Source organism: Thamnophis sirtalis, unplaced genomic scaffold (assembly GCF_051295495.1).
Source record: "Thamnophis sirtalis isolate CommonGarterSnake01/CBP01778 unplaced genomic scaffold, rThaSir2_p1.2 scaffold_2, whole genome shotgun sequence".
Taxonomy (NCBI): domain Eukaryota; kingdom Metazoa; phylum Chordata; class Lepidosauria; order Squamata; family Natricidae; genus Thamnophis; species Thamnophis sirtalis.
In genome coordinates, this window is record NW_028261382.1 from 160,485,085 (window position 1) to 160,629,263 (window position 144,179).

At 36.9% G+C, this 144,179-nt stretch overlaps 1 protein-coding gene across 3 annotated transcripts; it reads right to left on the reverse strand.

The window, feature by feature from the left end:
• Nucleotides 1–15,651: 15,651 nt before the first annotated feature.
• On the reverse strand, nt 15,652–105,857 carry NETO1 (neuropilin and tolloid like 1). Of its 3 annotated transcripts, none has more exons than XM_087707319.1 (11): nt 104,423–105,857; nt 97,516–97,569; nt 93,514–93,582; nt 87,542–87,790; nt 53,977–54,018; nt 53,758–53,885; nt 40,971–41,199; nt 29,214–29,327; nt 21,717–22,275; nt 19,787–19,860; nt 15,652–17,599 (listed from the first exon to the last, which is right to left on the reverse strand). In XM_087707319.1, the coding sequence occupies exons 1-10, from the start codon at nt 104,448–104,450 to the stop codon at nt 19,800–19,802; spliced, it is 1,533 nt and encodes a 510-aa protein (XP_087563445.1). In that variant the 5' UTR covers nt 104,451–105,857; the 3' UTR covers nt 15,652–17,599; nt 19,787–19,799. The 3 variants fall into 3 exon arrangements, with proteins under 3 accessions (XP_087563445.1, XP_013917878.2, XP_087563446.1); XM_014062403.2 differs by having other exon boundaries at nt 93,445–93,582; nt 104,423–105,856; XM_087707320.1 differs by lacking the exons at nt 87,542–87,790; nt 93,514–93,582; nt 97,516–97,569; nt 104,423–105,857 and adding an exon at nt 60,668–60,853.
• Nucleotides 105,858–144,179: the final 38,322 nt, after the last annotated feature.

The window sequence follows — 144,179 nt, forward strand, 5'->3', positions numbered from 1 at the left end:
GACAGAATTAATCAGTTAAACAAGTTGCCCCAGAAGTTGTGCGTACTCCAACACTGGAGGATTTTAAGAAGAGATCGGACAACCATTTGACTGAAATAGTATAGGGTTTCCTGCTTGAGCAGACCATTGGACCAGAAGACCTCCAAGGTCCCCTCCAACTGTGTTATTCCATTAAACTAGTAACATCAGCAGTGCTCGTGAGCAGTGCGGTTTGTTCTTAGCGTCCTGCAATTCATGTAATCTCCTTTTGCAATCTTCTCTGCCAGCTTCCCCAGAAAGTCAATGGAGAAGCTGGCACAGAAGGTTGCATGGGGAGTGGATGTTGGATTTGACATCCATCCCCCAGTTCACTGAGGGATTTCCAGTCTCCTCCAAGAAGGGAGGGAAAATCCTCCCGCACACTTTAGGAATGGAGCTCAAATCTGCAAAAACACTAATGGAGGCTGAGATTTGAGCCTCTCAGAATGATGGTGTTGCTTGTTTTTCCCATCCGAAGGGAAAGGGAAAAGTACAAAGGTCAGCACTTTCAGAATACTGCGTTTGGTAGGGTTTTTTACTCCAAAGGGAAGGAGAAAATGCTACAGGAGGTAAATGAGCTGAGATGGCGCAGTGGTTAGGGTGCAGTACTGCAGGCCACTTCAGCTGACTGTTATCTGCAGTTCAGCGGTTCTAATCTCACCGGCTCAAGGTTGACTCAGCCTTCCATCCTTCCGAGGTGGGTGAAATGAGGACCCAGACTGTGGGGGCGATATGCTGACTCTGTAAACCGCTTAGAGAGGGCTGAAAGCCCTATGAAGCGGTATATAAGTCTAACTGCTATTGCTATTGCTATGTTCTTAACATGCCAAAATGATGGTGCTCACTAGCACTTTCACCAGAGGTTGATTCTTCCAGTACACTAAAACAATTTTCCATAAATTCCTCAGCATTTCTCAGGTGGAGAAACTAACCTGAAATCTGGCAAAAAATGCTGCCCAATGCCACAGTTCTCAGAAACGGTCTACCTGGTGCAGTGGGGAGAGGCCTAGACCTCCTGGGTGTGATAGGAGGCACAATACCCTCTCCTCAACCTACTAGACCCTGGATCTTCTCCCTAGCACTCTGCTAAAATGACAATTGGGAGAGCTGGTTTTCTGGTCCTTCAGCAAAGCAGTCACCTGGTGTATTGCTCAATGACTGCTTCACTCAATGACCAAGATTTGGGAGCCAGTTGTGGTATCAGTAGAGCAGTGTTTCTCAACCTTGGCAACCTTAAGTCCTGTGGACTTCAACTCCCAGAATCCCCCAGCCAGCACAGCTGGCTGGGGGTTTCTGGGAGTTGAAGTCCACAGGACATAAAGTCGGCAAGGTTGAGAAACACTGCAGTAGAGGATTACAAGTATGTGCAGATTTTGCTACTTAATATGCCCATTTATTTCAAATGGCAAGAACCAGCCTATGTTTACCTTTATGTTTATGTACATATACACATACACATACATACACATACATAAGTACACACACACACACTAGGTGTGCCAAACTGGTGACCTATAGGCTGGATGTGTCACACACAGGTTACACCGACCCAAGCTCCACAAAGGGAAAAAACGTGATACATCATGTCATGGCAATGTGACATCGCAAGTTTGACACCCGTGGCCTATACAATCTTTCCTTAAATTTATTGTAAATATATATTAAAAAAATAACCGAACACTATAAATAAATCCTTAAAGTGTCTGGCACTGCCAAGTTAAGTTATGATAGAACTAGAAATAAAGAAAGAGAAAAAATGTGGCAAACTGCTATCACTTTTCTCAACAAAATAATTTGCTTGGAATTTTTCATTCTGAATGAATTAAGTGTATTCTCTTCTTTGCCTTTAGATGTCTCTGTTCTACTTCAGAAAGAGGAGTTTTATCCCACCTGCATATCTATACTGAGTCTTCTTAAATACAGCTTTTATTTAATTTTGAAATGCATTGAAAAATAGCTTGTGCTAATACTTTATGCACACACCACACACACACACACACACACACACACACACACACACACACAGAGAGAGAGAGAGAGAGAGAGAGAGAGAGAGAGAGAGAGAGAGAGAGAGAGAGAGAGAGAGAGAGAGAGAGTTTAAAGTTTGTATGTATGTATGACACAATTTTAAGGGGAGGGCGCATGGGTTGATACAGATTGCTCAGACAGGCTTGGCGGGGGGAGTCTGCCAGGGCACAGGCCAGAGGTAACTAGCGGGTGCGGGTCAGGAGTGCTGGGAATGGTTGGGATTCCGGGGGCAACATTAAGCCATTCTATTGGGGGGTCCACAATCTCTACTGTTTGTGGGAGAGACAGATATGGTGGGGGCCAAGGGCCAAATTATAATTGGGGGATGCGGGTTCGCTGTTAAGAGCGACCATGCATTCCGACCATCATCACCCTTCTCACACCCCTGGGTGCTCGGGATTACAGGACCCTGGTCTCTGGCTGGTGTCGCTTAACGCCAGGTCCGTGGTACATAAGGCTCCCCTCATTTACGACCTCATACAAGAGAGTAGAGCGGACCTGGCGTGCATTACGGAGACCTGGTTGGGCCAAGAGGGAGGTGTTCCCCTTAGTGAATTATGCCCACCAGGCTTCCGGGCGTTTCACCAGCCGAGAGCTCAGGGCACCCTTAGCACCAGTCAATGATATTTGTGACGACATCTTTAAATGTTCAGTTGACTGAGTTTCATGTTTAATGAATAAAAGAAATAACAACCACCACCACAACATTACCTTTTGCAGTTATAGTGCTCATCTATCATCTGTGATTGATATTTTTTTTGACTGAAATGGAAGTTAAGATAGAGCAACTGTTGGAACATTCCATCACTCCTTTAAGTAACAAATGTATGGCAAACATTGTAGGTTGTAATCTGCCTCTCACTTTGTCAATGGATATGGATATGGATATACACCCAGATAGAAGATTAATAGAAGATAGATAGATGACAGATAGATAGATGATAGATAGATAGATAGATAGATAGATAGAGATAGATAGATAGATAGATAGATAAAAGGTGTTCACTACTGACCAAATCTTCATATAAGCTGATCACAGAATAAAACAACCTACCCTGTTTTCCCAAAAATAAGACCTTCCCAGATAATAAGCCCAATCGGGCTTTTGAGCACATGCTCTAAAATAATCTGGTTTTGTTTTCTGTTGTTATAGTTTCAGGTATTGTAGAAATTGTATTATTGAAATTGAAGGGAAATTTGACACTTTTCAAAAGAGAGGTTAACCAAGTCTTTAAATAGATTTAACAAACCTTTTCAAATTGTGAAAATCAACCCTCTCCCAAAAATAAATGAACAAAATGCATAAAGATGAACAGAAATGTGTAAAGATCCTGAAAAATTACAAGGATGATTATTAGAGATTTATTTAAGCAACTTGTAGAATAACTTTTAGCTCCAGGTCCCAGATCTAAAGGTTCATATATTTTTGGATAGGCATATACATTTTTTACAGTAGCAACTCTTCCAACTCTAAATGTGTACTCCATGGACAAAACAAAAAGAAAAGTAGGATAACTTCAAAAGATGCCAAATGTTCATGGGTATCCCATATATTTTATTTTCTCACTTTTGTTCTGTGATTTATCTGTGACATCATATTTATTCATTCACATCTCTATCCTGAACAAATTTCAAATGAATCTAGCAAAGGAAGAAACTCTTACAACATTCCAGGACAAAAGCTAAAACCTGAGTTTCCTTCAAGAAATGTTAGTTTGCAAAAAAGCCTTGATCTAAATAATGGGGTAGGCTGATGTGCTTCTTGTAAGTGCATCTACTACTACTATTAGTATTAATAGAGAATCAATATCAATTATAGCTGAATGGGTATTTATATATATAGAACACAAATATAATTCTCCTCATAACTTTTCTTAACATATGTTTTCTCTCAGACTAATTATTCTATATTCAAATCAGCATTAAAGCTATAATACAGCCAGATATAGTAGAATCTCTCCCTCCCTCCCTCCCTCTCTCTATCAATCAATCTGTTTTGGCCTGTTCCCCTATCTTGGCCTGTTCCCTTCACTGAAGTCTTACCATCTAGTGGCACCTCAGAAGTGTGTCTTTTCCATGGATCATCCCCCACCCCAGTACTCTGACAGGCTCTCACAAATATACATCTCTAGCACCATCTTCCTGTGATGTGGGTTTTTTTTAGAGCAGGGATCCACAGGTCATATATTACTTTCAAACCTCCCAAATTCTATTTTTAATGTGCTAAAGAGGGAAATACCTACAAGGATACAAACCCTTTTAACTGCATCAATTTAATTAGATCCAATTTAAATATTATTAAAATGTAAAATGACTTAAATGTAGCTTTTGTTCTGCCCTATTTTTTCTGGACATTTGGAAGATCAGATGATAGCCACCCTCTCAATATCCAAGAAAAGCTTTCAGTTTGAGAACATTTGGGCAGACTGGTTTAGAAAATGGAAACTAAATAAATCTGCATGCATGCTTTTTTTTTGGCTGCCATTCCAGCTTTGAAGTGTCAAAACAGGTGTAACTGATGACAATGAAATGTTTTTCTGATTTTACATAACAAGATGTGTCAAAGAACTTGGGGCACAAAGAGGAAGCATTTAAAATGAAATTTGTTTTGTTCACAGAAAATAGGCAGAACACAGCAAGTATCCATTTCATTGTCATGTACAACAATAGCTCATGGAGGCTTTCTCTTCCAATTGTTTGTCTTTTGATTGCTACATAGAAGCTATGAAACATTCTTTTTCATAAAGGATTCTTATCTTTGAACCTGATTTCTGATGCCATCCTTTTATATGCTTGATATTATGTATATTTGGCTCCCAAAGAATCTTCACTGATGTTTTCACTCTCTTGCTCCTATTCATTCACCATGCCTTGATCCTTTCTGGTATTTGTTTATTCCATTATAGAAGGGGTTTGGAATTTTAACACAAAAGCTGTATTGTGAGTCTCTAACCTGACCAGTTCATTAGACATGTAGACGGAGTCATAAGAACAGCCATTCCATGCATTTCAAGCTCCACGTGGGCATTGCCACTCCAACTGCAAAATGTATTGTAGCTTCCCTCTGCTGTTCTAAGTGCTTTATTGCTAAGTCTTCCAAAGGTAATCAGATTGTTTGAATGCCCAATTGATGTAGTACAACAGAACAGAGTTAAAACACTACAAATTTAAAATAGACTTAGTGGTTCTGTTGGTGTATTCTAAACTTTTTAGTAGTCAGGCATAAAATATTGTCCTTTGCATATCACAATCTGTAAGAATATAATTCATTTAATAATGTATGCAAAGGTTGAAGTACATCTCTTACAGTGTGGAACCATCAGGAAGTTTCTACATTATGTGGCACAAATAAGCAGCACAAATCATATTTGGCTTTTGAAATTTTCCTCTGGTTTCTTATTTGCCTAGTTGATTAGCTAGGAAGAAATAAAGAATAAGAGTTCACAAATGGGCAAACATTCTAATCTAATTTTCTAACTATTCCACTTAACCATTCCCCTTTAAAAAAATTTTCCTGATCATCAGTGCAGGATAAGGAGTGTCTCTATTCAAAACAATTTAACTTATTTTGGAATTTCTAAAACGTAATTCATCATTCCCATCTGCATCTTTGAGTAATGTGTATTGAATGCCTTTCTTTTGACTTTCCCCACTTTTAATCATACAACAACCTATTTACTTTATAAAGCTTGTATTGTGTAGTTGTTGAATCTTTGACCTACAACTGGGAAATTCAAATCTTCCTTAAGCCATGAAAAATCAAAATACGATTTTGGTCCAGTCACTATCACAACCTATGACAAAGGGTTATTAGGGGGAAAGAGAATCATGCTATATATACTGCTATGAAGGAAGGTAATATAAAATAAAGCAGGGTATAAATATAACTAATGATCTTTATCATCAACAAAGATAGATAACTTTTCTAAGTGGTAGCTTGATGATGAAAAATGTCAATAGGAAATACAGAACAATCAGGACTTTCAAAGTTCTTCTGAGACTCCTTGAAACTTTTTGTCTTTTAATTCACTGAATGTTTTTTTGTGTGTGGAAATATATCATTATTCCCAATGACATCAAAATAATGTAGTAAAAATTATCAATTATATTCCAGGATTTATCTTAGCTAATTAAAGGTTTTCTATGTACTGCTCTTCTAGGAAATATAAAGAAGTAGGTTTTAACTCTACCCTTTATGCTGAGATCTCATCTTGGAGTTGCATTGTTCATTCGTCTATCATTTTGTTCTCTTTAAAATACAATTTTGTTTACATCTGTCACTTCCCTTTCCACTTTTCATTTGAGAATACAAATAAGAATTCCTAGTTTAAAACAAAAAATTACTAGTGGTTTTTTTTTTTTTTTGGAGATCTATATAAATTGCATGAAGCAAAGATTTGTCAGAACTACTTTATAGTTAATTGATAACTCTCAATACCTTCTTTTTGTGTAGAAGTCCTTTGAGTCCTATTTTTCAGCTCTGATCAAATGGTTTCACCTTTGAGAATTCATTAGCTATATATAAATTATCTGTCAGGAAGAGAAAATGACCCTAGAAGGAATTCAGATGGAAATAGAGCTGTACTGAAATAGACATCTCCCTAATACTGATACTAATAATGCTGATCAATATTAATAATTAGCTTCCTTCTTAACATTCATATGGCACACATCCTTGAACCTATTCTAGGCCGACCTTATGGGTGACTCAGAAAGAGAATAAAGTCAAATAGATATCAACTGTAGGAAAACTAGATTTGAGTGAAGGTAATCAATGTGTCATTTTTGATATCTCTTTGGACCTCGAAGTGAAAGTTGGTATCTATCTTTTCTTTCCTACAAAAATCCCACCAGTGGAGTTTTCATTTAGATGTCAGCATTATATGTAAGAGAATCTCCTATTGCTAAGAAAGCAGCTTTGTACAGGGGAATATGGAATCCAATTTCACAGTTCAGCTTCCCACAGCTTCTCCTGGTATTAATTTAGTTTGGTTTAATTGAAATAATTAAACAATTAAGCATAGGATGTAGTGTAAATTATTAAACAAAGTAAACTATTCAAATGAAGCAGTAAAACCATTGTAAATATCAGTGTGTTAATTCAGGTTTTCAAAGTTTGCTCCCTTCAGATATCTCTGATAAATGTGAATTTACACCTGCTTTCAAGTTCAGGGTCAGATTTAAAGCCTACTTCATGCCCTAAACTTAGCCCAACAGTAGCGCCCCTTGACCCTTCCATTTCTTAAACGGACATTAAGATTCAATAAGTGCTGAAAGTGAAATATGAGATTAAAAATATAATTTCCTTAATGCTATCCCCCACATTAGATCCCTATATTATACATTAAAAAAGGATTGTAAACTATACTTATTTTTTAAAAAAAATTAACACTAAATAGCAATTATATATATTATATATATTATATATAAGCAATTATATGTGTATATATATATATATAAATCAAATTATTTATTATAAGTAGGGCAACATAAAAATGCACATCTTAAAATTTGTTAACAAAATGTTATTAAATTTTTAAAGTACATTTAATATTTTATTAAAAATATTGTAATCATGCCTACAAAGATTGTAAGATAAAATAAGATTCAATATTATATTTCCTGAAATTACATGATCTAGAGAGCATTGTTTTCAATTCTGAAAAGCCTTCAAACCAAATTTTTAATCTTTTGTTACTCACCATATCAACCTCTTTTAAAAAAAACAAATTAAAATTGAACATTGTCCTGCTTCTGGTTTCAAATACTGACTCACACACAGTTGCTGTAGTATCTGAGAGTTTACTCAAGGTCAAGAGATAATAACAGTCAAAGCACACAAACCAAATGGTCTCAGATGCTTTCCAGAATTATTTGCTTTAAAATAGGAGTGTGCAAAAGAAAAATCCAAAATCAGTCCAAAGTTCCGTGAGTTGATTCAGAATTGGCACTCTTTTCAGAGATTGAAGGTTTCTTATACAACATTATTCATAGGAACGTTGTTGAAGAGCCAGGTATCAGGTAGTTGTTTCTGACGAAGGATCACGTCAGAACTGCCTCTCAAATCAGGCTGCAACTAGCTTCAATGATCACTTGAAATTTCAGAGAATTGCTGTGCTCTGCTCGCCTTTCTACTCACTGGTTATAGGATCTGGAAGGCATTATATCATCCTTATCTGACTGTTCCAGCTATCCAGGTGGTGATGTTTTGATCATCCAGCCTTGTGTGACTCTTGGTTGGTGTCTGGTGACATCCCACAGATTTCAGTTGGAGCAGCTTCTTCAGATTCAGAATTTGATTCCTGAGCCTGAGTCATGACAACCATGATAAATAAGGACAATTGAAAACAATTCAACTAGAGTATGGAAGAGCCAAAGGCATAATTGCTAGGAAAGAAAATTCTGTGGTGCTCTTCTATTCCCTTGGATTCTTAAACACATGCTTATTTTGCTTAATGATTAACCTAGGACTGGGTGAGGGAGACAGAATATTGGCAAGCATGATGACAGATAATGGCAATCATAATCACAGAATACTGACTTAAGCATCAATTTGGATGAATCTTTTTCAAAAAATGGAATACGGTTGGAAACTTTAGCTTTTCTGTTATTGACCAATAACTTTGGGCTGCTTAGCTAATGACCTCTAAGAACACTTCCAACTCCATACCAGCTTCATACAGGTTTGCCTTTATTCATCAAACACAGCTATGTCCTTCAAATATTAGCATTGTAGATGCATAACAAATATTTCTGAAACCAAACCATTTCCAATATTTAATTAAATAATAATCAACACAAAAAACCACGGGATACGCATATAGTAGTGCCATAACTACATAACGCCGTAGTAGTTTGAATGATTATAATAGTATCTAACATATAGAAGACTCACCCTTTTATCTTCAGTATCACTGCAAGGATTGTAGGAGAGAAAGAATAGAATGGATAAACGTTCAAAATATTGTTGACTATATTTTGAACCATATTGTTAAAAAGCGTATTCATGCATTTCTTTTTTTTAATTGTTATTGCTTGCATAAGAAACTGTTTTCCAAAACTTCCAAATAATTTTAATAAATCTCAATTTCCCTTCACCGGGTATTTTCAAACAGGACATGGTGGTGGGAAATCATTTGTATATGCTAAGCATCAAAGGGCTTTCTGTTTAGATTCCTCTTTCATTTCATATCAATTGATGAACTAACATTTCTTGGCTTACTCAAGTATCATTTCATTTGTTCCCTCTTTAGTTTCTTGTATACCTTAACTACAGCTTATTGAAAAAAAGTGTTCAATTCCTTTTGGGGAAAATGTGAATTAAATTATGGGATTATGCTCTAATGTCCAAAGTAATCTCCTATTTAATAAATAAATTTGATGTAGAATTCAAATCTAATTGGAAACTAGTCTTGGATCACACTTTATGCTGTGTATTGTACCACATTTTAAATCTGAGTTTTTCTAGGTTTACCATTTACACTTGAATTCTATGAATTGGATTACTACTGTGTTAATTAATAATTTGTTTGAAGCTTTATCTGTAACTTGGACTCTTCTTTAATAAGTAATATAGCATGTCGTAACTATATAAACAGTGAAGAGCATATTGAAAACCTATAACCTCCATGACATTTTAGATTCATGTTTAGTTACAGAGGAGGAGAAAGTGGAGGGGGGGATTAGTACTAGTTTAGGAAAAATGTAAATAGTCTTATTTTTAATACTTTTAATTTATAAAGTGGATGACTAAATGAAACAGGATTTTGATTTCACCATATATCATCAGCAATATCTACTTTTAAAACTGAGGAAATGAATACAATGCATCTCCAGCAAACACAAGAATAAAATAGATTTAGGTCAAGTACTAAGTTAGCAGATACATTTAAAGAAAGGGTTGAATAAAGTGGAATCCCTGGCTGACCACATTTTCTATTGAATATATGCTTGTTAACAACTGGCTGCCTTATTCCTAATTATATTTAAGTCAGATAACATAAAAGACTTTAAATTAGTCTTTTATTCAATAATTTATTATGGAATTATTCTGAAAATAATTTAGAATAAAAAGGCTCTTGTAGTGGCATAAAGATATATGTTTCATGTCTTTAAACATGGAATTTTCCAGTTTAGTCTCCCAATCACCCATTATATTGACTGTTAGATAATACATATTAAATATATTTTATTCTGAGAACCATACCATGGTTCCTTTAACCATACCATTTTCCTTTAACTGGTAACATGGATATTTTTGCTTTGTTAACTGAAATTGCTTGCTCAACATCTCTTCTCCATACTTTTGATTCTCAGTATAGGCTATAGTTTAGGTAACATCAGGAGAAATAAAAATTCAAATTAGCCATTTTCTTGGGCCAGACAGAAGGCATACTAAAAAAAAACAACCCGCTTATAATCAGCCAGAGATGAGCTGTCACTTGGTAGGGGAATAGCACAAGATGTATTGCTGATTCTTGCAATACGTCAGTTTTTTCCCCCACCAAGTTCAAGAATTCTAAGAACGAACCTGGATACAATGCCACACTATTCCTTTAAGGCAGAGGTCTCCAAACTTAGCAACTTTAAGACTTGTGGACTTCAGGTCACAGAATTCTTCAGTCAACTGTTCTTTAAGGGTCAGGATTCTTCAGTGGAAAGTGGCAGTAAGTGGGAAGAAGGAATCAAAGCCATATTCTATTGTTCAAATTTGGGCCTCTGTCTTTAAAAAGAAGTACAGTAATGTTACTGCCTTTTAAATATTCACATCAAGCTTTTTGTTTGGGTTTCTAATATTTCTGAAATAAATTTTAAACCATTATCATTTTGCAGTCTTATTTTCAGAGCACAACTTAACAATTCTCTTTTATCCCCCACTTAGTCTTTTTTTTTTGTTTTTGTTTTCATTGCTGTCTTGGTACGATTCTTAGAGAAGACTGAAAGCACATTAAAAAGCACTTTAAACTTCCATACTGCATGCTAATATGGATAAATGATTTTTAGACCAATAACAAAGTTTTAAGTGCATTATTATGTGCTAATGGGTATGCTAATGAACATTTAAAAAATAAGTGTTTTTTGAAGTGCTAGTTCCGAACAATGTTGTGCCTAATCACTGTGCTGTATTTTTATTTTTTAAAAAAGCTGATATTTCCCTCTTCCAATCACTGCCCATTCCAAAAAATACTATTCCAAACAGTGTGATTTTATCAGGTGCAACTTACCATTAAATACACTTAGGAATGAATTGAACAACAAAAGACACATTGTTTTTTACTTTTTAAAGAATTAGATTATATTATCTATAATTGAGAAGAAAAAGACAATCACAATAAAGTTGTGGATAAATATATCTACTTTGTAAAATGCAAAATTAGGAACAGAAACAGGTTGTTTAAAGAATCTGAATTTGAATTTAGAAAGATGGATAGGAGAAAAAAGGATGTTTAAAAAATTGTTGGGCTTGAATTTAAAAAACTAATCAGAACTGAAAGATTTATCAACATGAAGAACAAAATGAACAATCAGTACTGAAAGATATACACAAAAAGGTAATTTTCTTGAACAAAACATACACATGGAGTTTCCATATAGATAATGAATACAAGGTAATGCCACTTGTCTACTTTATGGATTATCAGGAAAACTTACCTTGGTAGCAAATATTGTCAAATATATTATAGTTCTTATTTCTGTTATTTCCAAATTTTGAAAACTATTTCAAAATATTTAGAAATGATTCACTTATGATCAATTGGTCCAAAATATGACCAATTTTGGTCCCAAGTCATTGTGCTTGCAACCCTAATCCTCACGTGACTAGAATTGATTTTTTTTTTTTTTACTATTGTGGTAGTTGTAAATTAAGTCGCTGTGGTTTATTAAACAAGTCACTTGATCGTTAAGTGAATCCAGCATATCCAATGGGTTCCCCCCTTATTTTCGCCCAGTAAATAACAAAAAGAAAGTTGTGTATCATGGACCACAGAACTTTGCAGCCAGTCATAAATGTGATCCAGTTACCTGGTGCCCAAAATTTAACCACATCACCGCAGGGAGTGAGGCTAGTTGTACTTAATAGCTTTGAAAACTCTGACATTATTTCAAATGGTTACTAACCAACCGGTTGTAAGTTGTAGATTACCTGTAGGAAATAGCTGGGTGCTCTTATATAAAGTTGAAAAAAATCCATCCATGAGGGACTTGTATATCTAGCCAATGAAAGATGCCATATGAAGGCAAATTTGCAGATGGTTTCACATAGCTCAGAAATAAAAGATTGTCTCTCTAGAACAGGAGTGTCAAACTCACAGCCGGTGTGCCAGTTTCATCACATGCTGCCCCCGCCCCACCATTTAGTGAAGGGGAGAAAAGTCCCAATACGTCATTTGACAATGCTGTGATGACATACATTTGACATTTGACGTTCTAGAATAACTCTTCCTGAAAATACCTGTTAATAGCTAACACTGTTCTGATTGTGTGGTGGGCAGATTTATAGCCTAAAGAAGTACTTCTAGCCTGACAGACAGATTTTCTACTTTTTCAGGGGAGCTACAGACACTGCATTAGTGTCCAAGGGCTGGTTTGTTCTTTTACCATTTTAGTATGTCTTCAAGTGCTACCTTCATATGTGGGACCCTGCAGAAGGATTTGTTTCCTACTATCTAGTAACGTCAAAGGATTATAAAGCAGAAATCCATACCCTCTTATTTCTGCAAAAGGAAATGTTATCAGGAAAGGAATGGGCCTTTCTTATGACAACATACTTCTTTTGAACATCTATGGCAATTCTCAGTCATCCAGGTCACGGTTGTCCCAAAGGTGCTTTTTTCAAGAGGCAACTGGACTTTCGGATTTTTCTTTGAAGATGTTTCACTTCTCATCCAAGAAGCTTCTTTATCTTCCTTTAAACATTATTGAACAAAACCAGTAAGTGATTGTGTTATAGCACTATCATACAGTTTATCCAAGAACTTGGTGTGTTCTATTCAACCATCAGAACCTTATTTATTTGTTACATTTATATCTCATCTTATACTTAATGTCGGAATATCATTTGAGAAGATTAAAAAACAAATGTTCCTTGTTGAAGATGTGAGAATAAGGAGTTACTGCTGTAATTTATGCTTTTTGCAAAAGACAACTGGACTTTTTTGGTTTTTTCTTTGAAAACATTTTGCTTTTTATCCAAGAAGCTTCTTTAGTTCATGAGAATAATGACTTTTAGAAAAAGCATGACCTAGGTGATTGAGAATCTTCATAGATACTATAGTAACTGCATTTCGAGAATACTTGTAATAACGTATGGGGTACAAAAAAGTAAGAGATACATGAACCCAAAAAAGAACAGCCCTGAATTTCTGCAAGTGAATATTTAAATGGCAAAAAAGGTTCTGGAAAGCTCATTGTATTTATAGTTCAGAGTTATGATGTCGGTTCTTCCTTGAATTCTTCTGGATCCTTGTAACAACTTGTGGATTAACCAACAAATGAGTTCATAATCCATGAGAATTGGCATATGTAGCATCAGCACTCAGGATAAAGCACTGTACATTATAGGTTGTTTAAAGTTTTGCAATGAAGAGTATGCAACAAATGCTCTTGTGTCTTCGTGGCTTGCAATGCCATATTTATGCCACTGGTTCTTATGCCAAGTCAACATATGTATATTATATTGAAACATAAAAGTAAACAATTAAAAATAATGGGTAAAGTTTCTTTGGTTTTCATTTTCATATGACCATGCATAATTGCACAAGCTAATACAAAACCTGAAATTTAATTGTCCCTTGCTTTTCACCTGTCTAGTGCTGTGATGTTGGGAGAAACCTTAAGAGTATTTTTTAAAAAAGTAAATATTAAAAGAATTTATGTGCAGAATAAATACAATTTTTGTGAGCACTTTAAAATTTCATTCTGACTGAAAAATGAGATAGAACGTAACACACAAATACGATAAGTATAAAAGTCTAATTTGCCCTTCCCTTGAAACAAAATTTAATATGAAATGCATGAGAAAACCACCAATAAACATTTGTGATATAGGGAAGAATGAAGCCCCTGTAACATGTAACACTGGCATCCATCACAAAAGGATTTACATCAGCCTGATTGTTGCACAGTTAAAATTTACCTTTAAAATGGATTTGGCTATGATTAATGTTTAAACTAAGCCAACACGCTCGGATAATATAACTGCAATAAAAATAATTATTTTTAGTTTTATTAATTTCCTGACTCTTAAATACATAGGTCTTTATGAATTTGATAATGGCAAAGTCAGACAGTTGGATGTTATAGGAAAACAAAATTAAAACTGCTGCTGCAAAACAACAGCATGCTTAGATAAAACTTGAGGTACTTTGAAATATCAAACATTATAACAATTTTCATTTTTCCAAGCAATAGCAATAATATACCACTTCACAGTGCTTTGCATCCCTCTCTAAGCAGTTTACAGAGTCAGCATATTGTCCCCAACAATCTGGCTCCTCATTTTACCCACCTCGGAAGGATGGAAGTCTGAATCAACCTTGAGCCAATGAGAATCAGACTCCTGGCAGTTGGCAAAAATAGCCTGCAATAGTGCATTCTAACCACTGCGCCACCACTGGCTCAGCTAAACAAGGTTGTGATTATCATGCTAACTGGGACTTTCAAAACTACACAGATGGGGAGTCAGTTCTGAGAGACAGCTAAACCACTGCTTCTACAGACATCTTTGCATGTGGAATTGGAATGGCCAGACTGCAAGTTTAGGCATTTCAATCCCCCTATGCCTGTGCAAACTGAAGGGGAGAGTAAACTGTAACCTAAGTCTATATCCACAATTCTCCATTGCAGGTCAGTATGGTTCTACTTCCAGCCAAGGCTGGAAGCCAAGTGCCAAACCAGGGCAAGTTTAGTTAAACCAAAAGGTATGGGTTTTCAGTAGCTTCCAAAAGTCATAGAAAGTTCTAAGGAAATGAGAAGTAGAAAACTCAGAAGATGGATGCAGAAAAACTGATCTGTGTGAGATACCATCCCACAGGACGATATGGCTAGCTGCTTTAATATTATCCTAACTGGTAACAAAGAAGAGGTTCTTCTTATATTTACAGATGGTTCATCTGTTTACGCAGTTTTAACCAATAATCAGCAACTAGTTAACTATAGAAGGCTTTTGTTTATATAAAGGTATTTTTAATCTGAGATACTGTTGGCATGTAAATGCATCATAATGAAAACATGTTTTCTCCAGACAGTTACATGAGACATTATTTTTTTCTCAAATAAAATCAAAGTTTTTGTAAACAATTCCATGGGGTTTAAACATTCATTGTCAAGTTAGCCCTCACCACAAAAAAGTGCACAAACATGCATGAGCATGGATGAAACTACTTACCATACTTAAACATCTTCATTTAAATTCTTGACTAGGCTACCCGGCAGTCCAAGAGACAATAGACTTTCTCTTTCTTTAATTGATTAAAGGATAACCCATCTGGCTCCTTTTTCTCAAAGACTTCTTGTTGCTTTGCCTTGGCAATGTTCTGAATGATTAAAAAGTTCCTCTGATTTTTGAGAAGCCAGAGCGAATTAGAGGAGCATTGATGAAATGAGTTTGTTGTTCTTGTTACAATGAGAGCTTGGTTTAATCAAATCAAACTTAAGGAAACTCTTCACATTGTAGCCATCTTTCATGATATGACATAGCATCAAAGACTTGTTATACATGAGGCCATACATCTTAAACACTGAATAGTGATCACCACAGTCCATCAGAAATATAAAGTGCACTTCAGTATTATTCCAAGATTACCAGCAATTCCATAACTCCCCACTTCACCGATCTATGCAATATTCAGTTTAAATGCAAGCAAATTGACTATTTAAAAGAGGGGTTTCTTTGCAGTAGAAGCTTCAAAACTTAAGTCAATGTTACTGCTAATAAAATTTACATAAATACACACAAATATATCCATTCTTTCCTCTTCCAGTGTAATTCCTACTCTATACTGGAAGTGTAATCACATGTCACAGACTTTGAGATTAAGTGCCAATGAATATCATGAGATTTGTTTGTGAATATATATTTTTAAAGTTATTTTGAATGCCTTCTGTTTGTTCCTTGAGGCCAATGAGGGAAACACTTTTTAGTCAACTGCTTTGTTTATAAAAGTAGTTACTCCAAAGTACGCATTAAAAAATATGCTATTCGAGGTAATAGAAATTTACTTTAAAAAATTACAAATATTAAATAATTGCAATCAATCTATAATAACTTTCAACACTGGACTACATTTAGCAATTTACAATATTTGATAGTTTACCATCAGTTTTAATTTGAATCTGACAGCTGTCACCCATCTGTGTGCATCCTTCAACACCACAATGATTCTGAAATTTCAACATCTGTGAACTTCAGCTTTTGAGCTTTCAATATTTCAGATAATATGTCACATTGATAAAGTGAATAAAGAGCTTCTTATGTGACATTTGGGGTGGTTAAATAAAAGTCCTAGCAACATTGTTTTTCAACACTGAGACAATGAGATAGAAATGTTTAGCAAATGACATGTGACTTCTGTAATTCATAAGGAACAAGGCTTACGGTATTTGACATTATACATTATTCCTAATGTAATCTATCAGAAAGTACTGTGTGCAATAGTCTTTAAAATAACAAGCAAACAAACAAAGATACTGTAGAAATCTCATCTAACTTGGTTTTGGGGAGAAATTAAAGATAAAGTTTAGTATTTATTCACACTTGCTTCATTCCCTTCTTAGGTGAGGGGTGTTCAAACATGGCAACTTTGAGACTTGTATACTGACTGGGGAATTCTGGGAGTAGAAATCCACAAGTCTTAAAGTTGCCAAGTTTGGAGACTTCTGTTCTAGATGACTTTCAGAATTTCAGCTACTAAAAATGATTCATCATTGAGATGTGACCCAGCGAATGTACTATAAATCCTTACTTAACTGCTTGTATAAATAAAAGACTACTGCAAAACTCAGTTTAAGAAATTATTATACATTGTTTTATGTATCATTATATAAAAACTTACAATTAGCAAGCATATGACACAAAGAAATGGATTGGAATAGTATTAAGTATGAATGCATGCTTTTTACAATGAATCTCAAACATTTTTTTTGCCGATTGAAATATTCAGCAACATACATGCAGATCAATTTCTCAGCGTGACCTTCTGCCACATCATTAGATATGTTTTCAACTGATACTTCTGTTGAAGTGGTTATGAATTCATAAATACCTGATTTAATCATTTGTTCCTGAAAGTGGATAACTTTTTTTGTAATCAAATAACAAAATAAATAACAGTATAAAAGAAAAATATGATTACAATAAATGATAGTAATAAGGGTCTTATTGCCATTCATTAATTTTGCTTATTATTGACTGATGATTCCCTCACCCCCACCCCAAAATCATAGTAGTTCGTTGGAGTCCAGAATATTTCTAGCTTGTAGTTCCAGAGCTGATATTTTCGTAAGTCACTGTTGTATATTCAAAATCACCCCGGATGCACTATTCTGAAGCAATCTACATAATGAAAACAATGAACATATAACAAGTTTAATGGAAAGAATCTTATATGACACAATATGTAAAATATTGTAACGTAAGAAGGATATTATATAGATAAGATACCATGAATTCAACCATGAAAAGAAATGTGATTTATTCGGAAATTCTGTGCAAAATGATGAAAATTGCTCAGATGGGTCTGTTTTTGTACCTTAGGCCCAAAAATCCATAACTCCAACCATCCATCCACTCACTGATAGGGATTTAATGAAATTCCGTGAAAAGATGGAGCAAAGGTTTTTGTCCATTGGAAGAGTTGGGAATTTTTTAAATGGTTTAAGCACCAAAACTACTTGTGATTGGCAGTATGATACACTCCTCCCAGGTGTGCACACACAAATTCACATGTAAAAACTGGATCATATAGATGCAGACAAACTAACAAAATATTTAAAATATTGGTTTAGCTACCATTATTAATCAATTTCCAAGTAAACTCTACTTCAAATAAGAATAAATAACATATAAACAAACTTAATTTCAGCCACATTTTAAAAAAATAATGGAAATATGAAAGTATCTTCTTTAGGAAAGATCTTTTCACAAATCATCAGCAGCATTAAAATTAAACATTTTTCATTTTGGCATGCATGAAACAATGGCCTTTGCCCCTTCCTTTCCCCAAATATGCCTTTAGGTGTATCTTACTATTCAGTGATAACCACAATGTTAAACTTCACTTAAATCACATAGTTTGAAACATAGTTGGAAAATTCTGTGACTTATATGCTACCTCTGAAGTGTATGGTGATCTTCTCGATTTATTATCAGTAATAGGAGAAATTAAGTGTATAAAATTCTCCTGATAGCTTAAAATAATTGACTGTGTTACCATTTCAGGTATAGTTTTGAACACAAAGTCAATAGGCTAATTGTGGAAAAATTAAACGACAAAAATATAAACCCTTTTCAAACTCTTCAAGAAAAAGTATTTTAAACTGCAAGTTTGTATAAATGGAATAATTGAGTTACATTTTCATATGTCAACTGCTTCCTACGTCATTCCCTGATATCATTAAGTACTTGCTGAAAACACAGTAAAATGTATCCATATCTTAATCTGACAATACATTTAATTGGTATCAACCAAACAGACTGATTGACACCTGTGTACAGCATAGTGAGAAGTAGGATAAATTCAAGACATGGGATGTTTTTCCTGCTGAGTCTCAGAAATTAATTTTCTGCACTTCCTTTGTAGTTCATTATCCAAGTCAGACTTTTAGTTACAGATTCTTGTTTTCTTCATCTTTTCAACAGTCATGAATTATATGTTTAGAACGTGAACTCTGGGATCACATGCAGCCACCAAAACCTTAGATATGGGCCAAACAAAATGGCACCAATTTGTGCTTTGCAAAGTGATATAGGACAAAAATATTACATTTATAGGGACAAGGAATGTATTAAATCTATTATATTAATTTATTGTAATTAGATTAAATAAATTAAACTTTGTTTTTGGCCTAACGATCTTGGACTACAGCCAAATGTGGTTGTATATTGTTGGGTGAGGACATTCACTGTAGTGCATCAATAAGTGCCACTCATAATACTCAAAATAATAAAGTTATCATGGAGTTCTAGGGTTTAAATAAGACACAAGTTCAAACTCCTACTTCATGAAGATGGCCAACGGCCTTGCTTCAGTGAATTGCGAAGATAAATAAGAAATCATCCGCATATTAATTCAACTTCCCTAAAATAAGCATGCCATCAATTATGACTATGCATAGATCAAAAAGATAGGTTCTCTATTATCCTATAGTGGGGTAAGCGGCAGGCTGGAAGTTATTACCTTTTGAAACATTTTAAACACTGGATTTTAAAAGAATAACAATCAAAGTGAATGGCCCTGCCAAACCGCTGCTTAAAAATCAAGCTTAAAATTCAGAACCATATTTTGCAAGATGTTATAATGGAACGGAGCAAAGTGACTGCATAAGTTATATGTGATATTAAAATTACAGCATACCCTTTTAAAATCTTTGTTTTGCAGGGAATAGCAATATTTTTCAAACAAGCCAAAACGTACAATCACAAAAACCAAATCATAAAAAGATCTCAGATTTTTTTCCCAAAGAAAACAAATGAAATGCAAGGATGGTGAATTGGGAACAATATATTCAGTTGTTCACTTACCTTCAGTTGTCTGTTACACCCTCGTTGTGTTGTACTCAGATTCATGTTTGTTTAGAGACCCAATGAGGCAGAACCTGGAATATTATGGCTATTTCATTCAACATAATAATGTTTGCATAGAAAAAAAAAAGAAATACATGCATATACATTCTTTACTGAAGCATATCTAAAGATTCAGGCAATTTAAGATACCTAAAACCAGTAGGCTGGTAGGCAAAAATAGTGCTCTTGCTAACTTTGTCAAACCTTTAAAATTAGTCGACTAAAATGGCTTGGTGTAACTAATTGACAAAGTGCTCTGAGTTTTGGATGGGGTGTTTGCATTGAGGAGGAGTATTTGCAGAAAAAAGATAATAATGGGGTCTCCGATCACATGGCTGTATCCACCAATTTAACTTGTTTTATTCCTCCTGTGTCTTGTAGACACCCCGGATTTGGCTAGCTTTTATGTAGATGGAAAAGACTGAATATATGAACATAATAATATGGAGAATAATAAAATACATGTGTAAAGCCTAAACCTATTACAAAGTTTCTGGCAGTTTCCAAGTACATTGTAAATATTTTTCACTTCGTATTTACCCATAATCTTTTAAGCATTTTTATTAACAAGCATGCAGGGTGCATTTTACAGCAAAAGAGTCCTCATAACTTCCGTTGAAACAGTAATTCTGCCAGATTTGATTTAGAAAGCTTTTGCTCTGTTACTTTTTTTTCATAAGCAAATCTAAAAGAATATCAAGCTAAAGCATAAAAATTATCCCCTAGTCTAAATTGCAAATAAACAAGACAAGTAATGATATATCAACTACAGAAATCACCATATCATATTTCAAAATATTGTGTTTTGCTGTATAAAAGAAACATGATCAATGAGGGGAAGGCGAATGGATTTTTTCATTGGTTTATCCCTCCCTATAATTTGGAAGGAGAAAATATTACATTCATGCTCTCTAGGAAATCAGCTCTGCATGCTGATTTTTCAAAGAAAACTGCCCTTAATTAAATCAAAAGTATATTTGGTAGATAAGCGTCTATCTACCATTTCATACATTTTTATATTTAATGAAATTTAAATAGTAAGACACCATACCCCACTCCTGAAAACATTAGAGACAAGCAAACAAACAAAGAAAAAATGAAGTCAGACAGGTAATGGAATATTTGCAATTAGAATTTTTCACAAAATAAGTATGTCTACTGTACATGCAAAACCTAACTTAATTATAATCAACAGTATTCTTTAGCCGCTTTAAAAATTAAATAAGCCTCCCTAGAAATAGCTGCTTAATTTCCCTTGTTTGACCTTTCTGCTATAAATTCCTCCATACAATTTGCTCTTGAGTACATCAATGTATGGAAAGGCTGCACTTCAGAACTAAAACTATTTTAGAGCCTAGATTAGTGATTGGTTTCATTTAAACTTCATTATTTCTTCATTATCAAAGCCAGACAGTAAAGCCTGGTACTGCAATGGTCTCCTTGGCTACTTTATGCCAAATAGCAGGTAAATATAAATAGAAAGAACCTATTTTCATCTGTAAAAAATTGCCAGGGAATACTGCCATGGATTGTATTGTGTTAGAAGTTGTAGTAAATGCCTAAAAATATAAATAAGGGCAATTTTGGAATCTTAGCAAGCAGAATCACTGACTTGCTAAGTGATTCTTGGCTATTTTCATGGGATGGTACCAAAAGCACCTTCTCTTCCTCCACTCCCTTCTCATCAAAACAAAAACATAAACAAAAAAAACCCCTCTTTAGAATACTTATCCACCATGCATAAATGCATCCTGGAAAAAGAAGAATGTTAGCTCACAAAGAATGGCAGGACTGTAAATGGATATGCATGTTAGAAAAAATAAATAGAAAATAGAGCTGAACCCAGTTTTCATGCAAACGTCCTCATCAAAAATCTATTGATACTAACCGCTGAACAGCTTTATCATGCCTGGACAGCCTGTGACTTGTAGTTGGTACCTCTTCAATTTCATCTATCTCACACACATCTGCAGCTTCCTGTGAGTAGCTATGCTTCATGACAAGGATGTTTCTTCTGTTCATAGGCTGGATAAGGGGCTTTGCAGGCTGGGGTTGAATTTCTGTCAAGATTGGCGTATCTCTTGTGCTAAGATTACTATGGCTGCCCTTAGTGCTAGATAATTGTGATCCACAGTGGTGGTCATGAATGCATTTTGAAGATGATCTACGGAGTTTATGATAATTTTCAAAGTCATCTGCAATATCTGCAAGGTCCACGGAGGTTCCTGTCCCTCTGAGAGTACATAACTCATAATGAGGAGGCTCAAAGACCTCTTGGAACACTGTTTGATCAAAGTCTGCTTTCTTCTGGACAAATCTTTTACGCGGCTGTTTGATCTGGACTATAACAGAGATAATGATAAGGAGGATCACAATGCAAGAAGTCACCCCAATGATTGTCCCACTGGTATTTGTAAGCTGGTCCCACAGGCTGGCTTTTGTCTTTTCTGTGAGATGAGGAAGAGAAATAAACAAATAAAACAGAAAATTAAAATCCACCATTTTTTTAAAAAAATGACAATTAGTTTTATGATTGTTACCATGATTAGTACTGTCCGGATGTGTTGCAACTGCATATTTCAATAGATTTCATGGCTATACACCTTTGATAATTATGTCCCAATACATCTGCAGACTATAGAACTGATATAAGAAAGAATACAAGAAACACAGAATTCTATAGTAGGACAACATTTTGCTGATCAGGGACTGATTTCAATTCCCTGGAATTGCTCCAGCCCTATAAACCTCAACTAGTCAAATAGTTGGATATAAAGTCATTCTACAGTCAGAAGTCAATTATAATATGCATTTCTGTAAAGTATAAATCAAGTATTTTAAAATACATACAAAATAACAAAATTGGTGGCATAATATCATTTTGTGCAATCTGATGAAAACTAAGATTTTTTAAATCTATTTAACCAAATCCTTGAAAGTGCAATGAGTGATTTTCCAAACTTCTCCATTATGTTCTCCAACATCCCTAACAGAGGATAACTAGACTTTTATCATGAATTCTCTAAAATAATAATCTGGTTCTCAGAGTGAAAAGTTAATTTGTTAACTTTTCCTTGTGGGGGATTGGAATGTTCATATCCATGGACAAATCTTTTTTTTAAATTGGTCCTGGAATCTGAAAGTAGATCAAATAACTTAAATTACTTAAATCAGTGGTTGGGAACCACTGACTTAAAATTGATATCTTAAGAGTGAAAATGAAACTAAGCATAGAGTGAAAATAAAACGAAGTGCATATGCATTCAGCTCAATGGACAGTTGAGTCCAAATCCAAATCCAATTGAACAAAAATCTCCTGATAAAGCTAAAAAATTGCTATAGATTTGATTGTTTTATTGCTCATTGGATTAGATCAAGAGTCAATCTAGATAAACCACAATTTACAGCCATGGTCGTTCAGACGCTTCAACACATTTAATAATCAAGTCGCTCTCATATGCCTTCCACCTATAGTATGAGATGGGTGCTTCTTTCTAATTCCATTCTACTAATTATCAAGTATTCATGTCCCTATATGATTTTAGACTAAACCTCTAGAAAGTATAGGAAATAATCTTGTATCTCATTGGAAGCTGGGCCTTACAAAAAATAGGATTAAAACTCCAGCTTAATGTTCACCTTCCTCTAGAACAGGGGTTTCAAACTCAAGGCCCAGGGGCCAGATGTGGCCCATGGAGCGCTTAGATTTGACTTGCAGGACCACCCTGGAAACAGTCCATTTTCATTGGCAGAGCCTTTCGGCCACCACAGGCACCCCTGACATGAGTGACGTATAGCTGGCCACTGCCTCCCAAGGTCAAACACAATGCTGATGTGGCCCTCAATGAAATCGAGTTTGACACCCTTGCCCTAGAAGAAGTGTGAAATATAAATAAATACATATTTGTTATGACTGTATCCATTAAAAAGAAACTTTGTTCAGAATATGTTTTGACAAAAGTGAAAGACAACCACTTTGCTGATCCTTAAGCAACTTTTTAACTATTTCAAGTAATACTTTTAAGAGGCCAGCCATTTACTGGCGGGGGGAGGGATCAAGATTCATTAAGCAACTTGAAACTAGGCTATAGTAAAACTATATGTTATTCTATCGGGGAATTTAAAGGGAGAAAAGTTCGGAATATATTATTGTTTTTGTATATTTTATTGTTATTATTGTTGTATTTTTATATTATACTTCATTCTAAAGGAAAATTATGAACATGTGTTGTTGTTAGATGTTTCTATTGTGGATCTGTAATTGTGCGTATAAATTGTTCTTATACCAAGAATGTATATAATATGGACAGATTATTTTTTAATGTTTAATAAAACATCTAATAATAGGAAACCACTTTTGCCTATACAGTGATTACATTTTCAATTGATGACTACAATTACTGTATGAATAATATGATGGGATAAATGTTCTGAATAAATGCTTTTTGTTTAAATATAATACAGTACATGATAAAGTATCTTATATATTTCCATCATTATAGTTTCAATATTTTACTAGCAAAGAAATGCATCTTTCATTTGAAAATTGAAGGCTTTCCAGACCACTTATAATCAAGCATTTGTGCAATAAATTGAAATGGTAAAGATTTTCTATTCATTGAATTTACCTTGTGACATTATAATATATACCATAAAAATGGTTTCAATTTAAGAAAAATAGCAAGCCTCAAAATGCCAGGGTATTTTCTTTTCCTTCCAGGAGGGATAAAATCAATTGTTTGCCACAGGGCAATTTATTATTCAAAAGTTAGGGGAAAGAGAGATAATGTAGTTCAAAGTGGACTAAGATAAATCATGTCTATCAATGTACTTAGCATATATGAAAATCCACCAGAGATTTTCAAATATGGAGCATGTGTGAAAATTAAAGCACATCCTGAGAAAGTTGAGAATACATACTACAAAGAAATTAAGAAAGATGAGTTAGCCCTGGGATGGCGAACCTATGACATGTGTGCCACAGGTGGCACGTGGAGCCATTTGTACACGAGACTTTGGCCTTCTTTTGAGGCCATTTTTTGCCTCCCCAGGCTCCAGAGGTTTTATAGGAGTCTGGGGAAGGCGAAAACAGCTTTCCCCACCCCCCACCCCCCTGGAGACTCTCCGGAGGCTTCAGGAGCTTCCCTGAAGCCTCCAGAGTGCAAAAAACTGGCCCTACGGGCAAATCGGAAGTTGGAGAACGGACTTCCAGTTTGTTCGTAGGGCTGGTTTTAGTCCTCTGAAGCCTTCAGGGAAGCCTGAAGGTCCCTGAAGGCTCCAGAGGAGTAAAACCGGCCCTACGAGCAAACTGGAAGTCGGTCTCCCAACTTCCAGTTGTTTTTTGGGCTCCGGAGGCTTCAGGGAAGCTCCTGAAGCCTCCAGAGAGCGTCCAGGGGGGTGGGGAGGCTGTTTTCTCCCTCCCCCGGCTCCTATAAAGCTTCTGGAGCCTGGGGAGGGCGAGAAAAGTATGCCAAAAATGGGGGGGAGTGCTGGTCATGTGTGCATGTGTACTGGGGTTGTGTGCAATGCATTATGGGTGTGGCACACCTGCGCATGACCCCCTTGCGCTACCGCGCTTTTGGTACGCAAGGCAAAAAAGGTTCACCATCATTGGGTTAACCTATTCTTTCCTCTCACATTTTTTCTAATTCCCACGGGAGATGAGCTTATAATAAATGTTTCGATAAAATACAAAATACAACAGCAAAAAGAGAGGGATTATTTCACTGGTGTTAAGTTAATAAATTCTTATACTGATTTTAAAGAGTTAAAATGAAATTTGAGATTATAATCATTCAAACACCCACAATCTACTTTTAGGGCAAAGTAACATTTCATCTCGCCCACCTTACTTCAGTTATTATTATTATTATTGTACGCCTGTAGAAATTGCCATTTTTTTTCCTGAACTAGGGCAATGAAAAGAAACAGCTATGAGTTTATGGAGTTAGATGAAATAAAGTATAGAGATACTCCAATTTTAGTAGTGAGATAATGTCTTCCTTACATTTTTACCAATGTGAAAGATTAAGCAATCCTGTGCAGGTTGTAAAACATTTGTTTTCATAAATGAAAGGCCACACCTACTGGACCTACTTGTGACACCTGAATGAATATTCAGTGACATTGCCTAGTTTTGGATCTTTGCCTAGTTTTAGATTATTTTCTCTTGCTGTAGAAGGAGCACTTTCATTAGTTGTTTCTCTTTTTGGTTAATAAATGTCAGGATGGTCTTCAAGAATATTCAGAAACTACAACTGGTGCAGAATTTGGCACCTTATGCAATTAATCAACTGTATTACTCCATTTCATATTGAATCAACTTCCCTCTACATTATTTCTGAGTTAGGATTCAAGATCTTACTTGCTCTAATATTTAGAAAAAGGAAGAGGCTAGTTTATCAAGCGGTATTGAGTGGATATTTCTCATAACATAAAGCAAATCCACCTTTTAATATTAATAGCCAAAGAAGAGATATAACAGATAGTCCTTGACTTATGACCACCATTGGGACGGAAACTTCTGTTGCTAAGCAGTGCATTTGTTAAATGAGTCATTAAATTAACATGCCTTATGTTATGACTTTTCTTGTCATCGTTATTAAGCGAATCACCATTGTCATTAAGAAAGTTGGCTTCTTCCTCTTGTGGAGAAGCCAGTTGGGAGAGTTGAAATGGGGGATTGTTTACTGAAAGCCATCTGGGAAGTTTGAAAAAGCGGTCATGTCATAAATATATGCCAGTCGTCAAGTGCCAAAATTTTGATCACATGACTGTGGGGACTGTGGTCATAGGTGTGAGGGCCAGTTGTTAGTCACTTTTCTTGGCGCCATTGTAACTTCAAACAATCGTTAAACAAGTGGCTCTATGTTGAGAACTTCCTGCACTACAATAATTGCTGAGGTGGAAACAAGTAACATCTGAGAAGAAATTGCTTGTTTTTATGCCTTGTTTGTAACTTTCTCAGATGCATCCGACTGGCCAATGGAAAATAAATTCTGGGTAACATGAGTATTAGTCAGATACAAGTGTGCTTGTCTTTTCTATTAATTCTAAATTCAGAACCATAGTTTTATTCTTAAGTTCACTACAGAGATTAATAGAGACAATTTCCCATAACGTGAAGATAAGCAGGCAATACCACCAAGTACTGGAGGGTCTCAGGGTTAATTGGGAAAAGCAAAATCTATTTATTTCTTATTTCTATTAGAAGTAGCCAACTTTCCTCCATTAGGCGCAATAGGTCCATTTAAGAGGTAACAGCTTCTTAAAAGGATTTTGCTTGTGTTATCCTGCATTGATGTCAGTACTGCTCAATCTTGTGGAGAATAATTCAGCTATTCTTTGACATTTTATCAAACATTTTTATTTCCAAAAGAACTCTTCCGAAAACTTACCACAAAAGCCACCCCTCTCAAATCTTCTCTAAATGCAACTAGTTATAGAACTAATATAGTTCAAAAACAATCCAGGATCAAGATTCAAATCTCTTTAATGAAAAATTTATCCTCTTCCCTTTGTATTACACTTCTTGATTAAAATTAGTAATACGCTGATGATTTGCCACTTGTCTTGGCACGCTATGAATATGTGTTGAGGTTTTATTCAGCTTGATATCCCAAGGAGACAGAGAGAAAGCTTTGAAATAAAATTAATATTCAGAATAAATACTGATCGCTTCTCACTTGCTAGCAGGGACTTCTGCTTCTGATCAGTGGCATATTTAGAAATGCTCTTCATAATCTGGTAGCCTACAGCATTTGGTGGTAAAAATTAATCTGTTCTTATTTCATCTGTTTCATAAGAGTATAGAAATATTGTCGGCACCACTTTTGAAATGATGAAGCTAAAAAGTTAAGGCTTGATTGGCAATTCTTCACTCATTAATTGCCTAAGGAAACTCACATGTTGAAAAGGACAGTAAAACTGCATATTTATTCCAACTTTTGAATCACATGATTGCCCAGTCCTTCGCCTTATCTATTCATTGAATCAAACATTTGAGTCAAATTCACAATCATGCATAGATAGGTACTTTATGTAGAATTCAAAATGTGTAGGCCACCCATACTTTCTGGGAAGATACTGGTAGAACAGACCCAACAAACCACACCAGACATTGATGTCTTTCTCATAACATTAATATTGAACAGTTAGGCATGGAAAAAAGCTATCTAATAGAATTGCCACATCACAATCATTCAGGCACTTAAAACTATCAATTAGTGGACAGATTATTTGCATTTACAACAAAGAAAACATAAAATTATAACTCTTTTTTTCTGAGAGATTATTTGCTATTTTAAAATCCTCTGTTTGAATTACACTTCGATTTCTTCTGCTTGGCTCATTATGCTGGCTATGAGTTAAGGCTAAGCTTTTTCCATTTCTTCCTAAATGAATGATGCCCTATGTTCTTTACCCTTCTCCAAAAAGCTTTCAACGGCATAATAACCATGGAAGCTGTTGCTGAAATAAATTATCCCTCTTGTTCTTTATAATGAAGACAAATGCAGATACAGAAATCTCCAAGTCTAGAGGGCTATGGCAAAACAATTGTTATCAAACTGTACTATAAAGCTTGCGTTTGAAATTCTAGTTTGGGTTTCTATTTTTCACAATAGAAACCAATGAATTATAGAAAATTTCATTTAAACATAGCATTGTTAATTATACAGTTAGTTGTCATTGGAAGTTGGATTTTTATCTTAAGAAATATTTGGCTTTATTTCCCTTAACAATGCAAAGAAATGAGTTCTTCTGCTGTTTTTGAGTTATTTTCTCATGAAACAAAGTCAGGTTTACACAAGGGCAAGGGCATACATTTTATTATTCACATTCAAGACACACAGAAGTATGTATGTTTTTACTTTTCATACATATACATTCTTCATTGAATGTTTTCTAATGCTATTGTGTTATATATTTTATTTTTAACATATCAATGCTCTGGTTTTGTCCCATATAGCCATGAATAGCTCAAAACATTGCAATTTCACAAATCAGCCCTTGTATCTCCTTATAACTGTAAGTTTATATTGTGAGTGCTCTTTTAATAATGGTGTATATTTTCATAAGCACTGAATATTAAGCACCATGAACAAAATGAGAAACCCAAGTGATAGTATTTCTCTATCCAAATACAGATCAAAGTCCAACATCATCTTTTCCAGTGAAAATATAGGACTTTTTCACTCTAGCCATTAAACACTCTATTTTGTAATAACCTTTGAAACAAGTTCTAACAAATTTTATAGTGAGGTGATAAACAGCCTTATGCATTCATTGAAAAGCATGAAAATAATTATATTCTGTGAGTTTCAAATAATTAAACTAAAACTATTGTGGCATTAATTTGAAGTTTAATCCATATGCTTAGCATTACCTTTGCAGTGATTTTCATCCCATGGATATACACAGTTCTGGAGTCCATTGCAGACTAATGTATTATTAATACACATATTACTATGGCAAAAAAATGTGTTGGCTTCACAGGGGGCTAGAAAGAGAAGGAAAGAATGCATTAGCAGGATTGCACAGTAAATTTACTCTTCTCCTACTCAGTAGCAATAGAGCTATTAGTAAATCTAATACAAAACCAAGCAAAGGGATCTGCAATATTGGATCTAAAAAAACTTTATATTTTTAATGTAGGCCAGATGGCTGCAATTCTATGTAATCAGCATAATTGCTTCACTGTTTATTGTATAAACAAAATTTAGGATTTAAAGTGCAGTTTTCACACCTGCAGTCAAACACATTCATGTCTTCATTACAAATCACTGCAATGTGTGTATTTAAATGTAAGAGAGAGATACAGGAAGATGGCATTATCTAACATAGTTAATATGCATTTTTTTAAAATCCATCAGCTTTAGTACAACGATGCTTATAGATATAAATGAGGGCTGGTAATGAAGAAAATTTCACTGATATGTTCAAGCACATATACTTTTTAAAAAATAAGTAGGTAAGGAATTGCAGAAACACTTGCCTTTCTGATATTGAATTTTCACAGTCCCTGAGCAGGAGGTAAAGCATAATTGCCTAAGGCTCACAAACTAGTAAAATCAAGTTGCTAATATTACTAAAGCCCCAGAATGAAAGTGTAACTGGAGGCTATATACTCTATATCAGGCTTCACAGGGAAATCCAAAATTCTCAAGAAGTTTACAACCCAGTGGAGATTATTCAGTCACTGAACATTTCTAAATTCAACTCAATAATGATATATTTTTATGTTCCCACAACTAGATGGCTATCTGTATAATTACCCCAACACTGCTATTAGAATTTATAAGTGACACTAAGGCAAAAATGACATATTTTAAACCTATATTAACCTCCCTGAAGACTTTAACATATATCTGCAAATAACCTTGTACTGGATTGAAGGACAGAGGAACTCCCTTTGATCATTTCTGTTTTTATTTAGTCATACAGTGTAGAGGCTAACTTCAGATGATTCTGGGAGATTTGCACTTTAAAAGCAAGAACAATTAAATTCAAAACTCACAGGTCATATGCATGCAGAAGAAAAACCATGCATAACAACAAAAACCTTACAGGAGTCAACAACCATTGAATGTCAAGGCATGAGAGAGTAACTTTGTCAACATCAATGGAAAAGGGAGAGGAGATATATGAATATCTGGGAGAATGCTATCTCAGATATAGATAGCATTTTTAAAAAGACAAATATAATAATTTGGAATGATAAATGAAAAAAAACCAATAGATTATTATAGCTATTTAATTCAACTACATTCTAAAGCAGTGTTTGCTTTTAAGATTGAGATAGGAGAGTAGAGATAGATAGATGGACAGATAGATAGATGATTTTGCTGTCTGAAATAAATGGTATTTCCCTATAATCTTTCATAGATAACCTATTATCATAGATCATGATATGAACGTTTGTTGCTAAGAATAATACCAAAGCAATAATAATAGTGAAGTCAGGCTCTTCATGTAATGAAATTGGGGGAAAAAACACTAATACATCTGCTGCAATGCTCCTTTTCAGTTCCTACTGGGCATCCTAGTAGTTGAGTACTACGGAGATATATTATTAGTACTTGTAAAAACAATATGGGAAGAATAGCAAAGGGAGTTCTAAAAGCAGTCTTGCTTCGTACATTTGAACAAAATAACTCCCACCCACATCCACACACCACCAGCACACCACCAAAAGACTCAAAAACCAGGAAAAGGGAGTTGAGATTCCTCTACACCTTTTCCTGAAAGTAAATCCTACTAAAGGGCATTTAACAAATAGACACGCTTGGAAGGGTGCTCTGCACATGCCAACAATTTTCATGTTTAGTTTGTTTAGTTTAAAGGGAATATCTGCCATCTGCCATGTTTCTTCAGCTTGCTGCTCACTCATTTTCTATACCTGTGTTTCCTGCTGTCAATATAGGACCATCTATCAAAAGCTACTGCCTTGCCAGCTTCACTTCAATCTTCTTCTTTTGCAAATTGGACAAAATAAATAAGAGACATAAGAACATCTAATGAGAAAAACAGGGATCAAAGCTATTTTTCTGAACAATGGCAGGAATGCCCAGGCAAGGAAAGTGAGATTATGATGATAATTCCTAACAGGACTGCAAGTTTAGAAAAAAACAAGTAGAATCAAAGTAAGAGAAGGAAAAATACTGTAGCAAAAAAGTGATAAATTCAGGAAATTTTGTACAGATTCTTCTCATTTGAAACAAAGATCTGAATGTGTCCCACTGTGTCCCAGGGACATCCAGGTTGATGTACTGGACACTAGAAATAGAGTCGCAGTTCAAAGAAAAGCACTATTCTAATAAGATGATGCTTATTCCACAGGGAATTGTAGGTGGTAATTTGAAATGTTCAGAGCTCATGAGAAAAATCTAAGAGATCCGGGTAATCTGATCTAATCCAACAATGAAAATTATGATTTTCTGTTGCAAACACTGGTCACAAGGTGGCAACCTAAGTCTAAAGGAGCTAGGCATATGATTTAAACCCAAGGATATGAATTAATATTACTATCAGGTTTCAAGAAAAACAGCAGATGTTTCCTGTTTAAATCATGGTAAGTGATTGAGGACAAGAATATAGAATAACCACTCAAATATATAAGGATGTGTGTAAAAAAAAAAATAGAAAGCCAGAATATTGTTGCACACCAACATTTAACTTTAGGTTCCAAAATCACTGATTCCAAAAGTTCTTGAAAGAATTATCTTCATGTCATTTGCTTTGCTCCCTCAAAAGTTCTCTGGGACCACAAGGCCTTATTTAAGGATCTAAATTCTTAAGTTGCCTAAAGTAGTTAAAGAAGGAATACCATCTGAAGGCTTATTTCTCATCTTTTATGCAACTCACCTTGTGATGTGGCAATGAAGTACTTGAAATAAGAAACCAATCCAGCTTTTACTGGTGTTGTGAATGGCACATTGTGCTGCAAACTTATCTTTTTCAGGCATGTATCTTGATAGTGTGATACTTATAGAAAAAGGGTGGGACAAGTGTTGCAACACAACTCTACTTTCATTAGTCTGACCTCTTTTGCCCTTTTGCAGACACCACTTATCCAAAATCACCCAATGCTGATACTGCCATTTTAACAGTTCATTAAAATTATGTGTGTGTGTGTGTGTGTGTGTGTGTGTGTGTGTGTGTGTAGGTAGTTAGGTAGGTAGGTAGGTAGGTAGGTAGGTATATGTATATGTATATGCAATACATTTTTAACCAAGGATTATTTGCATAGATAGATAGATAGATAGATAGATAGATAGAGAGAGAGATAGAGAGATATAGATAGAGATATAGATAGAGATAGAGATAGATAGATAGATAGATAGATAGATAGATAGATAGATAGAGATAGATAGATATAGATATAGATGATATAGATATAGATATAGATATAGATATAGATATAGATATAGATATAGATATAGATATAGATATAGATATAGATATAGATAGCTATAGCTATAGCTATAGCTATAGCTATAGCTATAGCTATATATATATATATATATATATATATATATATATATATATATATATATATATATATATATATATATATATATATATATATATATATATATATATATATATATATATATATATATATATATATATGTTGTATTTGTACAAAGGCAACAGTAAAAATATTGGGTCTCTGTCATGATGGACTCTTGTGACGAGCCGATAGATAGATAATGGAAGCAGTTAGCTTCCTCCCATAATTGGGCCATACCAGGGGTTGTGACTTTAAATATATATATATATATATATATATATATATATATATATATGTATGTATGTATGTATGTATGTATGTATGTATGTATGTATGTATGTATGTATGTATGTATGTATGTATGTATGTATGTGTATGTGTATATGATGTATATGTATATGTATATGTATATATATATGGTAAGGCTAGCTGATGAGAGCTAAATAGCTTGAAATAGATCTATACTAGTCTCCCTTTATTTATTTATCAGCACAAATACAACACACACACACACACACACATGTTGTGTTGTTGCCACAAGATATAATGCAATAATGTTAAGTTTTAAAAAATCAACTTATAATTAAAATTAACTTGATGATAAATGTTTGTGCCATTGCAGAAGATTGCAGATATAATTTTGATCAAGATATGCAGGAGCATTTAAGGCAAAACAAAACACATCCGACAATGGGGAAGACATGATGAGAAAGATATAAAAGTAAAAGCCTTGGTTCTATAGGGTGTAAGATGGGAAGAAGAAAATTCTGACAGATATTCAAGATGTTGTAAGTCTATATATCAATGAAGTAGCAGTCCTGTAATCTTTGTGATATACCGACCTGGACTCTTTGATATACTATTATATATAATATAGTCAAGAGCATTGTATCATTAATTTTAATACATACCTATCTTTATTTTCAAAATATTCTGAATGGAAATTGTGACAATTAAAAAAGCAATTGAAGACAATTATTAGAAAGTATGTATAACTGATCCAAAAAAAACCCCTGATGTGATGTCACCCTCATTAGTTTGGATAGAATACGAGAGGAAATATGAACAAATAAAATGCAATAACATCTATTTCTAGCTTACAATTGAAGAACAATGATTAGATAGAGCTAGAAGCCACTGTTTGTTTGTTTATTTGTTGGATTTATGTGCCTCCCATCTCATCTGGAGGCAACTCTGAGCAGCTTACTAACCTTAAAACCAGAAACGTTGAAAGAAAAAAGCAGCAATAACAAGAATCATAGTTATACTAAAATTTATTATAAAAAGATTAAAAGATGAGGGTTGGGAAAGGGACATGAAGAACATGTCCAAGTCTTTTCCAATTTGTTACTATCCAAAGTATCAAAAGGAAGATTTAGCTTCTTTAACAATGAAAAGCTGTATAAAGAAGAAATATTTTAAAGTAAATATAGACATTTCTTTTTTTTTAAATTATGTAATTGAGTAATTATGTGCCCTGAAGTCAATGCTGATTCTTAGTTGAGAAGTACATAGATTTTCTCTAGAAGAATCTGCTCCAAGTTTGATTTTCCAGGTCTTACAACAGTATACTCCTTCCCATTGGAACGGAGTCTATCCACCTTATTGCTAGTTATCTCCTCATATTTCCTTCCAGCTTTTCCAACCTTAAATACTTCTCCAATTATTTAAGTCTTCACATAATGTATCAAAAATATGATAATGTGAACCTGGTCATGTGTGTCCTACTGAGCTCCCTTGTTTGTTTTCCTAGCTATTCAGTTAATTCTCCTCCAACATCAAAATTTCTTTCCTGTTTCTTCAAAATCCAAATTTCACTTCCATGGAATACCACAGAGAAAGCCATCAGTTATACTATTTTGATCTGTATCTTTGTAGGTGTAGTCATACTCCTTTGCTTTGAGGACCCGGATTGTTGTTGGGGGCAATATGCTGACTCTGTAAACTGCTTAGAGAGGGCTGAAAGCCCTATGAAGCGGTATATAAGTCTAACTGCTAGTGCTATTTGCTAACTCAGGGCCACTATGTTTCGTTATGCTCTGTCCATACTGTGGATTCCTGACCTGTACATCGGTTTTGCATGAGGATAATGAGATGTTCCTGGATTTCCCCCTTTCTAAGCGTATTCCATAGTTTGACATGATTGACCCAACCAAAGGATTTTTTTAAAAATAATCAATGAAGTACATTTTGATTTAGTAATATTATGTAGTCATATTTTACTCCTAATATTTGCCCATGTAATTCATATTTTTAAAGCTTTGAAAGATTAATTTTTTCCTACACAATAATTCTCCAAAAATCATAGTTTTATAACCCCTTGGGAGTCCCTTGGGCAACGGTGATGTCATTCTAACCCAGAAGTGCCTAGGTAGGTGCTTCCGACACAAGCATAGTAGTATAAAATTATTATATCTATCTAAACATACAGCATCCATATACTAGAATGAAATGAAATGAACACTGAGTTGAAGAAGAACATAAACATCTTTTAGGAACCAACTTACCCGCAAGAATAATATAAAACTGTCATATACAAACATAGTTGCTGCAATGCTCATCATTAGTAATCTCATTCTAATGTATTATTTTGACAAATGCAGCTATGAAATGAAATTACAATGATTCAATAACTCAGAAATTCTCTAACTGTATGATATTGCAATTCCCTAAAATGTAAGATCAATTTGTATATTTTCTCTGCAATGCCACCTAATGATTTCAATACAGACTGATTTAAGAAACAAATAAAATCACTGCATATACCAATCATTTCAATAATGGCCTTTAATATAATATCAAGTAAAAGAGTGTACATCCTTACAATTTTATAAAATGAAATACGGACTTAGATATGATAAAGTTTTTCACTGATGTATACATGTCTACAAAGACTCGATAGATTACAATACATTACTATAGGTAGACCTCGATTAACCATTCATTCAGCAACTAGTCAAAGTTACAATGAGACGACTTATAGCCAGTCCTCAGTTGCAGCTGTCTCAGCACCCCTGAAGTTATGTGATCACAATTTGGATGCTTGGCAACCAATTCATAATTATGACAGGCATAGCATCCTTAGTCATGTGATCATCATTTGCGACCTTCGTTGCTTTTTTCCAACAAGCAAAGTCAATGTGGAAGCAGCAAGGGGCTGCAAATAGCAATCATATGATTTCATGTGTAACAACAAGTGGAACTGCTTTTGCAAGATGGCATGGTCATGTGATATCACACTTTACAACTAAATTGTTTGATGACAAAGTTCCCAGTCCAAATTACCATTGTTAACCAAGGATTATTTGCATATGGTATACTGGTGGCGATGATTCCAAAGAAACACAAATATATCCAAGAGAGTCCAAACCCAGTTACTAGTGGTCAGAGCCAACAGATTGCCATTATCCAATAATAATCATATTATTATAGATGCCCCTTGCTGCACATGAGAAAAATGAGAAGATATATATGGGCAAATGAATGGTATGTTAAGTTTGATAGATATATAAATAAATAAATACAGGTAGTCCTTGACTTATGACCACACTGAATCCAAAATTTCTGCTGCTAAGCAAGACAGTTGTTAAGTGAGTTTTGCCCCGTTTTACAACCTTTCTTGTCACATTGTTAAGTAAATCCCTGCAGTTTTTAAATTTGTAACACGGGCCTTAGGTGAATCTGGCTTCCCCATTGACTATACTTGTCAGAAAGTACAAAAGGTAATCACATAAATACATGCCAGTTGCCAATCATTTGAATTTTGATCATGTGACCAGGGGGTGTTGCAATGGTTGTGTGAAAAATGATCATAGGCCACGTGTTTCAGTCCCATTGTAATTTCAGATCACCATTAAACAAATGGTTGTAAATCAAGGATTACTTGTAAATAAATAAATACAAGCAACAGCATGATACAACCCTACTTTCATCATTCTGCCCTTTCCTCTTTCCCACTGTGGAGGTGCTGCTGTATACATGTATGTATATCATTTCCCAGTTGTAGTAAAAAAAAAACTACATTAGATAAGTTGTGAAAATTCTTGTGATGCAGAATTTTGTTAATTCATTACAGCAGTTTGGTGTAGTGGTTAAGGCACCAGGCTAGAAACCAAGGAACTGGAAGTTCTAGTCCTACTTTGGGCCGTTGGGCCTGCCATTCTCTCTCTCAGTCCAACTTAACTTACAAGGTTGGTGTGGGGGAACAAAAGGAATATTAAATACTTTAGCTGCCCTAACTTATCAAAGTGGTCAAGGCAATACATAAATAATAAAATAATTTCTTTAAAAACAGAACAAAATGAATTTTGTTTTAATCATGATAATAAGGACATATAGGGATGAGGAGCATCAAGGATAATGGCCATGATCTAATTTGGTAACCTGACATTTTGCCAGTATTGTCAGTGTTGAAAGTCTTTTTGGTAGCTCACCAGCAACTGAGCAGGAACCAAGAGTTCTTGCTTCTTTTAATAGGACTATTTAGACCATGTCATCGGATTTTTGGAAAGTCTGCATTAATATATTAATGACAATTTTCAGTTTCATAACTAACCTATGAAAATTTGATTGAATCTCTTATTATATACAGTAAAACAACTTCTTTGTGTGTGTTATGTACATTGATATCTTAATGTTGTGCACTCTTGCTGTCTGTTGAATAGAATAGAATAGAATAGAATAGAATTCTTTATTGGCCAAGTGTGATTGTACACACAAGGAATTTGTCTTTAGTGCATGGTTTAGCTGGCCAACAATAGAAGTAGAAGCCTTTAACTAATAGAACCTCCATCCTACTTCACTTGTAAATTATTTTTATCTTTTAACATTAGATTCTTGTTACATGCCAAAATACTGTTTCTTCGCATTAAGGTTCACAATTCAATACTATCTTCTGATACAAAAAAATCTGGGCACAAAATTCTAATTCTTGTCTCTTTGTTTTCATTATTAAGCTCCAATTAAAAGTAATATGTTAAAAGTGCAGCCCGTAGCTGAATAAATGTCACTGCTTCACTCCTATACATTGTAGGTTTTTTATACATGGACACTTCACATTACCTCCATTTTGTTTCTGTTGGGCTCAAAAAACTTAAAGATGGACATAAAGCCTTCTGTAGTAGAGGAGAGCAGGGCCTGGTGTGCTATGGTCCATAGGGTCATGAAAAGTTGGACATGACTTAGTGACCAAACAACAACAATGCCCCAGAAAAAATATTTCCAAAATTTGTCTGTTCCCTGAAATCTGAAATTTTAAGTGCTCGCCACAGTCATGTTTCGATCTTTCTTCTTTCTATGATATCTCCCAATACTTTCATATCCAGGTTTTGGCATTCCCAACTCTTAACTCTCAGTAATCAGCTCCTTAAATTACTTTCATTAACATTACCAGAGTGTTAAAATTAGTAGGATAAAGGCAAGTTGCCATCTATTTTAAAATAACAATAGAAACAGCTTTCCCTGCCATCCTGTCATAATATATAGTTCCTTCTTTTCTAGCAAAATGAACTTGCTAAATGTAGTGATTTATGAATATGATGTACAACACAGTGAAATGCCATCTGTCTATGCTGTTGAATTTTCATTTAATGTTCTGTTTGTTTAGATCAACTACATATACATTTCTCAAAATGTTGATATAATATTCTTCAGTGATACAATATTTTTCAGAACAGTCTATAGTTTGGGAAATAAAAACTCCCACCATATCTTTAACCCATTGTAATTCTTACCATATTTTTCATAAGTAATTTAATGTGTCACTGCATTATATGCCATTACTATTTTTATCTACTATATTTAATCCAACTAGTGTGGAATGGATAAGCAATTCATAGCACAGTTCAAAACTTGCCTTAGAATTTAAACTATGCTTCAAGGTTGCAGAATAAATGAATATCTTAAATATCTTAAACTCCAAAATTTGGCTTGGTAAACATCCAGCAAAGTACCTCAGAAACATCTTAAGATTCCCTGAACAGAAATCACAAAAATACATCTGGCAGATCTTTAGGTAAACAGAAAGCTTCCTTGCATTAGTTGTTATACAGCCTATAATGTAGCTGAAAAATAAACCCAATCACTCAGACAATATGGTTCTAAAAGACAGAAATAATGGTGTCATTTTTAAAAAAATATACTTCTAGAAAATACTGAATCCTCAATGCTTTCAGTTGTTTCTAAGGTAACAAGACACAATGTCTTTGATTTGAATAAATAAAACTGAATATTAAACAATGTTTTGATCATAGAAAAAATATTTAGGAACAGCATCAGAGTTATGCAGAGATTAAGGTCAGCTTGATTTATGAACTTGGGAACTGTAATTTATCATTTAAGATTTATCATGTAAACTAACAATCTCTTCTCAGAATGCATCAGAATTTTGTTAACCTAACCCAAATTACGCAGAAAACTTTTCTCCATACATTTTCAGAGTGCTACTATAAATGGCATATTCTGTATCAGAAGACAGTATGTCAAATAATTGTTGTTGTTGTTTTCAGAAATAAGCAGCTTTCCTGGCACATTCCTAACTGCTGATTCTTCATTTTTTTTTTATCAATCTCTTCCAGAAAAACATTTACCCCTTTCCATTCTGTAATATACACTCAGTTATATAAGTAGATTTTAAAAAGATGAGTACAGATTTGCATTTGAAGAAAAGGGATGGGGAACTTTAAACCATATACATTTAATTTCACTTGATAAATCATTTTCTGTTAATCAATTGTTTTCTTCCAGTCTTTGACAATCAATACCTCGGAAGGGAATTCTTCCTGACTATTTGTCTTCTATAAATCAGGTTTATTCGATGTATACACAATTACATTAATAAATCTTACCATGTGAATATTGGTTATTTTTAGTTATTTGGTACTGACATTTCAATAAGTTTGATTGCATAGACTTAAGTGCATTTAATTAGCTTGCAAACATCAAGTGTGTGGGTTGATATATGCAATTCAATATGCAAAAGAAAACAGTTTTCTCAAGATTGCATGAGGATTTCAGAGTTTTACCCTTTTACCCAGTAAAGATCACTGAGTCTTACCTACTGCTTAGTAAAGAAATACAATTTAAATTACCCATGACAAACTCATTCTGCTTCTGCTTAACTTATCAACTGAAGGAGATCCCACATCCTCTTTGAATAACAACACTAGTTCCAATGTCATAATAAAGGCTTTAAGGGCTTTTAAAAAAAAATAAAATGGAATCTGTCTTTCTAGAGCTTACATCCATTAATCTGTGCCCTGAAGACTAGAAAATAAATTTGATTTTCAATGAAGTTCCTTCTTTGTTATTTGGAGAGTACTATCACCTAGTACTCTTCTTGTCTTCTTGTTTTGAAGACTAGTCATTTCCAAATTCCTTCATTTTCTTTTCATGGGAATATTCCTAACTCCATATTCTGGCTTTTCTGGAGGTCCTTCAGAACTTAGGTTATCACAGGGATGTTTTACAACTTTCTTGTATGATTTAGAATTTCTAGCCTGACATCGCTCTTTAAATCTGTTCCAGTTTTTCTGAATCCTTATTAAATTATGTCCAGAACAAGATATTCAAAGTAAGGTATTTTGACACCAGTAGAATAAAATTAAACTATTATTCCCATAACTTAGCAACAGTCTGAAACTACATCAGTAGTTTTATGCAGCCACGTCACACTGCTAGATCATCTTTTAATAATCAGCAACTATCTTAAAATCTTTTGTGCAAAAACTATTATCAAGGCTGTTACATAACTGAAAGCTTTGCACATGTCTTTGTTCTACTTCATTTTGCTATTTTTGGCATAGTTCTCTAAATCATCACAACCGTTTTTAATTTTGTTTCTCTTTTTAAATATATTAAATAACCCACTCCTTCTAATGTCTGTATATTTTAAAAAGATCTCTCATTGTTTGTAAGCATTGATATTTTAATTCTCATACATATTCCTGACAAGCAAAGAAATCCAAGTCACTATGTACCACCTAGGGTTCCCTTTGTATAGAGATAGTGCATTTGTAGAGACTTGATAGAAAATATCTTACTTGGTTATCACATAAAGTATCAACATATTTGGTATGAAGGAAAACACCATTAAATGTTAGATGGCAATGGAATTCTTATTAAGTATCTTACGTTCTTGGAAAGATGTGAAGAGCATCTGGAATCGGCTATTTCGACTGCCTTCATCTGCCCACATACGGATTACTCCAAGACCTGTACGCAGCATCACATCATTAGCAACAGTACTGCAAAACTTTGCTTTTAAATCCTCCACTGAGCTACTTCCATCATAGACAGCCACAAAGTTCCTTTTGCATTCATTAGAATTCTGCATTTCATAGTCCAAGAATCGTAAATATATCTATAAAAAAAGAGAACAGTGAACATGACAGCATAGACCAACACTTGCATTTCCACATCAGTTTTTGTTTTCAAAGAATCCAATGCTCTACAGCAAAACAGTGAACAATGATCACATTTATGCTCCTGAATGGTAGCATAAACAAGAAAACAGGATCATGAACAGAACTGAGAATCCTTTTTCTAACAATTCATTTGTCCTTGGAAGAATTTTCTCAGATATGCTTATCACAAACTCATTATGATCAAGTCTATGTATGCATATAACAATAATCAAAGGTCTTTATATTACTCAGAACAGAATAGTAAATGAGTATGCTTCTTCATATAGTTTCACCACATTACATTATTTACAGAAACGGGAAAAACTTAAGAAATATTTTGTCCTTTTTTCTTCTGTTTGTCCTCTCTTTTCTGACTGTCTCAAAACTAGTAGATCAGTTGTTTTAAAATCCAGGAATATTTAAGAGCAAAAAAGGTTTTGGCATTCTTAGTGAAAACAAAACCTCCTTATTTTTAAATAATAAAATAAAACCATCTAGAATTTGTTAGCTTTTTTATAATTTAATTATGAAATATCAAAATTCCTCAACAGATGTTATCTCTCTCTGCACTTCAAACTTTAATGGTCCAGAGCAATGGATAGCAGAATCGACCAATGCCTAATCAAACCTAAGACAGGATCAGCAATTAAAATAACGAATCCAAAATAATTTAGTAAAATTCATGTCCAAACGACAACTAATAGGCACAGGGCCGTGATGATGAACCTATGGCACGCATGCCCAAACTGGCACACTGAGCCATGTCTCCTGGCATGTGTGGCATCGCCCATTCCTCTTCTGGGTTTCTGGAGCGCATGTGATCAGCTAGCTTCCGTGCATGTGGCAGTGTCGAAAACTGGAAGAGCTAGATCAGCCAGCCAGCTGATCGTCACACGTACATATGCCCCAGTAACTGGAAGACTAGTTTGCTGGCGTGCATGCATGCACTGGAAAATGGAAATTCATTTTTCGGCATGTGCATGCACTCTCGGCGGCTCCTCTTCCCCCAACAAGCGAGAGTATTTGGCATTTGGTGCCGAAAAGCTTCACCATCATTGTAATAGGACATAAGACATTGAAGTTTGGGAAATGAGACATTCTACCATTGGGGAAAAAAAGTCTTTTACTGCCTTCCCATTTAATTTTATAATTACAATAATGACAAATAGTGTCTAACATGCTGGATAAAACACAAAAAAGGACAAAGTTATCTCATTTTGCTCATCTTCTTGATTATACTCAAAAATGTTTAGGATGATAGGAAGACAAAGAAATATACAAACTGATAGGGCAGAAGCAAGGGAGGTACAGCCCAACAGAACAAATATTTTTTTAATCTTATATAACATTGTAAATATCAAAATTTCATACACAAGGATCTAGTTCTTTCTAGAAAGTTCTACTGCTGCAGAAATAAATGTTTCTTTTTTTAAAAAAATAACAAATGAAGCATATCAATCTTTGCCACAACCTTTATGCATCCAGGTTCAAAGTATCTAATTGTGTTTGATATGCATTTGGTTTGCAATGCATTTGGAAAATAGATCTTAAAATTTGTGTTGGATCATTTCCAAAAGAACAATTTTATAGTACTTTATAAACTGGGTCTAACAACCGAGCAAGGTCTTTAGCTTCGAATAACCTTAAATCTTCAAGAAAATACTGTGCATTTCTAATTGAAAAGGAACTTTTCTGCAATACTAAGTTGAGGTTATGGGGCCACATACTCAAGTTTTATTTTTGGCTTCAAAAAAGATGAAAAATGACCCACAGATATTTGAGGTGAATGTTCTTCTCAAGCAAAAACAAATAGCAACATCATCAAAATAAAACAATATAATTTGCTGGATAATCAGATGTTTTAGGTGAATGGAAATGCTGTAAAGTTTATTTTCTAATCAATTAAGAAATTCAAAAGTGATGGAAACAAAATGTATTTTATTCCAGTCTTCTTAAACTAAGAATTGTTGCTATCCATTGTGAATGCTGTATGTATAGCCTTGATGTTAATAAAGCAAGACTGAAATTTTCTTCAGGTGGTCAAAACAATCATCTGCTGGCTGAATTCAGTGATTGCTAATAGGTGAGTGATTCTCACAAAAAAGCAGAAAAGAGATACAGAGAGAACATGATACTCAATATTCAAACTTGACAAACAGACAGCAGACAGAAAACAGACACACAGACTTATAAAAAGAGGTGTAGCTTTGAGCCAAGGTGGCGCAGTGGTTAAATGCAGCACTGCAGGCTACTGCTAGATCAGCAGGTCAGCGGTTCAAATCTCACCGGCTCAGGGTTGACTCAGCCTTCCATCCTTCCGAGGTGGGTAAAATGAGGACCCAGATTGTTGGGGGCAATATGCTGACTCTCTGTAAACCGCTTAGAGAGGCCTGAAAGGCCTATGAAGCGGTATATAAGTCTACTGCTATTGCTATTATTGCTACTGCTATCATCCCATTATGCTTACTGTAGATTACATTTCAGTAAATGCAGACTTTTATTGTGAATCTCACATATGATTTAATCAACTACAACTAAATCAAGCATTGTGGCATTTCTAGTAATTTCATTCTCCTAATACATATAGTACTTTACAAAGTAATCTAAATCACTTCTGACATTTCAGAATGTCAGAAGTGATCTATTATACATCTGCAACGAACTCATTATACTCACAGTTACCTGTCATAATTACAACAGCCGTAACAATATTTTTAGCAAGGTTCAAAAACTTACCTTAAAAAAGGAAACAGAAAATATCTAAGCTAATTGATTATCGTCACTAATTAACTTCACTTTTAATCAAGTATATCTCCTTTATGTTTTAAAGTCATACATGGTGAAAAACTGCTCTGAGAAAGTGACAGAAATTTTTAAAATAAATTAGAATAAGATCATATGATTTATTTTTTTTTAAAAAAAACTACCTCATCATGAAACATCATCCTGTCAACTTAAGAAACTACCTCACTTCTGAGTTGATAAGCTCTAAATTTGGCTATTTTAGCACTTATAAGAAGATGGAAATTAATTATCCAAATAAAAAAAAATATTAGTTTCTGGAAAGAGACCTAAAAGCAGTGGTTTTCATCTACAAATTGAATCGGGGTTAAATAACGGTTGATCTAGTAATGCATGTGATATAAAACAGCTTGCTAAAAGAGTTCAGTCTGGATGACTATCTTTAAAAAACACAATCCTTCCTTTTGGCTCCTCTTATTTTGCTGAAGCCTATAGAAGTCTGTAGAGGCCTGAAATGGGATGTTTTAAATATCAATACTTTTTCATTGGAGTTCTTCAGTGGGTTCTTAAGATATTTTTTTTCAGTCTTGATTTTATTTTCCAATTCCTTAGATAGAGACCATTTATCGCTTACAAATAGAAAATAGAGCTTTGGGGAGTTTTAACCTGGTTTTACTCAAATACTAACAGCTTGTAGTGGGGCTCTTTAACTTTCCAGTCAAATAATTATTAGCTACTACTTCAAAGCAATCATTGTTGTGTCCTATACAGCAGAAAAGGAAAAAAGATATTTTACTGCTATTGTTTATCTGACAATAAGACAGTTTTTAAAAAGAAATATTTTGTGTTTCATCTTAGTTACTTTTTAAATAGGAAAATAGCAAGATTTAAGTTGAAGTTCTTTGTATATGTTCTTTGATCAAAGTTCTTTGGTCATTATGATCAAGTTCCAGAAACTTACAGAACTGGTAAAGAACATTTCCCATTGGACAAGAAATGTAGAGAGTATGCTTTTCCTCACACATGTTAGTCAAGGAAAAGAAAGAGACTAAGGATGAATGTTTTGCCATCATTTGAAATGAAACCAAACAATGGAGACCCATTTGTTTCCATTTTATTTTGTTTATTTGTACCCTGCCTTTATTATTTTGCAAAAAACTCAAGGATGCAAACATATCCAACACACCCTTTGTCCTCCTTTTTTCCCCACAACATCATCTCTGTGAGATGGGAATCAGACAAAACTCTTTGTGCGCTTCCCAGCGCTCCTCGATGCTGCGGCTCAATTCCCAGCCGCCAATGTAACCACTGCTCTGTTGGAGCCGGTGAGAGGCTGTAGGGCTGGAAATCCCGAGCCCATTCCTCCCTGGCACATAAAGAGCCTGCAGCCAGTTCCACATGGCAATTGCAGCTCAAATTTGGTCACTGGAATGGCGACCGAGCCATCTGAGTCCCCAGAAGCCCAACAGCACTCTCCTGGTGGCTAGATAAAGCAGCCACAATCAGGAGCCTTACTGGGGAGGAGGTAGGGTCCTTCGCTAGAAGGGGCTGGAAAGGTGAGGAGGGTGCAATAATGGTAATAATCAGGAGTCCAATTTTTTATGTCTCATTACTGGCTGGGCTGAGATGAAACTGGAGTCAGAAGGGTGGAGCACAGAGGTGTGGCTTCAGCTTCATCCCAGTCTTGAGGCCAATCCAGCTCCTCACTCCGGAAAAAAACTGGTTCTGTTCCCAGGCCCTGGAGTTGAGTATCTGCTAGGTCCCTGTTGGGTAGGGGTGAGCAACTATGGCCACTTTATGACCTGTGGACTTCAACTCCTAGAGTTGACTAAGGAATTCTAAGAGTTCAAGTTCACAGGTTGTAAAGTGGCCACTGATACCTACGCCTCCTATTGGATGTTCTGTGTAGTATATGGAGTGTGTTAAGTCTGGACATACATGGTTTCTTTTATCCATTTTTAAAAATATTTTATAATGGTAACCCACAAAAAAATATCTGGCCTTTAGTGAAATAAAAAAATGAATCCACCAAGCATTTTTGTTTATTTAATATTACTTCAAATGGAGCAAGATGGTATCTTCTTATATTAGAAAACCTCGTATGTCCTGCATTGTAAGTACTTTCTTATGAAACATTGTTATGTGATTGAGGAAAACAAAATCACCCTGTTCTACATTATTGTTTTAAAATGTTAGAAAAATCCACTTTTTGAACCATTTGATCTTATAATTTTGACCAAAATAAAGGACAGCATTTCAGAGGTGTTTCAGCTTTGGAATGTCACTACAAAATGGCAGGGCTGTTATCAACAAGAATAAAATAACCTCACCGCAGCCCTGACATATGTAATTAATAGCCCTGATTGTATTACAGTTTGAAATTACTGTCTTGCCACTTTTAAAGTTGGTATTTTTAAAATAATTTAAAAAAGCAATGCAGATTGAACTGGAAGGGTGTTTTTTTTAATTTTAATTTGAACACAATAACCCCTGATGACATATATTAAGAGAAAATTAATTAGTCCAAATTCTGAAAAGCATATAACTTCAGTAAAAGCTCTCTCATAAGCTCTTCATAGTGAATCATTTTTGATAAATCCTGTTTCATCAGTCACTGCACATTTGCTTTGACAAGATTGATTGGGCAAGTCAGAAAGCCATCAGAAGAGCCTGTCTGCATTCAAGCAAAGTTCACCAAGTTTTGCACTTTTCATTTGTAGGCAAAAAAAGAGGAAAAAAATCGCATTGAAGCTAGCAAAAGCGTATCTATTGGAAAAGTAATAAATCTCCCCTCAAATATATTAAAAGACTTTGAAATCTGACAAAAACAAAACCCCACAGTTAAGAAGGAGAAATGGTTTATTTGTTTCTAAGTGAAGAGGAGAGGCTTATATACTCATAAAGAATTTGTTACTGGTCTGGATGACCTGCCCACCTTTCTTACATATTATGGCATGAGCAATAGATTTTGTACAACCCCTTGAGTGCTCTTGACATGACATACTGTTAGAAAATGCATCAGTTATGTTAAGTCAGTTTACTTATTTATTAAATTTATATGTTTCCAATGAATGGGAGAAGAACATTATTTTCCTTTTACCTTCCTTTTCCATTCCAACTTTGGAGCAGCAGCATTAAAAGTAGAAACGTGAAAGAAAATCTCTGGGTGGTTTTCTTCTCATAGTCAAAACCTTAATCTTGGGGGGAGGGGAAGGGGACGCTCCTGGTATTCATCCTCTTTACTGTCCAAGGTCGAATTTGCTAACTCAGGGTCTTAAAAGATTATATGTAGTCCACCCCAATATTTCTTATTGTACTAATATAGTTGCATATTCACCTCCATCTTTTACATAATTAGAATTTCACTTCTTCATAATTATTTTGCTTGTTCACCTACTACTAGAAAGAAGAAAAATGTGTATATAACTCCAACTCTTTTAGATTAGATAATCCAATCTGATGAAAAATTATGTCTGAACAAACACTATTGCAATAAGGTATATGGCGTGTCAGGCTTGCCTACTCCAACCACAATCTTTGCACACTCAAAGCAGTGTCTACTGGGCAAATCATACCCTATTTTTTAATAGTACTGGATGCATGAAAACAAATGGAGCTCTATGTTTGATTTAAAAAAAAGTTTCAAAGAAATAGGGAATGTCTGGAACTCTCTTTATCCATACTTTTAAAATAAGTTCCTATTATATATTTTAGTTCTGTATCATCATTTTTAGATTGACAAATAAAAGAAAATTTCCTCCAAATCAGCTGACTACCCTTAAATCTCTTTTATTAAATTATACATATTGTTTTAAAAAATCAGTATGTTCATAATAATTAAAACTAGAGTTTATGTTTATGTAAAAATATCAATAAAAATAAAGGCAACATACTATAGAAGAAATATATTAGAATAATTAGTCACAGAATCCCATCTTCACATGTACATACATTATATATGACTAATGTGATATCCTATTGTTGGTATGTAGAGAATATGAATCTGTATGTCACATTATCAAAGTATAGTTTCATGGTTCCAAAAACATGGTAACTGCATCTTTTTGTTATGGCCAATAATCAATAGCAACTGTGTAAATATTTTTAAAACAGCAAAAAAACCTGCTCCAAAACAACTACTCCAACTTGGGAAAAACAAATTATCCTAATCCTGCCAACAATAGTATGACTGGACCCACTGTGCCCCCTAATCCCTACTCTCTACAACAAAAGACAACATCATCAACAATGTCAATTTAATAAGGTAACTATTTGAATGTCTCACTCAAAATGTCTAATGAGAGTGCATAAGTGCAACATTTATGTCATTACATCATACATAAGTCATCATTTGTCTTCCTCATCACTCCCAATGTCTACCCTTGGAAACACAACAACCGCTTCTCAAAATCGCTCCATCATACATCCAGTAAAGAAAATCAGAAAACCATGGGTACATTACTTGCCTCCTGAATCAACGGCACTAACTATAGGGAATCTAAACCATCTTATCTAAAGTACTTAATGTAAAATGTGCTTACTCTTTTTGTACAACTTATGCAAGAAAATGTATATAACATACTGTAGTTCATATATACATTTCGAACTATTTTAAATGCAATTTACTTTCGTCTGGATTCAAGCACTTGTTGGTATTTTTACTAACTTAAAGACAAACACATTTTTCTTTGGGACTCTAATGTATTATTTTTATTTTTTAAGTTAAAAAGGAGAACTTGTTAATAATTGATTGATCTTGTGCAATATACTGTAATTGAAGTTGTAAAGTTTAAACAAAGTGTTTCTTTTTTGCTTTCTGTTAAAAATTTGGTTACAGTGTTTATTTCTGTTTTAATTATTAAATTATTATTATTAGTTGCTAGACAAATGTGTATGTCTGATAGGCAGCCATATACATAAATAAATAAATGTCAACAGAATTTAAAAAATATTTTCCTCCAATATACCAGGTATCAAACTCAAGGCCTGGGGGCCGAATCTGGCCCATGAGGTGCTTAGATCTGGCCTGCAGGGCTACCCTGGAAACAGCGAAGGACCGGCCCGCAGTGCCTCTGGCAGCAAAAACGGAGCTCGGGAGGGCTGCCTGTGACTCTTGTGAGCTCCATTTTTGCTGGCAGATGGTTGCAGAAGGCCATCACAGCCAAAAATGGAGCTTGTGGGTGTTCTGAGTAGCCCCCCAGAGCTCCATTTTCGCTGGCAGAGGGTTGCAGGAGGCCATCACAGCAGAAAATGGAGCTCAGAACCCATTTTCGCTGGCAGAGTGCTCGGGCCACCACAGGTGCCCCCAACATGAGTGATGTTGAGCTGGCCAAGTCCACCCTGGTAACGCGCACCCTGGCCCCTCGAAGTCAAACAAACCCTGATGAGGCCCTCAATGAAATTGAATTTGACATCCTGACATACACCCATTTTGCAGTTTATTCTCCAATTTCTCTTACCTATTTTATTGCTGATTAAAGCCTCTGATGCCGTATTGGAAGCCTCAGAGTGCAGCTTCATTTTCCTCTCACATTGAAAGGACCTATGATCATTGGGGGGTGTAGGGATGAGGTCTTTCAGAAAATTAGCACAGAAAGCATTAGGCAAGTGGAGAAACAATGGGGGAGGGGACGTTTCTTTCTCTAGCAGTCCCATTGCATCAGCATTGATTCTTCTATCATTCTACCCAGGTATAAGGGAAAAAACTGTAATTGAAAAGGGATAGGCTTTATGTGTGCATGCTTGATGTTATGTGGGAATGACCTTGGAAGACAGAAGGAAGACCCACAGCCAAGTCAACAATCGGATCAGGCAGTTCAGTACACAAGCATGGGAAGCATTTTAAAAGAGACCATTCCTAGTTTTTCAAAGACTAAAAAGAAAGAAGGGGAAGAATACTTTCAGATTCTATTTAATGCCACTTCACAATAAAGATGCTCCTGGGTAGTGTTTCTTGTCTGAATTGCCATGAAGTAGTTTATAATGTAGTTTATAGCATGACATTCTGCCACATACCTCCCAACAACCTATAAGATCACACAGGGTGGGCCTTCTCCAGGTGCCGTCAGCCAGACAATGTCGGCTGGCAACTACCCGGGGGAGGGCCTTCTCTGTAGCCGCTCCAACCCTATGGAACGAACTACCCCCAGAGATCCAGACCCTACCCACTCTCATGGCCTTCCGAAAGGCTATTAAAACCTGGCTATTCCGGCAGGCCTGGGGCTGTTGACCTCATGACTGAGGTCCAGCCCCGATTAGACTGGGTGCGTGATGTGGTTTTTTAATCTGTGTTTCCGCGTTTTTTAACTTTCTACTTTTTAAAATTTATTTGTTGTAAGCCGCCCGGAGTTCTTCAGGATTGGGCGGCCTATAAATTCATTAAATTCAATTCAAATTCAATTCAATTGTATAGTGCATTATAATTATGCATATGGGTATGCATGAACATAGGTATCCATCTGCTGGCATGGCTGCCTCTAGTCCATAATACATCCGTCTGGATTTCAGAAGCCTACTTCAGCTCTGTAAATGTACTGGAAGTATATTGTGTATATGAGTATATATGCATGGATTGTGTTCTTAATTGGGGTTTATTCTACAGAAAGAGAAAGAGACAGAGAAGTACAAGTATGGGCATGGCCAACTTCATCTTTATATATTAGTCTCCAAAATCCACTATCATTGTCAGGCAAAAACTGGGTTCAGAAAGAAATGGAAAATTAACATAAATAGAATTTTTGGATAGCTACAGAAGGTGACATCTGATGACATCAGTGTAGACACTTCCTAAACTGCTGAAAGGTTATTATGAATAGGAAGGATAGTGTAGAAGATGACTAAGCTGAGCCCGAGGGAAAGACCAAATGTGTCATCAGTCTTGAGTCTTTTTGTGCTCACAAGAGATCTAAGTCCAACCACCTTAAATTCTGTTGACTCTTATATACCCTTAATTTGCTTTGGATCCTTGTAGAGCGCTTTAGCATGCAATACACTTTTATTCATTTGAACTGTCTGGATTCCTTATTTCCTGCACTTGACAGACAGAATTACAACAAAATAATGAGAGAAAGAAGGATCAGTAAGGACTAGGTGAGAATGGCTGAAGCAGAGAATGAACTGAGGTTTGCAAGAAATGCCCAAGGAATAAAAAAACATTATTTCAGATACCTCTGGAAAAAAGAAAAGAAACAAAAAAACACAATGTAGGTCTGTTGAAGAAACATAGCAAGGAACAGGTTATGGATGACCGTGAGAAGGCAGAATGTTTTATTGTGTTTTTTAGGTCTGTCTCCTCTCTGAAGAAAAATGAAGCTCTAGCTAGCCATGGTACTACTGGTAGAAGGTGGGAAATGTATCTCAGGCCAAACAAGATCACTCAGCTAATTTAAATTACTTGACTTTTTGGGGAGCCAAATGAATTACATCCTAGATATATGGAAGGAAGTTTTAGAGATGATAGCAGAACCATTAACTGTAATCCTAGAAAACTCCCAGTTAAGTTTTAGAAGGTTGAACAAGAACAAACAACCTCTATTTCAGAAAAGAGAAAAACCTGCAAAATTACAGACCTCTCAGCTTGATATTTACACCAAGCAAGATCCCTTAGCAGATAAGTTAACAGAATATCTGGGCGTCTTTGCATAAGCATGCAACAGTTAAAAGGAATCATTGTGGATCTGCCATAAACAAGTCATGCAATGCTACTGTCATCTCCTTTTTTGACAGAGTGACTAACTTAATATTTTGACCTCAGCAAAAAGTTCAACAAAGTTTCTATGATGTCCTCATTAATAAAATGATAATGTAAGTAGAAAATGATACAACTGTAGACATTTATAATTGTCTGAAATATGGTAAAGGGAATACTCTTAAATGGCTCCATATCAAATTAGCTAATAGTACCGAGTGGAGTGTTAAAGGTCCTAAACAGAGTTCTGTGCTGTGCTGTTCAACATTTTTATCACCACATCATCACATCTGAAGATGACACAAAATTAGGAGGATGGATCTACACTTTTAAAAGAAGATTCAAAAAGCTCCACAGATAAGACTTGAACAATGGGATGAAATGGGCAAAATATATTTAATAGGGAGAAATATGAAGTTCTACAAAAATATGAAATAAATATGGCAAAACCTGGCTGTACATGTGAAAAGATTCTGGGTGGGTAAGTAGATCACAGGTTGAATGTGAACCAACAGCATGATGCAGTTGCTAAAAAAAAGGCATGCAATTTTACAATGTGTTAATAGGAACACAGATTGAAGACCATGGGAAGTAATTGTCCCATCTACTCCATCCTGATCAGGTACCCATCTGAATACCATGTCCAATTCTGGACACCACTAAAATAAAAGTTGACAAATTGGAGTGTCTGCAGAGGACGGTGAAAGTTGCATTTTAGCATACGGGATAATTAGAAGTTGGAAGAGCAATTAGAAAGTGTGGATCTGCCCTTTCTTCCAAAACATTGCTCTTTAATTCTGGAAAAGTGATGCTATATTACTGAATTACTAATTGAAAGTTTTGGAGTCCTTGAAAATATTCAATAATGATATGTTTGCTATAATATAAGCTAATACATAGGAAAGTGCTCACACCTAAAAATTGCCTGGGCACCAAATTCAGAGGTGGGTTCCTGTCCGTTCTAAGCCCTTCATGGTATTGGATCTGGGTACTTGAGAGACCACCTACTGCCAATTACCTCCACTAGACCAATAAGATCCCATAGACTAGGCCTCCTCCGAATTCCATCAGCCGGCCAATGTTGACTGGCAACTACCCGGAGGAGGGCCTTCTCGGTGGCTGCTCCGACCCTCTGGAACGAACTCCCCGTGGAGATTCGTACCCTCACCACCCTCCAGGCCTTCCGCATAGCCCTTAAAAGCTGGCTGTTTCGACAGGCCTGGGGCTAAAGACTTGCGACCCCACTCGAATGGTATGACTGTTGTGTTTGTTTTTTTAACGGTGTATGGTTTTCATGTTTGTAACTTGTCTGTTTTTCCCCTCCCGTGAATTGTGAGCCGCCCTGAGTCCCCTCAGGGAAAAGGGCGGCATACAAATAAAGTAAAATCTATTAAAATCTATTCTATAGAAGAGGTTCCACAAATCTACCATGCCATTTAGAACTGGTTCCAGCTCCCTCCCCCCACCTGTCCACGCCCCGCCTGCCGCTCACTGTTTGGCTGGCTCAACAATCGCCCCGCCTGCCTCTGAGTCCTATCTAAACCTTAAAGTTTTAAAACTGTCAAGTTTGAACACCCCTGGTTGTTTTTTTTATAAAGGATTAGGGGTGCAAGGGGCTTGTAACTTGATAGCTTTAAGACTTGCGTGCTTCAAATGCCAGTTTCTGAGCCAAGATTTTGGTTGCTAAGCAAGAGTGTTGTTAAGTGAGTTTCACCACATTTTACAAGTTGGCCATGCCCGCCAAGTCATATGACTGCCAAGCCACTCCCACTCAGTCACATGGCTGGAAAGCCACTCCCACCCAGTCACATGGCCGGCAAGCCACTCCCACAAAGCAGGCCACACCTACAGAAGAGGTTCTAAAAAATTTTAAACCCACCATTGACCAAATTGCTCTAAATCTACCATACTACTCAAAATATTTAGACTGATAAATACTTTTTCCGCATAGCAAATGTAAGTTTACAGGTTATATAGATACTGCTTATTAAACAAAAGTTATTTGCAGAAAACAATACATTCCTGTATTAATGTAGTCACTTGCTTAAATGATGACCCCCAAATCAAAGAATGGAAAAGAACTGACCTTGGATCGTGGTGGTGCTCGGATGTACCATTTACAATCAACAGCCTCAGAATCAGAAGCTTTTCCTTCTTTTCCAATCTGCACCGATTCCACAATTCCTTCAGATCCTCCCATTTGAAACTCACAAACTGAATAACAACAAAACATAAGATCAAGCAAAAAGAAAATCAGATCAAATACGAAGGTTTTAAAGTGCTATGGAAAACTGAACATACCGACCTGGCAATGGTTTCAAAACCCCGAGATCCTTGAATTCGGGATCTGAAAGTGAAACCAAGGAAGAAACAAATTAGCCTGTTTACCCAACACTCTTTGAAATATTATAATGTAGCTTAATCTTAATTATGGGGATCTGAAGAGAACTATTAAGTTGAATTTTTTAAATGAGATTTGTTCTTTTAAAAAGCAAAGTTACCCTCAGGTGGTCAATTTGCTAATTTACTGAATTTCTACTCTGCTTTTCCAACAAAGGGTAATGACTAACAAAAGCAAATACATTTAAGCACACAAGAAAAATTCAATTAAAACGACACCCATAATACAGACTAAATTCAACTAATTATAACTCATCTGAACAGCCAACCCAGCGGCTGCAGCTAAGGTCTACCCAACTATATAATAGCTACCTTCTGGCACAAGAAAGTAACAAAGAAACGAGCTTCATTTCCTTTTTCACTATAAATGCATATTATCTGCCCTATTAAAAAAAGACAGTGCTAATATAAAAGTTAAGTGAGATTTAACTGCAGTATATATTTTATTAAATGAAAAATACTTTAAATTGTAATTTAAATGATTGCCCTCCTTGAATATATAATTATTTTCTCCTTCTGTCATGTTAAAACATTGCAATTTACATGCCAGTGCTCTGGAGGCTTCATTCAACTCTCAAGGGAATCACATTTTAACCAGGACTGGTGTAAAGTATATTAAGTCAGATTCTCTTTAAATGTTCTACCAATATCACTGTAGCTCAGTGATGGCTAACCTTTTTGTCGTGTGCTGAAATTGCACATGTGCGTGACATCAAGCTTGTTTGCATGGCCTCACCCACAATGCAATGTGCCCTGCCCCCCGTGCATGTGCGCATGACTCCCCCATGACCCACGCAAGCATGGGACCCCATGTGCACAAGTGCAATCCCTCATGCCGTTTTGGGCCTAGCAGGCCTCCCTGAAGCTTCCCAGGATGAAAAGCGGACCATACGGAGGGTGCACCGCAGTCCCCTGGGGCCAGTTTTGGGCCTAGCAGGCCACCCTGAAGCCTCCTGAAAGCAAAAACAGTGTTTGTGTGGGTACACCATGGTAGAGCTGACCTGGGCGATGGCTCACATGCCTACAGAGAGGGCTCTGCGTGCCACATGTGCCATAGGTTCACCATCACAGCTCTAGCTCCTTCATTCATTTTATTCCCTTGAATATTCCTTTGAAAAAATAGATGTAATATCTAAGACTCTTCTCTCTTTCCTATTCCAAAAGATTTTGAAGAATTGTCTGCCTTGATGCCTTTCAGTTCCAAGAACCATCAAGAAACTATTCAAATCTATCAGCTTAAACATGTAACAAATAGAGTTGTCAAAATAAGTAGAATTATATAGCATTTGTTCACAGTTCGCTAAACAACTAAGGGTTTACTACATCAAATGGAAGATCCTTCTGCTTTTCTATCTTCAAGAAAACTAAATAATCAGACATAAATGAATAACACATCAGCACCCCTCTAGGAGATTTACAAACCTTGAGCATGCTGCAAATGCTACTTTCCCTGTGTCAAATATATTCCATATATTTAATTATTAAGGCAAGAATTAGTTTGGGTTGGTAGTTAAGGCATCAGATTAGAAACCTTACACGCAAAGCCAGCTGGATGATTTAAGGAAGGGAGTAATGGCAAATCATGTCTGAAAAACTTTATCAAGAACACTACAGGGACCAGTCAATCAATTGCCAGGAATCAATTGCTGGAAGCACAGTCTCTCAAAACAACAAATGACATAAAATGTATTAAGTTCAGAGGAAGTAAATTAAGATTTTAACCAACTGTGTTATTATGACTACTTTGGGTATCTAATACTCAATGGTCATTTTATCCTTGAATCTTTGAAATTGTCAAGAGAATGTACCATCAGGATATGGTGCAATTAAAAAATAGAAGGAAATGGAAAATATACACGGAGATATTTACAAATAACACACAATTTTATCCTATTTTCTACATATGCTAAAACTGGGTTTAATACCATGTTTAATGTATATGATCTTCTGTTTTAGTGTCATAGAAGAGTAGTGAAATTGAAAATTGTAATGTATTATTTTTCTTATAAAATTATTTTAGTATTTCTTTTCTTCTTTTTAGTTTGTATTTTTTAGCTTTTTAAATGTATACATTTTTATTCAGTGATTTTACATAAAATTTAAATAAATGTTTTTCTTAATTGTATTGCTGAAAACTTTTTTGCTGAATATTTTTTTAATTATTACACTTTAAAAATGGCCCACTAATTTCATTTGCATTTTTCTCTTCCAACAATGAACTCAGCTATTCACACATGAAGTAATGTCACTTTATACTCCCAAAACATTATTATGTGGCTTGGACTTGACCTATATGATACTATCCAGACAAAGTAACAAAGTGTACATAAAGGAAAAAATAATGGCAACCACTACAGAGCAAATAACACGAGTATCATTCTACTCAATATTTGCAACAACACCTTGTTGAAATTATCATTACTAACTATTTTTCCAGAACAACCACATGTTGAATTTGTAATATCAATGAGATTAAACATGATCAACTGTAACCAAGGTATGTCATTGTCACGTTTAATTTGGGTACAACAAAGTTAAATTAATAACTCTTTACATATTTTTGTACTTTGCTTATTTTTGATATTGATCAAAGCTTCTTATAGGTCAGATACAATCATATTGTAATACTTATATGCTAGAATAAATATAGTTATATGTTACACTAAAAGAAAAACCGGGGATAATTGACCAATTTCAAGGAAAACATTTCAATCTCAAGATAATTATTTTCCACTTCAAAAGATACAATAATGAGTACCAGTACACCTTGCTTACCAAATGCCTCATGCATAAATAATTCAAAGTTAAAATTGTTCTGAAAACATAACTTTGCAACCAGCGTCTCTCTTTTTCTAAGTTACATGTTTATCATTACAGTCATCACAGTCAGTTAATAAGTACTATTCTGTGCCTGGTTTCTTACATCTTGCCCAGCAGAGATATTGGAGAGAAAGGGATTACAAGAGGATGAGCAGGCATATAATGGGAAATACACATCAAAAGGAATTTGCTAGCAATGGCTATTTGCCTGGTGTGTATAGACCTGGAAGACAACCTGAACAATAACAACCAAGCTCAAAGAGCATCAATGGCTCCATGGTTCAAATCTGAACTACATATATTTACCTTCTATTAAAATTGCCCAGAGGTTTAGCTGGGGAGGACTGAATCTAGCACAGTCAAGAAGTGATGTGGACTGGATCATACAGCATGAGATCCAACTCAGAAAAAAAGATCAAGTTTCAGAAAGACGGAGAAAAAAAACTTTATGTGAGACTTTTCCATAACCAGTTGTGGCTTTGCACATTTTGCTAGGAAAAAGAAAGAGTTGATCCAATATGTTCTGTAATTTGTTAATTATATTTGCGTCATGACCCATAGAAGTTGTTCCATTGATATTCAAAAGCTTAAAAAATGAAGCTATTTCAACCCAGGGGTAATGTGGAATTCAAATGAGATCCTCTTACCACTAACAGTATTGCTTTTTGAGTTACATACAGATCACCTTCAAGGGTTGGCTGACAAAGAACACACTGCAAGTCTTGAATCACTGGTCCGTTTCCTCCCAGATGGGACACACTGCTGTATCAACTGAGTCTAATAAATGACTATCTCTTTCACTGAAATTATATGGGTGTTGAGCTGGAGAATCCACAGACTGCAGATGTTCCTCAGGGATGCAGTCCCATCCAGAAAAGGTGCATCTCACATATCCTGACATTCAGCTTCTAGAATCAATAAAAGTGTAGTCTTTGCTCTAAACACAGCTTCACCTTATTTTATTTTACAGTCCTTTATATTCAGAGTAGGTCAAGCACCATCTAGCTGAGTTCTCAGAAAGAATAATTATAGCTAAGTATCATTAGCATATTAATGGAACTAGTCCTAGACCGGAAATCATCCTTTCCAATATCTTCATGTCGATATCAATATTAAGGGAAACAAATCAGAATCTTGTGGGAGAGTCTACTTCCCCTCAAGCAGAAGTCTCTCAATATTACTTTGTAACCCAAACAGAAAGGAATGGAAACAACACATTTATGATACTATAATTGTGTCCATCTGCCTATTGCCCCCTCCCTTCTTATTTCAAATGCAGATGATGGCATTTACCACATTGAAAGATGAACATATGAGTTAAGGAGTTGTGGATGAAAATGGAAGGCCATGAAATATATTCCAGATATGTTTACAAATTGGGCATTTGTGTCTGTCACATTCTAGTTATGGTCTGTATCTGTTTCTTACTGGCAAATAGCAATTTTCAATTAGAACTTGATAAACAAGATATAAATGCCTATATCAAAATCTATGAATTTTATCAACCCAAGTAAGTCATGGGTAATCAATTCTATGTTTTAATAATGCTATTACTACAATTCCAAGTTAATAAGAAGCACAGCATTTTCTGTTTCAATTTTCTCTTTCCTGGGTCTCAGAGTGTGCTTCATTATTATTTTCACTTTTCTGTGAGTGCTGTAGGCTGATAAATATTTTTCAGTCTATGTTATGACCCAGGTGGGCAAGACTAGGCAGGCCTCCAGAAAGTCTTTTATTTCTCCTCAAAAGGGTTAAACAATTGATCCTCCATACTGACCATTCAGACTCTACCCTCAGTCCTCCAAACAACAGCCCATAAATTACCCGACCAGTCTACAAAGCAAAAATCCAGACAGAAAGCAAGGGTAAGGCCCAGAGCAAGGAAAAGGTCCAAGACAAGGAACAGTTTTCCCCAAGGGCATAGTGAAACAATAGACCAACGCAGTTTACCAATAAGGACACAATTCAAACCAAAAGGCCATGAGCACTTCTCACAACAGGATGGGCAAGGCAGGTCTAAAAGGAGAATCTTCAGGGCTAGGGCAAGCCAAGAATAGTCCTCAAAAAAGGGCAAAAGGAATCTTTGAAACCAAGCAGTTTGAGTCACCGCCGAGGGAATGTAATCTGAAACCAAACACTTGTTCCTGGCAAAAGCCCCTCCTCACGGCATCTCCTTAAGTGTTACTCTCCAGTGAACCTCGTGAGGAGGGGCGGGGTGTCCTCCTACTGAGTAATCTGGTCGCCCTGTGCTGACTCTGCCTTCTCTCCATTCTTCGCACTTGGGGATCAGGCCGGGAAGGTGTTTGCTCATCTCCAGAGCTCTGTCACTCCTCTGCTCCAGTGCCTGCCCTTTTCGTCTCCTACCCCTTCCTTGACCAGCCTGAGCCTTCTCTTCCTCCCTGCCTACTTTTCTGAGGCCTGATGGACCTGGGACTGCCTTGTCCTAATTCTCAGGTCATTCCTCCTAAACTATACAGACTGCACCATCCTCTGCACCGGCCTCAGACCCATCTCCTCCTCCTCAGACCCAAACTCCAAAGGGGGCCATGACAGTGTGATAAGTGGGAGCAGATATACAGACTTGGTTTCAGAGAAGACAATTAGTCTCCTGGAACTTGACATGGCCACTGGTATCAGGAAGTGATGGTGACAGCAGAGTTTTAATACCCTGCATTCCCCATCTACAGTAATGGGCTGTTTCTCTGTGCCAGTTTTGGAGAAAGTTTTAATCATAAAGTCCACTCCTCTCCAAATGAATAGTTCTTAAAACTATTTGATCCAAATACTTCTTTTCCCAATCTAAAATAATGTCATTATCCCTCTGGCTTCAAGAAATCAGACCTTGTTGTTTTACACAAGCATTTCAAAAGAGGCAGTCCCAAATTGGATCCTCAATTCACAAACAATGAATTGTCCCATTGCTCTCACAATATGCCCCAAATACAGTCTTTGAGATGATTACTTCCAGTTTAATAACCGCCATTTCTGAAAGAAGGGGGAAACAAGTGGATTAAACAAGAGGGTGGAAGGACTGATATAACATTTAAAAGGGAGGAAAACTGTAATTATCTATTGAAAAGAAGGTCAAAAGTGATTCGTATATTAATTTAATTTTCTCTTTTTTGTTTCTGGCGGGTTCCCATTTTTCTTCAATTTGTTTTTATTCTATAAAAATGTCTTAATATAAAAAAAACATTACTCTAGGAAAAGGGTTAGGAGGAGAACATTCTGCTCTTCTTGGGCCATCCCAAACTGTAACGCACAGGGTGACATAAAAAGCCCTACACAATAAGTACCCCTTTGTTTGGAATGTGGTCTAATGAAAGCAATGCAGGATTTCCCTTTTCTACATTTGACATAATATCACCATCATATCTAAAAGGGCTCTTTTGACAAAAGCATCCAGAGCAGTGGATGCTTGTGGCCCTGTGGCCTTTTGGAACTAAAGATTGTCAAAGCTCTGGATTACTTCAGTCCTTTGTAGAGATATCTTTCTATAGCTTATACAGCAGGAAGTGCTGTGAATCATTTATGCTCCTCTTCCCTGCTCAGTGGTATCTTCCTTGTTACAATTGGTATCAATTATTCTACAATGACATAATTTGTAATATTTTTAGTTGTCTCCACCTGCCTAGCTTTACCTTTATTTGTCTGACTGAACCTGACATATTCCAACTGCTTCTGCTTGATTCAGCTTCTTTCTCCCCTTGTGGGTCTTACAGAAAGGACTGGAGTGAGCTTAGGAAAAGAATTGAAGGGGAAAGTATAGAACAAACCTGAGGCAAAATAATTAAATGACACAAGACCCAGGAGACCTAAAGCCCATCTGCAGTGCTGCAGGATTCCAGGTAAATATTTGAGCAGATATAAGAATAGACCAAAAGAAGAGTCTTGAAAATCGTTTAGCAGGTAGCTGAGGCTGGAAACTGATAGCATGCCAGCAGTGATAGGCAGTTAAGTTGGAAGATCAGGCCAGCTGCAAGGAAGGAAGAAGGAAATATGCTATCCAAGGGAGATCAATTCAACATGGACATCAATATTGTTATCAGCAACATCATCAGCATTATGTATTTGCATATGATATCTGCAAACTATCCCAGTCATACAATTCTGGGTAGTAGAAATGGTTTTTCACTGTGTCCCTTAATGACTATTTTTAGACTTGCCTCTTTAAGCTAAGCCTTGGCATTCTCTGGAGGTCTCCTTTCTATATAATTAAGCAACACTGACTGTTTGACTTCCTAGTTCAGATAAGGTTGGCTAGATGCAACTACATAAAGGAAATATGTACCAAAAAAAAATCTAAGTCTTCTTTTACATGCCAGTCATACTTGTAGATCTAACTCTAACAGCAATGAAAGTCTATGTTACATTGCATATTGCTGCCCTTTTTTCCTGCTTTTAGTCTTTTTTCTGGTGGAAAGACTGGAATCTTAACCCAGATCTCAACCCACATATTGATCGTGGGGCCTAATCATTCCTACTTCTTATTTTAAATAAAGTAGAACAGTACATTTGTATTGATTAGGTTGGAATCCATATAATGATAACAGTAACAAGCAGTGAAACCCTGGTTTATCATCCTCCACCATAATGTAACTAGACATCATGAGGTGTTTGGATACCAATAATCAATAGCAGCATAAAATAGATTTATAGTCACTTTCCACCAAGAGTGTCCTTACGATGCCAGTCTTTAGCATCCCAAACATGATGAGGGCTGATAGTATAGAGAATATTAACATGGAATTAATCAATTGTGCTACATCTAAATTATATCAACTGAAATGTACATTTGTTGACCCCTTCCTACTCCATTCTGTAAATGAAAGTATAGAGCTAATGCTGGTAGCATAGGTCAGGGAAGATTAAGTGACAAGGAAAGCAAAATTATTTTCAAATGTCTAAAATCGCAGGGCAAAAAAAAATCAAAGGGAAGAAACCAAGTACAACAAAGGAAGAAGGCTTTGAGATCACAAAAACATCCCTGACTTCTTTCAAAAGCAAAGCTTTCTTGTAGATTCATTGAAAGATGAAAGTGCTTGAAGAAGTATGAAACATCTTAAACTATTAATGAAATAACCAAACCAACCTTGTAAGAGCTACTAACTTATATTTTATAATAATACAAGTAGATTAATTTATCTACTTATTGAGTTTTTCAGTGATTTAATAAAAAAACCTTTGTTATAAACAAAACCAATCTCCTAAGAATTAATTTGCATTCAGTCATAACTACAAATAATTAGAAATAATTGCTACTGTTAAGCCCATTTCTGTCTCCATCTGTTCCCTTAAAAAAAACTCCCTTTGCAGTGAAGCTATATATTTAGCATTGTACTTGGTTATTGCTCTCTTCCTCCTGTTCAATTCTGATATAAGATATTACTAAGTTTACCAGTGACAACCATCTCTTGATTGTCAGTCCTCTAGATTTTGCAGTCCTCACATGACCTATCGCTTATTGTTTCACAGCTTTCTGATCACAAAAATATCTAATAGAATAAGAGGAGTCAATCACTGTCAATGTTTTGCTACTCCAGATAAATATTCTCTGTTTATTTTTGATCACTCAATGGATTCCAAAAACAAGACTCATGAGTAAAAATACAAAATACAGATTTGACTAGCAGCATGCAACACAAAATATATCTCACCTTGGATATTCGGTTTTGGTTCACTTCCCTTCAAGAAATGATAAAATATTCAAGGGTTGAAAAATCAACATGAATATAGGTGAGCCTTAAAATGATAAATTATTATCACAGCAGAACATTCAGAATGACAGAATATTCTAGTCTAGCGATTACAAATCTTCTTGAGTAAGGAATAATACTCTTATTTTTCCTGAAGCCTGAGAAATTCTGCAGACAGGTGCTTATCTCATCAATAGTGTGCGTGCCTGTCACAGATAACACTGAGAAAGTTAAAGCAAAGGAAGACATGGCAAGATCAACCTGCAAGAAACTACTCTGTCCTTGAAGTCACAAAACACACATCTCTCTTTACATGCTTTGCAAGCAGATCAAACACTTACAAATAATTCAGACAATCACTCCAAACTAAACTGCTCAGCGTAATGGCAGCTTTCATCCATTCATAAATCATTCCTTCTTTCAGCTACAAAGGCAGTGTCCTACCAGAAAATTCTACCCTGAATCAGAAACTGAATATTGTAGTACCAGTGTTTTGTATTTTGTATAGTACCAACAATTTTGAATTGAACTGATTTTGTTAATTAACATTATTGAATGCTGTTTTATTTAATCATCTATATTGTATGTGTAAATAAATGTATTTACAATACATTTATTTACACATACCTAAATCAACTTTCAGGGCAGCTAATAGTAGGCAAAGGTAGGTAACAATAAATCGCATCAGGGAACTTTATATTTTGCCAAATATGATATAGCTACTCAGACATCTTCAAATTTTACCACATAAAAACTGCTGATTAGAGTGATTTCCTCTATGCCAGACAAGATCATCATCACACCTACCATATATACTGACAGGTACGCTGAAAAATGTAGGCCAAACAGCAACCCAAAAATTGGGTTCATCTTATCTACAGAAGGGCTTGTCCTACTGTATATACAGTAATTTTTTCCTTCAGCTTTATAAAAGTACCAGCATAACCTATATATCTGCTTGTTGATAAGCACATCCATGGGTAAGCAGTTTTTATCACAATATTATGAAAAAGGGCCACTTGTGGACAAGCCAATTGTGAAAATTAAAGAGATATGAAAATTTTGAAGGCCAGATTATCCGTACAAACTCATTGAATTTGAATCTGAGGTACTCAGAGAATTTTGATGCAAACATTTTGCCTCATCGTTCTTTGGTACTCAATGCACAAGCTAGAACTTGTTGGTTTTATCTACTTTATAACTCACTTATGTTATTCCATATGAGAAAAAATTGTTTGGTACTCATCATGCCTCCCAAAACCAATTAACCATGAGTAGTGAGGTACTACTGTATACTATACATTATTTACATACATACATACATACATACATACATACATACATACATACATGTAATAAAGTATATTAAATATTTGTTTCTAGCCATGGTTAGGTTAAACTATTGCTTGGATTGTTTATGGATAAACTAATAGTATATAATGGAGGAATGAACCGCAAATCTAATGAAAATGCTGGCAAACATCATCATATTCGTGATCAATCTCTCAACTGGGTGAGAAAAGGGCTTGTGCCTCCTGGGTATGGTTGAAGGCCCATGTCCTCTCCCCTACTCCACCACAGGAGGCATGCATAGCTCCTTAATGATCACAACTGTGAGAAGCAAGATACCAGTCATTGAGAGAATCATCTTGCTTAATCACTGCTTCGCTTAACGATCAAGATTCAAGGTCCAATTGTCATCATAAGTGAAGATTCTTTATGTGAAAACAATTGATAGTTATAGCCTGATTACATTCTATCATAATTAAGACAACATTTATAATTTTTAGAGTCAATGGATCTGAGAATGGAAAGCAAAAAAAAAATCATTTATGATGGTGGCACCGCCTTCCTCCCCAGAAAATTCAGCCTCCTGCCTAGGTCCTTCCCCTCCTCCCAGTCCGAATCCTCAGATCCCAGAGGAATGGGGGGAATGCGAAATACGTGGGGGAGATGCGGCCCTGGGAACTGCCTGGGGCTGAAGAGGCTTAGTCTTGTGGATCCATTTGCCCTTCTGTAGCATTCCCGCCTCAATGCCCTGGGATATGGCCTTATTAATAATTTCCTTCATCTCAACCGAAAGGTTGGACCCTTGATCCTCAAAGGGACAAACCCTGGGGTGGGCCTAGGATGGGTGTTGGGGGGCCAAGGGCCCCAGAGCAGGGCCTTCCTCTAAATCCGAAGGGCAAGCAAAGAGGTTGGCCTGATCCGCCATTGAAGGTCCAGGGGAAACTGCCATGGCCATAGAGGTCATGGGGGAAAATTCCTTGCCCTCTTCCTCACTATCCGAGATGGGATGTGCTTGAGCTGGTGGAACCTCCATGGAGGGCTCCTCAGGAGTCACTGAATGAGAGGCTTGGGCCTGGTGCTGGGCCTTGGAGAACTATTTTTTAAAGGCCCTCTGCCAACGCAATGCGTCCTTGTCTGGGCCTGATCCCTGCTTAGGCCCGGGCCTGGAGTATGGTTTAGAGCCCCTTATGGCTTCCCTAGCAGTCATATCGGCCTGCCTGGAGAAGGCCTTGGAGGAACCCCCCCAGTTGGTTGGGGTCTTCTGGTACCTGATCAGCCATATGATAACTTTGGGCCTAGCTAATGAAAAAAGGGGCTACCTCCACTCACCACCTTGCAATAGCCTATCGCAGACCAAACACGCTCGAGGAAGAGACACAGAAGGTCGCAGCACCAATTTCCAGCCACCTGGTTCTAGGCACGAGCATTAACAGCTCCCAGCGCTTGCAGGATTAGCAGGTCTGTGACCGGTAGGCCCCAATCCTAGCCGCTCTATCAGATGATTCAGGACCAAAATCGCCAGCCAGGCTAGACAATAAATGGCTCCACGCGGCTCCTGCCGTGAGTCAGACTGCAGGCAGCGGTGGCATGCAGTTTAAAGCAAAATCGAAACCGCAAGTGGCTCCAAAATGATGGCCATTTTTAATGCCTTTTAAACTTGCCGCCAAGTCAATTACGAGCCCTGAGGAGCTGCACCATACGCCCGCCTCCAGAAGGCACAGACAACGGCAACGGAAGCCTCAGCGGGGAAATTCCCCCCCAAAGCGAGGGGTTGCGGCAGCGCTAGCATTGGCACTCCGACCCGCGCGCTTTCCCGACAGCTGCCTGTGTCCCTAGCGGCACCTGGGTAACAAGCAGGATGCTGGGGGGGGGGGGGACAAAGAAGGAGAGAAAGGGATTAAATTACTAAAATAAGCTGATAAATCTCACCAAGCCTGCCCCCACCTTAAATCCAATCCTTCTACAAATTAAGCTCAATGGAGAGTCCAAGCAATATTGTTAGAATTCAAGAGAAACTCTAAGTGCATCCACTGGGCTAGCTGAATTGAAAAAAACTGAAGATAATCGGCACCAGAGGCGTGGCTTAAAGTTTCAATTCCGTTCTGGGCAGTTTGGCTGTATTTAACCCTTACTTGGACCTTCCTGAGCAGCGCCCTGGAAAAATATTATCGGCCAACACTTATGATGTAATGCCATTCTAGTTGGACAAATTTCATTTCTGGGCTCTGAATTTTGAATTCAGACCTTTTACTAATCAAATAAACCAGATCAGATCCAAATTTTATTAAGATCAGGAGCCATTTCCGTATTCCTCACATTTGGCCATAATAGCAAGATCTATTATGTATTATCATTCAAAAGTCAGAAAACATAATGATACATAATGCACTGTATATTATTTGTTTTCAGCTTGTCAACTTCACCCTTGAGTCAAAAGGGATGAAAGAAATAATGAGCAATATAACCATCTTGTTAGCATGCAAACAATTTCAATTATGATATAAATAAGCTCAGTCTTCAGAATCTGGATAAGTACAAAATGAGTAGAACTGCAAACAAGAGCAAATATTTCCTGGATTGCTATTGATAAGGATGTCAATCATAGCAAAAATCTGTTCCCTCTGCTTTCTAAGCTCAAGAATAGTTCCACTGACAGCAATATTAAAAGATATGATTGTACGTACCTCTAATACTTTTGAATGAAGCCATATGGATAGCCCTGTGCATTATAGACTGCCAACCAGCATAAAAATATTTCTGACAAGCAAGAATAGATGAGCATTTAACACATGAATGGGCTCACAGATAAAATGAAAGCACATACACCACATGGAAGGTCTTTTTCATTCATTCTTTTTTATATGCTCCCCCTCATCCCACCTCATTCTAAAAATAAAATTTTACTGAAGCCAAATTCATTACTGGAAACGCTACTGCAGTGATACAATGCCCAATGGAACTGAACCCACTCGTGATAGCACACAACTTGTTTGACTCATGTTTTGTGTCATAATGATTCATGGAAAAATTCAAAAAATGAAAGAAAGAGGCCTACCTTATTTCGTTATAATAACCCGATGATTCAAACACCTCTAAAGCTAGGCTAAGAAACTAAGTATACATGTATTCACAATAATACTAGGAGTTACAGAAATGGAAATGATACTTATATATGCTGAAGAGAAGTTATTTATAAGAGAAGATAAGTTACTTGTAAAGCCTAATTCCTGATTTATGTTGGCATTGTAACTTTCGGTTAGACAATTCCTCCAAAGAAGGATAAATTCTTTAGTAACAGTTTCCTTTGCTAAAACCACTGAATTAATAATGTGAACAGAAGATCCATATAGAAGAAGAAAGTTGAGGAGGTCAATCTTTCTTCTTTAGAACAAATTTCACACAGTTCAGACCTTTTAATGTACAATTATCTTCTTTTGTCACCAAGGAGAGATATGTTTAAATATTACATGCTGAATCAAGGGTTCTAGAGATTTTGCTTTGGCTGTGGCATACCAATATATCACAGTAATAAAATTCTTGTTCTGTACAATTATCACATTTAATAATCTTTTTATCTTATCATAGATATATAATGATGCTTTGATTTATTTCCCTGACACAACAACCTTGCTACTGTATTCAGGAGACTGCTGGTCTTGGAAGCAGAACAGAAACAATAACATCAAAATTTCTTACTGACATCCATGTAGTATAAGAATCAGGAAAAATAAGACTGCATTTTCTAGTAGCAGTTGTGTGAAAAAACTAGCAGTTCTTTTTCAGTACAGAGTGGCAGATGGGATGGTTCCCATCCCATCAGATACAACCTATGACTGTCCAATGCTAGTTGCACACCATGTAATTACCAAGCATTAGAAATAGATACAATTTAATCTAATTTATTCTTCTGATAAGGTGGACCATCAACCGATTCCAGTGATACAGGCCAGATTGGGAAGTTAGAACAATAAAATAAAACACAGATGAAAGCAACAGCAAATCCTTCAATATTGTTGCCAGAAAATGAAGAAGCACATGTGATCATACCATGTCATGTTCAACTTAAGGGAGATGTTATATCTTTTATACAAACTAAGTAGATACAAGCCTTTAGGAAGCAATTAGGGCAGAAGGTTAACTTATCTACTTGCAGCTTGTAGTTGACCTGAGGGTCAACATAGCTAGAAAGTTATGTACTGTGAAGGATCCTTTTAAATCACTCCAATTATATAAAGTTCTGACACCAAAACCTGCTTCCAGTTCAGGTTTGGATTCATTGCTAAAACTAGTGATTGCTTTATTAGATTAGTGGATAGCACAGAAAAGTTCCTGTATAAGATTTTAAAGAATTCTCCACTAAATTAAATCACAAGAAAGGAGGTGATGAAAGCACAGTCTCAGGTAGAAAAAAATGGATATTAGGAACTAAGTCAGTAGAAGGCAAGAAAGGATCATGGGAAATTCCCAACACATTGATAGGGAGATCAGCAAATAGTAATATGTCTGGATGCCAATGTTTGAGTACCAATGCACACTGTTGGAACAACAAACAGGGGAAACTAGAAATCCTAACACTAGGCATCACATATGATCTGATGAATACAGGTAGTCCTCCACTTATGACAACTGAAACAAGAACTCTAAGTGATGGACTCAGTAAGGGAGTTGCATCCTATTTTACAATCTTTTTGCTGCAATTGTTAAAGCAAATCACCATTAAATGGTCATTAAATGAATCTGGTTTGTCCCATTGATTTTGCTTGTCTGAAATTCCCTGAGAATGATCCCAGTGTGATGGTGATCACATGACACTGGAATGCTGAACTGTCATAAATACATGCTAATCATCCCAATTTTGATCATGTGATTGTGAGGATGCTGCCATGGTTGTAAAGGTGAGAACTAGTTATAAGTCTCTTTTCCAGTATTGTCATAATATTGAAAAGTCATTAAATTGGGAGACAGGAGCTGACGTCGCAAAGGTATGAGCCCAAAGCTGCTGAAGTTGGGACAGCTCCGCAACGGGAGGAAAGTGGAAAGAGAAAGTGTGTCCATTTGGTGAAGAAATTTTATTCTTATAAAAGAGACTCCCCCCCCCAAAAAAATCAAAGCTAAATTAAACTTGCAAAGAAAAGAAAATAAGCGGCAAAATTAAGCTATATTGGATAATGTGTTATCCTTTTTTTATGGATGGAAGTTTTGCAAATATTTCCTACTTTTTAAAGTGAAAGTATTGGTTTTCTTCTTCTATTTCTTTTTTTTTACCTATGGATTAAATCTTTTTCTTTATTTTTATAATATTGGTTTGGATGGGTTTTTTCTCTTTATTTTGCTCCATTTAAGAATTTTGTTTCTTTTAAGCCTGGAATAAAAGAAGATATAACAGGAATATAAAGAGGGTAGTAATATCAGAGGGAAAAGAAGTTGCACTGCCACTTGGAGGTTGGAAATATTGCTTTCTCTTTTTTCTCTTTGATCTTTGACTTTGCACTTCAAAGGCTTCAGCTTGTTTACAGAAGAGATAAGGAGAAGAGCATGGGTTGTTTATGCAGGTGCTCTTTGGATGCTTCTTTGGCAGCTGGAGAGAAGTGAAAACAAAACCTTGTTTTAAAACTAGAGTAGCAGTGTTTACTAGTTGGAAGAATGGCACAGCTCCAAAAAGAAACCATAACATTACAACAGATTATGTTTGAAATTCAAAAATTATTAGAAACAACACAGATAATTGAGAAGAGATTGGAAAATATAGATTGTTATGCAGTGAAATTCGATGGAAGAGTTGAAGATATCCAGCAAATGGAAAAAGTGGAGGTTAGAGTCCTAAAAACCCAGGGGAGAAATGAACAAAGAGGCAACATAACTGTGGATACTGATGGTGAACTGAGTGTGGTTGGAGATGGAAAGAGTGGAACATGGAAAGGGAAGATAGATGGAAAGGAGCTCTACCCTGGATTTCAAGGTATAGAAGAAGAAGAAAAGAGAAGAATTGTTGGATTCAAGGAGAGAAATTTTGACAAAAGCACTACTGATAACTAAAGATAAGGTAATTAAAGAAGCTGACGGAGGGTCTCGAGATTTTACAAGATATGTAAAAAGCAACAAGTTGCGAAGAGAAGTCCACACAAATTTGATCAAGGAAATAACCAGATTAATTCCACAAATGGCAAAGGACATAAGACTGCACTATTACTGGAATGACAGAGATTGAGATATGAAAACTAATAACAAAATATTAGTCAAATTTAGTTAAAATTATAGCATTATGTTAAAATTGAAATTGACAAAATCGACGGCCTATAAAGAAAATATATACAAAATGTTCTACCGCTGGCATCTTCCTCCAACAAGACTGGCAAAAATCTCCCCAAAAGTATCGGCCAAATGTTGGAAATGTAGAACAACGCTGGGCACATTCTACCACATGTGGTGGACGTGTCCGGTGGCCAAAATGTATTGGAAGCAAATACTAGGATGGCTGAACGGAATCTTGTCAATGAAATTATGTCTTAACCCGGAAACTTTCCTATTAGGGATAACAGACCAAAAAATATGTAAAATCAATCAATACCTCCTCGTCCATATTTTGACAGCGGCAAGGATTGTTTACGCACAGTGCTGGAAGAGTGAAAATGCCCCCACCAGCACTATGGTGATGAATAAAATCTTAGAATTAGCAGAAATGAACAAATTGACGATGCGGATTAACGATAAAGAAGATACAGACTTTTATAAAGTCTGGGAGAAACTGTACAAATGGCTTGATGAGACAGTGAAGGTTTAGACATAAAAGGAGATAGCTGACTAACTCAACAACATACAAAAATTGAGAGATAAGTGAGAGGAGAAAAGCATTAGAGGGAGGATTTACCGTTGACTAACTCTGCTAGATTACGACGTCGGGAAAACTTGAAAAGTTGATAGGTAATCCGTCACAATTACCTGCATGGAATTAGCAACCAAGTCTTATTCTAGGTAAGGCGAGATGAGCAATGGGAGATGAAAACAATTCTTCATCTTGCTTCTTGTAAAGCTTGCCTTTTTTAAAGAAGGAAAGGAAAGAGAACCGGGTCGCCCTCAGTAGAGGAAAATATGTAAATGCAACAAAGGTTAGACTGGGGGGAGGGAGGGGTAGTAGGAAAGACAAGATGGAGAGGAGAAAGGAGAGGAATAGGAAAAAGGGAAGGGTAGAAGAAGGGGGAAGGTTAAAAAAGGAGGAAGAGAAAGGAGAGAAGGGAAGGGAGAGGTGGAAAGGTGAGAAGAAAGAGAAGAAAGTGGGATAGGAAGGAGAGAGGAAAGAAGGCAGGGAAGCAAGGAGGGCAAGAGGGAGGGAAGGAAGGAGAGAAGGAGAGTAGATAGGAAGGAGGGAAGGAGGGAAGAAAGGAGGGAACTTAAGAGAAGAGAAGGAAGGAGGGAAGGAGGAAAGGAGGGAGGGAAGATATGAGAGAAGGAGGGGGGAAGAAGAGAGGAAAGAGAGAGGGAAGGAAAGGTAGGATAGGAAAAGAAAGGAGGGAAGGAAGGAGGGAAGGAGAGAAGGAGGGAGGGAAGGAAGGGGAGTGGGAAAGAAGAAACAAGGGAAGGAAAGAGGGAGGGAGGGGAGAAGATATCTAACCTCTGATGTCTATAAGGATTTTGATATTATGGGAACGTCTTGAAATGCAGTCAAATGTAAAGCGAAACAGTAAATGTTGTACTGTTTTTTACCAGTTATTGATTGTTGTATTTTTCTTTTACTAATAAAAATATTTATTAAAAAAATTGAAGTGATAATGGATATAGTTAGATAAATAATTGATAATGATAACAATGTACAAATATGTATTGATTTGATAAGAGGAAATTTGGTATAAATTCTAAATGGTGATCATGAAAAGAAGTTTAAAAACTCTGTTATGTATGAAAGCTTATAATATTAAAAAAAGTAAGTTAAATTTAGTTAAACTAAGACAAAAAATGAAATGACGGATATTGTTAAATAAATGATTGATAATGATAATAATGTAATATTTGTATTGACATGATAAAAGGGAAATTGGAAACTTTGTTATTAAACATAATTAATTTTTATTTAGAAAATGTTATAAAGATGTAATGTTGCTGGGTGATATTGAAAATAGATAACGGAATGCCATTATGTGGTTTTGCTTTACATTTTGGAATATGTTATATAAAGGGACGTAAAAACAATTATAGTCATATGAAGATTGAGGTATGATGATAGTAATATATATATATAAATATATTTGATTTAAAATATATAACTTGATATGAATTGTAGGTGATGACTGTGGAAGGGATGCACAAAAGCTCTTTGTAACCAATTGGCACACTTTTTACAATTTGTAATGGAAGATATTTTTGTAGTGTTTGTTGTGTTTTGTCTGTTTGTGTTTATTCAAAAACATTTTTTTAAAAAGATAAGTCATTAAATTAATGGTTGTAAGTTGAGGACTATTTGTATCATAGAAGCCTGATTGAATGAGTCGGGACTAGAACACCAAAACCAAATGGATAGAATTTTTTAAAAAGTGGAGCTAATGTAGCACTAAATATCAAAAGACGCTACATCTATGAAGAAATCTATAAATATAGTAACCTTTTTAAAAGCATGTGGATAAAAAAAAAATCAATACCATTGTTCAGCTCATTATATGTTACTAAACCAACTGCTGGAAATCCTCCTAGGCGCATTTTCCTATATTAACTCACCAAATTCTCCAAAGAGCAAGCTATACTAATAGGAGACTTCGATACTTGCCAAGTTTTTCTTTTCCCCAATTGAAGTAGGAAGTCTAACAGGTTTCTGATCTCTCTGCCAATTTCATTTTTCAAAATGTGCTATAAAAAACAAGGATGAAGTTATCCTGGACATGTCAAACATCATGTCTGTGACCACTTAAACCAGTGATCCCCAACCCCCGGTCCGCGGACCGGTGCCGGGCCGGGGAGTACCTGGCACCGGGCCGCGCAGCGGCCGGGGGCCATGATCGCTGCAGCGGCCGGGGGCCATGATCGCTGCAGCGGCCGGGGGCCATAGTTTCTTTCTGTATGCAAATTAGGGCTAACTGGCACAAGGGGTGTTACTGGACCGCTGGTGGCACTCTGACGTCACCAGCGGCCCACCGCCCCCCTGTGTCCAGCGCCGCCCTTCTCATTCCTTTTCAGCGCTTCAGCGCTGGCTGATTCCTGAAAAAAACCTAAGAGCGCCTGCGCAGCTACGTAGGGCTAGCGTAGACAGCGCTAGTAGCATAGCCTTGCGTAGGCGCAGTTTGTGCTACGGTATCTACGCTAGCCATACTGAACTGCACCTGCGCAAGGCTACGCTACTAGCGCTGGTCATCGACGCGCTCAGCGGGCCACGGTAAAATTATCAAAGGCTGACTGGTCCGCGGCGATAAAAAGGTTGGGGACCACTGACTTAAACAATATCAGCACAATTTCCAGGTACCAGCAATGTTTTATCAAGAGCAAGTCTTTTCAGACTAACCTCATTTATTTTTATGACTGAATGAATACTTGGGTAGGTTAAGGAATACAATAAAGGATGTGAGAAAGTTTCTTATGGTATTTTTGGAGAGACCATGAATAAATGTGCATTAGAAGTTAATTTGATTCAGTTGATTCACAACTGGTTGAACAATTGGATCCGTATGATGGTTAAAATTTAGTTCTGGGCTGACGCAGAGAAAAGAATCAAATCTTGTGGTATTCAATAACTTTGTATGAAGAGACAGCCATATGACAAGCTTTTCAAAATAATTTCAACATGATCTGGACAGAATTAATCGTTGGGGCAACTCCAAGGTGTTCATATTCAGTGTGCAAGAGTCTTCAATTAGTAAGGAAAACAAAATGCATAGTTTGAAATCCATAGTTTGGCAATGGATCACATGAGCAGAATCTAGAGATCTTTGTGGGCAAACAGCAGGTAAAAGAGCAACAACTAAAAATGTCAATAAAATCTTGAATTACTTTACCAAAGAGTTGCACCTAGATCAGTAAAGGTATTATTTATATTGTGTTCTGTGTTACCCAGATTGAGTAAATTTATTTTTCTAAATGCTACATTTTAAAAAGGAGAAGCTCAACACAGAAAAAAAGGAACCCAGTAACCAAACTCTATGACAAATGGTTAAAAGGGTAGGGTATCTGCAGCTTGCAAAAGGAAAGACGGAAGGAAGATATCACAACAGTTTACAGATATCTAAAATACAGATATTCTCTTTGTGACTGAGGTCCAAAGAGATGAAATATAAGAAATGATATTTGGGTTCAATATTAGCACAAATTCCCTAGTATTAAGCAAAGAAACTCTCTTCCTTGAATCTATCATTTGGTTCTTTTCAAACAGAGCCATCTGTCAGGGATGCTTCATTGGATTCCTGCACTGAGCAGGGAGTTGGTACAATCCCTGCAACTTTCCTTCCAACTCATGCATTCAGTAATTCTATCATTCTAATCTAGGCTTGAAATCAAGATGTGAATCATTAACAATGGAGGTGCCATAGAGATAAATGATGTCTTTTTCTTATAATGTCAGCCCTTAATAATGATCACCTCCAAATTACATAGAAGATATGGCATAATCCAGTAATAAAATGGCTGAGGATGTATTTCTCACAGGAGAAATCTCTTATTATTCAATAAAGCTTCTGCATTTTAGTTTATAAACAAACAAATGTTGCCAGTTTGGACAGTGGTGAAATTCATATTATTATTTTTTTGCTACCAGTTCTGTGGGTGTGGCTTGGTGAGTATGGCAGGGGAAAGATACTGCAAAATCCCCATTCCCATTCCATTCTGGGGCCAGTCAGAGGTGGTATTTGCCGGTTCTCCAAACGACTCAAAATTTCCACTACTGGTTCCCCAGAACATGCAGAACATGCTGAATTTCAGCCCTCAGTTTGGATGATTAGATGGAAAAAGAAAGACAAATATCTTTATAGTATTTTTTTATGCATAATTTGCACTGAAGAGTAGCATGCACATACACACAAAGAGGGAGGGTGTCACAGGGAGACGAGAAGTGTTCTGAAACAACAGTACATGAATTAATACAGAATTCAGGTGCTAATGACATCCTTTAAATGTCACTGTATTTGTGTTTGAGAAACTTCAGTTATATGCATTGATTAAAATAGTTCAATAAAGCTATCATAGAAATTAACAGATGAACATTTCAGAAGATATAATCACATTTGTACTTTCAGCAAGCAAATTTTTTTGGAGCTTGACCCAATTCAAGAGCCAATCTCATTAGGATGAATGAGGCTTTAATTCCCAATAATTATGCTTAGGTTGGAAACTCCAGCTACAGTGATTTAAAATGAATTTATCTATAGAAAATCAAGCTCATATTTAAATGTTTTCTGGAATCAAATTCCATGTTGCATTTGTTGTACCTTTTACATTACCAATACAAGGGTTATATTAGAGGTTTCTCAGTTGCAGATGTTTGCACTGAGAACACAAAGGCCTTTTAAAAAGGATGTGGCTGGAGCGAAATGATAAGAGAGGCAGGCTTATGCAGAGTTACTGATTCTACTGAACTATTATTGCATGGCCTGCAAAAATTACAAGCTTTTCAAAAAAAAAATCATCCTGAAATTTCAACTTTTTTTTCTTACAGAATTTCATTCTCCAAACTGCAGAAACAAAACAAACCATATTCTGATATTACTAATATGCCAGAGGCCTAATCATTGATATTATTATCTACACAAACATATAAAAATGCAGCTATCACTTCTTTAGCTGTGTTGGCTTTCATATGCACTGGCTTCTCACAAGAACCTAGATTGTTGTAATATATTGGCAGTAATATAGCATCGTCAGTAATATAGAATCAGAAGATCCAAACAGTGGGGCCTTTTGGAATTGACAGATGGAAAATGTGTCACTACCATTATTACTCTCTATGCCTACCAGATAGTGTTGACTCCTGACAACTGCCTCGGCAAGTCCCTGAAGTTTTCTTGACAATATTTCAGAAGTGATTTGCTACTGCTTCTTTTAGGACTAAGAGAGAGTGATTGACCCAAGGATGCCCAACTGATTTTTTGCCCAAGATGGAATTAAAACTAGTCTCCCAATTTCTAGCCTGATGCCTTAACCACTACACTAATAGCTCTACTATCCTATACCACTACACCAAACGTATGTCAATCTAGACCTGACCCAGTCCTTCATATCTTCTAATGGCACACCTATCATCGATGTAATTGACTCCATCATGAGGGGTTCTTGGTGCTCTCTGAGCTTGTTTGTTTTCTTGCAGATATTTCATTAACCAAACAATGTAACATCATTTGGGTAATGAAACATCTGCAAGTAAATAACCAAGTTCAGAGAGCATCAAGGAGCCCTCATTTGAACTCTGAGCTACAAATATTCTCCTTTATTGAAGTTGTCCTTTTCTCATCTTTCTTTCCATCTTTCCCAGCATTGTAACCTTCTCTTCACATAATGTGTCCAAAGTGGCATAATTTGAGGCTGATGTGTGTGTGTAGTGATTTGTGTATCAATCTGCTGAATGATCCATTGGTTTCTTTTTTTCGCTGTCAATGGTATTCTCCATTGCAAAAGTTCCACATATTATTGCATCTATCTTTCTGAGTGTATTAACTTATTTTTCTAGAAGTTATTGAGATATGTTTTTATAAGCAAACTCTGTCCACTGCCAGGAGTTCGGTTCTGACCAGCTCAAGGTCGGTAAAATGACCCAAGTTGTTGAGTGGGGGGAGAGGCTAACTCTGTAAACTGCTTAGAGAAGGCTATAAAGCACTGTAAAGCAGTATATAAGTCTAAGAGCTATTGCTATTGATAATTTTATATGTGCTGCTATTACTAACCTCATTTTTATAATTAATATGCTACCTATTACAGTAAAAATAAATGTGCATGTTCTAATGTTGTGTATCCTATGTGGACATTCGTGGAGTGGGGAAGGATTGAAAATAATCTTAGAATTATATGAATGTTGGCAAAGTGGTGACCAGCAGACTATTAGTGTTTGCTATCGTTTGTTATTATTCACCTTTTGCCCTGAAAAGTATATGTTATGCCTAAAATGGCAGTGTTTCTTTTTTCAACAGGAAAGTAGAAAATGTTCTTAAATCTCTTGCATCTTTACATTTAATGACAAATTTACTGCTGCAGATTTTCTCATGCAGTACTGTTGTCATAAGCAGTAAGGATTTTTCCCCCTGCAAACTTGCTTGGGAAGCAGCCTAGAACAAAAGATCATGGATATCACTTCTGCATCATCAGCACCCTTTCAAATATGAAATAGAACAGAAATATACCCTTGGGACATTTGCAAAGATGCAAAATGAGTGTTACAGAAGCTATCATAGATCTACAGAAACATTTCCTCTAATTATACCAATATGTTATTATTGATTAATTAAGATTATGTAATCAAGAACAAATAACCTGTTCTTATCCTCTCTTTTTTTGTTACATTTCTAATCTGCCAGCAACCAAAACCGTATCAGCAATTACAAAACAGTTTAAAAGAACAAAAATAATGACATAATGCATCTTTTTGATTTTTCTCAATGGAATTATAGGTGAAAGAATGATATTTTTTTAAAAAAATCTGCTCTCTGATGTGTCTGATGTATTCTAAGACCTATAAAAGCAAAACCACATCCACTTATCAAATACCTAAGGGATTCTGCACATGACTTAGGATGACAGAAATATATCAATAAGAAAATCCCAAGACAGACGTGAATAAAAATGAATGAGTTTGTATCCCGCAAGCAGTTAATCCAATAATCCTAAACAAATATCAGCTTTGGAAATACAAATCAAAACAAAGTAAAGCAGTTATTTAAATACCCAATATGCAATAACAAGCCTAAAAAGTAAATGCACAAAGCAGCTAGACATAAACAATGATATCTGTAATCTAGCTCCAGATGCAGATGGAATAATTGTAATAATAATTGCATTTAGAAATACTAACAGTTTCACATTCCATTCCCACATAAAAATTAGCACAGGATTATTCCTAAACCACATATGTGAGTTGTTTTCTGCAATATAACCCAAATTACATTTTTTTTAAAATTTCCTGAATTTCAGCTGTTTCCCAGGTTCACTATCAACATTCTTCTGAGAATTTCAACAACTGCGACTGCAGTATTATTCAGAAACTTATACTAAAAAAGGTCACTTTTTTCTACTATCCAATTTTTTTCTAACCATCCAAACCAAAAACACATGTGCATTTTGTTCTATCTTTTGGAAAAAGTCTATACAGCTAGTCCTTGACTTATAATAGTCATTCAGTGACCGTTCAAAATTACCATGCTGTTGGGGGGGGAAAAGGACTTACGACCTGTGCCTAAAGTTATGGCAGTTGCAGTGCCCCTGTGGTCATGTGATCAAAATTTGGATGTTTGGCAGCCCACTCAGACTTAAGACTGCACTTCAATTTCCCACAAACACACCTGCATCTCCATCGATCAATCTCCTTTTGGCCTCCTGCTTCCCTGTCTTGCAGAGAGGCAAGAAGCCTCAGACCTGCACAAGCTCTGGGGCTGCTTGCTATAAACTGATCTATATGGGATGCTCTAAGAAATGTTCAGAAGCTTCAAGTTGTCCAGTATGGGTAGTTTTTAAGTGTTTCATAACACATCCATATAATACCACTGTTCTGCAAGCTGCATCGGCTTCCAGTGCACCAGACGCAATTCATGGTGCTGGTTTTCATCTGTAGAACCCTACATGGCACAGGGCCAGGTAATTTACAGGACTGCCGGTCTCCAATTGTTTCCGCTTACCCAACCAAAACCGACAGGATGGGCATATTCCAAGTCTATTAATCAATGCCAACTTCGGGGAACCCAAGAGTAGTGTCTTCTCTGTTGTAATGTCAGTCCTAGAAATCTGCTAAAGGAACCTGGTTGTTCCTTCAAACATTTGGATCAGGCTATTAGATTGGTTTGTGGTTGTTTACTGACTGTACAATGCAATAGTTTTTTGGACATGTTATACTGATTATAGTTAAACTGTTTTAATTAACAAAGTTAGTCTACTATTTTCTGGTTTTAATTATTTATTTACTGCCCACTCTACAGCAAATGGATGGCTATAGAATATATTTAAATAAAAACCAATCAATTCATTAATTAATACAAACAGAAGGTTCAATGCTAGAGAATTATTTTTATTCAGAGGAACATGACCAGGACCCAAAGTGATTAACTATAAAAAAAATTGAATAAAAATGTTGAATGAATTGCTGTTCCTCCCAATTTCTACAGGAGATTCCAAAATGCAAAACAAATACCATAGCATACTTACTGCAGACACAAAGAAGAGAACAACACTGCTATTTGTCTGATTTCTTACAAGGCACAATATCAGATATAACAGCAAAATAGTGGCCTTTGACTATCTGAACTCGTGGCCAAGAAAGTAGAATGAATAATCCTGCCTCATCTGCCTTTCAAAAATTAGCTAAAACAGTTCTAAGTTGAATTTTTAAAAAAGGTATAAAATGGAGAAGATGGGAATATAGTTATATATTTTCTTTTAAAAACACTCTGCAAACGACTTATATCTTGACTCATCTGTTTACATACAGAATGTATGCACACACACAAAGGCAGAATATGAGTTTATGTTCATGCAATTTCCTAGAAATTATTCCTCCCACCTTCCTGCTCCTTGTGTGCCACACACTGTTTTTGTTTTCAAAGGCAAACCGTACATTGTTGTCATTCATATCAATGAAGCCAAATGCAAACACAGATGGTTTCCACCAGTGAATAGAACTGAATTTAATAGTGTGCCATCTGAGGCCACAGACTTACAGATTCCAAGAGGAGAAAACCAAGATAAAAAGAAATCTGATTATTCCAGATGAATCAAAGTGATCAGCTTAAAGCTGAGTTTATTCTGTCTGGCCCTCTGTCTGCAGTACTACAAAATTGATTCAGCTCTGAGCAACATATGCCCTCAAACCATTTCTTTGTATAGTTAGGAGAAAATAGCATTCCATGCCATTAAAAGTAGAAACTTGCTAATAGTTTTTTTAAACATCTTACCAATGGGCCAATTTCCCCCCCAAATGTGGAAAACTTAATAAGCTATATTATTCCTCCAATATTTCAAATGGATGACATAATACCTTTTTTTAAAGAAAATTATAAAAGTGAAAGGTATGCTATATGTATCATGCCATGCCTGCTATTATTATCAAAGTAATAATCTGCTTCTGTAAAAAAATTTTTACAAAGGAACAGGAAACAATTCAGAAATGTATGGGTTCAGTAGTCAAATTCCTATTGTGGAAGAGAGGCATATCACACTTGCTTCCATTCTTTTACAGACGATGAAAGACATGGTTTCTTTAGGAAAGCCATATGCTTACAAGATGCTCGTACGATAATCAGTGAAAACACACCACAAATCAAACTGTGCAATGTAACTATGGACAGTCTGGTTCACATTACAGCTGCTTTGGGCTGTCAAAAGGAATGGTTGCCCATTGTAACTACACCAATTAGACCAAACTTCTATTATTATTTTGCTTTGCAGAAACTGAAAAACCATCATACGAACTACTGCATCAAGTAGACCAGGGGTGTCAAACTCAATTTTACTGAGGGCCACATCAGGATTGTGTTTGACCTTGGGGGGCCAGGGTGAGTGTTACCAGGGTGGGCATGGCCAGCTTGACATCACTCGTGTTGAGGGCACCTATGATGGCCCAAGTACTCTGCCAGCGAAAAGAGGCTCCCAAGCTGTTTTCAGCTGCCACAGCTTCCTGAAACCCTCTGCCAGTGAAAATGGAGCTTGGGAGGGCTGACCGTGGCCCCTCTGAACTCCGTTTCGGCTGTCATTGCGTCCTGCAACCTTCTGCCAGCAAAAACAGAGGGCGGGCGCTCCGTTTTTGCTTGCAGAGGCACAGTGGCCCGGGTTTTTGCTGTTTCCAGGGCAGCCCCACGGGCCAGATCTAGGCACCTGTGGGACGGATACAGGTCCCGGGCCTTGAGTTTGACACCCCTGAAATAGACCTATGTAAATTGAGATTTATTTAGTCCAACAAAGCAACACAAGCCATGGAGGCACAATTGCTTGTTTTATCAAAGCAAAGAAACCACCTGAATTAAGCCACTCAAAACAGCCAATGATACATATCATGGATGCCCAGTGTTTGGCATGTGTTCAGGGTACCACATGCTTCCTTTGGCTTTCTTCCATATTGTGAATTCTGAAGAGAAGCTGAGTAGAGGTCCAACACAGAGTGGGGAGAGGAAACTTTATCATTCCTCTTAGAAGTGAAAGGATCGTGTTGTTACATGAAAGATTCAAAGATTCAAGATTCAGTTCACTGAAAGGAAGCATGCTTTCAAAGTTTCTCTCAGCCCTACTGTCAGATATCACCCCTTGGAATAGTAACTCCAGGGTATGAGTGCTCATGGGAGCAACTTTTTTTAAAAAAATGGAGAAAACAACAAGCTTTTAGGGATTCCAATGTTTCCCATGCATGGGAAAGAAAAAAGAAAAAAAATCAAATTATTGGAGATAATTGGGGAAAATAACGTATCTTATTTCAATCTATATCTGCAGTAACTAACACTGTAATTATTTGCTATTGTAGGTGTACCATATACAGAATATGGAATAAATTAAAGTTTCTCACCTACATGCACTCACCTAAGTGAACTCATTTATTTGCTAATTCTCTTAAAATGATGGGAATTAAAGTCCAACCCACCTGTGAAATATCACAGCGATTATGACTCCCTGTATTATATCCAATGAGATTAGTCAGGACTACTTCATAATGCACTGAAACTAAGTTTCCTAATTCTGAATTTATTTACAAGTTGATCTTATTGGGAGCCATTTCCAGATCATTTTATATTTTGAGCATTAATGCCAGACACATAAATTATTTAAACTAAAGCTAATCTGGCCACACAATACTGCCAATGTACAGGAATATCTGGCATTCAGAAATCTGGTTGACATTACAAATCCTTATTTCACATCTGAGAGAGACCAAGAGAGAGAGGGAATGAGGGATACACAAAGGGAAGGAGGGGAAGGCACCAAAAGGAAACCTAGTCCCACTTTAGGTACAAAGCCAGTTGGGTGGATCTTGGGTTAGTTAGTCCCTCTCAGTCTTAGAAAAAAGGCAATAGCAAACGATTCTGAAAATCTTGCCCAGGTAACTGAAGGACTTAGTCCAGAAAGGGAGGGATGGAAAGAGAGGTAATAACATGATAATGAAATATAACATGATAATGAAATAATGAAATATAGAATGATACATAATCTGTACTTCATAGTGGTAGATGAAAAAACGCCTAGTGATTATGGGAATTATAGCTAAAATAAGCCTGATAACACATAGTTCTTCCATGGAAAAGCAATAAATTAAAATTTATAACAATAGCATACATTGTCAAAAGTATTCATATATAAAGTACATACTATTCATACATATTCATCTAACCACACCATTTCATGGTAAGTAACGCTGTACAAAGAAGTAATAAACAATAAGCCAAATATATTAAATGAAATATAAACAAATTTAGTTGCACCATTACTATTCATTTTATTTCTTCATACATTTCTATCCTAGCAACCATTCTTGCTTCTACCGTTCTATTTACCAGTACATACATACTTTTTCTTCTTTAAACCTCTCAACTCTCACATTTTTGAGGATGCCATCAAGTCCAACTAGCTATGGTTTTTCCGTCTTTTATTTCTCACAATCCTTTCATTTCTCCATCATATGGTTGTTTGGAAGTTCTGCCATCATTCTTTCTCTGCATATGACTAAACTATCTGAACATATGCATTTCTGATATTCTGATAATGTCTGATATTGATATTCCTTATACACTTAGCTATAATAATATTCACTAATATTCCTTATACACTTAGCTATAAATACATTTATTCCTTGTTCAGTGTTGAACCAGTAACTAAGCATTCCATATATTAAACTATTAAGTAACACAACTACTCCAGAAGCAAACAAATTTTAACGCTTCTTAACATGCATCTGGGAGCCTTACCATTTTCAATGTTCTCACAGCATTTAGAACTTTCTTCATTTATTTATTTTTATTAAACATTCTTTTAGTTATAGTTCCAGGAAGCTATGTACCATTATGGTTCCCTAATAAAATAGTTCTTTCAGAGTTAATTTCAGTTTCATCCTAAATTACTTCACTAGTTTTATTCTTGATTTCATTCACTCTACTGGAGGCTCCTTATTTATCGTGTTTTCCCCAAAATACAACAGGGTCTTATATTTTTTTGACCCACAAAACATGGCCTTCAGCTTATTAGAGGGGGAGGGCTTATTGTTTTGGGGTTGCTGGGCAGCTGCTCCCTTGCGAACGGGCTCCCGAAGAGTGCAAAATATAAGACCCTGCTCGTGGGCATGGTCACCTCATGGCTGTTTTGCCCCTGAGCTGTGCCCAGTTCTTCGGGAGCCCGCTCGCAAGGGAGCAGCTGCCCGGCAACTCCCCCCTCCAGCCAGGCAGAACGCCACCCCCCAACCTAACGGTATCCCAAAGGTGCCAAGCAACGAGTGCCTTTCTTCAGCCCCCTGGCTCCCGCGGCTTGGTGCCTTCGGGATACCGCTAAGTCGGTGAGCAATGCTCTGCCTCGCCGGGAGGGGGGGTTGTCCAGGGGGCTTATTTTGGGGGCGGGGGCTTATATTTTTGCCCATCTGAAAAATGTGGCAAGGTTTTAGTTTCAGGACATGTTGTATTTTCAGGGAAACACAATAGTTCTTTCATCAAAATCCAAAACAATTTTCCTTCTATCAATATTGCTCTGCATTTTCATTGCTGCTTTAAATTTTGGTTCTGGTTTACTTTGACTGCATTCTTTGGAAGTACATTTTTCTTTCTATACGCATTGTGAAATATATTTCCTTGTCATTTTTGCACCCATCATTTTTCTGTGTTCTTTTTTTCCTCATTCATAGTCTTGTCCACTTCATCTTCCAGCTGACGGCTGTGACAGTCTGTAACTTTTTTTATTCTTTTCCAAGTAACTTCTACATGCTTTTTCCTTACGTCTACTTCCATTTATTGTGATTTTAATCTATTTTCCTTTGTTCCTTGCAGATTTACACTTTCTTTTCTTGCAGTCTTATTTTATTCTAGATTCTTTAACATCTTTTCTTCTCTTAGATGTCAAATTTGTGCAAAAATTATTCTGTTAGAACCTCTTGTCCTGGTATCCGTTATTAAGTCTTTTAGTCTTTTATCATAAACTAAAATATACCATGCTTTTCAAAGCAATCCTTTTTCATGTGTAGGTTATCATCAGGCTTAAGGTTTAACCATGTACTCCAAAGACACTTTTTCTTAAAGCCAATATACACCAAATCATCAGACATTCATTATTGGGTGTCAAAATTTAGCCTAGTCATTTTTTAAAAAATGATGCATTCTTTTCTCATTCAGTTCAGCTAACAAAAAAGCACTTTTTCCCTTGGTTCAATTTCATTCAGAATGTTGTACATTTCTCTTCCTCTCCCCATAATTCATCCTTGGTTCCGGCCCCCCTCCCCCAATTTTTCATTATAACAATTCACTGTAATTTAACATGAAAGTATCACCAACCTACGGATTCTACCTTCACTCTCATCCACAATAATTATAGCCATTCATATTTTCTGACATATCTTTTACCACTTTTATTCATGGTTAAACCTCTACCTTCACTTCTCTGCTTGTAACTCCATCTTTATTCAGCTCTGTTGCACCTCTTCTTTTTCTTAGTTTCACAGGAAACATACTTTTTTAAAAAAAATCAGTAATTTACTGCTATCTACCCTCTTCTGTGGCATTGATAAAATTGAAACTTTCAAACATATGCCTTCTAATAAGACAGAAAAGGTATACACTAGATTATCAATCTTAATGATACCCAGGCTGTATACATTAGGGAATATCAGTCATTTTGGCTACAACTGGAATGAAAATCCAGCTTTACCCCTTATAAATAAATCTATTCTACACAAGCTACAATCTTTATTCTAGATACAATCTTGAAAGCCAGCATATTGATGCTCGCAGTTCTCCAACTAGGAGATATATATGGAGGATATTGACATACATCCAGAATGTACTCACTCCATGTAATAAATCTTTTAGAAATCTCTGATAGCTCCTGCAAGTTACTGCGAAATTTCATCACAAACCTGACTGCAGGTACTCTTTTGTTTTCAGAAGTAAAATCAGACAATTTGATGAAAGACAGAATTGAAAGGCAACAATTAAGATGATTACATAGAACTGCTTAATTGAAAGCATCCTATGCTTTGGATCTTGGATTCTTCTGGCAAAACCATTTGCAGTTTTTAAAAGACAGGAAAAAAAAATCACGACAGTAGTTTTTTGTTTGTAATAAAAGACAATTTTCAAAGGAGAGAAGTACAGCAGGAGCTGAAATCCTTTTTTTTTTCTTATTAGAATGTACAACATTTCTTGAGATGATGTTAAAACATATTTCCACTTCTAATGTGGGGAATATTACTTACTGAAAATACATTCATATAATTAATTGCACTTATAACTTCGTAGCTGACTGTGATGCTGACAAGATCGACATATACAAAATTAATATGTTATGACGAGGATTAATACTGTACATAGTGAACATTTCAATTATTTTCCTTCCGCATGATCATAATTCTCCCAGCATAAATATATAAATATATTGCACTCTATCAATGATTACTACTCAGATAAAATCATAGTACCGTATTTTCACCCATATAACCCGCGGGTTATATGCGGTTTTTACATGCACAGCGCCCCCCTGCGGGTTATATGCGTGGGCGGGGTATACAGAAAATATTTTACACGATCGGAGGCTTACACGATCGGAGGCTTGCTTCTTTCTCCGTTTCTTCCCCCACCCCGATCTCAGCTGTTTCCTTCTCCTCCGTTCCTTTCCTCTTCCCCAGCGTGCGCAGGCTTCTTTCTCCGTTCCTTCCCCCACCCCGATCTCAGCTGTTTCCTTCTCCTCCGTTCCTTTCCTCTTCCCCAGCGTGCGCAGGCTTCTTTCTCCGTTCCTTCCCCCACCCCGATCTCAGCTGTTTCCTTCTCCTCCGTTCCTTTCCTCTTCCCCAGCGTGCGCAGGCTTCTTTCTCCGTTCCTTCCCCCACCCCGATCTCAGCTGTTTCCTTCTCCTCCGTTCCTTTCCTCTTCCCCAGCGTGCGCAGGCTTCTTTCTCCGTTTCTTCCCCCCCCATCTCAGCTGTTTCCCTTCTCTTTTACTCGTCGCGGGTTATATGCGTGGGCGGGTTATATGCGTGGGCGGGTTATATGCGTGGGCGGGTTATATGCGTGGGCGGGTTATACGGGAAATATTTTACACGATTCGGAAAACCCGCGGGTTATATGCGTGTGCGGGTTATTTGCGTGGGCGGGTTATATGGGTGAAAATACGGTAGTTAAACTTGCTTCAATGGTCCATGGCTTAACAGGTGTAGGATTCATGTTTTTCATGGCTCCCAATCCCACTAAAAGATGTTTAAATTGACAGTCTGCTTGTTTAATGGACATTTTACTGCAAATGATGCTTTTTATACCAATTATGTAAATTACTTACATTTGTATTTAATGGACAACTGGAATTAATGGATATCCCTCCATCTCAATGTTTCATTAAATCAGAATGCTACTGTAGGCTTCTGTTCTGCTTTTTTTAATTAAAAACATTCCACTAGCCAGGTCCTCTCTTAGGTTACTGCAACAGTCTAGATAATTATCTCAATTTATACTACTTGCCCAGAATTTGCAACTACCATTGGAAATTTCTACTGTCATGATTCAGCCTAGCACAATTCCAAATCCAAAATCTTCCCTTATTCTAGAATTGGCACCACTTAGCCAGTGTAGATAGTTTAGTGCAGAGAAGAATGAAGCCAACTACAAAAAAATAAAATAAATTACCTCCATGTTGCAGGAGAATCACTGCCTATATATGCCTGTGCTACAGGGATTAAGTGTGAAGCTTTTTCCTCCTGTCTTTCCAAGTTAAAGGTTCTTTGGCTGTTGTCTTCAAGGTCATAAAAAAACCAGATTTGTTGACATAATGATCATTACCAGCCTGAGAAATTTTGGACCCAGCTTTATTTCTAACATCTGTGCATCCAGGATTTCAACATTGTTAGAAACGCTGCCGTTATAAAATCACTTCCTGGATTGGGGTCACAACAACATTTCCTTTATTATGCTTCATTAGGCATCATAATTGCAGGTTTTAAAAAAGACTTTTCTTGTAATGAAAGCTTTGACTCCTATTTTTGTACTTTTATTTTGCTTTATTGCTTTATTTATTTTTTGTCTCACAATATATATATCACCATGAGTGGGATGATTTATAAATATATCAGTTAACTAAATAAAATAAATAATTATTTATAAACAGCCAGTTAACTAAATAAAATCACTCAGTATAAATGCAAAGTGCAGATTAAAAGAAGCATCTATTTTCTGAGGGGGGGAAAGAGCATTTTCTTTGTATTTCCATTATCAATACATTAAAATTTTAGCATTTTAATTTTACTATATTGTTACATAAGTTTATAATATTTCTAAAGTCTATCATTATAAATACTAAAATATTTTCCTCAAAAATTATTAAAAATTTTACTTACCACGTGTAAAATTGTACTGTGCAGAAAATCCTACAGATTCAAGTTCGCCATCAGCAAAAAATTTAATCCACAAGAATCTGCCACTGGATTTTATTTTAGGTGGATTTTGCTGTCCACAGAAACGACCAATTATTGGAGAAAATCCAAAAGGTCCATCTCGCACTTCAATATGATCAAATTTACACTCCCAAGAAGGCTCTATGGAATATTTCTCATCAAAGTGCAGCTCAATACATTGTCTTGGGGCAGCTGAAAAATAAAACAAAATATTTCCATAATTTTATACACTGAAATGTATTTGCTTCCAAACCAAATGTTTTTAAACTGTGTACCGCAGTATTTTATGGGTCTCGAGGTTTTGTTCAGGCAAAGTAACTTACTCTACTCAGAGCTATTATTACTAAGCATAAACAGAACGCATTTCAATAATAATATCAGTGGTTTTCCTACTAAGCTTACTTTTTAAAAAAAATTCTTTGATTCTGCATTGTAGGATAAGTAAAATTGGGAACAGTATGGCCTAGTTGCTAAAAAAATATGCATAAGCGTCTAACTCTTCCTTTCCTGCTTCTTTTGCTGTAATTATTTTTTCTTTAAAGAGATTTACAAAACAAAGAAAATGTATATTTGTTTATTTGAAAAACTGATGGCGCAGGGGTTAAAATTCAGTATTGCAGGCTAATTCTGTCCACTGCCAGGAGTTTGATTCTGACTTGCTCAAGGTCAGTAAAATGAGGGCCTAGATTGTTGGGGGGCCATATGCTGATTCTGTAAACTGCTTAGAAAGGGCTGTAAAGCTCTGTGAAATGGTACAAGTGATATTGCTAGTGTTATTTGTAATGGCTGGCCTAAGTAGCAACTACATTCAGAAACATCTATGTTTATGTTTTTGTTGTAGCAATAGAGTCCTACAATGATAAAACAGTTTGTGAACCTTTTAGATCTACCTTTAGTCTTGCTGTACTGTGGCCTTCTGTGATCTTGAGCGTCATCTAAATCTCATCCATGCATAAGATATTTCAGTTAAAGAAACAAGGCCCAAAACTATCCATTATGGTGCCATGTTCTCACTTAATTTTCAAATAGTTCTAAAAGGTCCATAAAGTCTGCTCCTCTTATATAAATATATATTAGCGCCATAGTGCAGCACTATTTTGTCAAACACTTCTGAAATTTCCCAACTAACAGAATTTTCAGCATATTTTCTGATCCATTAAACAGCATAGGAATTGAAATCCTATTCTGCAATGGTAAAGCAGTAGTAATGTTGAAAGAAAACTCAAATACTGGCTCTTTAGCTTTTTTAAAAAAACATGTAGCCCAAATATAGCTGCCTAATGAGCTTGCTTTCACAAATTTGCATGCTTTCATGTTTAACCAAATGGAAACATTAAAAGTGATTAAAGAGATGTTAACTTGGTAGCATTGTAGATTAGACTTAAACTTTATTTCTGCTGGGGACTTGTAGAGAATTCTTCCCTTTATCTAAAGCTTAATGTGAAAAGCAACATCTATTTTTTGAACTGGCTGCATCTTATTCCCACATACAGGTTACATCTGTCATTTGTCAAATGCAGAAGCCAAAACCAGATTACATTCTTTGGCTTTTGCAATCTATTTGGTAATGAAAAACAGAGCAAATACACTGACATTTTGAGTCACTAATGAATCACGCAAATGTGCTTCGCTAACAATGGAAGAATTTTCAAACAATGGAAGATGTCCATATATGGAAATGCCATTTGTTCTCCTCATTCTCCTGCTTCCTTTTGTGACCCATTTGTTCTTGAGAATTAGGAAACCCTCTACAACTGCAAGGTACAGTAGATGTCATTGGGAATCACAGCAGGGTGGGGAAGCTTCATATTAGTTTCACGTCAGCTTAAGTATTCTGGAAGATCTTAAGTATTGTTCAAGAAGAACTTCAGCCAATGGAAACAAGGTTTCCATTTAATAGGTAAAGGTAAAGGTTCCCCTCGCACATATATGTGCTGGTCATTCCTGACTCTAGGGATGCTCATCTCCATTTCAAAGCCGAAGAGCCAGCACTGTCTGAAGACGTCTCTGTAGTCATGTGGCCGGCATGACTAAACACCGAAGGTTGACCGAACACCAAAGGTGTTCCCTATTTTTCTACTTCCATTTTTACATGCTTTCGAACTGCTAGATTGGCAGAATCTGGGACAAGTAACAGGAGCTCACTCAGTTACACGGCACTAGGGATTCGAACTGCTGAACTGCCGACCTTCTGATTGACAAGCTCAGCGTCTTAGCCACTTTGAATTTAATACTTCAAGTTAAAAATGCATTTTAATTACCAGGATGGTATTGCCGACAGATAAACCAAAGCAGACATACTGCACACGCTAGTGTTCATTGAATAGGCATGCACAGAGCTGCATTCTAGAGATGTTAACTATCAAAGTATTTCAACTTTCACATGTAGAATCTGTTCAATTAAGAACTGAACTTCTGGATAAACAAAACAGATTGAATTACTCTGAAACACTAAGAACCTTTTACGCTCTCAGTCAAGGAATAGGTTCACACACAAAATGAAAAGCAAGAAACAGATAATATTAGATTTGTTCTAGAAAGCTTTCTCTTTATCACTCAAATTTGGAGAGTTTTAAAAAAAATCACAAAAGGATATCTATTTTAATGAGGACGTTTCTTCTTTTTATGCAAAATAATAAATACTAGACTCAAAATAATTATGTGATGATGAATGCAAATCTTCAGTAGTTAGTTGATTGCAGCAAAGTTGGGAGTTCAATGCAGTTTAGTGATTATGCAATTCAGGTACAGTAGACTATCCTAAGAAATCTTGCTAAGGTTTTACTTCCTTACTTTTCCTAAACATCATCTCTAGTTCTCAAAGAGCAATTTTACCACCCTGAAGGAAAATCACTGCAAATGTTTGCACACATCTGTAACATGGGCCAGTACATACACACACACACAAAAACACATTTATCTATTCATATTTATTCATTCATTCCACCGGCCCATATTGCAAGTGTCATCTCAGAAAAAATATATGTGATCGTTTCTTCTTTCTTTATCTCTCTAGTAATAGTAAAAGCAAATGGACAAGAAAATGTTGCAAACTCCAGTGGTTGTGTGGTACAGCTGTTCTGCAATGAGCTTTTACTACTTGAACTCTTAGCAATCTTTTTAATTTAGGTTCTAATTACCTTTCTTCAAAGAGTCCTAATAACATGGAAAAGATTGCTTAATGCCTGCATGTCTTGTCATCTTTTTCATCTAATTATCTTATAGAAGTGCTGCCTTGAGGTTTTACATCTGCTTAAAAAGACTTGGGGTTCTAACAAGAAGCAGAGGAATAGATGCAATGAAAGAGGCCCATACAATTAAGGCTTTAATTTTTACCAGCCTGTAATTTCGTGAAGCTGACAGATGAAGCTAAGCAAAAAAAAAAATCTATTTCATTTTAAGATTGATTGATTGATCTAAACATCTTTCCTGAATAACTGGGAGCCAGTATCACACAAATGGATTGGAATAATTCTTGATATCTCTCATTAGTCAGCAGTGAGCAACCTAATAGAAGGAATTTGGGATTTAAAATACTTCATTGCTAAATGAATCTCAAAATCTAAACAGCAATAAAAATCCATTTTGACACAATTTAGATTAGTTACAATGGACAGAATTAAATTCTCCTCTTTTTTTTTGCAACAGTCTGAAGTTAGAACCCAAGCTCTTTTATTTTTAATGCATTTTAAGCAAATATTAAATTCTTATTTAGTATTTACATGTGGGCATTACAGCAAAATTATACAGACCGTTACTAAGCTTTGAAATGGATAACAGTGAAAGGTTAAAGTATGGGAAATTGAATTAGGAGTTAAATTGAAGAGGTAAAGATAAATTTTTCACTCTTTCAGAAGCACTATTTTCTTTATTCCCAAAATATAAAAAAGCATCCCAGACCAAGTTATTTCTTCATATTACACATTTTCACATCATATAAAAAAATGAAAACTTTTTTTTAGAATGTATGATGTTATTGTAACATACTGTTGTCTTTATCTAGATATGACTGAGATCAAAACACTAAATCACGACCAATATTTCAGCTAGGACTTTTAAATTCTACATTTATTACTTCATACATAACTCAAGCTGGCAAACATACTTATTATTCCTCCCTCATCCTATTTTCCCCACAACAACTCAGGCAGGTTGGACTGAGAGTGAGTAACTAGCCCAAAATCACTCTGCCAGTTTTCTGGCTAAGGTGGAACTAGAACTCACAGCCTCAAAGCAGAGAACTAATATATTTTTTATAAAGGGCTGAAGTTCTTTGGCTGAAGTTGTTCAAGCATAACTACAGAAATAAAGGACAGAATCAGTATTATAAAAAGGTGGATCCTAACCCTTTATCAAAAATGTAATTTATGAATTACAATCATAGCGAATAAGATTTGTCCAATGTACTTTGGAACAAGTTCGTGTTTTTTTCAAATAGTCAAGATATCTACTACCTAAAGAAATTTAGAACCTTTGCTAATAAAAAATAAAAATTAGTACATCTTCAAAGTTACTATATGGATAATGTAACTGACTATACCCTACAGGTGTAGTCCTCGACTTACAACCATTATTTAGTGACCATTCAAAGTTACAAGTTAGGAGCCGTGGTGGCGCAGTGGTTAGAATGCAGTATTGCAGGCTAACACACTGCCCACTGCCAGGAGTTTGATCCTGACCGGCTCAAGGTTGACTCAATCTTCCATCCTTCTGAGGTCAGTAAATTAAGGAGTCAATATGCTGACTCTGTAAAACGACTGTTGCAGTATCCCTACAATCACGTTCAAAATTTGGGTGCTTGGTAACTGACATGTATTTATGACAGTTGTACTGCTCCAGGGTCATCACCATTTAATAACCTTCCCAGTTGGCTTCTGACAAGCAAAGTCAATGGTGAAAGCCAGATTTGCTTAACAACTGCATGAGTCACTTAACAACTGCAGTGACTCAAAGGACATAAAATGGGGCAAAACTCACTTAACAACTGTGTTGTTAGCAATAGAAATTTTGGGCTGAAATTTTGGGCTCAGGAACTACCTGTAATAATTTTCAAATTTCTATTTTTTCGTAAAATGTAATTGAACAAGAGGAGTCAAAATAATATTTGTTTCAAATAATATTATTTCTCCCTTTATATGCAAGAGGAATGAATGAATGATCATTTAAGTAGATAATTTTATATATGTGCATTTAAATTAACAAGCCTCCATCATAATGTCCACAAAAGTAAAAGAATAAGTACCATAAAAACATGATTGTCTGCTAATTATATATAGCTTCCAATCTATTAGAGGCCTCTTTTTTGTAAAAAAAAATCAGTATAAGGAATTTAAAGCAGTCCATTTTTAAAAATACTTTAAATGTTTTAGCAACCCTGGAACTATTTAATGTGGACATAATACAAACATATTTCTTACAAAGAATGATTTGGCTACAACTTCCTGTTGGTACACTTTATGACTGACCTGGATTTGGTATGAACAATTCTGAAATATTGCCAAAAGTCTAACCATATTATGAAACATTCCATTTCTTATAACTCAAAAACAACCACAAAAAATTAGAGTGATGTGTAACAGCATTAATCTTATTGTCAAATTACTGAGTCTAAAAATGGAAGAGAATGCTTTCTATTTAATTATCAGCTTGCAAGCTTCTGTGGTCTTTCAGAAACGTATGCATTTTCTATTAATACAAAGTTTTCATACGATGTCCCTCTCCAAATATGAACATTTATATAATCTTACTAGATAAATTAAGCTCTTGTTTTTGAAACGGTTAAGTTTAATAATCATTGCCGAAAGTAGAACAATGAAAGAGAGAGAGAGAGGAATGTCTTCGATTACCTTCTATAATATAGACACATTCTCTGTCAGGAGGATATTTGTTGGGATAATTCGGGGAAGTGAAAATACCTCCTTCTGCGTATTTTGTCCACACTCCACACTGAACTGTCTTTTGTCCTTCTGAACTGCTTTGCTTTTCTGAAGAAAAAAAGGGGGGGAGAGAAGATGAGATCATGTTTTGGCTTAAATGCACAATGTGCAATCACTTGTTTTCACCTGTAGTCTGCTACAACTTGCTATGTATACCATAGGATCAGGGTCGGTGTTTATTAATTCAACCTCAAAGATGATATCTTATTTCCCCACAGTTACACAAGAGGGAAGAAATTCCAAGTGTAAACTTTTAGAAATGCTTTGGGACATTAAACAGTTTATTAGTAGAGCCTGATAAGGCAGTCAAAAGTATACTGACTACCAGAAAGGGCACTTCAAAGGAATATGGGGTAGTTTGTGCTCTCTGAGCTTGGTTGTTTTCTTGCAGATGTTTCATTATGAAACTAGGTAACATGATCAGTGCTAGCACAATGCTATACCACTGATGATGTTACCTAGTTTGGTAATGAAATGTTCATTACAAGCTCAGAGAGCACCAAAGACCCCTCAGTTTAACAAATATTTTCTTCTGTCAGCTATAAGGCAATATAAGATATCAAACAGAATTTTAAAATAATAATAACAATGTCAGAATCTGCAAGAACAGAACACAGTAGGATAGGATGTTATATAGTTATAGCCTTATTCTTCTGCCTGAAAATAGCATAGTAGTGTGCATGTATAACAGATGCAAATTTATGGCATTTCTAGAAAAAAATAATTACTGATTACTGATACTGTCACATATACAAAGTATCAAAATTTCATCATACTCCTGAAACTCAAATGCACTGTATGTTGAAGAAGGAATTACATTATAAATTTTAAAAAAATCTCTACCTATATAAAATCCCCCCACCCAAAATATAGCATGGAAACACAACTGAAAGGATCTGATCTGATTTTCAACCATCCAATCAGGAAAAGCTATGGATGACATTTTCCAAAATCAAATTAGAGAATGTTGTAATGGTAATGAGAAGATTTAATCACAATGTTATCTTGTAAGATGCAATTGCTGGATTTCCAGGAAATTCCTATTGAGTTTTGGTTACTAGATTTTATAAAAAGTGGAAAGCAATTGGTTTTCTTTGATTTGATGCAATGTAATTTAACCACTAGAGGGGAAAATAGTAATAAGAAATCAGTAATATGAAAGGATTTATTGGGAGAGGCAAGATTTTGATGGTAGAGTATTTGACTTAAGAAATATAAAGACAAGTGAGAAAAAATATTCCTTGGGCTGCAAGGAAAGGTGAGTTGAATAAACTCAGAACAATGATAATAGCCTGTTCTTGCATGAAAAATTAATAGAATAAAATTTTGATATTAATAGAAGTTTCTAAAAAAGGAAATATTAAATATGCAATCATAAAAAATTCCAATTAGATAGGAAAGGGGGAAATAAAGGAAGTCCATGCAGCAGCACAAAAAGCTCATAAGTAATCAAAAAATGAGAAAGAACACATATAGAAGGGATAGGAAAGACTAATTATGAAAGAAGCAGATACAAGAAACCCAGAATTGCAAAGATTAAACATGATGGCCAGAAAAAGTTGTCTTTACATACATGCAATTAAAAAAGGAGCAGAAAACTGATTGTGTAAGAAATTGACAAATTGTTCAGAGGTAATGTCTTTTATTTTTTCCTCAGAAAAGGATCTGTTTCTATTAAGTAAGCATGATGAGGTGATTACAGGGGCAGGCCAAAAATTTCAAAATGACAGAAAAAATCTTAGGGAGTATCTAAGAACTTTTGAGTAAAGTTCATTTCTTTTGTTCCAAATGAATTACCTCCCAGGCGCTGAAGGAATTTGCTCATAGATTCTCAGACTGTATTTTGAATTTAGGAAAAGCTGCAAAACATGAAATGTCAGAAGCCCAAAAAAAAGGGGGCGGGAGGAAACTATCTCTGTCTTCAAAAAGAGTGAAACAGAGAAGATCCGGGATATTGGTAGATCAGTAAATCTCATGTTCAATAGGTTGGAAAACTCTATGGCACATTAAAAAATTCAATTCCTAGAAATCCTATAGGAAACATGGGACTGTCAAAAATAAAGCCTACCAGGTTAATTACAGGAAATCATGGGAAAGCTGAGGACATAATATATCTTTAATTCAGTAAAATATTTTATAAGTACCTAACAATATTCTGAATAATAAGCTAACTCTGTTATGTGTGGCAATAGTATGAGATAAATTATATATAGGCGGAAAAAATTACTCAAAATATGCCCAGGCAACAAGTATTGAAAACAATTTATACCTCCTAGTTTCTTGCTGTAATCCGTATCTATAGCCAGGAAGGAGAATGAGTTTACTTACTTTTAAGCTTTATAAACGTGGTTCTTGAGTTATGACCACTCATTCAGTGACCATTCAAACCTGTGACAGCACCGAACACAAGGAGGACTTATCCTTGAAGTTCTGGCTGTCACAATATCCCCAGGTCATGTAATTGTGATCTGAGCCTTCAACACCTAGCTCATGGTTATCTCTCAGTTTCTGACATTACCTGCCAGCTCCCCACAGCAAAGTCAATACAGACACTGGCAGGAAATCAGAAATTTCATTCACATGAAGTCCTTGCTTAATGATGGCAACCGAATGCTGGGACTTTTGTCGCTAGGTGGTGAAGTCATGTGATTCACACTTTACTAATGGATCAATTAGCAACAGCAGTCCTAGTTTTAATTGCTGTTGCATTCTGAGGACAATCTATAGCTATTTACTTATTAAGAAGTTTCTTTTTTTCTTGGGTTTTCGTAGAAATTTGACTAGCTGTATTTCATAGACTTATAATTATATCAGATTAGAATTACATTGGATATTTAGGATTCCAACGGTACTAAAACAGCATCAAACATGTAAATTATTTTTTTCTCTATTACTTGTTAAGAAAGCTTCATATCTGTGTTATGTTTGCCGTTTTTAATTCTGTCAGAATCATTTTTCAGCAATTCTATACCTTTAGGAATCCATCTTTTAGATGAGCTGATAGGCAATACTGGTTGTATAGTAATTAATATTTAAAGTTGGCTGAGTTCACATATCACATTAATCCAGAATATGGTAGGTTTAGTTTTTGTGGTGATTTGTAAGCCCAGACTTTGCAAAGTAGGCTTTATAGCTCAACACATGTTCTAAACCAGTCAGTCGTTTCCTCCATAAACTTTGGTAGAATTGGCTCAGTGAAATTTGTGGATCAGATCAGAAAATTCTTGTTACTTAATATTCCAGTCAACTACTAACAGCATTTTTTTTAAAGTTATCTGTGAGTTAGGAATTCCATTTGTATTCTTAGCCAGAAAGGAACCATTGGAGATGAAATGCTTGTTTTGCATTTGAAAGTAGCAGCAGCACCTGTTCATTCATATTTTCCAAGCCAAGAAGCATAAATGTTTGTAATGTCACCAATCCATCTTTTTACAGAAATGTCTCCGAGCAAATATCCAAGCTCAGACAGTACCAAAGACTCCATAGTTCAACCGTAAGCTACAAATATTCTCTTCTATTTGTACTAGATCACTTTCTATGTCTTCTGAGCTTGAAATTCATTGCTTCCATAAATGTAACCATCCGTTTCTAAGTTTACTAACTGCAATAAAATTGTTGGCCAGGATGTGATTGAAATGTTACTCTTATTTTAGAATTCAGTTTTTAGGATATTATTTTATCTGTTTTTGGCCTTCTGATTTAAACAAAAACATGCTAGACCTACAGTTGCATGGAATTAAAAAAAAATCATTAATTTTTGGTTAACATGTTTCAGTGCTGATCTACATTTGGAAATAAGACATGTGTTTTCAATATTGAGTGTCATAGCCTGCCTTGACTATTTTAAACCTGTTCATAACACCAAGCACTACAATCCCCCCCACCTTACTAAATTGTTTGTGGAAAAACATAAATCATTTTAAGTTTTAAACATTTTTAAACAAAACCAGCTCATAGGAATATTTTCTTCTAAAAACATACCTGCTCCTTTTTTTGTTGCCCCAGCCCAGTGTAGGATGGTAAAACTTGCTACAACTGGAAAATAAAAACATATCAGTTGTAATGAGAAATTAGTTAGGACAACCTTATCCTTAACCTTAATCCAAAGTAGGAAATGCTAAAGAAAGAACAAACAGTATATGTTGTTTGGTTGCACTTATTTTTTATAAGAACATAGTAATCGTAAACAGAGTGACTACATATTCATAGTAAAAACTACACAGCAACAGGAATAAATGGATTTATCTTTTAAGCATGAATCATTTTGATTCATGAGTGCTCAGAATTTAGTAAGAGATACATTGAGATGACACCATTTAAATACTGTATATAGCCAGAGCTGCAATCCTATTCTATTTTCATGGGATAAGTCGCAGAAAAATCAGTGGAATTTACTTCTGCATAAATCTACACTACAGATTTGAAAGAAAAAAAACTGGATATTTTTTGAGCTTTTGGTATTAACTATGTCAGTTATCTGCAAATCAAATAGTTATACTGGTTATAGCTATGGTTATACTTAGCGATAGATGACATTTAACTAGCCATAGGAATATTGAATAATATATTGATGGATTTAGCCAGGCAATCTGTCCTCTCTCAAATGTTCCTGATATACAATTCTCATACCACTGACAAAGTTGACCAGACTATTGAGAACATAGTCACCTGCAGCAAACCAAGAGAGTGTCAAAATGACAACACACAAACATAATTGTATAATGAGACAAACTCCATTCTTACAAGTTTTCATTCCAATATCTTGCATTATTGCCGTTATGAGGCTATGTATCTAAAAGCAGTAGATAGGGCTCTCTGTGAGACCATATCCACCATCTGTAGACTTGAGCCCTCCCCAGGTTCCAGAGGCTGTTTTTGCCCTCCCCAGGCTCTTATAAAGCCTCTGGAGCCTGGGGAGGACGAAAAATGGCCTAAAAAAAGGCTAAAGTCAACTGGCCAGCACATGCATGCCTTGTGTGCCCTAACAAATAGCTCCCTGTGCCATAGGTTCATCATCCCAGATCTAGAAGATTCAGCTAGTACAGAATGCTACTTTCCAGTTGATACAATTCACTATTTCCTCTACTGCAAATAACTATGACTGGGAGTTGAAATCTAATACTGAGGTTTCCAAACTAACATGTATCAATTGATTTAAAATCTTAACTTCAGTTAATCTTATTTTCCAGTGTTATCTGTCTTTAATATTGTTTTTTTTTAAAAAAGAAATATTTTTAGCTAATTTGATCACTGTTTATTCTCATAATAAGGACAAAAGATTCTGAATATTTGGGAGGACACTTTAAGTCCTTCAAAATCTACTCCTTGGCACAATCTAAACAGTATCTTGAAGATCTAATGTGACTTGGTCTGTTGGGCATGTACGTTGTCTCATATGTATTATTGTTTACAAGTGAAGTTTCCCTTTGATTGTTTGCACAGCATTTTCTGTTCCCAGAGGATATCTCTTTAAATTCTGTTGAAACTATTTTGGCAAGTTAACTATTTTGTACATTAACTACCAATTCAGAAATTGTTTAATTTTCCACTGAAATAAACAAACAGTGCTAGTAACAATAATTTCACATATCTGGCCCTCCTAATTATTTTACACTGGCTATTGTACCTTCATTTTCTTTTGCTCTGCAGTTAGATTAATGTATAATGGTAAATTGTTTTGCACCCAGCCTTCTGAACTAGACTGAATAATCCAGACTGCAAAAAACTGGTTAACTATAAATGGAAGTTAATATTTCTTGTTTTCTCTATTTCTTTACTCTCACCTAGTAGTATCCAGAGCTTTAAGCTCAGATCTGGTAGTCCTATACAGTAATGAACATACACTTAGAAGAAACCTATTTGAGGTAGGAAGCTAGCAAACCTTATCAAAAACAATACTTGACAAGAGGAACAAAGTAATGGTTGCATAAGCACCATTTCTGTAGACTGGTATGCCTTTTGATATTATAGTCAAAGAGTCATTTTCACCAAATAGCTGCTTACTGAATATCATTTGCATTAAGATATACAATGTACAAATGACACTTTGCATTTTTGTATATAGAAGGATTGTCTATGATCTTCAAAGATGTATTGTTGCAGTGAATGGGAGTTACTAAACTACAAAGCTATTACAATTGGAAATGCAAGAGCTGTAAAGTTGCCCATTTACCAATATGTATTTTATGTGAAATGTTAAATTTTATCCTTATTGAAAGCCCTATTGCACGCATTTGCATTTTAAAACAGAGCTGCAATTATTGTGAATCAATGCCAGCTTCATTTGAGAGCTTTAAAAACTGGTCATTCATACAAATCCTTCATTATATAGTTTCCTACAATCAAAATTTGTAATAATCCCATGAATGGATTAACTCTTTCTATGGCTTACATTTTAGTATTTCTTCAAGGTCATCCAATAAATGAATTTAATAACCAAGAAACTTTATTTCATATATTTACAGCAGAATCAAGCTGGGTATTTAGAAAATTAGATGAATAATAATAATGCACTTATTCAGTTCTAACATCTAGAGTCCACTGACATTGTTACACCAACTCTGTTGTGCCTTCATTGAGCATAATTTTCCCCTTTCCCCATTTATACAGGTATGCCAATCAAGAAATACGTGCATCTAATACAAAATACGATATATGCTGCTAAAGTTCAAAACTTATTTCTGATATTCTGTACATCTTATGATCATAGTATTTTTATTTTATTTTTGATGCATGTAAGCTACTTAAAAGCATTAATTTAAAGAAATCCTACAGAAAAATAACCTTCAGAATGTCTTCCCCTATGTATCCACTAGTGGCTTCATAGAATTAGCTGCCTCATAACTACTGGGAACTTAAATGTATCATTTATGAATTTTCTTTAGTTACAATCTTAGAATTCCATTACCACTTTTTCCTAGATCTTCCTCTCAGGGTACCTTGCAACAGATCATCAAGCATTATTTAAAAGTGATAGCAACTGCTAAGAAAAAGGATAAACAATATTCAAATAGCAGTAGCACTTAGACTTATATACCACTTCATAGTGCTTTACAGCCATCTCTTAAGTGGTTTCCAGAAAATATATTGCCCCCAACAGTCTAGGTCATTTTACCGAACTCGGAAGGATAGAAGGTTGAGTCAACCAGATCTTATATAGTTGATTTTGTATGGCCATAATAGGCATTTCACTAATTTCATTACCATTTACAAATATTTGTCATCGGGCTTTCCACTAGTAGTTGTTATGAATACGGCTGAATTGAAGCTTGATAGTACTATAAAACTAACAAATTCCTCCATTTGTAATATTAAAAGATAAATTACTGAGGAGAGGGGTCAACCTATTCTCCAAAGCACCTTAGGACATGACAAGAAGTACTGAATAAAACTTGTCAAGGAGACAACCAACCTAGGGAGAAATTTCCTGTCAGGGAGAACAATTAATCAGTGGAATGGCTTGCCTTCAGAAGTTGTAGGTGTTCCATCACTGAATGTGTTTAAGAAGAGATGGACAGTCATTTGGTATAATCTCTTCCTTGGACAAGAGGTTGGACTTGAACACCTCCAATGTCCCTTCCAAATTCTGTTTCAAAGTTATGTTATTTTGGTTCTGAAGAAGTCCTGAAGCCTGACAAGTTATTGTTCCTCAACCATCTACTCTTCACATTTTTCCTCAAACCACTGTGGATACTTCTAGGATTCTAACAGCTTCTGTCTTGCTATCTTATACTCTAAAACTTCAAATTTCCTTGCCTTCTAATAGTACAATAACAAGTGAAGTGGTTTTCTATTTTAAAACAGACTTAGTTTATGCTTGATCAGTTCTGTCCACATATGATCCTCAGTAATTTTAGATATTACCTGTTATCTCATTATTTTATTTATTATCCTCTTCTTAAAATGTTGGAATCACGTTTTGTCATGCCCAGTTCTTGTGCTTTTAATTCTGTTTCATAAACCTACCTTGGTATTGTAAGGGTTATAAAAAGATAATAAACTGTGCAGAGAAGAACATGATATTCTGAGTTAAATATTGTTCATTTTATATTTCATAATAACAACATAACCCACTTTTCTTTGAAAGAAAAGTTTTGTTTTGGAAGTCAGCAATATATTCTGAGACAAACACCACTGTATAATAAATTGATTGAACAAAAAGATTTCTGTCCTGTCAAAAATGTATTTAGTAAGAAATACTGTTAAGAGAAACGCTGCTATTAGCTAAATGCATTATTCATCTTGGATTTCCAAAACACTTTAAAGACATTTCAGGGTTTTGAAATTATATCAGTACATTTAAGAAACAGAGGAAGGAGAAAAATTGTGTATTTAGACAGAGGCCATAGGGGTGAGAATATACTTGAAATCTACTGTTGTCATTTTATTTTCTTGTTCCTAAACAATAGCTGCCATCATGGTATATACTAAGTATTTAAATTTTATTTTTAAATAGGCAGACTGAGCATATAATATTTCCACAATTCCAAAACAAGAAAGAGAAAACCATGATTTATATGTTGTTCTTTCAAAGACAGATTTTGACACTTATTCTATGAACTGGGAGACTTCAAACAGAGAACTTTTTGTATTACCAATCAAAAGCCATTTAGCTTTCCCTCCTACTTCTGTCTTTAGTGAATGATTTGTGGCAAGAATAGGAAGGAAGTTGAGGCGAGAAAGTAAAGTCACAAACAAAATTCTATACTAAAGTAGGAAACCTGTGATCATTTGTTTATGCCTAACTCCATTCACTGATATGAATCAAATTGACGCTGTAAGGCATTAAGTCAACCTGTTACATTCTTAATGTTTTGAAACTTGATCAGCAATAAGCATCATGGATTTGTAGTCCAAAACATCCAGAAAATATATTTGCCTCCTTTAATGGATATTTAGATGAAGGTATATATTTGTATGGTGAGAGATAATTCAGTGTATATAGATGACATAAGATTTATTTAGATGTTCATAAGAGAAGCTGGTGAGTAGTTTGCTATTGAATAACGTACTATATATTCGTAATCATACTATAATATTCTTTTCAGATTTACTTTGCAGAATGTTCTACCATGTTTATTCCAAAATGTTAACAGAATTTAACCCCAAATTCCTGAATTAGAATTACTGAAATAGCTACAATAATTCAAAGCCAGGAAGAAATCCCCCAGCTTCATCTATTTCTGAAAAAAATGGACATAGTAATAACCAATACACTTTAGATGACTATTGATATGATGTAAATTAAAAGATATGGACACACCCCATACAATTTAATAGCAGAATTATTTAATAGTAATCAAATGAGATTAATATTGTTTAATGTATGAATCTATTTGCATTATTGGAGAAATTATGAATCTTATTAGCTACTGAGCACTTGAATATTAACCAGATGGTTTTAACTACAAATAACTTTTTCAATTAAATTATTCACTTGACTAGAAATGAATTAATGCTAAATCCCCTTTCCTTTCATCTAATTATTTTCTATGGCCTCCATCAAATACAGAAAAGGAGAAAATGAACATCTTACCTACTACCATCCTGACTCAAAAAATTCCATTCACTATGCTTTGAAAGAAAGCAGTTTTCTTTTAAAGCCAAAATTAAGAATAGTATCCCATTAAGCTTTTTGATTCACATCCTCCTTCAAGATACTAATGCTTGTCTGTACTATATCCAGTGAGAACAGAAAAAATAAACTAAAAAAAAAATCTAGGGACCCATCACTGACCCTTCAATAAGGATGTATTAGAGGCAGTTTTGTACTATGTTTGCTGAGATATCTATTAAGTTTGAACATATTTACATTCATTATTTAACCTGGGTTATAAATAAAGATATTTCTTGATTTATTTAGTAAATTGTTATGGAATTGGGCATATAAGTACCATTAAATGAAAAAAAAATTATCCCAGTTCCACTAGTATTTGTGAAACCATGTAGATTAGTAAAGGATTATACTACACGACTTGAGAATTTTAAATACTGAAAGAAACCTAAGGAAAACTGTAATTTTAGAGTAACCACTAGCCAGTGATTTTAATGTAATAACAGGGTTTCCTGGAGGAGGAGGAAGAGAACTACTCAAACCTGGCAGCCTTTGTTTTAATCCTGAATGATGTCAGTAATTAATGAGTTTGGATTAATTTAGACAGCTGGCTCCAGGGACGGTCATTCGGTGAAAATCTCATCCTCACGCCTACCTGGGACTCAATCTAACCTGGAACTGAAGATGAGGGGAAGGGACAGGGCCATTCTGATTTTGAACCTGGTTACACAGAAGTAAGTTCCAGAGAATTTCAGAGAACCAGATTCCCAACGAGAGCAAGTAATAGACTATAGCCTTCCCCCCCACAAAACCTGGCCAGAATTGGCCAAATTCCAGAATGCACCGACTTCTTGCGCGGTTTAAAAATCTCGGTTAGCTTAACTGTTATAAAGGGTTTTTTTTCCCCAAAAGGGAAGTTTTATAGCGGGCAAGGTCTCTCGGCCCCATCCGCCCTCCCCCTTCCCCATATGGGTTTGTTGGGGCAGGTTTGCCTCCAACTGGATTCTTCTAGATCGCAACCCGGATCTAAGAGCCAGGAGTTTTCCTCACGGCTGTAGTTCAAGGTTTCAGGGTGCCCGACCCCTGGATTGGCGATTCCGATGGGGGGGGGCAACGGGAGGCGGGGGAAGCGTCTGAGGCGGCGGCAGGGGGGAGATTTACACCTACGCCATTCACCTTTTCCGCAACTGATCTCCTTTCTCCTAGTTTGCAACAACCTTTTGCCGGAGGGAGGGGGAGGAGGGAAAGGAGGGGAGAGGGGTTGGCCGACGCGAGTGCCGGCAGAGCGCGTTCCAAGTCGGAGTCCAAGGCGGGCGGCGGGGAAGCGGTACTCACTGTGAAACAAGCTGCGTCCATGGATCATGTCTGTTCCTTACACAAGGGGCTGCGCTCTCCACTAATTCCATCTAGAGACGGGAGGGCTTCCACGGTGGAGAGCCGAGCAGCCCGGGAGCCCACGCGCGCGGCACACACTCAACCCAGAAGCTCGACGTCCCCCTCTGCACTCGCCCCGCCGTTTGGCAAGGAGCGACCATTTCCACCGCTCGGTTCCAGAGCAGCCAGCTTCGGGGGCTAGTAGCGGTCGCCGCCGCAGCAGCCACCGGGAGTCTGCATAACCGGCCAAGAAAGGCGAGGGAGGAAGGAGGCGCAAAAGCTGGACTCCGGGCGACGAGAAACGGCCGCCAACAGGGCGCTCCCAGGCTCCGGCGCGGGAGGGAGGCGGGCTTCTCTCCTCCCGCTTCAATCGCCAGTTTCCCACACAGCAACCAGTCTTTGAGAGAGAATTTGGAGGCCGAGGTCGTCCGGCCTTTTAGAGTTATTAAGGCGTCCAGAAACGAAGAAGACGGGTGGGCCTGTCATCAGTTCCCGGGTGGGACGAGGTGGGGGGAGGCCCCCAAAGTGGGAAGAAAGGGGCTTCTCCGGGGAGCGGGGGAGACAACAAGGGAAGAGAGCAGAGGGCAAAATTGGGCTCACCCAATGGGGGATTTAATCATCTTTGGGATCCCGCCGCGCAATCCTTATTATTAAAAGCGAAGCCCTTTAAAGTCAGCTCATGTCGGCCGCCTCGTGGCAGCACATCAAGCCGAAGTAAAAGTGAGTCTCCTCCGGCCGAGGTAGTAGGAAAGGAGAGAGAGCGAGAGAGGGGAAAAAAGAAACAAATTACAATTCAGCCCAGAAGCGAATTAACCCGGGAGAATCTCTCAAGTAACGATGGGGAGCGAGACCCCGGAGGGCCGCGCAGTCTTGGAGGTGTCGCCGCCGCCTGCCAAGCGCCCTTCAGTGTCTGCCCCAGGCAAGAGATGGCGTCTTTTCCACCCTCGGTCCTCCTGCGTGGCCAACCTGCGAAGGACCTTCGCTCTGCGCGCTGCAGTCTTTCTGGGTCCAAGAACGAGAGTGGGGCGGGCTGGAGACACTGCAATAAAAGTTTAGTGTCAGGCCGGCGGCCCTGAATTAATCTCTTTCCCTCCGTCCGGACTTAGCAGGGGAATAGACCTCCTCCAGGTTCTTCCTCTTCTCCTCGAGTAGATGCCTTTTTTCCTTCCACCCTCAAGGCACCTTCCGAGACTGGGCTGCGAAGAGAGATCGCCGAGAAGGGGAGGCGGAGCCGGGATGGCGAACCTGAGTACAGCAGCGGGAAAGAGGCAGATTCCCTGAAACGGATTCAACTCTCCTCTTTTTTCCCCCCAACTCGGTGGTTTCTGCGCTGAGTCCCCCCCCCCCCTTTGCAGCCGCGCCAAAAGGACGAAGTCCGCAATAGCGGCTGCTTTATCACGCACAGGGATTTCCCAGCCTGCAGCCGCCGCCGCTTCTTCTCTCGCGCGCCGTCAGTGGCATCCACGCAAAAAGAAGAGCCGCGTGGGAGGGGGGAAAGGCAGAGGAGGGGCGGGGTGAGCGTGGAGAAATAGCCGCTGAATAAGGCAGGGCCGGGAAGGAGAGGAGGGGGTGGGAGAGAAAAATCTAACCGTAGCTCCTGAGAGTGATGTTGATGATCCTCCCCACCTGCTGCTTGCGAAGGTGATGCCGGAAGGAAAAGAGTAATATATACAAGCTGAAACAGGAAAAGAAAGTCCACTTGCGCATCGCCCCTCCGGTAAAAACCGAATCTATAGGTTAAAAAAAAAAATCCAGTGGGAAATTTACCAAACCTTTTGCAGCATCCCCCACGAAGCAAGTGGGCAGATCTGTTTGCTTTTCACTGGGAAGCTCTGCGACGTTAAGTAGTTAGATGGCAGAGAGTCAGAAAACCCCGAAGCAGCTAGAAAAATGGAAAAGCAAAAGTGTCCTGGAAGGTGAAATCCTAAACGACTTCTGTATTTGTTGCGAAGAAAATTATCACCCGGAGCCGAGCTGGACAAGAAGAAGAAGAGGGGGGGGGACGACTGTCGTTTGATTTAGCCCCACCGGTTACGGCGGAGATTCCCAAGTAAGCCAAAAGTCAGCCGCCTTGGCAGTAATATGCGAAGCCTCATCCAAACGATCATTTTCGGCGCGGTCCAAAAACAATGTCACGACGGATCCCATGCAGTCTGTGCCTTTGCGGGAGCGTTTTCTAAAGGTGGGGGGGGGGTCTTTGAGAAACAGGAAGTCACAAACGGCAAAAGCCACTTCTCCGAACCAGGAGCCCGACAGCTGCGATCCGAGGGGAGGAAAAACAGATTTCTTGGAAGAGCGATAAAGGGGACGCAAAACGATGCATTGTGTATAGGTCTCACTTCTCGCCCGGGCTTTGCGAGCCGCTGCAAAAAAGTCCAACCCCAGACGTAGGTAATCTGAAGACGTGAAACTCGTGGATTTTAGGACAGGCAGCGCATTGACTTGGAATTCCCGGTCCCAGATCCGCTTGTTTGCAATTTTCCGGCCACTGCCAAAGTTAGGCTTGCAGCCCCTGCCGCCTCGAATGGATTGGCGTTTTTACCTCCCGCTGGGCTCCCAAATCCTTTTCTTCTAAGGAAAGTGAGCCGCCTAATCTGCTTTTCGCTTCTGATGAGACACACGGCTTGTGGCTATTTCTAAACACAAAGGCGAGAAGCCTCAACCGACAATGTTCTTATTGGGAGATGGGACTAATAATTCACGCCTCCGGTGGAATTACCCAATGCGTTAACTGGAGCCAGGCGCTTAGTCATAGCGATTGTAAGGATCCACGCACTCCGCGACGATGGCCAAGCAGGTACAAGAAGAGTTTATCTTCTCGGCCTGGAGAGGATTCCTTTTTCTTTAACTTACGTTTTGGCCGGAATTCTCTGCAACCAAACGGCTCTTTTCTCAAGATCAGGGGTCCCTAAACTTGGCAACTTTAAGACTTGTGGACCTCAAGTCCCAGAATCTGGAACTTGAAGTCCACAAGTCTTAAAGTTGCCAAGTTTGAAGACCTCTGCTCAAGACCTACCTTTTCAAGCCACTTTCATTTTGTGTCTGCGGGTTGTCCCTTGGAGGGAATTTTCTCCCAAATTCGGCCCCAGTTGTCACCACATGCAGCTCCACCGACTTCTACAAATGTAACTCGATATTTCTCTCCTCCCCCTTACTGTCTTCATCAATAGGGTTAAAACTGGAGCAAAAGATTTTCAGACTGATTTGTCTGATAATGTCCTGCAGGAGAGTGCAGGTAATCACTGCCCTTGTAGATAGGACCGTTTTTGGTGTGATGGTTTCTTTGCAAAGAACTACTGTACAACTTTATTTTAAGTTGAATGGCCGAGGTGGCGCACTGGTTAAATGCAGCACTGCAGGCTACTTCAGCTGACTGCAGTTCTGCAGTTCAAATCCCACCAGCTCAGGGTTGACTCAGCCTTCCATCCTTCAGAGGTGGGTAAAATGAGGACCCGGATTGTTGTTGGGGGCAATATGCTGACTCTGTAAACCGCTTAGAGAGGGCTGAAAGCCCTATGAAGCGGTGTATAAGTCTAACTGCTATTGCTATTGCTAAGTGTAATAGAAGAAAAAGAACTAAACTGGTTGTGTTGATTCTCTCTTCCATCTGGGTGTGAAGGGCTGAAAATAAAAGCAGCTAAATTGGGGAGCAGTTCAGAAGCAGAAAAAGATCTGGAAAAATTTAAGTTCATATCCCTATTTCTTGATAAGATAACCTTCAGTGAGTCACTTTTCCTCTCCTTGCCTTGATTCCCAAGCTATTGAGTTCAAAACTTTGCTATATTTACATTTACAAATATTCACTATACCTCTGGCTTGCTGAAATATCCAGGAGATCACACTCAATGAGCATAGACTTAATAGGATTACCTGGTTGGTACTTGGATGAGCAATTACCAGGAGGTACCAGAGCTGTAGATTAGGCCAGGAAGATGAAAATCATTCTGAAAGAAAGCAGTTGGAAATCTATTATAGGCTATGCCAAGAATATAATTTATCTGTATCAGTGAAGTCAAAGCTGGATTTAGACAAAAACTAAGCTTCAGGGCTTCTCTGCATTATATTTGTAGTGAATGTATCAGGAACCCAAATATTTCTAAAAAGCATCCAGCCTTTATTTCTTTAAACACCTTGAGGTTAAAGGTCACATCTGCTGCTCCTCCTAGTGAGGGGGAATTATTGATTTGCAGGGTGGGAGCAAACCAGTGGTGGGTTTCTAAACATTTTGGAACCTCTTCTGTAGGTGTGGCCTGTTTTGTGGGAGTGGCTTGCCGGCCATGTGACTGGGTGGGAGTGGCTTGCCAGCCATGTGACCGGATAGGAGTGGCCAAGATGATGTCACTGAATTCTTTGCCCCAATAGATGATCTACAAAAAGATACAAAAAAGGAAATTTATTATTTTGTGAATTTACTACTTAAATAAGATTAAAATAAGTACACAAAACAATAAAAGAGCTACTTATAGAAGGAAGATGACTGTCCTTGCCAGTCTTCAATATCACTGACTCCAATGAATGGCCTGCAGAAAGAAGAGACACAGAAATGAACTCTTTCATTGCATGCACTGCTTTAGGATGAAAACAGCACACAAAATAATAGAAAAGGAAGATTATTGTCCTTTTGTGTGTTGAAGTCACCCACTGACCACCTTGCTCCAATGAATGGCTCGCACAAAGAGATACAGAAAGGAAGACTTTAATTATTTGCACTACAATATTAAGGATGAAACCAGCAGACAAAGCAATAAAACAGTTACTTACATAGGAAAGATGACTGTCCTAGCGGTCATATTCTGTTGCCTCTTCATCCTGTTAAATAATACCATGTTTCCCCCAAAATAAGACCGGGTCTTATTTTCTTTTTACCCACAAAATATGGCTTGGGCCTTATTATGAGGGGAGGATTTATTGTTTTGGGGTTGCCGGGCAGCTGGCCCCCAACCATAGAGCGTACGTCCAGAGCGGTCATATCGCTCGGTTTGGAAGCTGCAGAAAAAGCCATGCGGTGGCGGCAGCAGCAGAAGTGCTATTCCTCTGCAGAGAGATAGCTGGGCCAGGGCATTGTGAGACTGGGAGGCACATGAGTGAGAGGGGGACAGCCACTCGCCCAACTCCCCTCTCCAGCCATGCAGAGGCCCATTCACTGGCATTTTGAAGGCGCCAAGCCGTGGGAGCCGGACGGTGGCAAACAGGCCCTCACGTGGCTTGGCGATACCCCTAGGTCAGTGAATGGTGCTGTGCCATGCTAGAAAGGGGGTTTGCTGGGTGCTGCTCGTGAGCGTGGTCGCTTCATGGCTGCTGTTTTGCGCTGCTGTGACAGCGCAACACAGCCATTCGCCCATGAGGCTGTGCCCAGCTCTTTGGGAGCCCACTCGCAAGAGAGCAGCCACCCGGCAACCCCCCTCTTCAGATGGGCACAGCGCTGCTGACCAACCTAGCAGTATCCCGAAGGCACCAAGCAACGCGATCACCTTTGCCTCCCACCGCGGCTTGGCACCTTCAGGATACCGCTAGGTTGGTGAGCGGCGCTCTGCCTGGCTGGGGGTGGGGTGTTGTCCAGGGAGTTTATTTGCAGGGGAGCGCTTATATTTTTGCCCACCAGAAAAATGTGGCATGGCCTTATTATCAGGACATGTCGTATTTTAGGAAAAACACGGTACAAACTGCAGAAGAAATAAAACAATATTGGACTCGATTGTGGTTGTAAGCTGAGGACTACACTACAGGTAACAGAAGGGACCTCTGTTGTCACCCAACAATGTACAGTCTTTTCAGGAAGGATGTCCCCCAACAAACAGGAAAGATATAGTTTTTCATCTAAGAAGTTAGATCAAGAATGAACGTCATAGGTAGATTCACAGAGCAATACAGATTTCTTTTTCTGAAATTTATTCCTCAGTTCAAAAAACAGGAATATATGAATTAGGTTCAGTACTTAGGACAGACCAAGACCAGATCAAGAGTTAGTGGTGTCATGGTTAGAAGCAATGGTAAAGCAAGATATGGATTTAAAACCAGTAATATTTTGTTGGGTATTTCAAAGGGAATACAATACATATTTAATCTTACACATGTTAACAGCTGCTGGAATTGTGTTTGCACAACAGTGGAAAAACAAAGATATGAAAATGAATAAATATTAGAATGTGCAGGAATGAATAAATTGACAATTAAAATCAAGAAGGCTTCAAATACTTTTTCATTTGAGATTTGTTTTATCAATTGCTAACTAATAGAAACAGAAATTAGAAATCTAAAAGTATGAAAGAAAACACCAATTATGTAAGGAAAGGTCACTAAAATGTATAAGGAAATATTATTAGTACTTGATCAGTATTAATGCAGACGAAACCAGTTTTTTTCCCTAACCCTAAGGACAGGAAAGACAAAGCCACTGCAATAAAAACCATCAAGGCATTGTGGGAAATTATAAAGGACAGTGCCAGGAAGCTTCCAGAACCAGCAACCACCTAACAATTACCTAAACAACCAGGTATCACACAGAAACACACAAAATCTGGCAAAGCTGCCTTGCACCAACCTGTCCTGCCCATAGAAAAGCAGCCACTTTGAGACACATAAACCATGCACCAACCTGCACACTTAAAAGCAACATATTGCATCACAAATAAAGCATTTGCAAAAAGGAATAACATTTCTTGTAATAAACATATTCTGTAAACAATAAATAAATAAAAATTCCCTAAAAATATTTTTAAAGATATTTTGTAAATAATTAAAAAATCCTTAAAAACCATTTTAAAATATTCTATACACAATAATGTAAATAAAACCAGTTAAAAGTATTCCACACACAATAATTTAAATAAAACCAGTTAAAAGTATTCTACACATAATGAATTAAAATAAACCATTTAAAAAAATTCTATACTCAATACTTTTAAATAAAACAATTTAAATATTCTATCCACAATACTTTTAAATGTATTGTGGATAGAATATTTTTAAATCATTTTATTTAAAAGTATTGAGTATAGAATTTTTTAAAATGGTTTATTTTAATTTATTGTTGATAGAATCTTTTTTTAAATAGTCTAGGACAATTTTTAAAAAAGATTCTATCAACAATAAAATAAACCATTTTTAAAAAATTCTATAGTCGATACTTTTAAATAAAATGATTTTAAAAAATTCTATATACAATACTTTTAAATAAAACAATTTTTAAAAATTCTATACACAATAAATAAAATATTCTTTAAATAAACACATTAAAAGCATAAAAGACAAAAAGGATCACTTAGCAGCAAGCAGAATCAGCAGCTCTACGATACAATGGATGCAGCAGGGAGCAGGCAGGCGATGAGGCAGCAGGTAAGCTGGACTCAAGGGACAACCAGGTCAGCTAGGCCAGCCAGGTGAGGGTGGCGGGTGGTGGGGGTGGCAGGAAACCCCCTTTCGGACACAGGGTGTACGCCAGCTCGCGCCTTTGGCGAGGAAAGGCCTGAAGGCCTTCCCTCGCGAAGTGAGCTGGCATACGCTAGCCTTCCACTGTCGCCGCTGCCCACCCCCTTTCGGCATATGCCAGCTTGCGGCTTTCGCGAGGGAAAGCCTTCAGGAGATACGCTAGCCTCCTGCCACCACCGCCCATCCCCTTTCAGCCACGAGCTGGTGTATGCTAGCCTCGCACCATCATTGCCACCCACCCCCTTTTGGGCACGTGGTGTACACCAGCCCACGGCTTTCACGAGCGAAGGCCTTCAGGGGCTATGCTAGCCTCCCACCACCACTGCCACCACCACCTCCTCCCACCCCCTTTTGGCCATGAGCTGGCATACACTAGCCTCCCGCCGCTGCTGCTGCCCACCCCCTTTTGGCCACGTGGCGTACGCCAGCCTGTGGTTTTCTCAAGGGAAGGCCTGAAGCTGTGGGCTGGCATACACTAGCTTCCCGCTGCCATGTCCCTTTCAGCCACATGGCATATGCCAGCCCATGCCCCCCCCCCCTCATGGTTAATTGCTTACCCGAGGGAAGCAGCAAGCTGCTGGAAGGTGAAGCGAAGGGAGGACCCGATCAGCAAGAGTGATGCAACAGCTGCTCAGGAATGAGAAAGACTCTTTTCAAAAGAGGAATGTTGGCCACTCTTTCTAGAGTCTCCACATCTTTTTTACATCGTGGAGACCAAAACTGAATGCAGTATTTCAAATGCAGCATTCAATTCAAAGTGTTGGACATGATCTTTAAATCCCTACATGATATGAAGTCGGAACCATTTTTGGCCTCCCGAAACCCCACCCTCTTCGCAAAAATGGACATGCAGAGGTTTTGGGAGGCCTGCAAAGTGCTCCTGGGGGTTGGGGAGGGCAAAAACTAGCAAAAATGGACCTGTTTTTGTCGCCTGTAGCCCCTAGGAATACTCTTCAAGCCTCCCAAAACCTATGCATGCCCTGTGTTTTTGCAAAAAATGGGCCTCTTTTCATGAAAAACTAGGGTTTTTTTGCTCGTTTTTGCCCCAACTCCAGACCCCAGGAGCATTTTGCAGACCTCTCAAACTCTCTGCATGCCCTGTTTTTCACAAAAAAACAAGGCGTGCAAAGGGTTTGAGAGGCCTGCAGAGTGCGAAAACTTTTTAAAAAAATTTACCTCTTCAAAATCTTGATGTGTCTTATACTCCGGTGCATCTTATACTCCGAAAAATATGGTAGTCGTGGCTGAGAAACAACTAAAAAGATCACCATGAAATATTGTATTGATCGGTCTACCTTTTTCTTCCTGCATTCTTTTGCTTTTACTTATTTTCATTCAACAAACCTTTGGCTGACCAATTTTCTTTATACATTTGGTCAAAACATTAAGTCAGCATGCATTATTTCTGAGAGAGACTTAATTTCATATATTCATAAACAATGTTTATAATGTCCATAAAAATGTTAACACCAATTTAACACTATTAATTCACATAGTTATTCCACATTATCATTATTAAAGAGGGCAGAAGAAGTAAAGACTGTGTCTAACTACAATCCCACAGAGGAGACTCAAAACTCATTTCAGTTATATAATCCATTTAAAGCAGTGTTGGCTTTATTATTGATTTGATATTGTTTAGAGACTGACCAACTCTAGAAGGATCTGGCAAGCATACAATAAAATACAACAATAGATAAGTACAATTAAAGAAGAAAAAAGAGCAGAAGTATTCAGAAGGCTCTATGTACAAACAAATGCCCTTGAGGGGCTCAACCATCACTGTGCCCAAGACCTGGGAGGAGAGCCAAATTTTCAATGACTTTCTGAACATCATCAGGGTAGGAGCTGTATGGATTGTTTTGGAGTAGGGGGGATGATGCTATTTCAGAGGAGATTAAAAAAATACAATTCCTCGGTAATAATATATGGCACAGTTAGTGGAACCCACAATCAGTGGTGGGTTCCTACCGATTTGGACCAGTTCAGCCACACCAGTAGTGGTTTGGCAGCCTGGGTCGCTGGAACTGGCAGCGACCCATGCCTGCCATGGCCCCAAACTGGTCCTCCAAGTGGCGCCATAGGCACCACCATCTTGTTTTTCAGTTCTGCACATGCTCAGAACAATTTTAATTGCACTGTGCATGCACGCACAGCATGCATCAAGGGTGTGTGCATGAGACGCACCCGAGCAAACCAGCAGTAGTGCCTGCTAGAACCCACCCCTGCCCAGAATGTATTCAATGTGACGAATTTCATCATATGGCCATAAAAAATTAGAGATGTAGGTAATCCTTCAAACAGCCAAGTTGCATATCGAGGTCTGTGGCTTTAGTCTTAACATGTACATAACATGCAAACACTACAGCATGTGAACTTACCTGGAAAGAAAATAGTTGCAGGCCTAGCTTGTTTGGCTGCAACTTTCTGGATAACCACTAGGCAGCAGCAAAGTGTTTTCCATACATCTTTGGAACCCTTCTGCAAGATGTTGCAGTCTAGATCTGATAGCCTTAACATATTCAGAAGAATCCAACTAGGATTAGTATTTGGGAAAGCAGTCATTCAAATGTTGTTCAAAAGAAATCTAAAAGCTAATGAGAAGATTTATAGAAAGAAGTTAAGCATTAAAAGGACAGGTTACCCTAAGTGGTAACAAAATCAGATAATATAGCTTGGGGGCGGGGTGGGAGGAGAAGGCCCATAAAATAAATCCTAGCTTAGTCACAAGGAACTGTTGCTGCTCTCACCTTGGTTCCAATCTGTAATAAAATCAGAATGCCCTCTCTTCTGCTGAGCTGCAGAACTGATAAAAAAAGAAGCAATTAAACTATCGTAGGGGTGATTAGAGCAAACTGGTATTTTATTGAGTTGTTGTTTCTCACTAGTTACAAAGACACAAAAGGTAAGAGTGACAAGATTCTCAAGTAAGGTTAGAAAAGAAAATTGGAGTGCTGATACAATATCCCTGCTCTATGTTACTGTCCTACATATCTCTCAAAGTGCTTCAAGTGGGGATTGCATATACATAATGGAAGCTGATTGTGTATACATAATGAAGGCAATCGGGCTAAGTTGCTGTTTAAAGTCTTAGGAGAAATAAAGGGAACTGTCACAAGGACAGAAAAAGGAGTATACAGAATTTCATAAACATCCATTAATCTGTTGCAGGAAACAAACTCATCTTTACACTCTAATAGATTTTGTGCTTATGTTTATGCCATGTTAATTGTTGTTGTTGTTCCTTTCCTCAAGTGCCAAAACATGCCATTTTTTTTAAAAAAAAGAGTGGTTTCTTATCTTTGGATCTCTATGGTCTTTTAGGATTAATGCCCACTTTCATACCTAGAGGGACTGCGATGGCTCAGCAGTTAAAGATGCTGAGCTTTTCAGCTGGAAACCTGACAGCTTGGGGTTTGAGACGCAAGTGTTGTACAATGGGATGAGCTCCCAATACTTGCCCCAGGTCCTGCAAACTTGGCAATTTGAAAGCATGCAAATGCAAGTAAATAAATAGGTACCACTTTGATGGGAAGGTAGTAGGATTCCGGGCTCTTCGGCGTATAGTCATGCTGGCCACAGTACCATGGAAGGATCTTTGGACAACACTGGCTTCCTCAGCTAAGAAACAGAGATGAGCACCACTCCCTAGAATCAGACACAACTGGAAAGGAAAACCTTTCCTTTTTCAATATCAAGAAGGACAATACCAGTGGTGGGTTCTGGATCCCATTCCAAACAGTACAGTTGGAATGGGCCCGACGTTGTCCACATGTATGCAGGCATCTTGCTGTCCAGCGGCACCTCCAAGAACAGCCCCTTTTTCGCAAAAATGGGCCCATTTTTTGTCAAAAAAATTGCATGCATAGCTTTATAGAGTGCTGCTGGGAGCTGGGAGCTGGAGGGGAGGAAATTGAGCAAAAATGGCCAATTTTTTCCTCATTTCTGCCCTTTCCAGCACCCAGGAGCTCTCTGAAAGCCTCCATAAGGCAGTGCATGGCCATTTTGGTGAAGAGGTGGGGCTTCAGGAGGCAAAAATGCTGTATTCAATGTATGAGACGCACCCAGTTTTTCAGCCTGGTTTTTTGAGGAAAAAGGGTGCGTCTTATATTCTGAAAAATACGGTATGTCCAAACTATGAATTGAACCTAATTATTTGTGCCTTGAGTGAGAACTCTGGTTTTATTTATTCTATATTTGCTCTACATTCCTCACAAAAATGGATTTTTCTTTTTGCATAGAGGAACAATCATGTAAACCAGTGGTTCCCAAACTTGGCAACTTTAAGACTTGTGGACTTCAACTCCCAGAATTCTCCAGCAGAGCTGGCTGGAGAATTCTGGGAGTTGAAGTCCACAAGTCTTAAAGTTGCCAAGTTTGGGAACCACTGATGTAAACTATCATACAGCCATATGTCTATATACAGCTGTAGACAAACCATATGCTTATTTTAGGATTTCTCCAGTTACAGCATTTACACCTTCCTAGATGATTTCCAGTTTACCAGTGTTTCTTCAATATTATTATTTAAATTGTAACATGTGACATTCATTCCCCCCCAAGAGAAACATTATAATACTCCTTATAGTTTTTCTTTAGTTTTATTTCAAACAATTCCACTGCTTTGGTCCTTAATTCCATTAACTCAGTTGTGGGCACCTTATTTAGCTCTTTTTACCCACTTCATAATCAGTGTCTATTTTTCCCCATCAAAACCACTCAGAACTTTTTGTGCCTCTTTATAATTGAACCATTTCTTTTTTTTAGTGATTGCATTCTTTGCAATTATAATTTATTATCTATGCACATTAAAGAATAATAATATTCCCTCACATTTTTTTCACAGTTTTTTCTTGCTAATTTTTCCCTCATCCATCCATTTTTAAAAAAATATATTTTTATTTTCAAAATAAACATACAAATCCTCCTTCTTTACATACTGTAGAAAGTATATCAGTTGGTTACAAAAGGCTTTCGTGCATCTCTTCCACCGTCATCAAATATAATTCATATTAATTCTAATATCTTAACTCGGATATTTATTATATTATCATCATCATACCTCCACTTTTATTTGACTATGATTATTTAAACGTACTTCATCATAAAATATACCAAGATTTAATACATAACCACATACTGGCATTTCATTTACTTATTTATAAAATCCTCCATTAACATTAAATCCTCATATCCTACTCTAGCTAAACATCCATAGTATTTAATACCAAAATTTTCTAATCCTCCTTTCCAAATCCCTGTTTACCATTTACATCCAATTCCCTCATATTGTACTCATAGCATGTATATAATTTATTATCATTATCCTTTCTTTATTTGACTATATCCTATATCATAACATTTTCCCCCTAATAATTAAAACTTAGCTGTGTCTAATTTGTTCTTTATTAATAACCTTTATATATAGTCCAAAAGTATTTCTAACCTTCCCTTCATGGGTAACATTCAATATTCATATCCAATTATTACTTATCATAAGAGCTCAACATTGTATACATTACTATCATTATCAATTTTTATTTAACTATACCTATTGTCACTAAATTTAACTAAATCTAGCTAGTTTTAAATTATACTCTTCCATCTATCAACTTGTATCTCTCCAATAGCAAAACAATCTTATGTCTTCTGCCATTATCATTCCATAAAACATCCCTTTTCATTAGAATAGCTCCACCCATTTCAGCAGCTTTTTGTAATATTCTTTTCATTCTCAGCTTCTGCAGGATCTTTCATTATAACCATTTTTCATTTGTTCTGTTGGGAGCCCTTTTAATCTATTATCTATACTTTTTCATACCGGACTGATACTTACTCATCTTGAAATCATTCTACTTTCTTTCATTTTTCTTCATTTTTTTAAAAAAAACTATCCATTCTGACATTGCCAGAAAAGCACCAATCCTCCTCCTTACAGAAGCTCTCATTATTCTTCACTAATTCTTTCACTCTCTCAAACTCAGCAAAAAAAATTCATTTATATTCATTCTATTAAATAATTTTTTTTAAAAAAAGTCCTTTTCCTAAACCAGCGATGCTTAACCTTTTGGGCTCAGCATCTCAAAAATTTGGAAAATGCCTTACTTGACTCAAGTCAACACATTTCTACAAAAATAAACCTCTTTATATCACAATGTTCCAACCATATGAACAATATTCCCCATTTTTATTTGGTTTGTATCTATAAATGAATCAGCCCCATATATATAGTGTCTCCATCAGGGTGGGTTTCAACTGGTTCACGGCGGTCCCCGCGAACCGGTTGGTCGGCGAACCCGGAAGTAAGTAACTTCCGGGAATGGCAAAGGGTCCGCCCGCCCGCCCACGCTCCTTACCCGGTTTTGACGAGTTCTGCGCTTCCACGCATGCACAGGACGCATACAGCGCCTGCACAATCTTCCAGGAGCAGCTGGAGCATCGCACAGACACTAGTACGCATGCGTGCACTGCGCTCGTGCACGAGGACGCCGCCGGCCCTGTTCCAACCGAACCGGTTGGAACGGGGCGAGAAACCCACCCCTGGTCTCCATGGATATAGAAATGCAAAGCTTTTTCTGAGCTATGTGGCAGTCAGGATTCCAAGTAACACCCTCAACAAAAGAAGACTCGGAGACTTGAGTTTCCTCAAAGTTCCATTTTATTAGAGATGTCATATTGGCACATCTGGGAAAACCCGAATCTGAAAGTTGCCAGGTTTCCAGCACCCTGTCTTGAAGAGGTCAAAGATTGCTGGAAAAAAAATGCAAATTGCATAAAAAAACTTCTCTAACATTGTTTGAAGGAGAAAAAGGAGCTAATAAGTTGTTCTGCACATGGAATTTTTTTGGCCTCTCCTTACACTCTATGTTGTCTTATCTGTGTTTTTGTGTGCACATGTGTGCATTCCACACGCATCATTATCTCTCTGTCAGCTACTTAGGCATACATAACATTTTAATGAGAGAATACATGATATCTTTGAACTTTTTCCACCTTCAAACTGCGAGGCTTCTCTTAATAATCCATCATGCTTCTATTCAAATTCTCTGTATTTCTATTTTTTAACAGTTCCTTCCGTTTAATTTGCAACTTTCTCTGAATCATGCTGTTAAATATTCTTGGAATGGACTGCAGGTTTTACTCACACCCCCTTGGTGTGTCTCAAATTGCCTAACCATTCGACTGGCAGCTGCTCCTGTTTTGTAAGTGGCTGCTGAGTGGGATGAGCTCTCTTTTAATCAACCACCATGCTGTTCACTTAAACATGAAATCCAAAATGGAAATAAGCACATGCGAGTATTGAACAAAGGAAGAAAACAAAACTAAAAAAGTTAATGCAAACTGTAATTTAATTATGCTTCAACAGCAGCTTGTAATGTGAAGAAATATACCTTTAATACACAGACTGCATCTTAACATAGAGAGAAACACACACAGTATCAGCTCAGTTACACAGTTAAAGAGTATATTTCATTTTTCCCCAATGACTTTAAGAAAATATTTGTATATGAAAAAAAGGTTAATTTGTGCTCATATGTTTAAACCTTAGAAGGAAACAGCATTGTAAGTGCCTTTAGCACCATTGTAAATGGCCCAAGAGACACATTCTATCACTGTAATTCTAAGACACAATAATTGCTGAAAATGTAGAAATTCTCCTTGATTAAAAAGGTAAACCTTCATTCACATAGAACACAAAGGTAGGAATTTTTTGCTGAAGGTAGACTGATTGGCAAATGCATGGGTTTCACTTTGCACTTCGGATATTTTACTGGGTAATCTAAAATATGTCAGTTTTGAAGGGCAGGGATATTTTGGAGGTCTCTCACAGGAATTAAAATGAATTATAACAAGACAGGCTAGTTTTTTGCTCACCTATTGCCATATATACCATCTTGAAAAGATGAAGAAACATAGCTCATATATTCCAAGGAGGAAGAACTAAACAATAGGTGACAAAAGTGAGAAAGAGAGGTATCTAATGTCTCCCTTTGCTGCCCAGACTGAGGAAAAGCAATACATTAGAGGTAATGGTTGAGGAAGAGGTGTGGTGTGGTGTGATGTGGTGTGGTGTGGTGTGGTGACAAGATCAGGCACTAGAGCTTGGCTGGAGTTTGATGGCTTGGGAGGAGAATGGACTAGACCAGGGATGTCAAACTTGCAGCGTCACATTGCCATCACATGACATTTTTCCCTTTGTGGAGCGGGAGTGGCCGTTTTTCGAAAAAAATGGACCGTTTTGGGGAGGTTTGCAGACTGCAAAAAAGAATTTTTTTCCTTTCAGAAAGCTCTTTAACTGATTGATGAGAATTACATTGATCAAGTGTTGTGCCAGCAGAAAGAAAATCTTAGGTGCTGCAGATTGTCAGTGATTTCCTTCTCCAGCACATGGATAAATACACCTGGAAACATTTATTTACCTACTTACTTGTATTTCTCTCTATATATATATTCCTCTATCTACCTGCCTACCTACCTACCCTCTCTCTCTCCCTACCTATCTACTGCATTTCTCTCTCTGTCTGTCTCTTTCTCTCTATCCCTCTACCTACCTACCCTCTCTCTCCCCCTATCTATCTACTGTATTTCTCTCTCTCTTTATTTCTCCCTCTCTCTATCCCTTTATCTACCTTCCTACTACCTAATGTATTTCTCTCTCTTTCTTTCCCTCTCTATCCCTCTATCTACCTACCTACTTTTTAAAAAAACTTTGGTGCGTCTTATACTCCAGTGCATCTTATACTCCAAAAATATGGTATTATGTCCAATGGAAGAGGAGGAGGAAGAGAAGGAGGAGGAAAAAGAAGAAGGAGAGGAGGAGGAGGAGGAGGAGGAAGAAGAGGAGGAGGAGGAGGAGGAGGAAATAATTTCAAAGGCAAGGAACGCATGTCAGAGAGACCTAAAAGAATTGCTTGAGGATAGATCATATTGGTTAAAAAAAAACAATTTCTCATGACATAGATCACAAATATCTTGAATTTCTACATCCATTGTTATGCATGGGAGCATGAGGCTAGGGCATATATTAATGAATTGTAGCCAAACAGTTAAACTATAGATAAAATTCTGTAATATTGTTCATATGGTTGGAATATTGGTTTTAAAGATGAAAAAGTATATTATATATATAGTATATTTTTGTGGAAATGTGCTCTTTATGACTGAGAAACAGCTGAAAGCAAAACCTAAATTAATTTAATTAATTAAGTTTCCTACTGTTTTATATTTTGCTGTTCTTTTTTTTTAAAAAAAAAGCAAAGTTTCAATTTCTCTAGATGTCTGATATAGGAGGAATTCACCTTCAGTTCCCAAGTAGCTGTCTGAAGCATGTCTTTCTACATCAAGTTCCTGGACAAATGATAAAATGATGCATTATTGAAATACTTGTAAAAATACTTATAAAAAATAGTAATCACAGATTAAAACAGGAAGATTGTGAAAAAGAAAAAAAGCAATGAAAACAAAAACAAAATATTTCATCACTTTTGAACCATTTTGCATTTGCATATAATTTGTATATATGTCTTTATGTGTGTTTGTGTGTATTTGTGTGCATACAGAAACATGATATGTGCATTTTTTTTTTCAAATAAAAGGCATGAATAGCCTTGTGGGGGCTTGCAGAATGCTCCGGGGGGGGGGGTGTAAAAAAGAGCAAAAAATGGCCCGTTTTTCGCAAAAACGGGTCTGCTTTTTATAAAAAAAAAAATTGCATGCATAGCCTTATGGAGGCTTATAGAGGGCTGCTGGGTGCTAGGGGGCAAAAATGGCCCATTTTTTGCTTATTTCTGCCCTCTCCAGCTCCTATGAGCTCTCTTAAAGCCTCCATAAGGCAAAGCATAGCCATTTGGGTGAAGGGGTGGGGCTTCGGGAGGCAAAAAATGCTGTATTCGATGTATAAGATGCACCTAGGTTTTCAGCCTCTTTTTTGAGGAAAAAAGGTGCATCTTATACTCCAAAAAATACAGTAATTACTTTTAGCAGAAAATAAAGTCTAAACTTGTAGTCCCATAATGATAATAAATTATGTTTTTAGCATTCCTTTCCTACAAATCTTCAGATTTATTAAGGGTTTCAACCTCAATAATCTTCTTTAGAACTACCAGTTGTTCTTCTAGAAAACCAATTCCCACTATTCAAATTATTATTTAAAACATACTTGTTTTTAGATACTAGCTTCAGCTATAATGATTTCCACCAAGGTTTAATTTCATTGGTCGAAGGGTCTCACAGCTCCCTATAAAAGGGCTGCTGTCAGACTGAACCTTTGCTAGATTATACATACTTGTCTGTTACAATAAAGAGCTGTTGTTGCCTTTTGCCTGAGTGTGCCTTTCCGTTACCCGAACTAACACTGGCGACAAAGGTGGGATTGGAAGGCAACTAGGCAAACCAAAAAGAGCTAGCAATCCAGCAAGTAAATCCAGCCCAGAGCTCAGTGCGGCTTCGAACAGCCATTTTTGAGCGGCAAACTCAAAACGCTCTCAGAACACAAAATGGCCATGCACGCTCCACCAACTCTATATAACCCAGTCACCGAGCACTTGGATTCATATATGCTGAGGTTCGACTGCTTCCTCTAAGCCAACGATCTCATGGGCCTTTCTGAAGGCTGCAAGAAGAACATGTTCCTTGGTTACTGTGGATGGGAAGTGTTCGAAACTGCCAAAGACCTCTCAGAACCAACACCACTACGATTGGTCTCCTGGTCCATGCTCCAGCAGATGCTGAGGACTCACTACACTCTCAAGTGGTCTAAGCACATCCACCGGCACGAGTTTAATATTTGCAACCAGAATGAAGGCGAATCAATCAACAAGTACATTGCAGTGTACTGCGAGTTCCGAGACCTTGACAAGCTTATTCTTCATCACATCATATGCGGTGTGTGGGACATTAATTTACAGAGGAGGTTACTCCCCAAATCTAACCTCACTCTACAAATTGCCTTGGACGAAGCCAGGGCATCAGAATCGGACGTCAAGTTAACAGAAACCCTGCAGTGCCAAAGCACTCCACAAGATGCGCGAAAGCATACACCAGTACATTGCGAGGCTTCAGAGGCCAAGAGCTCAGAAGGTGAAGAAGATGACAGGTGCTGCATGCGCAGTAGCCACGCCAAGCTAGCGTGCAAATCCAAACAGTGTTTCCCGCTTTGCACTAGCTGCGGAGGAGACCATGCACGATTGGCTTGCTGTTTCCATGACACTATCTGCCAGCGCTGTGAGCGAAAGGGGCACATCACCAAAGTTGGCAGAAGCAAGCACCCCACGATGACCTGGCAGCAAAGAAGCTGATCCAATGGCCAGAAGAGGTCCAACCAAGGGGCATGGCAGAAGCCACCATGGCCCTCAGAGAGCAGCACCAGAGTCACCTACTACACCTCAATTGGCCAAGTCCACACTAGGTGGCCAAAAAAGCTGAAGGTCACAGTCCTCATCAAGGGCTCTCCATGCGAGATGGAGATCTACATAGGGTCATCACTGACCATCATGCCATGGTCTACACTCAAGCAGGCTATCCCTAGCCTGAAGAAGCAGCATCTATGTGTCCCTGACATCCGCCTTCATGATTACCATGGGAACAAAGTCCCCATCATGGGCCAGGGCACCTTCCAGATGCAATTCAAGAAATACAGCAGCCAGCTCCCAGTGACGGTGGTCAGTGGTGACCTGCAGAGCCTCCTGGGGCTTGACTGGTTCGAAGCCCTGGGCCTAGAAGTGACTGGTATCAACGCCTTGAAAGACGAGAGCGCTGAAGTAATTTTTAAGGAGTTCGAGGATGTATTCGGCACCGGTCTGAGTAAATATGTGGGGACTCCAATCTCTTTTGGATCCCAACATAGCCCCCATAAGGCTAAAACCCAGTAGAGTACGCTTTGCTCTCCGCCCAAAAATGGATCTGGAAATTGACAAGCTCGTAGGCCAGGGAATCCTAGAGACGGTTGATCATGCACGCTAGGAGACCCCTATAGTGACATCTGTCAAATCTGATGGGTCTGTCCATATCTGCGCAGACTACAAAAGCTGGAGCGTCATGGGCGGTGGGTGCACATGTGAGCGCAGCGCGTTTGCACATGGTGGATGCCCGGCCCCATCACAGCATACCAGTTGCAACAGGCTCTTGAACCCACCACTTGATAGAAGTATCTCTATATGTAGCTCATGACCTATAGTTTCAAATAATGAAGTAAAGTAAACTGATTCTCTTTCTCAGCAAAAATATTGGGGAAAATCAGGTTCTAAAAATAGTGTGAAATTTCCATATATCTATGGAGATTCTCAGTCATCCAGGTAATGGTTGTCCCACTGAGCATATTTTGATAATAGCAAGTTTCAAAGATGCTTTTTCAAGAGGCAAAGCCTGACTTTCTGGTTTTTCTTTGAAGACATTTCACTTTTTATCCAAGAAGCTTCTTCAGCTTCTTGGATAAGAAGCGAAACAAAAAAACCAAAAATTCCAGTTGCCTCTTGAAAAAGCACCTTTGAAACTTGCAATGATCAAAATATGCTCAGTGAAGAAATGTTGTCATGTCATTTTTAATTGATTCTTTTATGTAAAAACTAGAGTTCTTTTATGTCTGTTCATAAGAAAGGAGCAACATCTTGTAAAGAAACACTTTACTTGAAGATTCCCAACAATTGTATTTGGTTGTTACTTGGCAAAGAAGCAGGTACTATTCCTTCTGCTTTTGTTATCAAAGCAACAAGCCCAGGTTCAGTAGCAGAAAGTTAGCTTATATTCCTAATTCATTTCTGATCTCTGCCCCTGAAAGTATTAGCTGAATTCAAAATTACTATATGAATGTTTCTAAACATTTGCTTTGATTCCTAGTTCTTCATGTGTATCAAACAAGATACATTAACTTCAGGGATGGGAAGGGGAAGCAGACATTTCTGTAATGTTCTCCGATATCTTCTTCAGTTCATATTATTATCTATCACAGCCACTGCAACACCTTAGTTGACCTTGGCTGTTGTCAGTAAAGCTAAACAAGATCACAGTTAGTTGATATTTGGGGGAACAACTCTCAAGAAATCCAAGGTCTGAAGATTGAACTAAGAAGTTAAGTAAACATCCCAGAAAGAAAAAATGCAAACCATTTACAAATTGTTGCCAAGAAAACAATGTGGAAATTGAACTCTAGAAAGTAAAAATCAAACTACTTTCAGGAGAGTGTTCAGATTATCTACACTGAGCTGCATCAAATTATATACATCAATGTTAAAAGAATAGATTTCATCCTCCCACCAACACTCTTTGCACCCAAACCTAAACTGTTGCAGTGTTAGACAGGCCCTCCAAAACAAACCTGAGGTTTAAAAAAGAGATGTCTCCTTTTATCAAGCATGAAGTTGATGAATTAGAGTGGTTCAGATTTGAAGAAGAGTTTGTTACTTCTCAGGCTATATTTCATATACCGTATTTTTTGGACTATAAGATGCAAATTAGCTTTAGAGAAGGAAAACAAGAAAAAAAATCTGCCTCTGCTGCCTGTTCACCACTGCTGCAGCCCAATCTCCATGGCCGTTCGCCGCTGCCTGTTCACCACCACCTGTTTGCTGCCAAAAAGGTGGTGGTGGCTGCAATAGGAGGAGGCGATCCCTGCCGCCTAGAACAGCTGATCAGCACTGCACCAACCGTCTCCCACCCTCTGCCACAATATTCAATCTATAAGGTGCACAGACATTTCCACCCACTTTTGGGAGGAGGAAAGTGTGTCTTATACTCCGAAAAATACGATAATTTGTTTTACTGGTTAGGTGGCGCAGTGGTTAAATGCAGCACTGCAAGCTACTGCTAGATCAGCAGTTCAGTGGTTCAAATCCCACCGGCTCAGGGTTGACTCAGCCTTCCATCCTTCCGAGGTGGGTAAAATGAGGACCCAGATTGTTGGGGGCAATATGCTGACTCTCTGTAAACCGCTTAGAGAGGGCTGAAAGCCCTATGAAGCGGTATATAAGTCTACTGCTATTTACAACTATTGTGCAATTAAGTATCAAAAACATCTAGGTTGTAGCATTGTACACAATATTAAATGATTCAACACTCTTTTCCTACAATGCAAATGCATGGTTTCAAATTACAGGAATAAAGATGGTCAAAGTGCTATCTTCTTTCTAATCCTCTAACAAAACATAACATAAGTTTTGAAGTTTAATGATCTTGTGTGATCTTGCTTTGTTTTGAGGTTGTTGTTTTTTTGCAGAAATCAGAGGTTGACAGCTTTTGATGTTCCAAGTGCTTGGACTTCAGGTTCAGGATTTCTTGGCAGATTGACAAATCTCACTGAGAAATGCCTTAGTGTAGCAATTTCTTGACTGACATTTGGGCCTTTTCACAGAATTTACAAGATGTTAAAATTCTCATGTGGGATCTCAACCAATTACATTCCTTTGCATTAATTAAGTTGTTTAATTTGGGCATTGACAAGCACTATTTTCAAGGCAACAAGTGTCCTGGGATCACTTGGCCCTAGTTCCTAATGCACAACCATTTTAAAGTTCCCATGGATGATTATCTTCATTCTGACACAAAACAATTTTTGATTGATTTTAAAATATCAAATATATACTTCCATACCTGCATGGGAAAAGAGCAGGAAACAATATAACTGAAGTATACATAGTTTTCATACAGGGATGGGATTTTACCACCTTGGACCAGTTCGGGTGAACCGGTAGCTCCGACAATCAGCTGGGAGCGAACTGGTTCGCTCTGACAATCAGGTGGGCCCTCCTGCCCCTGCACTTTACTGACCTATATCTTCTCAGCTGATTCACGTGGCAGAGCAGATTGCCGCACCTCAGCTGTGTTACTCCCCAGTCATAACGCAGAAGGTAAGTTTTCTTAAAATGGCGCAATCACTGAACCGGTTGTTAAACCGGCAGAATTCCACCACTGCTTTCATACAACATCATTAGTGTATTATTGAAGGAAGGAATTGTCAGCCAGTTCAAAAAGATTGCCACGCATGAGGTAGTGAGTTCTAATTTGCTAGAAGTCTTGAGAGGCTAGAAAAACATTTGTCAGAGGCGTAAATCCGGAAGTGACTTTTGGCGCTAATTATCTCTAAGGCCCCTTCCAACACTTTGATTCTATGCGTAATATCCAAACAGTATTTCTCAAAAAAAAAAAAAAAAAAGTGGCTAGTTTCATGCTAGATTGTCCGCTTCTATCAAAGAAGGTGAAACTACTGGACCATGATCAAATTCTATAAATTAGCACAGAATAATGCTTCAAACATATCTCAAAATTTGTTATTCAGTCTGGTATATGTAATAATGATTTATAGCAAATATCTTTCAGCATATGGTGTCATTTAGGGAATAAGTAAATTGTCATAAAGCTACTAATAAAACTTGACATCTTCCTACAAGGTTAAAGAATGTCATATTGCTGAATGCAACTTCCATGCAGGTAAATCTATTAATTTTTTGCTGAATAATAGAAGCTATTTTAGCAGTGATGGTTCAGACATTGACCTATGTTCTTACAAGTCACTAAAATATTCAAAGTCTGTTCAAATAAATTTTAAGTAGATTTCAAAAATGCATTGCTTGTGCTTGAAATCAGAGCAGACTGCTGGCAATTTTGTACAGGAATCCAATTATCTTGTACATTAATTTTAAACTTCTTGTTATGAGTCTGTCAATTAAATATTAAATCTTTTTGACCCAGAAAAGGAAACCTGGGAAAAATTTGTACATAATGTCAGAGAGGTCTCTTAAATCAATTGAGAATGGTTAGTTGATGTATTAGAGAAACTGCATGTAATGAAATTAGAAGTCTATAAATGTACTTATGCACACATATATCAATATGTTGTTTCCATTATCTTTCTGGACAAATAATGCTTGTATGTGCAGTTTTCATGACAATATAATACCTGTTCTATCATGGTAATTTTGTATCGCATAGTGTGAAGTCTCAGAAGTAAGTTCCATTGAATTCAATAGCCCTTAATACCAATTAGGGGTGATTATAATTCTAGCTTCCTTTTGTATTTTACAGTTGTTTAACCCAATTTAAAAGGATATTTTTCATTTTTAAAGCAGGCAAATTATTCCACCAGAAATATATTTTAGATGTTAATTAACTGGATATTGAAATCATTTGATTAAGAGCCCCCTATAATTTTTTGTATTAATAAATCTAGCCATTTGCCTTCATGTTTCTGTGAACAAAAGTAAAGTTTTAAAAATCGTATTACTTAAGAACCAAAATAGCAAGGCAATGAAAAATGTCTCTGAAATTTTAATTGTTTCTGAATTTATTGTTTCAATTACAAATCTCCCCCCTCTGCTTTATTTCACTGTGTAATAGCTTTTGCAGAGATTATAGAATTTGTGTATGGAGACATCAGTAAGTAGTAGAATTGAATCCAAAATGCGAATTGACATATCCCCATCTAAACCGGTAAACCAACTGAAAGCAGATTGTGTTTATTAACATTGTCTAAAAAAAAGTTTAATAATATAGGGCACATTTCTGAGAGAATTCACTGACCTTTTAAAATAAGTTCATTATATGCTTTATTTTGTAATATAAATAGATGGAGGGTTGATTGTGTTTATTAATATTGGCCTGACAATCTTTATTTTATTATTTTAGTTTAATAATATAGAGCATTTTCAATACTTTTTTCTCAATTGGATCTCTAGTACAATGTCTTCTCTTATGATAGAATTATTCCAGAATCATCTACATTTTTTTGTCCTAATCCAGCAAACAATAGATTTCTGGATGCACCCATGCAAATAGAAATTCTGGTCTAGGAACTGAATAGAAATGATACAAACAGCATTATTGTGATATGTGTCAGTACACTACCTATTTCCCCAGCTTGATGAGATATGGGCAGCAAAATAGGAATAGAGTGGAGTGGAGTGGAATGGAATGGAATTCTTTATTGGCCAAGTGTGATTGGACACATAAGGAATTGGCTTCTGGTGTATCTGGCATATCAGCTCTCAGCATATACACATACAACAACAAAGTAATAGGTCATAGATCATAAATTATGGTTGCAATCATTAATCATAAGATACAAAAATTACAAGTGATAATTGTTGTTTAGAGATACTACTTTATACAAAACATACTTGGGGTAAAACCAAGCTTATGACAAACATAAAAATGTACCCAATCTGAGCACATAGGATAGGTAAGAATACAGCATGGATACAATTAAGAATGATAATCTACTCTGACCTTTTCTATCGTTCCAGAACTATGTTATATTAGAAGAATCAATTGCCAGAAAACATGGTGGATGGTTTCTGCAGCTTGCTCTTTACTGAACAGTTTCCTGAACATTTATCAGACTTGAAATCAACTCTTACACAATGTATTTTCATGAAGTTGAAGTGATAGGTAACATTAAAGGGAAATTGTCTGGTTTAGGTAGAATTATTTACCAAAGCTCACTTAATGACTTATTTTTATTTACTATTTTAAGTACTACTTTATTTTCATCACTTGTAAAACAGTAAGAATGTGATTCTCTCTGTGTATTCACTTGGGTATGTGTGTGTTTCCTATTAGGAAGGCAAAATGTTGTGATTGTTCAATATTACCGGAGACTTATAGTAAATCTTTCATCAATGGATTACATGAAACTGCTACACTTTGAGTAAAGATGCCTCATAGCCCCCTCAGCAATTACAAAGAATGAGTAATTACCGTTTAAACCATTTTACATTCACATTAAACATAAGCCTTCGGGGGGGGGGGGAATAATTCAGTGAAATGCCTGAGTAGAAATAATAGGAGGTTCTTTCAAATTCAGCACTCCATAGCCATAAATTGTATCATTCAAAATTGTTCTCTCATTTAAAACACTGTACTGCTTCCTATAAAATTGAAGAATTTAGCTTTCCTCCAATATTAAGGAAGAACACATAATTTTATGACTTTTGCCATCCTTAGGTTCAGACCTAAATTGTATATATATAAAGGAGATTTTGTTTGGACACAATTGTACTTGCTTGCAACTGAACAGCTTTGAAAACCTGTATTTTAGATTTTAGATTCAGTAAACAGGTAACACTTGTTAGAAATTCTGTTAGTTCATACATCCTGGAATGTTTTATCTGAAACTGGGATGGACAGTATCCTTATAGAAAAAATAATATTTATAATAGAAGTACAAATAATTTCTTCTATTAATGACAGTGGTGGAATGTATAATTTCTTTGTGCCCTTTCAGTGGGGAAAAAACAGTTGTAAGCTCCAATTGTAGCAAATTAGTTTTACAGCATTTGAAGCTTCAATAGGTCGGAACCGTTGGCTGTCTTTACCCTAGCTCAGAAACTAATCGGGCTGAGGCCGGGCCAGTACTTAGATGGGAAATTATCAGGAAATATCAAAGCTGTACTCTAAATTGGAAAGTCACCAAAAATCCCAGCAAAAGACAATAACAAACTGCTTCCATTCTGGTGACAAACAAAATGCATTGGTATATCCATGAAATCAACAATAAGTAAACTGAATTTAAATAGACTTTATCTTACACCATTTATGATAGAGTAAAAAATGTAATTTTGAAATTATTCCTTATTGTGCAATGTAGAATACAGTATTATTTTACATTACGTGATATTTGGATTAAAACCAGAAAGTATACAGTATGTGATAATATAATTATCACATATACATTCCAGTTTTGATCCATTTTTCCTCCCACTAATAAATGTACTTTTTACAAGTCCTCCTGAATTTTTCTCTGGCAAATTTCAATACTAGCTGTTTCTTCAAACTGTGCACCACATTCTAATAATTGTGTAATAAATGTGCCGAGGTGGCGCAGTGGTTAGGGTGCAGTACTGCAGGCCACTTCAGCTGACTGTTATCTGCAGTTCAGTGGTTCTAATCTCACCGGCTCAAGGTTGACTCAGCCTTCCATCCTTCCGAGGTGGGTGAAATGAGGACCCAGACTGTGGGGGCGATATGCTGACTCTGTAAACTGCTTAGAGAGGGCTGAAAGCCCTATGAAGCGGTATATAAGTCTAACTGCTAACTAATTAGCTAACTAATTACTTCCTTCTTAAGTCAGCACTTTGATCAGGAATGACTAGATATTCCTTTGAATTTTTGCCTGATCAAACATCTTATAGTATTATCATAACATTTAATCAATTCAATTTCTCCATAGAAATATATACAGAGCAGTAACCAAAAATTATTTCAAGAATTTTGTTGAATTTCATCTCACTGAAATGAGAAACTCAAAGAGGTTGTATGTCTTAAGTTATGCTTATTTTTCCATTTTAAAGCAATATGAATTTTGGTGATTTTCAATGCTGGGTACTTAAAATGTTTTTTTCTCTGTTTCGTGGAAGATTTTAATCCTGCTCAGATACAGAGCTAAAATTCATTAGGTGATTAGTGTCTTTGCCCATCCAGACATTAATCTGATAAAGTGCCGACATGTTCAGTGAGGGTGTTTGTAGCTCTCTTTCTCAAAATGTTTTAAGAAAACCTGGTAATCTAGTAATGCAGCATTTGAACCTACAAATGTCTACGATAAAGGCTTCTTTACCATTAAATTGCTGTATTTTTCCAGATTGGATTCTGCACATGTTATTCAGAATATTAACTCTGGAGTTGCAGACTGAGTTTTTAAACTCCTTTCAATTCCTTAAACTGTCTGACCAGTTCGTTTTGTTTTGTTTTGTTACAAGAGAAAGGGGGGGAGGGAGGGAGGGAGGGGCTGTAATGGTGAAAAAATGTGTTCCCTGTATGTATGTTACTTCCCATGATCTAATGTAGAGAAATCAAGATCTGTTTACAGACATTTTCTTCCAGAGGTATGTATCCTACACTTGAATTCTATTGGCAGCATTCCAGACACCAATCTGTATAGCATTGGACCTTCTGTAGCATATTGTTGCTTATATCATCTTGCATTAATTTTATAAACTTGTCTTGTTATCTTTTTGTTAATTTTGGGCTGGTTTATATACAGTCTAAATAACACATTCCACAATATGGATAAGGAGAACCTATATGTATGGATTTGTATGCTTAATTGACTATTCAAAGTTGATCTTATGTCATAATGCGTACCCCTTTAAATTTTTCACTTTTTATTGGCATTAATTTCTTGGCTTATCTCTGCAACCATGCCGTAGATAACTGTATAAATCCAACTTGGATCAGCTTGCTGTAAAATCATCTTTATAAGCCAAGAAGAGATGTTCTTTTGGTATTGTCAGCATTCTGCATAACTGCTGAGCCAAAGCTAAGGATAAAAGTGTAAACAAATTCAACAGTTGAATAAGATGAACAATTGGAAGAAAAGTTTCCCTAATAGTGTGAAGTGTCATAAGCAGTGATTAATTAAAATGCCTAGAAGCTTAGCACGACTTACACATTATTGAATACAAGAGAATATTACTTCAGCTATCTATAGAAACAGAAGTTCTTACATTAGTAATTCCTAATGTCTAGTTCCATGTGCTTTCTTATGTGGAACATGACAAAGTCAAGACACCATAATTATTTTACTAGAACAATCAGAGACACTAAATCTGTTCATGTACTTCTTGATGTTATTCCAATGCAGAAAAAAATGGGACCACAATTATAATATCGTTCAGCCTTCACTGAATACAAAAACCCCTGGTGGTAAAAAAAAACAAAAACCTTTGCATGGATTCTCATTAAGCCTTCTATCACCAGATGTGTATACAACTTTTTAATGTATTCTTTTTCCTACACTCTGGAAAGGGGCTTGGTATAATCAGTTGAGGTCACAGCTGAATAGCTGTAAGAGAGCCTAATTATGCTATAGACATGAGTGTACTCTCAATTAAATGAGTTATATAGAAAAATCCAATCATAGTGTGGATGCAAATGTCATCTACATTAGATTGATTATACAGAATATGTCCAATCATAATATGAAGAAAAATATCATCTAGATTAATTTGATCTAATGGACTAAGTTCAAGCATAGTGTGAAGTTTATAATGACTTTCCAGCAGAATTAGTGGACAGCAAATGAATACATGTAAAATAACAGATTTTTTTCTTCGGCTTCATGTAGGCAATCTGAATATATACTATACAAATTGAATGACTAGAATTAAAATCTTTTCCAATAATTATAAGGAGAGGTTTTCTCCTACCATTTTGATCAAGTCCTCTACATAGTTTCTACACAAGTAAAAAATAATTCTGCTCAACCACAAAACGGGTTAATTAAAGAGAAATTGACTTTTGTTCTTTTCAAGTATATTTCTTAAAATTTGGAAATACATTAACAACAGTTATAAAAATGTATTCTAAACAAAAAGACTTGTAAACAACTGTTATTTTTTTCCAACAATCAACATCTTTTCTCCTTGTTTTATCAGGCAGATAAAATAAAATTGAGAAACTAAATAATGCAGAAAGGTTAGAAGAGAATGTGTAATTATAAGAAAGAAAATAATCCAGGATCAATAAAATTATTTATTTTAAACTATTTTCATTAATTTAAATTAGATTTAACTTTTTTAGACTTTTTAGTGCCAAGTATCTCTTCAAGAACAAATAGGTTAATTTTAAGCCATAGTATGATAGTAGGTTAGCTTTAGACTTAATGTTTAGCATTTAGTAGCTTTGTTAGCATTTAGTGATAACATCTGTATAATTATTTATATCAGTAGGAAACGTAATTACTTTAATTATTAAAATTGTTAGTTTCCTTTCTTATTGAAATTTCCTTGATTGCAATTAATCCTGGATTGGTCTATTATTATTGCCATGTTCGGGTAACATTATCATTTAAGGAAGCCCTTCCATTTCTTTTCCGATGAATATTTTTCCCCTTGTTCATGTGGCCATGTCTATTATTTGTGCTCTTCTCTTTAACATCCAATTGAACCACAAATATACCCATAGTTTTGCAATCCAACTTTTTCTTCGTCCCAGGAAGAAGCTCGTCACTTTCACTTAAATGAAAATGAAAGTAGACCTTGCGAAATAATATTTCCCCAGTCCACTGAATGCTCCCTCTTATTATATAATTGGATTCAATTAAGCATGCTCATTGTTCATGCTGTTTTATGCAAACTATGCTAATAGTAACTATCCATTCAAGGTAAGCAAAGTTGCACATAGTACAGATAGTTAAGTTGCTGCCATCTGTAATTTGGAGGGGAAAGGCCCATTTAACTTTCCCATGTTTGTTCCCATGTGGACTTGGACAGTAAAAGCATTTTCCCAATCTCAAACACTAAGCTTTTAAACAAATGCCCCCCTCCTTCCCCCATACACAAACACTTTTAAATTAGGGTTCTTAGGTCTAGTGGTTTTGATCTTTAAGATTTATATGTTCCTTTAGCAATGATTAGGACTGAAGAACAAACGAAGCAATTCTGAATTTAGTTTAATGAAATGAATTAGGAAAAAGGTTACAATTGCCATGAAGATTCATTTTATTTGGCTTTTGAGATCTACAGTCCAAATGTATCTTTTAATTTTGGTATATTTAATTGGTCTTCAAACAGTTTTCCCCCTTGAGAGACCGCCTGCTGCCAATTACCTCCCAAAGACCCATTAGATCGCACAGGGTCGGCCTCCTCCGGGTTCCGTCTACCAGCCAATGCCATCTGGCTACGACCCAGGGGAGGGCCTTCTCTGTTGCAGCTCCGGCCCTTTGGAATGAACTCCCCGCGGAGATTCGGACCCTCACCTCTCTCCTGGCCTTCCGAAAAGCCATTAAAACCTGGCTGTGTCGGCAGGCCTGGGGTTGATGAGCTCCCTTCCCCTCTCAACAGGTGTGGTTGTTGGTTATTTTAAATGCTTGTCTTGTATTTGTATGTTCCCTTTCCCATTTGAGTTGTTCGCCGCCCTGAGTCTCTATAGGGAATAGGGAGGCATATAAATAAAACAAAACCTCAAACCTTCCCCAGTTTTTCTATGTGGGGTGCAGCAATCAGGTTCTAAACACTAGCTATGTCTCTCTTCAGCCACTGGTGAAGTAAAACCCTGGGTTAGCTGCCTTTAATAAGGAATGTGTTGATCTGTGCAGGTCAAATAATATGTAAGACAATATCATTTCAATTGCATTCTTAGGCCACTCTTAGCTATATTCAATTTTCCAGAGGCTGACAGTTCACAGGAATTTTCTAGAGGAAAATAATCATTGGAATGTCCCCTACAACTATTGAATATCTGGTCTTAAGATGTTGACGGAAAACAAGAGATAAATTAAGCATATTTCCCCTGCTCCTTCCAAAGCTTAAATGTAATATTCCCAAGACAGAAGATATGCTTATGCTGTAGTAAAATGACAATATTCAAAGTACTAATTAGCATAACATTTCAGATGCTCCTTGAAACAATTGCTTTTAATAGGCAATTAATTCTCAAGTGAAGCCAAGGCTGTTAATAGCAATTGAAACACAATAACAAGAATATAAGTAGGACCACTCCACTGATTATGTAAACTTCTCTAAATTTGTAGCAATGGTGATTGAATTTAGTATTTTATAGCACTGGATTTGGATGAATCAATAGAGAAAGAGAGAGGGAGAGAGGTATCAAACATTTGAGCAGAAAAGAGAAAATATTGCTTCTGAGACAGGTAGGCTCACATATGAATATCATACTAATGTAGTATGAAAATCAACTGATGTATGTTAACTATTAATTTTGCTTTCTTGAGAGTTGAATCTCATATTCATATACTTTCCTTATTCATGTTTAGACAAATTGGTTTGCAAGAAAAAGGGGTTTTCGTTTATTTGAGAGAGAGAAATAGAGGAGGGGAAATCAAAATATGAGCTCAATACCCAATGTTGAGCATGCAACATTTATTTAGATGATTTAGAAACAATTACATAAATCTTTATTTTCTTTCTTCTTCTTTTTTAATTAGGTAAAAGGCAAAAGCAAAGGTTTCCCCTGCCCATTGTGTCCAACTCTAGTGAACAATGCTCATCTCTGTTTCTTAGCTTAGGAATGAGTGTTGTCTGGTCATGCAGCCAGAATGTGGCCAGCATGACTATACGCTAAGGTGCACAGAATACTGTAAACTTGCCATCAAAGTGGTACCTATTTATGTACTCACATTTACATGCTTTCAAACTGCTAGGTGGGCAGGAGCTAGGGCAAGTAACTGGAGCTCACCCTGGAGCTCAGGTCTTGAACCCGAGCTGTCATCTTAGCTAATAAGCTCAGCATCTGATAAACAATTGCACCACCTTCGAATTAGGATATAGTTTCAAATTCTTCCTTTCTTCAATGTATTGCTATGCAATTATTTTCATAAAAGGTTGTAGCCAAGGATCTGGTGTCTAGTAGGTGAGACACAAGAGATTCATGCTTAGCTTCTCCATTTAATTTTAGCAAGCAAATTTTTAACTTGATGAATAACTGGCTGGTGGGAGTGCACTGCACTTGTTTGCTATAATTACTCCAGAGAATTATCAGCTGGGTATTGATTCTCATAACAAGGAGGTCTTGTCCTACCTAGATTGTATCTGCAAGATATTTTAAATTTGACAGAACTATTACTCCCCCTGCAGTCTAAATAATACAGTCTAATGAAAGTAGCAGCACATAGTTCTGCTGATTTAAGAGTGCTGTTCTTCAGAGGAACATCTACAGTACTTTTCTAAATACATTAAAATCTCCCTTAGTTGGCTTTCTACATGAAGACGTTTATGCCACAGAGTAAAGAACAAAGTATAAAACGTTCTCCGTCCATATTACACTTGTGGTTCAAGAATAAGCATAAACGGTTTAAAGGTTTAAAGGTTTATTGCATTTATATGCCGCCCTATTCCCGGAGGGACTCAGGGCGGCTAACAAACCCAGGGGAGGGGGGTAGTACAAACAAGGTAACACAACAAACAAGATACAGAGAAAAATTTAAAAACAATCAACAGTCACACAATTCGAGCGGGGAAGGGAAACCATAAACCATAAGAATCCTACCTCAAACAGAAACCACACAATGAAACAAAAATTAAGAACTTATCAAATAGTTTGAAAAATATAGGTGCTTACCTGAGGTGGTATTTTACTGGTTCGGACCGGCTCATCTGAACCAGTATCAGAAATCATGGGTGGCTCCGCCCACCCGCACCCAACTCTATGGCATCCCATTTAGGCCCTTTTTTTGCCAAAAGCACATGCGCAGAAGGATCTGTACATGTATGGAGATAGCGCGCGAACTCACACTCACATTGCGAACCAGTAGGGAAGGTAAGTGTATACTATCCCTGGTGCTTACACATACATGTGTAGAAGCCAGATAATATTCCAAATGGCTTGAGTGCAAAGATTTGTACATATCTTTGGGTTTTGTTCTTCATCTGGTGGCAGGGAAATGTTGGTTTTTCTAGGATAAAATAAATGAACCATCATCAAAGGCTCTAATATGATTGCAGCTTGATTCTGTCTCTGTTTTACATATAGATTATGTTCTATTGAAATCTGAAAATCCATCATCATGCTTTCAGCACACTTGCAACACTTGCATTATGTATCCATTAAAGTAAAAAGAGAAGCAATGAAATCAGAAAGAATTTTATTCACCTTTTCTACCAATGTGCAAAATGTTGGGTAGTCAAAACATTTTGAATTGAATAGACCAATCCAAGTGTACCAAAAGCGGTCAACTTTGAAATGGGATGTTCTGATTTCCTTAGCAACCTGAGAATATTTAACCAGAAAACCTTCTGTACGCATTTTCATTTCCTTCCAAGAAACCTTATTTAACCGGCTTACAATGTAGAATATAGATGATATAAACATGTACTGTCTCAGAATGTTTACAATTTAATAATAAGCTGATATCTTTCCAAAGTATAAAAACAACTCAACATCCATCTCTAGATATTAAAAAAGTAAGAAATGAAGTACGAAGCTTTGCGTGCCCCATCACTAGAGATGTTGCTTCACTAGCATTTAAATAAAAGCCTTTCACTAGGTCTGTATATTGTCCTGAAGAATTATTTCAGCTCGCTATTCTCATTTATAATTGATTTGGGCTGTTGAAACCCACTAAAAAGTTTTGCCAGGGTTTCTCTTCTTTCTTCTCCAAAGAAATAGATTTTGGGCAGATCATGTGCAAAGAGAAATCAAGAGGGTTATTCTCCTAGGTCAAAAGTGATCTTTTGTACATATCACTCCAAATTATCATTTGAGAAACCATTGTTTGTGGGATACAGTAGACAAATATGATTTCCTTTGGCTTACAAGCCATAATGGTTAAGTTCTCATAACATACTAAGGCAAAATCAATGAACTCACATTAAAGCAGTGATGGCTAAACTTTTCTGGACCGAGTGCTCAAAGCACGCACATTCAAAGCCCCAAAATGCAATGTGTGTGTGGGCCCCGTGCATGCGCCCCACCCATCACGCATGCACGCATGCCCACTGCATGTGCCCCGCCCACTGAGAATGCATGCAGTCACCCCACATGCACCCTGCGCATTGCATGCACCCCTTACATTTGTCTCCCCCCATGTGCCCCACCCTCTATATGTGCACTCCCTGCATGTGACTCCATGCACATGCACATTGGTCCCTACATGCGACCTGCCCCCATGCATGCACAGCAGAGCCCCAAAAACCAGCTGGCTGGTGGGAGGCACACGCACATGCATGGTGGAGCTAAGCTGGCGTGCCCACAAAGAGGGCTCTGTGTGCCACCTCTGGCACGCGTGCCTTAGGTTCACCACCACTGCATAGAGCATACCAGTATCTGTGAAAACAGCCAGGACCTATGAGATTCAGAAGTCGAAAACCTCTTCCCTATGAATTACCAGCCCATTCTTTCTATTCATGAAAGTGTCATAAAGCCTTCTGAACCATAGAAAGCAACAACTTCAATATACTTCCAACCCTTTGAAGTGATGAGTCCTTGAGATTTTACCTGCTTCCCATCTCCAACCCCCCCAATCCACCTTTCCCATTAAACTAGCCAAAGGAAGTATTCAAGTTGACTGCCAGAAACTTAAATTCAAGAAAGAGATTATATGGTACTGATATGATGATGGTGAAAGTGTTGTGCTTGACCAGGCATTTATCTTCATTTTCTCTTCTGTTGACATTTCTTTTTTCTATGAGCAGATATAATAATGACTAGCTAGGCAAAGTCAAATGTTACTGATGAGATAATTATAAGACAGTAAAGTGAAGGTAGAATGACTTTTGGAACATTCATCAATGATTAACATGCAATAATTTGTTGCCTTTTCAACCTCAATCTTTATCAGACCCCACTCAGCAATACTGTCACTTACTACAGGGTCCAGCCTATTGTGTTCAATTCTGCTGAAATAACAGGCAATTCCTTTCCTGCTGGGTAAGCAACCCCCCAAGGGTGTTTCTGAGCCAGCTGCATTTAGGGTAGATAATTGCCAAGAACAAAAACAGAGGCTCAATTCTGCTTATGCTCACAGATTAGCCGTATTGGAGCTGGCCAAATCACAGGACTCTGTTTCGAACCATCTTCTATGGACACAAGCACATTATTGCTATTTGTAATATTAAGCTTGCACCCACAGTCTGCAAAAGGCTTTTCGATGATACGACTTCTGGACTCTAGCTTCTTATCTATGCCAGTCTGGCATAAGGATGCAGGGAAGACTTTACTGAAACAGAGAAGGATTTGCGAATGGGCAGGGAGACAGAAAAGGTAAAGCCAGAGTTGGCCATAAGAGTCTGCAAATGAGGGCGAATCTACATCTCCCAAGATAATGTTGCAAGATCCAATCTGGGTTGGACACCAGGGCCAAAGGTTCTGTCTTTCAAGTTTTCAGGCTCGTGCTGGAGCTCATCTTCAGGGAACTTCTCTATAGCCAGAAGTTCTAGCTAAAAGTTCTCTGAAGTTGGGCTCCAGCACAAGTCCAAAAGCTCAGAAGACAAAACCTCTGGTCCAGGTGACGAACCCAGATTGGATTCTATAAGATCCCCATGTCAGCATTCCAAGTATCAAATAGAATTAAATCAGAGTCCAAGGCAAAATGATCCTTAAAGTTCCAATTTAATAAAGCAGACATTTTAGCACATCTGTGTTAATCCCAATTCTGGAAACGACATCAGAATTCCACCCAGTTAAAAGTTCATAATCTTGTCCCCACACCCACAATCCATCACATGGTCCAATCTTCTTCTTCCACGCTGGCATCCACACCCAGTGGCTTCCGGTCATGTGTAAAAGTGCGGAGACAAAAGATGACCTTGGTCTTCTAGAAAGGAATGAAAACAATACATTCCACAATCCTACTCCTGTCTATTCCCCCTTCCCATCAACTATACTAATGAAACAGCATAATGAAATAAGAGAAAGTGTGGCAGGCCAAAATTCTAAAAGGAATATAATTGCAGGCCTGACATCCTGTCTATATTACTCAGAACTGAGAACTTGAAATCGAACATACATCATGGAGTTCTTCAGTCATAAAAAATGTCAGTATGATTTAAGATGTCATTTATCAGTGTTAATATCTAGCAAAATTTAAAATATGTTTCTGATTATTATCAAATACAGAAAAAAAGGCAAAATTCTTAAGAGAGGCAATTTTGTTCCACCCATCAGATTTTGGCATTCCTAACCAAAAGAGCCATATATAATTCAGTATATGATGATTTTTCATCAGTAGCCATGTATAATTATATTTAGTCAGTATTCTGACATTAAAGTATTATTATAAGAAATTGTACATTGATTTCATTCCTTTATTTGTAGGTGTATATCTCACCTTTCCTCCAAGAGAGCAAGGCAAAGCATGTAGCATTTACCTTATGAAAGGTGCTAATGATTTTACTGCTTTTATGTTTATTTTGGATGTTTATGGTTTTGGTTGCATTTTACTGCATTTGTATTGTAGTTCTTAACCTTGAATATCACTGAAAGGAAAAGTATGATACTTTTTCTAGAAGTAAATTAACAAATGCACAATGAATGCTAATTTGACCAAACAAGCAAGTGGAGCAGTGGTGGGTTTCAAAACTTTTTGCAACCTACTCTGTGGGTGTGGCCTCTTTTGTGGGAGTGGCTTGCCAGCCATGTGACCTGGTGGGAGTGGCTTGCCTGCCATGTGTTCTCTCTCTCTCTCTCTCTCTCTCTCTCTCTCTCTCTCTCTCCTTCCTTTTGTCTCTCTGTCCCTTTTTTCTTTTTTCTTTCATCTCTCACTCTTTTTCTTTCTTTTTTCGTTCTTTCTTTATTTCTTCCTTTCATTCTCTTTCTCTGTGTGTGGGTGTCAGTCAGTCTGTCTGTCTGTCTGTCTGTCTATCTGTGTGTGTGTGTGTGTGTGCGTGTGTGTGGCAGTGGTGGGTTTCAAAAAAATTTGGAACCTCTTCTGTAGGTGTGGCCTGCTTTCCGGGTCCACTGGTGGAACCTCTTCTAAACGGTTCGGTAGATTTGACAAACCAGTTCTACCGAATTGGTGCGAACTGGTAGAAACCCACCTCTGAAGTGGAGGCCAGAACAAACACAGGAACTTTTGAGAGTTTAAAATTAAAAGTCTGACTCAAATAGACACAGGAGAGCTTGAAACAAGGCACAACAAATATGATTTTATTTATGGCCGCAATTTTTCAGATTGTGATTTAATCTGACAAAAGAACCCTACATATATCTAGGACAATTATGTGTACTTTGATTAGCAGATATACTTTCATAGCCTCTCGTTTCATCTTTTGTCAGCTCCTCCTATGTCTTTGAGTAAGGTAACCTGAAGAATGAAAGCTCTGCCCAGCATGTCACTGAAATAAAAAGCAGTATCACATATTTTGTGCCAAAGTTGGCATACTTCTTTGGTTCAGCTATGAAAAGAGTATGCATTGAATACTAAGTTACAGGAGATTGTCATGCTTTTGATGCCTCTTCAAAATAAAATATGTCAGGATGATAAGCCTCCTGAAGAATCAAGATATATATTTTATATCTCAAATGGTATTAATAGGAGAAAATGGCAAGAAGGTGACAAGCAGCAGAAAGAAAGCAGAACTGCTTAACTCATTGTTTACATCTGTTTTTACAAAAAATGAAAAAAACAGTCCAATGTATAAAAAAATACTGTAAAATTCAGATTAGGAATACAAGTCAAAATAAGCAAGAAAATGGTAAGAGAACACTTATCCACTCTAAGGTAAAGGCAAAGGTAAAGGTTCCCCTCGCACCTATGTGCTAATTGTTCCCAACTCTAGGGGGTGGTGCTTATCTCTGTTTCAAAGCCAAAGAGCCAGTGCTGTCCGAAGATATCTCAATGGTCATGTGGCCAGCATGACTAAAAGTCAAAGGCACACAGAACGCTGTTACTTTCCCACTAAAGGTGGTCCCTATTTTTCTACTTGCATTTTTACATGCTTTCAAACTGCTAGGTTGGCAGGAGCTGGGACAAGTAATGGGAGCTCACTCAGTTACACAGCCCTAGGGATTTGAACCGCTGAACTGCTGAGCTTTCTGAGCAACAAGATCAGTGTCTTAGTCACTGAGCCACCACATCCCTCTGGACAAGTTCACTCTATACAAGTTCAAGTCATAAGGACCAGATGGATTACATCTCAAAGTTCTGAAGGATATCTTTCAAAGATCCTAGAGTACCAGGCTCCAAATGACTGAAAAAGGGATGATGTAGCTCCCAAATTAAAAAAAGAAAAAGAAAAAAAATGGATCTAGAAACTACAAACCTATAAGCCTGTCATCAATACCTAGGTTCTGGAAAAGACAATCAAACAATGAATCTGTGAACACCAAGAAGCAAACCAAGTCATAACCAGAAGTTTGTCACAAACAGATTATGCCAGATAAATCTTATTGCATTCTTTGACAAAATGACAAAATTAGTGGATCCATGAAATGCTCTAGATATCATTTATTTGGATTTCAGTAAAGCATTTGATAAAACAGACCACAACCTACTACTTGATAAGATAGAAAATTGTGAGTTAGACAGCATCACCACCAAATGGATTTTTAACTGGATTCAACATGTAGACCTTAATTGAACTGCATCTACATGGAGGGAAATATCCAGTGGGATACCCCAAGGCTCTGTCTTAGGCCCAATATTCTTCAATATCTTCATCAATGATTTAGATGAAGGGATAGAAGAAGAACTTATCACATTTACAGACAACACCAGGCTGGCAGGAATAGCCAACGTTCCTGAGGATAGGTTCAAGATAAGGAAGGATCTTGACAGACTTGAACACTGGCCCCTATCTAAACAAAATGAAATGCAATGGTGATAAAAGTAAGGTTCTACATTCAGGCAAGAAAAACCAAATGCACGGGTATAGAATAGGTGGTATCTGGCTCCATAGTAGTAACTGCAAGAGGGATCTTGAGGTACCAGTAGACAATAACTTAGACATGAGTCAGCAGTGTGCCACAGCAAAAAAGCAAAAGCAATTCTAGGCTGCATTAACAGAAATATAGCATCAAGATCACATGAAGTGCTAATACCATGCAAAGAATAGCTGAATTGGGTATGTCTAATTTAATGGAAATACGGACTAGGGGTAACATTATAGCAATGTTCCAGTGTCTGAAGGTTGCAACAAAGAATGTCTTCTTTGTCAGCCTGTTTTCCAAAGCACCTGAAGACAGGACAAGAAGCAATGGATGAAAACTAATCAAGGAGAGAACCAACCTAGAACTGGGGGAAATTTTCCTGGCAGTTCAAACAATCAATCAGTAGAATGGCTTGCTTGCCTTCAGAAGTTGTGAGTGTTCCAACACTGGAAGTTTTTTTTTAAAATAAGAGATTGGACAAGCATTTGTCTGAAATAATATAGGGTTTTCTGCTTGAGCAGTGGGTGGACTAGAAGACCTCCAAGGTCCCTACCAACTCTGTTATTCTGTATAAGACAGTATAATAAACAATGAATCACATAAACTGTTATATCAACAAGACTCACTTATGATAGGCTGAATGTAAAGGACACTTCCATTTGTTTAAGAAGACTAAGCCAAATCTATATTCTGATATTCTATATGATGGAACCAAATGCTTAAAATTTTGCTTGTGCATATATGTTACCAAATGGGCTGAACTATCTCGAAAACTATATTAATGTTTTATCTCTGAACATAAACCAAATCTTCATCACACAAAAAGTGATGAGAAGTAAAATTGGTGCATGAGAATTCTGCAAGGAAAATGAATGGATAAATAGCTTTTTTAATGTCAAAGAATATAGAAGCATAAGGCACCTCCACACATGCGCAGAGCATCATAAACAGGACATGATGACATCTGGGCAGGTGGGCAAAGCTTTACACCCACCTCTACCGGTTCACATGAACCAGATAGAACCTGAATCGCACCACT

Coding starts and splice junctions, on each gene's coding strand:
- NETO1 (XM_014062403.2), bottom strand. CDS start 104,450: ATGATCCATGGACGCAGCTTGTTTCACA. Junction 87,791..93,444: donor ATGTGTCTATATTATAGAAG/GTAATCGAAGAC, acceptor TTTATTTTTCAG/CTGCCCCAAGACAATGTATT. Junction 29,328..40,970: donor CTTCACATCTTTCCAAGAAC/GTAAGATACTTA, acceptor TTCTCTTTCTAG/CCCCCTGTGAAGCCAACACA.